The sequence below is a fragment of the Atractosteus spatula genome, chromosome 9 (assembly GCF_055471065.1).
Source record: "Atractosteus spatula isolate fAtrSpa1 chromosome 9, fAtrSpa1.hap1, whole genome shotgun sequence".
Taxonomy (NCBI): domain Eukaryota; kingdom Metazoa; phylum Chordata; class Actinopteri; order Semionotiformes; family Lepisosteidae; genus Atractosteus; species Atractosteus spatula.
In genome coordinates, this window is record NC_142714.1 from 39,811,300 (window position 1) to 39,955,478 (window position 144,179).

Here is a 144,179-nt window from a genome sequence, read left to right on the forward strand (position 1 = left end):
CTTTGGTTTGACAAGATTGTTGAGTGTTTTAAAGCTAATATATTGATGCCTTGAGTTATATTTTCCACTCAAATGAGTGGAAGGTTGCATTGATTCTTCAGAGACAATATGAACCCCTAATCCTAACCCCCAAACCCTTAGTTAGGGTTAGGGTTAGGATAAATAGAAAACATAGAGGATTTTTGATGGCATGGTTGTGTTTTAGGACAGAAAGGATGTTTAGGAAAAGTGACATTTCAATGTTATCTTCACATATTTTTTTCATGCCTATATGGCTGTATGCACTGCATTACCCGAAAAGGGAATGATGACTTGATTACTCTTAAAGAAAAAGTTTGATTGAAAGGTCTTAAGCTTTTCAAACTTGCATTTGGCATTTAATGCACTGGCATTTTAACAGAAAATGCTAGTATGTATTGGCTATTCCTCACTCTTAACCTATATAACCCTGAAACAATGGTTTTCGAGAACAGCATTCAACACACAATTTCTAATGACTAAATAATTGTCAAAAAATAAAGTTGTAGCACAGTTGATACATTTTCTTTGGTTTGACAAGATTGTTGAGTGTTTTAAAGCTAATATAATGATGCCTTGAGTTATATTTTCCACTCAAATGAGTGGAAGGTTGCATTGATTCTTCAGAGACAATATGAACCCCTAATCCTAACCCCCAAACCCTTAGTTAGGGTTAGGGTTAGGATAAATAGAAAACATAGAGGATTTTTGATGGCATGGTTGTGTTTTAGGACAGAAAGGATGTTTAGGAAAAGTGACATTTCAATGTTATCTTCACATATTTTTTTCATGCCTATATGGCTGTATGCACTGCATTGCCCGAAAAGGGAATGATGACTTGATTACCCTTAAAGAAAAGTTTGAAGGAAGGGGCTTAAGCTTTTCAAACTTGCATTTGGCATTTAATGCACTGGCATTTTAAAAGAAAAGGCTAATATGTATTGCCTATTCCTGACTCTTAACCTATGTAACCCTGAAACAATGCTTTTCGAGAACAGCATTCAATACGCAGTTTCAAATAACAGAATACTTTTCAAAAAATAAAATTGTAGCACAGTTGATACTTTTCTTTGGTTTGACAAGATTGTTGAGTGTTTTAAAGCTAATATAATGATGCCTTGAGTTATATTTTCCACTCAAATGAGTGGAAGGTTGCATTGATTCTTCAGAGACAATATGAACCCCTAATCCTAACCCCCAAACCCTTAGTTAGGGTTAGGGTTAGGATAAATAGAAAACATAGAGGATTTTTGATGGCATGGTTGTGTTTTAGGACAGAAAGGATGTTTAGGAAAAGTGACATTTCAATGTTATCTTCACATATTTTTTTCATGCCTATATGGCTGTATGCACTGCGTTGCCCGAAAAGGGAATGATGACTTGATTACTCTTAAAGAAAAAGTTTGATTGAAAGGTCTTAAGCTTTTCAAACTTGCATTTGGCATTTAATGCACTGGCATTTTAACAGAAAATGCTAGTATGTATTTGCTATTCCTCACTCTTAACCTATGTAACCCTGAAACAATGGTTTTCGAGAACATCATTCAACACACAATTTCTAATGACTAAATAATTGTCAAAAAATAAAGTTGTAGCACAGTTGATACATTTTCTTTGGTTTGACAAGATTGTTGAGTATTTTCAAGCTAATATATTGATGCCTTGAGTTATATTTTCCACTCAAATGAGTGGAAGGTTGCATTGATTCTTCAGAGACAATATGAAGCCCTAACCCAAACCACCCAAACCCTTAGTTAGGGTTAGGGTTAAGATAATTAGAATACATAGAGGATGTTTGATGGCATGGTTGTGTTCTAGGACAGAAAGGATTTTTAGGAAAAGTGATATTTCAATGTTATCTTCACATTTGTTTTTCATACCTATATGGCTGTATGCACTGCATTGCCCTAAAAGTGAATGATGACTTGATTACCCTTAAAGAAAAGTTTGAAGGAAGGGGCTTAAGCTTTTCAAACTTGCATTTGGCATTTAATGCACTGGCATTTTAAAAGAAAAGGCTAATATGTATTGCCTATTCCTGACTCTTAACCTATGTAACCCTGAAACAATGCTTTTCGAGAACAGCATTCAATACGCAGTTTCTAATAACAGAATACTTTTCAAAAAATAAAATTGTAGCACAGTTGATACTTTTCTTTGGTTTGACAAGATTGATGAGTGTTTTCAAGCTAATATATTGATGCCTTGATTTATATTTTCCTCTCAAATGAGTGGAAGGTTGCATTGATTCTTCAGAGACAATATGAACCCCTAACCCTAACCACCCAAACCCTTAGCTAGGGTTAGGGTTTGGATAATTAGAAAACATAGAGGATGTTTGATGGCATGGTTGTGTTCTAGGACAGAAAGGATGTTTAGGAAAAGTGACATTTCAATGTTATCTTCACATATTTTTTTCATGCCTATATGGCTGTATGCTCTGCATTGCCCTAAAAGGGAATGATGACTTGATTACCCTTAAAGAAAAAGTTTGAAGGAAGGGGCTTAAGCTTTTCAAACTTGCATTTGGCATTTAATGCACTGGCATTTTAACAGAAAATGCTAGTATGTATTGGCTATTCCTCACTCTTAACCTATGTAACCCTGAAACAATGGTTTTCGAGAACATCATTCAACACACAATTTCTAATGACTAAATAATTGTCAAAAAATAAAGTTGTAGCACAGTTGATACATTTTCTTTGGTTTGACAAGATTGTTGAGTGTTTTAAAGCTAATATATTGATGCCTTGAGTTATATTTTCCACTCAAATGAGTGGAAGGTTGCATTGATTCTTCAGAGACAATATGAACCCCTAATCCTAACCCCCAAACCCTTAGTTAGGGTTAGGGTTAGGATAAATAGAAAACATAGAGGATTTTTGATGGCATGGTTGTGTTTTAGGACAGAAAGGATGTTTAGGAAAAGTGACATTTCAATGTTATCTTCACATTTGTTTTTCATACCTATATGGCTGTATGCACTGCATTGCCCTAAAAGTGAATGATGACTTGATTACCCTTAAAGAAAAGTTTGAAGGAAGGGGCTTAAGCTTTTCAAACTTGCATTTGGCATTTAATGCACTGGCATTTTAAAAGAAAAGGCTAATATGTATTGCCTATTCCTGACTCTTAACCTATGTAACCCTGAAACAATGCTTTTCGAGAACAGCATTCAATACGCAGTTTCTAATAACAGAATACTTTTCAAAAAATAAAATTGTAGCACAGTTGATACTTTTCTTTGGTTTGACAAGATTGATGAGTGTTTTCAAGCTAATATATTGATGCCTTGATTTATATTTTCCTCTCAAATGAGTGGAAGGTTGCATTGATTCTTCAGAGACAATATGAACCCCTAACCCTAACCACCCAAACCCTTAGCTAGGGTTAGGGTTTGGATAATTAGAAAACATAGAGGATGTTTGATGGCATGGTTGTGTTCTAGGACAGAAAGGATGTTTAGGAAAAGTGACATTTCAATGTTATCTTCACATATTTTTTTCATGCCTATATGGCTGTATGCACTGCATTGCCCTAAAAGGGAATGATGACTTGATTACCCTTAAAGAAAAAGTTTGAAGGAAGGGGCTTAAGCTTTTCAAACTTGCATTTGGCATTTAATGCACTGGCATTTTAACAGAAAATGCTAGTATGTATTGGCTATTCCTCACTCTTAACCTATGTAACCCTGAAACAATGGTTTTCGAGAACATCATTCAACACACAATTTCTAATGACTAAATAATTGTCAAAAAATAAAGTTGTAGCACAGTTGATACATTTTCTTTGGTTTGACAAGATTGTTGAGTGTTTTAAAGCTAATATATTGATGCCTTGAGTTATATTTTCCACTCAAATGAGTGGAAGGTTGCATTGATTCTTCAGAGACGATATGAACCCCTAATCCTAACCCCCAAACCCTTAGTTAGGGTTAGGGTTAGGATAAATAGAAAACATAGAGGATTTTTGATGGCATGGTTGTGTTTTAGGACAGAAAGGATGTTTAGGAAAAGTGACATTTCAATGTTATCTTCACATATTTTTTTCATGCCTATATGGCTGTATGCACTGCATTACCCGAAAAGGGAATGATGACTTGATTACTCTTAAAGAAAAAGTTTGATTGAAAGGTCTTAAGCTTTTCAAACTTGCATTTGGCATTTAATGCACTGGCATTTTAACAGAAAATGCTAGTATGTATTGGCTATTCCTCACTCTTAACCTATATAACCCTGAAACAATGGTTTTCGAGAACAGCATTCAACACACAATTTCTAATGACTAAATAATTGTCAAAAAATAAAGTTGTAGCACAGTTGATACATTTTCTTTGGTTTGACAAGATTGTTGAGTGTTTTCAAGCTAATATATTGATGCCTTGAGTTATATTTTCCACTCAAATGAGTGGAAGGTTGCATTGATTCTTCAGAGACAATATGAACCCCTAACCCAAACCACCCAAACCCTTAGTTAGGGTTAGGGTTAAGATAATTAGAATACATAGAGGATGTTTGATGGCATGGTTGTGTTCTAGGACAGAAAGGATTTTTAGGAAAAGTGATATTTCAATGTTATCTTCACATTTGTTTTTCATACCTATATGGCTGTATGCACTGCATTGCCCTAAAAGTGAATGATGACTTGATTACCCTTAAAGAAAAGTTTGAAGGAAGGGGCTTAAGCTTTTCAAACTTGCATTTGGCATTTAATGCACTGGCATTTTAAAAGAAAAGGCTAATATGTATTGCCTATTCCTGACTCTTAACCTATGTAACCCTGAAACAATGCTTTTCGAGAACAGCATTCAATACGCAGTTTCTAATAACAGAATACTTTTCAAAAAATAAAATTGTAGCACAGTTGATACTTTTCTTTGGTTTGACAAGATTGATGAGTGTTTTCAAGCTAATATATTGATGCCTTGATTTATATTTTCCTCTCAAATGAGTGGAAGGTTGCATTGATTCTTCAGAGACAATATGAACCCCTAACCCTAACCACCCAAACCCTTAGCTAGGGTTAGGGTTTGGATAATTAGAAAACATAGAGGATGTTTGATGGCATGGTTGTGTTCTAGGACAGAAAGGATGTTTAGGAAAAGTGACATTTCAATGTTATCTTCACATATTTTTTTCATGCCTATATGGCTGTATGCACTGCTTTGCCCTAAAAGGGAATGATGACTTGATTACCCTTAAAGAAAAAGTTTGAAGGAAGGGGCTTAAGCTTTTCAAACTTGCATTTGGCATTTAATGCACTGGCATTTTAACAGAAAATGCTAGTATGTATTGGCTATTCCTCACTCTTAACCTATGTAACCCTGAAACAATGGTTTTCGAGAACATCATTCAACACACAATTTCTAATGACTAAATAATTGTCAAAAAATAAAGTTGTAGCACAGTTGATACATTTTCTTTGGTTTGACAAGATTGTTGAGTGTTTTAAAGCTAATATATTGATGCCTTGAGTTATATTTTCCACTCAAATGAGTGGAAGGTTGCATTGATTCTTCAGAGACAATATGAACCCCTAATCCTAACCCCCAAACCCTTAGTTAGGGTTAGGGTTAGGATAAATAGAAAACATAGAGGATTTTTGATGGCATGGTTGTGTTTTAGGACAGAAAGGATGTTTAGGAAAAGTGACATTTCAATGTTATCTTCACATATTTTTTTCATGCCTATATGGCTGTATGCACTGCATTACCCGAAAAGGGAATGATGACTTGATTACTCTTAAAGAAAAAGTTTGATTGAAAGGTCTTAAGCTTTTCAAACTTGCATTTGGCATTTAATGCACTGGCATTTTAACAGAAAATGCTAGTATGTATTGGCTATTCCTCACTCTTAACCTATATAACCCTGAAACAATGGTTTTCGAGAACAGCATTCAACACACAATTTCTAATGACTAAATAATTGTCAAAAAATAAAGTTGTAGCACAGTTGATACATTTTCTTTGGTTTGACAAGATTGTTGAGTGTTTTAAAGCTAATATAATGATGCCTTGAGTTATATTTTCCACTCAAATGAGTGGAAGGTTGCATTGATTCTTCAGAGACAATATGAACCCCTAATCCTAACCCCCAAACCCTTAGTTAGGGTTAGGGTTAGGATAAATAGAAAACATAGAGGATTTTTGATGGCATGGTTGTGTTTTAGGACAGAAAGGATGTTTAGGAAAAGTGACATTTCAATGTTATCTTCACATATTTTTTTCATGCCTATATGGCTGTATGCACTGCATTGCCCGAAAAGGGAATGATGACTTGATTACCCTTAAAGAAAAGTTTGAAGGAAGGGGCTTAAGCTTTTCAAACTTGCATTTGGCATTTAATGCACTGGCATTTTAAAAGAAAAGGCTAATATGTATTGCCTATTCCTGACTCTTAACCTATGTAACCCTGAAACAATGCTTTTCGAGAACAGCATTCAATACGCAGTTTCAAATAACAGAATACTTTTCAAAAAATAAAATTGTAGCACAGTTGATACTTTTCTTTGGTTTGACAAGATTGTTGAGTGTTTTAAAGCTAATATAATGATGCCTTGAGTTATATTTTCCACTCAAATGAGTGGAAGGTTGCATTGATTCTTCAGAGACAATCTGAACCCCTAATCCTAACCCCCAAACCCTTAGTTAGGGTTAGGGTTAGGATAAATAGAAAACATAGAGGATTTTTGATGGCATGGTTGTGTTTTAGGACAGAAAGGATGTTTAGGAAAAGTGACATTTCAATGTTATCATCACATATTTTTTTCATGCCTATATGGCTGTATGCACTGCGTTGCCCGAAAAGGGAATGATGACTTGATTACTCTTAAAGAAAAAGTTTGATTGAAAGGTCTTAAGCTTTTCAAACTTGCATTTGGCATTTAATGCACTGGCATTTTAACAGAAAATGCTAGTATGTATTTGCTATTCCTCACTCTTAACCTATGTAACCCTGAAACAATGGTTTTCGAGAACATCATTCAACACACAATTTCTAATGACTAAATAATTGTCAAAAAATAAAGTTGTAGCACAGTTGATACATTTTCTTTGGTTTGACAAGATTGTTGAGTATTTTCAAGCTAATATATTGATGCCTTGAGTTATATTTTCCACTCAAATGAGTGGAAGGTTGCATTGATTCTTCAGAGACAATATGAAGCCCTAACCCAAACCACCCAAACCCTTAGTTAGGGTTAGGGTTAAGATAATTAGAATACATAGAGGATGTTTGATGGCATGGTTGTGTTCTAGGACAGAAAGGATTTTTAGGAAAAGTGATATTTCAATGTTATCTTCACATTTGTTTTTCATACCTATATGGCTGTATGCACTGCATTGCCCTAAAAGTGAATGATGACTTGATTACCCTTAAAGAAAAGTTTGAAGGAAGGGGCTTAAGCTTTTCAAACTTGCATTTGGCATTTAATGCACTGGCATTTTAAAAGAAAAGGCTAATATGTATTGCCTATTCCTGACTCTTAACCTATGTAACCCTGAAACAATGCTTTTCGAGAACAGCATTCAATACGCAGTTTCTAATAACAGAATACTTTTCAAAAAATAAAATTGTAGCACAGTTGATACTTTTCTTTGGTTTGACAAGATTGATGAGTGTTTTCAAGCTAATATATTGATGCCTTGATTTATATTTTCCTCTCAAATGAGTGGAAGGTTGCATTGATTCTTCAGAGACAATATGAACCCCTAACCCTAACCACCCAAACCCTTAGCTAGGGTTAGGGTTTGGATAATTAGAAAACATAGAGGATGTTTGATGGCATGGTTGTGTTCTAGGACAGAAAGGATGTTTAGGAAAAGTGACATTTCAATGTTATCTTCACATATTTTTTTCATGCCTATATGGCTGTATGCACTGCATTGCCCTAAAAGGGAATGATGACTTGATTACCCTTAAAGAAAAAGTTTGAAGGAAGGGGCTTAAGCTTTTCAAACTTGCATTTGGCATTTAATGCACTGGCATTTTAACAGAAAATGCTAGTATGTATTGGCTATTCCTCACTCTTAACCTATGTAACCCTGAAACAATGGTTTTCGAGAACATCATTCAACACACAATTTCTAATGACTAAATAATTGTCAAAAAATAAAGTTGTAGCACAGTTGATACATTTTCTTTGGTTTGACAAGATTGTTGAGTGTTTTAAAGCTAATATATTGATGCCTTGAGTTATATTTTCCACTCAAATGAGTGGAAGGTTGCATTGATTCTTCAGAGACAATATGAACCCCTAATCCTAACCCCCAAACCCTTAGTTAGGGTTAGGGTTAGGATAAATAGAAAACATAGAGGATTTTTGATGGCATGGTTGTGTTTTAGGACAGAAAGGATGTTTAGGAAAAGTGACATTTCAATGTTATCTTCACATTTGTTTTTCATACCTATATGGCTGTATGCACTGCATTGCCCTAAAAGTGAATGATGACTTGATTACCCTTAAAGAAAAGTTTGAAGGAAGGGGCTTAAGCTTTTCAAACTTGCATTTGGCATTTAATGCACTGGCATTTTAAAAGAAAAGGCTAATATGTATTGCCTATTCCTGACTCTTAACCTATGTAACCCTGAAACAATGCTTTTCGAGAACAGCATTCAATACGCAGTTTCTAATAACAGAATACTTTTCAAAAAATAAAATTGTAGCACAGTTGATACTTTTCTTTGGTTTGACAAGATTGATGAGTGTTTTCAAGCTAATATATTGATGCCTTGATTTATATTTTCCTCTCAAATGAGTGGAAGGTTGCATTGATTCTTCAGAGACAATATGAACCCCTAACCCTAACCACCCAAACCCTTAGCTAGGGTTAGGGTTTGGATAATTAGAAAACATAGAGGATGTTTGATGGCATGGTTGTGTTCTAGGACAGAAAGGATGTTTAGGAAAAGTGACATTTCAATGTTATCTTCACATATTTTTTTCATGCCTATATGGCTGTATGCACTGCATTGCCCTAAAAGGGAATGATGACTTGATTACCCTTAAAGAAAAAGTTTGAAGGAAGGGGCTTAAGCTTTTCAAACTTGCATTTGGCATTTAATGCACTGGCATTTTAACAGAAAATGCTAGTATGTATTGGCTATTCCTCACTCTTAACCTATGTAACCCTGAAACAATGGTTTTCGAGAACATCATTCAACACACAATTTCTAATGACTAAATAATTGTCAAAAAATAAAGTTGTAGCACAGTTGATACATTTTCTTTGGTTTGACAAGATTGTTGAGTGTTTTAAAGCTAATATATTGATGCCTTGAGTTATATTTTCCACTCAAATGAGTGGAAGGTTGCATTGATTCTTCAGAGACGATATGAACCCCTAATCCTAACCCCCAAACCCTTAGTTAGGGTTAGGGTTAGGATAAATAGAAAACATAGAGGATTTTTGATGGCATGGTTGTGTTTTAGGACAGAAAGGATGTTTAGGAAAAGTGACATTTCAATGTTATCTTCACATATTTTTTTCATGCCTATATGGCTGTATGCACTGCATTACCCGAAAAGGGAATGATGACTTGATTACTCTTAAAGAAAAAGTTTGATTGAAAGGTCTTAAGCTTTTCAAACTTGCATTTGGCATTTAATGCACTGGCATTTTAACAGAAAATGCTAGTATGTATTGGCTATTCCTCACTCTTAACCTATATAACCCTGAAACAATGGTTTTCGAGAACAGCATTCAACACACAATTTCTAATGACTAAATAATTGTCAAAAAATAAAGTTGTAGCACAGTTGATACATTTTCTTTGGTTTGACAAGATTGTTGAGTGTTTTCAAGCTAATATATTGATGCCTTGAGTTATATTTTCCACTCAAATGAGTGGAAGGTTGCATTGATTCTTCAGAGACAATATGAACCCCTAACCCAAACCACCCAAACCCTTAGTTAGGGTTAGGGTTAAGATAATTAGAATACATAGAGGATGTTTGATGGCATGGTTGTGTTCTAGGACAGAAAGGATTTTTAGGAAAAGTGATATTTCAATGTTATCTTCACATTTGTTTTTCATACCTATATGGCTGTATGCACTGCATTGCCCTAAAAGTGAATGATGACTTGATTACCCTTAAAGAAAAGTTTGAAGGAAGGGGCTTAAGCTTTTCAAACTTGCATTTGGCATTTAATGCACTGGCATTTTAAAAGAAAAGGCTAATATGTATTGCCTATTCCTGACTCTTAACCTATGTAACCCTGAAACAATGCTTTTCGAGAACAGCATTCAATACGCAGTTTCTAATAACAGAATACTTTTCAAAAAATAAAATTGTAGCACAGTTGATACTTTTCTTTGGTTTGACAAGATTGATGAGTGTTTTCAAGCTAATATATTGATGCCTTGATTTATATTTTCCTCTCAAATGAGTGGAAGGTTGCATTGATTCTTCAGAGACAATATGAACCCCTAACCCTAACCACCCAAACCCTTAGCTAGGGTTAGGGTTTGGATAATTAGAAAACATAGAGGATGTTTGATGGCATGGTTGTGTTCTAGGACAGAAAGGATGTTTAGGAAAAGTGACATTTCAATGTTATCTTCACTTATTTTTTTCATGCCTATATGGCTGTATGCACTGCATTGCCCTAAAAGGGAATGATGACTTGATTACCCTTAAAGAAAAAGTTTGAAGGAAGGGGCTTAAGCTTTTCAAACTTGCATTTGGCATTTAATGCACTGGCATTTTAACAGAAAATGCTAGTATGTATTGGCTATTCCTCACTCTTAACCTATGTAACCCTGAAACAATGGTTTTCGAGAACATCATTCAACACACAATTTCTAATGACTAAATAATTGTCAAAAAATAAAGTTGTAGCACAGTTGATACATTTTCTTTGGTTTGACAAGATTGTTGAGTGTTTTAAAGCTAATATATTGATGCCTTGAGTTATATTTTCCACTCAAATGAGTGGAAGGTTGCATTGATTCTTCAGAGACAATATGAACCCCTAATCCTAACCCCCAAACCCTTAGTTAGGGTTAGGGTTAGGATAAATAGAAAACATAGAGGATTTTTGATGGCATGGTTGTGTTTTAGGACAGAAAGGATGTTTAGGAAAAGTGACATTTCAATGTTATCTTCACATATTTTTTTCATGCCTATATGGCTGTATGCACTGCATTACCCGAAAAGGGAATGATGACTTGATTACTCTTAAAGAAAAAGTTTGATTGAAAGGTCTTAAGCTTTTCAAACTTGCATTTGGCATTTAATGCACTGGCATTTTAACAGAAAATGCTAGTATGTATTGGCTATTCCTCACTCTTAACCTATATAACCCTGAAACAATGGTTTTCGAGAACAGCATTCAACACACAATTTCTAATGACTAAATAATTGTCAAAAAATAAAGTTGTAGCACAGTTGATACATTTTCTTTGGTTTGACAAGATTGTTGAGTGTTTTAAAGCTAATATAATGATGCCTTGAGTTATATTTTCCACTCAAATGAGTGGAAGGTTGCATTGATTCTTCAGAGACAATATGAACCCCTAATCCTAACCCCCAAACCCTTAGTTAGGGTTAGGGTTAGGATAAATAGAAAACATAGAGGATTTTTGATGGCATGGTTGTGTTTTAGGACAGAAAGGATGTTTAGGAAAAGTGACATTTCAATGTTATCTTCACATATTTTTTTCATGCCTATATGGCTGTATGCACTGCATTACCCGAAAAGGGAATGATGACTTGATTACTCTTAAAGAAAAAGTTTGATTGAAAGGTCTTAAGCTTTTCAAACTTGCATTTGGCATTTAATGCACTGGCATTTTAACAGAAAATGCTAGTATGTATTGGCTATTCCTCACTCTTAACCTATATAACCCTGAAACAATGGTTTTCGAGAACAGCATTCAACACACAATTTCTAATGACTAAATAATTGTCAAAAAATAAAGTTGTAGCACAGTTGATACATTTTCTTTGGTTTGACAAGATTGTTGAGTGTTTTAAAGCTAATATAATGATGCCTTGAGTTATATTTTCCACTCAAATGAGTGGAAGGTTGCATTGATTCTTCAGAGACAATATGAACCCCTAATCCTAACCCCCAAACCCTTAGTTAGGGTTAGGGTTAGGATAAATAGAAAACATAGAGGATTTTTGATGGCATGGTTGTGTTTTAGGACAGAAAGGATGTTTAGGAAAAGTGACATTTCAATGTTATCTTCACATATTTTTTTCATGCCTATATGGCTGTATGCACTGCATTGCCCGAAAAGGGAATGATGACTTGATTACTCTTAAAGAAAAAGTTTGATTGAAAGGCCTTAAGCTTTTCAAACTTGCATTTGGCATTTAATGCACTGGCATTTTAACAGAAAATGCTAGTATGTATTTGCTATTCCTCACTCTTAACCTATGTAACCCTGAAACAATGGTTTTCGAGAACATCATTCAACACACAATTTCTAATGACTAAATAATTGTCAAAAAATAAAGTTGTAGCACAGTTGATACATTTTCTTTGGTTTGACAAGATTGTTGAGTATTTTCAAGCTAATATATTGATGCCTTGAGTTATATTTTCCACTCAAATGAGTGGAAGGTTGCATTGATTCTTCAGAGACAATATGAAGCCCTAACCCAAACCACCCAAACCCTTAGTTAGGGTTAGGGTTAAGATAATTAGAATACATAGAGGATGTTTGATGGCATGGTTGTGTTCTAGGACAGAAAGGATTTTTAGGAAAAGTGATATTTCAATGTTATCTTCACATTTGTTTTTCATACCTATATGGCTGTATGCACTGCATTGCCCTAAAAGTGAATGATGACTTGATTACCCTTAAAGAAAAGTTTGAAGGAAGGGGCTTAAGCTTTTCAAACTTGCATTTGGCATTTAATGCACTGGCATTTTAAAAGAAAAGGCTAATATGTATTGCCTATTCCTGACTCTTAACCTATGTAACCCTGAAACAATGCTTTTCGAGAACAGCATTCAATACGCAGTTTCAAATAACAGAATACTTTTCAAAAAATAAAATTGTAGCACAGTTGATACTTTTCTTTGGTTTGACAAGATTGTTGAGTGTTTTAAAGCTAATATAATGATGCCTTGAGTTATATTTTCCACTCAAATGAGTGGAAGGTTGCATTGATTCTTCAGAGACAATATGAACCCCTAATCCTAACCCCCAAACCCTTAGTTAGGGTTAGGGTTAGGATAAATAGAAAACATAGAGGATTTTTGATGGCATGGTTGTGTTTTAGGACAGAAAGGATGTTTAGGAAAAGTGACATTTCAATGTTATCTTCACATATTTTTTTCATGCCTATATGGCTGTATGCACTGCGTTGCCCGAAAAGGGAATGATGACTTGATTACTCTTAAAGAAAAAGTTTGATTGAAAGGTCTTAAGCTTTTCAAACTTGCATTTGGCATTTAATGCACTGGCATTTTAACAGAAAATTCTAGTATGTATTTGCTATTCCTCACTCTTAACCTATGTAACCCTGAAACAATGGTTTTCGAGAACATCATTCAACACACAATTTCTAATGACTAAATAATTGTCAAAAAATAAAGTTGTAGCACAGTTGATACATTTTCTTTGGTTTGACAAGATTGTTGAGTATTTTCAAGCTAATATATTGATGCCTTGAGTTATATTTTCCACTCAAATGAGTGGAAGGTTGCATTGATTCTTCAGAGACAATATGAAGCCCTAACCCAAACCACCCAAACCCTTAGTTAGGGTTAGGGTTAAGATAATTAGAATACATAGAGGATGTTTGATGGCATGGTTGTGTTCTAGGACAGAAAGGATTTTTAGGAAAAGTGATATTTCAATGTTATCTTCACATTTGTTTTTCATACCTATATGGCTGTATGCACTGCATTGCCCTAAAAGTGAATGATGACTTGATTACCCTTAAAGAAAAGTTTGAAGGAAGGGGCTTAAGCTTTTCAAACTTGCATTTGGCATTTAATGCACTGGCATTTTAAAAGAAAAGGCTAATATGTATTGCCTATTCCTGACTCTTAACCTATGTAACCCTGAAACAATGCTTTTCGAGAACAGCATTCAATACGCAGTTTCTAATAACAGAATACTTTTCAAAAAATAAAATTGTAGCACAGTTGATACTTTTCTTTGGTTTGACAAGATTGATGAGTGTTTTCAAGCTAATATATTGATGCTTTGAGTTATATTTTCCTCTCAAATGAGTGGAAGGTTGCATTGATTCTTCAGAGACAATATGAACCCCTAACCCTAACCACCCAAACCCTTAGTTAGGGTTAGGGTTTGGATAATTAGAAAACATAGAGGATGTTTGATGGCATGGTTGTGTTATAGGACAGAAAGGATGTTAAGGAAAAGTGACATTTCAATGTTATCTTCACATATTTTTTTCATGCCTATATGGCTGTATGCACTGCATTGCCCGAAAAGGGAATGATGACTTGATTACTCTCAAAGAAAAAGTTTGAAAGAAAGGTCTTAAGCTTTTCAAACTTGCATTTGGTATTTAATGCACTGGCATTTTAACAGAAAATGCTAGTATGTATTGGCTATTCCTCACTCTTAACCTATGTAACCCTGAAACAATGGTTTTCGAGAACAGCATTCAACACACAATTTCTAATGACTAAATAATTGTCAAAAAATAAAGTTGTAGCACAGTTGATACATTTTCTTTGGTTTGACAAGATTGTTGAGTGTTTTAAAGCTAATATAATGATACCTTGATTTATATTTTCCACTCAAATGAGTGGAAGGTTGCATTGATTCTTCAGAGACGATATGAACCCCTAATCCTAACCCCCAAACCCTTAGTTAGGGTTAGGGTTAGGATAAATAGAAAACATAGAGGATTTTTGATGGCATGGTTGTGTTTTAGGACAGAAAGGATGTTTAGGAAAAGTGACATTTCAATGTTATCTTCACATATTTTTTTCATGCCTATATGGCTGTATGCACTGCATTACCCGAAAAGGGAATGATGACTTGATTACTCTTAAAGAAAAAGTTTGATTGAAAGGTCTTAAGCTTTTCAAACTTGCATTTGGCATTTAATGCACTGGCATTTTAACAGAAAATGCTAGTATGTATTGGCTATTCCTCACTCTTAACCTATATAACCCTGAAACAATGGTTTTCGAGAACAGCATTCAACACACAATTTCTAATGACTAAATAATTGTCAAAAAATAAAGTTGTAGCACAGTTGATACATTTTCTTTGGTTTGACAAGATTGTTGAGTGTTTTAAAGCTAATATATTGATGCCTTGAGTTATATTTTCCACTCAAATGAGTGGAAGGTTGCATTGATTCTTCAGAGACAATATGAACCCCTAATCCTAACCCCCAAACCCTTAGTTAGGGTTAGGGTTAGGATAAATAGAAAACATAGAGGATTTTTGATGGCATGGTTGTGTTTTAGGACAGAAAGGATGTTTAGGAAAAGTGACATTTCAATGTTATTTTCACATATTTTTTTCATGCCTATATGGCTGTATGCACTGCATTGCCCGAAAAGGGAATGATGACTTGATTACTCTTAAAGAAAAAGTTTGATTGAAAGGTCTTAAGCTTTTCAAACTTGCATTTGGCATTTAATGCACTGGCATTTTAACAGAAAATGCTAGTATGTATTGGCTATTCCTCACTCTTAACCTATGTAACCCTGAAACAATGGTTTTCGAGAACATCATTCAACACACAGTTTCTAATGACTAAATAATTGTCAAAAAATAAAGTTGTAGCACAGTTGATACATTTTCTTTGGTTTGACAAGATTGTTGAGTATTTTCAAGCTAATATATTGATGCCTTGAGTTATATTTTCCACTCAAATGAGTGGAAGGTTGCATTGATTCTTCAGAGACAATATGAAGCCCTAACCCAAACCACCCAAACCCTTAGTTAGGGTTAGGGTTAAGATAATTAGAATACATAGAGGATGTTTGATGGCATGGTTGTGTTCTAGGACAGAAAGGCTTTTTAGGAAAAGTGATATTTCAATGTTATCTTCACATTTGTTTTTCATACCTATATGGCTGTATGCACTGCATTGCCCTAAAAGTGAATGATGACTTGATTACCCTTAAAGAAAAGTTTGAAGGAAGGGGCTTAAGCTTTTCAAACTTGCATTTGGCATTTAATGCACTGGCATTTTAAAAGAAAAGGCTAATATGTATTGCCTATTCCTGACTCTTAACCTATGTAACCCTGAAACAATTCTTTTCGAGAACAGCATTCAATACGCAGTTTCTAATAACAGAATACTTTTCAAAAAATAAAATTGTAGCACAGTTGATACTTTTCTTTGGTTTGACAAGATTGATGAGTGTTTTCAAGCTAATATATTGATGCCTTGATTTATATTTTCCTCTCAAATGAGTGGAAGGTTGCATTGATTCTTCAGAGACAATATGAACCCCTAACCCTAACCACCCAAACCCTTAGCTAGGGTTAGGGTTTGGATAATTAGAAAACATAGAGGATGTTTGATGGCATGGTTGTGTTCTAGGACAGACAGGATGTTTAGGAAAAGTGACATTTCAATGTTATCTTCACATATTTTTTTCATGCCTATATGGCTGTATGCACTGCATTGCCCTAAAAGGGAATGATGACTTGATTACCCTTAAAGAAAAAGTTTGAAGGAAGGGGCTTAAGCTTTTCAAACTTGCATTTGGCATTTAATGCACTGGCATTTTAACAGAAAATGCTAGTATGTATTGGCTATTCCTCACTCTTAACCTATGTAACCCTGAAACAATGGTTTTCGAGAACATCATTCAACACGCAATTTCTAATGACTAAATAATTGTCAAAAAATAAAGTTGTAGCACAGTTGATACATTTTCTTTGGATTGACAAGATTGTTGAGTGTTTTAAAGCTAATATAATGATACCTTGATTTATATTTTCCACTCAAATGAGTGGAAGGTTGCATTGATTCTTCAGAGACGATATGAACCCCTAATCCTAACCCCCAAACCCTTAGTTAGGGTTAGGGTTAGGATAAATAGAAAACATAGAGGATTTTTGATGGCATGGTTGTGTTTTAGGACAGAAAGGATGTTTAGGAAAAGTGACATTTCAATGTTATCTTCACATATTTTTTTCATGCCTATATGGCTGTATGCACTGCATTACCCGAAAAGGGAATGATGACTTGATTACTCTTAAAGAAAAAGTTTGATTGAAAGGTCTTAAGCTTTTCAAACTTGCATTTGGCATTTAATGCACTGGCATTTTAACAGAAAATGCTAGTATGTATTGGCTATTCCTCACTCTTAACCTATATAACCCTGAAACAATGGTTTTCGAGAACAGCATTCAACACACAATTTCTAATGACTAAATAATTGTCAAAAAATAAAGTTGTAGCACAGTTGATACATTTTCTTTGGTTTGACAAGATTGTTGAGTGTTTTAAAGCTAATATAATGATGCCTTGAGTTATATTTTCCACTCAAATGAGTGGAAGGTTGCATTGATTCTTCAGAGACAATATGAACCCCTAATCCTAACCCCCAAACCCTTAGTTAGGGTTAGGGTTAGGATAAATAGAAAACATAGAGGATTTTTGATGGCATGGTTGTGTTTTAGGACAGAAAGGATGTTTAGGAAAAGTGACATTTCAATGTTATCTTCACATATTTTTTTCATGCCTATATGGCTGTATGCACTGCATTGCCCGAAAAGGGAATGATGACTTGATTACTCTTAAAGAAAAAGTTTGATTGAAAGGTCTTAAGCTTTTCAAACTTGCATTTGGCATTTAATGCACTGGCATTTTAACAGAAAATGCTAGTATGTATTTGCTATTCCTCACTCTTAACCTATGTAACCCTGAAACAATGGTTTTCGAGAACATCATTCAACACACAGTTTCTAATGACTAAATAATTGTCAAAAAATAAAGTTGTAGCACAGTTGATACATTTTCTTTGGTTTGACAAGATTGTTGAGTATTTTCAAGCTAATATATTGATGCCTTGAGTTATATTTTCCACTCAAATGAGTGGAAGGTTGCATTGATTCTTCAGAGACAATATGAAGCCCTAACCCAAACCACCCAAACCCTTAGTTAGGGTTAGGGTTAAGATAATTAGAATACATAGAGGATGTTTGATGGCATGGTTGTGTTCTAGGACAGAAAGGATTTTTAGGAAAAGTGATATTTCAATGTTATCTTCACATTTGTTTTTCATACCTATATGGCTGTATGCACTGCATTGCCCTAAAAGTGAATGATGACTTGATTACCCTTAAAGAAAAGTTTGAAGGAAGGGGCTTAAGCTTTTCAAACTTGCATTTGGCATTTAATGCACTGGCATTTTAAAAGAAAAGGCTAATATGTATTGCCTATTCCTGACTCTTAACCTATGTAACCCTGAAACAATTCTTTTCGAGAACAGCATTCAATACGCAGTTTCTAATAACAGAATACTTTTCAAAAAATAAAATTGTAGCACAGTTGATACTTTTCTTTGGTTTGACAAGATTGATGAGTGTTTTCAAGCTAATATATTGATGCCTTGATTTATATTTTCCTCTCAAATGAGTGGAAGGTTGCATTGATTCTTCAGAGACAATATGAACCCCTAACCCTAACCACCCAAACCCTTAGCTAGGGTTAGGGTTTGGATAATTAGAAAACATAGAGGATGTTTGATGGCATGGTTGTGTTCTAGGACAGACAGGATGTTTAGGAAAAGTGACATTTCAATGTTATCTTCACATATTTTTTTCATGCCTATATGGCTGTATGCACTGCATTGCCCTAAAAGGGAATGATGACTTGATTACCCTTAAAGAAAAAGTTTGAAGGAAGGGGCTTAAGCTTTTCAAACTTGCATTTGGCATTTAATGCACTGGCATTTTAACAGAAAATGCTAGTATGTATTGGCTATTCCTCACTCTTAACCTATGTATCCCTGAAACAATGGTTTTCGAGAACATCATTCAACACACAATTTCTAATGACTAAATAATTGTCAAAAAATAAAGTTGTAGCACAGTTGATACATTTTCTTTGGTTTGACAAGATTGTTGAGTGTTTTAAAGCTAATATATTGATGCCTTGAGTTATATTTTCCACTCAAATGAGTGGAAGGTTGCATTGATTCTTCAGAGACAATATGAACCCCTAATCCTAACCCCCAAACCCTTAGTTAGGGTTAGGGTTAGGATAAATAGAAAACATAGAGGATTTTTGATGGCATGGTTGTGTTTTAGGACAGAAAGGATGTTTAGGAAAAGTGACATTTCAATGTTATCTTCACGTATTTTTTTCAAGCCTATATGGCCATATGCACTGCATTGCCTGAAAAGGGAATGATGACTTGATTACTCTTAAAGAAAAAGTTTGATTGAAAGGTCTTAAGCTTTTCAAACTTGCATTTGGCATTTAATGTACTGGCATTTTAACAGAAAATGCTAGTATGTATTGGCTATTCCTGACTCTTAACGTATGTAACCCTGAAACAATGCTTTTCGAGAACAGCATTCAACACACAATTTCTAATGATAGAATACTTTTCAAAAAATAAAATTGTAGCACAGTTGATACATTTTCTTAGGTTTGACAAGATTGTTGAGTGTTTTAAAGCTAATATATTGATGCCTTGGGTTATAATTCAACTCAAATGAGTGGAAGGTTGCATTGATTCTTCAGAGACAATATGAACCCCTAACCCAAACCACCCAAACCCTTAGTTAGGGTTAGGGTTAAGATAATTAGAATACATAGAGGATGTTTGATGGCATGGTTGTGTTCTAGGATAGAAAGGATTTTTAGGAAAAGTGATATTTCAATGTTATCTTCACATTTGTTTTTCATACCTATATGGCTGTATGCACTGCATTGCCCTAAAAGTGAATGATGACTTGATTACCCTTAAAGAAAAGTTTGAAGGAAGGGGCTTAAGCTTTTCAAACTTGCATTTGGCATTTAATGCACTGGCATTTTAAAAGAAAAGGCTAATATGTATTGCCTATTCCTGACTCTTAACCTATGTAACCCTGAAACAATGCTTTTCGAGAACAGCATTCAACACACAATTTCTAATGACTAAATAATTGTCAAAAAATAAAGTTGTAGCACAGTTGATACATTTTCTTTGGTTTGACAAGATTGTTGAGTGTTTTAAAGCTAATATAATGATACCTTGAGTTATATTTTCCACTCAAATTAGTGGAAGGTTGCATTGATTTTTCAGAGACGATATGAACCCCTAATCCTAACCCCCAAACCCTTAGTTAGGGTTAGGGTTAGGATAAATAGAAAACATAGAGGATTTTTGATGGTATGGTTGTGTTTTAGGACAGAAAGGATGTTTAGGAAAAGTGACATTTCAATGTTATCTTCACATATTTTTTTCATGCCTATATGGCTGTATGCACTGCATTACCCGAAAAGGGAATGATGACTTGATTACTCTTAAAGAAAAAGTTTGATTGAAAGGTCTTAAGCTTTTCAAACTTGCATTTGGGATTTAATGCACTGGCATTTTAACAGAAAATGCTAGTATGTATTGGCTATTCCTCACTCTTAACCTATATAACCCTGAAACAATGGTTTTCGAGAACAGCATTCAACACACAATTTCTAATGACTAAATAATTGTCAAAAAATAAAGTTGTAGCACAGTTGATACATTTTCTTTGGTTTGACAAGATTGTTGAGTGTTTTAAAGCTAATATAATGATGCCTTGAGTTATATTTTCCACTCAAATGAGTGGAAGGTTGCATTGATTCTTCAGAGACAATATGAACCCCTAATCCTAACCCCCATACCCTTAGTTAGGGTTAGGGTTAGGATAAATAGAAAACATAGAGGATTTTTGATGGCATGGTTGTGTTTTAGGACAGAAAGGATGTTTAGGAAAAGTGACATTTCAATGTTATCTTCACATATTTTTTTCATGCCTATATGGCTGTATGCACTGCATTGCCCGAAAAGGGAATGATGACTTGATTACTCTTAAAGAAAAAGTTTGATTGAAAGGTCTTAAGCTTTTCAAACTTGCATTTGGCATTTAATGCACTGGCATTTTAACAGAAAATGCTAGTATGTATTTGCTATTCCTCACTCTTAACCTATGTAACCCTGAAACAATGGTTTTCGAGAACATCATTCAACACACAATTTCTAATGACTAAATAATTGTCAAAAAATAAAGTTGTAGCACAGTTGATACATTTTCTTTGGTTTGACAAGATTGTTGAGTATTTTCAAGCTAATATATTGATGCCTTGAGTTATATTTTCCACTCAAATGAGTGGAAGGTTGCATTGATTCTTCAGAGACAATATGAAGCCCTAACCCAAACCACCCAAACCCTTAGTTAGGGTTAGGGTTAAGATAATTAGAATACATAGAGGATGTTTGATGGCATGGTTGTGTTCTAGGACAGAAAGGATTTTTAGGAAAAGTGATATTTCAATGTTATCTTCACATTTGTTTTTCATACCTATATGGCTGTATGCACTGCATTGCCCTAAAAGTGAATGATGACTTGATTACCCTTAAAGAAAAGTTTGAAGGAAGGGGCTTAAGCTTTTCAAGCTTGCATTTGGCATTTAATGCACTGGCATTTTAAAAGAAAAGGCTAATATGTATTGCCTATTCCTGACTCTTAACTTATGTAACCCTGAAACAATGCTTTTCGAGAACAGCATTCAATACGCAGTTTCTAATAACAGAATACTTTTCAAAAAATAAAATTGTAGCACAGTTGATACTTTTCTTTGGTTTGACAAGATTGATGAGTGTTTTCAAGCTAATATATTGATGCCTTGAGTTATATTTTCCTCTCAAATGAGTGGAAGGTTGCATTGATTCTTCAGAGACAATATGAACCCCTAACCCTAACCACCCAAACCCTTAGCTAGGGTTAGGGTTAGGATAATTAGAAAACATAGAGGATGTTTGATGGCATGGTTGTGTTCTAGGACAGAAAGGATTTTTAGGAAAAGTGATATTTCAATGTTATCTTCACATTTGTTTTTCATACCTATATGGCTGTATGCACTGCATTGCCCTAAAAGTGAATGATGACTTGATTACCCTTAAAGAAAAGTTTGAAGGAAGGGGCTTAAGCTTTTCAAACTTGCATTTGGCATTTAATGCACTAGCATATTAACAGAAAATGCTAGTATTTATTGGCTATTCCTGACTCTTAACCTATGTAATCCGGAAACAATGCTTTTCGAGAACAGCATTCAACACACAATTTCTAAGGACAGAATAATTGTCAAAATAAAAAATTGTAGCACAGTTGATACATTTCTGTGGTTTGGCAAGATTGTTGAGTGTTTTAAAACTAATACATTGATGCCTTGAGTTATATTTTCCACTCAAATGAGTGGAAGGTTGCATTGATTCTTCTGAGACAATCTGAACCCCTAACCCTAACCACCCAAAGCCTTAGCTAGGGTTAGGGTTTGGATAATTAGAAAACATAGAGGATGTTTGATGGCATGGTTGTGTTCTAGGACAGAAAGGATTTTTAGGAAAAGTGATATTTCAATGTTATCTTCACATATTTTTTTCATGCCTATATGGCTGTATGCACTGCATTGCCCGAAAAGGGAATGATGACTTGATTACTCTTAAAGAAAAAGTTTGAAAGAAAGGTCTTAAGCTTTTCAAACTTGCATTTGGAATTTAATGCACTGGCATTTTAACAGAAAATGCTAGTATGTATTGGCTATTCCTGACTCTTAACGTATGTAACCCTGAAACAATGCTTTTCGAGAACAGCATTCAACACACAATTTCTAATAACAGAATACTTTTCAAAAAATAAAATTGTAGCACAGTTGATACTTTTCTTTGGTTTGACAAGATTGATGAGTGTTTTCAATCTAATATATTGATGCCTTGAGTTATATTTTCCTCTCAAATGAGTGGAAGGTTGCATTGATTCTTCAGAGACAATATGAACCCCTAACCCTAACCACCCAAACCCTTAGCTAGGGTTAGGGTTAGGATAATTATAAAACATAGAGGATGTTTGATGGCATGGTTGTGTTCTAGGATAGAAAGTATTTTTAGGAAAAGTGATATTTCAATGTTATCTTCACATTTGTTTTTCATACCTATATGGCTGTATGCACTGCATTGCCCTAAAAGTGAATGATGACTTGATTACCCTTAAAGAAAAGTTTGAAGGAAGGGGCTTAAGCTTTTCAAACTTGCATTTGGCATTTAATGCACTGGCATTTTACAAGAAAAGGCTAATATGTATTGCCTATTCCTGACTCTTAACCTATGTAACCCTGAAACAATGCTTTTCGAGAACAGCATTCAACACACAATTTCTAATGACTAAATAATTGTCAAAAAATAAAGTTGTAGCACAGTTGATACATTTTCTTTGGTTTGACAAGATTGTTGAGTGTTTTAAAGCTAATATAATGATACCTTGAGTTATATTTTCCACTCAAATTAGTGGAAGGTTGCATTGATTTTACAGAGACGATATGAACCCCTAATCCTAACCCCCAAACCCTTAGTTAGGGTTAGGGTTAGGATAAATAGAAAACATAGAGGATTTTTGATGGTATGGTTGTGTTTTAGGACAGAAAGGATGTTTAGGAAAAGTGACATTTCAATGTTATCTTCACATATTTTTTTCATGCCTATATGGCTGTATGCACTGCATTACCCGAAAAGGGAATGATGACTTGATTACTCTTAAAGAAAAAGTTTGATTGAAAGGTCTTAAGCTTTTCAAACTTGCATTTGGCATTTAATGCACTGGCATTTTAACAGAAAATGCTAGTATGTATTGGCTATTCCTCACTCTTAACCTATATAACCCTGAAACAATGGTTTTCGAGAACAGCATTCAACACACAATTTCTAATGACTAAATAATTGTCAAAAAATAAAGTTGTAGCACAGTTGATACATTTTCTTTGGTTTGACAAGATTGTTGAGTGTTTTAAAGCTAATATAATGATGCCTTGAGTTATATTTTCCACTCAAATGAGTGGAAGGTTGCATTGATTCTTCAGAGACAATATGAACCCCTAATCCTAACCCCCATACCCTTAGTTAGGGTTAGGGTTAGGATAAATAGAAAACATAGAGGATTTTTGATGGCATGGTTGTGTTTTAGGACAGAAAGGATGTTTAGGAAAAGTGACATTTCAATGTTATCTTCACATATTTTTTTCATGCCTATATGGCTGTATGCACTGCATTGCCCGAAAAGGGAATGATGACTTGATTACTCTTAAAGAAAAAGTTTGATTGAAAGGTCTTAAGCTTTTCAAACTTGCATTTGGCATTTAATGCACTGGCATTTTAACAGAAAATGCTATTATGTATTGGCTATTCCTCACTCTTAACCTATGTAACCCTGAAACAATGGTTTTCGAGAACATCATTCAACACACAATTTCTAATGACTAAATAATTGTCAAAAAATAAAGTTGTAGCACAGTTGATACATTTTCTTTGGTTTGACAAGATTGTTGAGTGTTTTAAAGCTAATATATTGATGCCTTGAGTTATATTTTCCACTCAAATGAGTGGAAGGTTGCATTGATTCTTCAGAGACAATATGAACCTTTAATCCTAACCCCCAAACCCTTAGTTAGGGTTAGGGTTAGGATAAATAGAAAGCATAAAGGATGTTTGATGGCATGGTTGTGTTTTAGGACAGAAAGGATGTTTAGGAAAAGTGACAATTCAATGTTATCTTCACATATTTTTTTCATGCCTATATGGCTGTATGCACTGCATTGCCCGAAAAGGGAATGATGACTTGATTACTCTTAAAGAAAAAGTTTGAAAGAAAGGTCTTAAGCTTTTCAAACTTGCATTTGGAATTTAATGCACTGGCATTTTAACAGAAAATGCTAGTATGTATTGGCTATTCCTGACTCTTAACGTATGTAACCCTGAAACAATGCTTTTCGAGAACAGCATTCAACACACAATTTCTAATTACAGAATAATTGTCAAAAAATAAAACTGTAGCACAGTTGATACATTTCTGTGGTTTGGCAAGATTGTTGAGTGTTTTAAAACTAATATATTGATGCCTTGAGTTAGATTTTCCACTCAAATGAGTGGAAGGTTGCATTGATTATTCGGAGACAATCTGAACCCCTAACCCAAACCACCCAAACCCTTAGTTAGGGTTAGGGTTAAGATAATTAGAATACATAGAGGATGTTTGATGGCATGGTTGTGTTCTAGGATAGAAAGGATTTTTAGGAAAAGTGATATTTCAATGTTATCTTCCAATTTTTTTTCTTGCCTATATGGCTCTATGCACTGCTTTGCCCTAAAAGGGAATGATGACTTGATTACCCTAAAAGAAAAGGTTGAAAGAAAGGGCTTAAGCTTTTTAAACTTGCATTTGGCATTTAATGCACTGGCATTTAACAGAAAATGCTAGTATGTATTGGCTATTCCTGACTCTTAACGTATGTAACCCTGAAACAATGCTTTTCGAGAACAGCATTCAACACACAATTTCTAATAACAGAATACTTTTCAAAAAATAAAATTGTAGCACAGTTGATACTTTTCTTTGGTTTGACAAGATTGATGAGTGTTTTCAATCTAATATATTGATGCCTTGAGTTATATTTTCCACTCAAATGAGTGGAAGGTTGCATTGATTCTTCAGAGAGAATATGAACCCCTAACCCTAACCACCCAATCCCTTAGCTAGGGTTAGGGTTAGGATAATTATAAAACATAGAGGATGTTTGATGGCATGGTTGTGTTCTAGGACAGAAAGTATTTTTAGGAAAAGCGATATTTCAATGTTATCTTCACATTTGTTTTTCATACCTATATGGCTGTATGCACTGCATTGCCCTAAAAGTGAATGATGACTTGATTACCCTTAAAGAAAAGTTTGAAGGAAGGGGCTTAAGCTTTTCAAACTTGCATTTGGCATTTAATGCACTGGCATTTTAAAAGAAAAGGCTAATATGTATTGCCTATTCCAGACTCTTAACCTATGTAACCCTGAAACAATGCTTTTCGAGAACAACATTCAACACACAATTTCTAATGACTAAATAATTGTCAAAAAATAAAGTTGTAGCACAGTTGATACATTTTCTTTGGTTTGACAAGATTGTTGAGTGTTTTAAAGCTAATATATTGATGCCTTGAGTTATATTTTCCACTCAAATGAGTGGAAGGTTGCATTGATTCTTCGGAGAGAATCTGAACCCCTAACCCTAACCACCCAAACCCTTAGCTAGGGTTAGGGTTTGGATAATTAGAAAACATAGAGGATGTTTGATGGCATGGTTGTGTTCTAGGACAGAAAGGATTTTTAGGAAAAGTGACATTTCAATGTTATCTTCACATATTTTTTTCATGCCTATATGGCTGTATGCACTGCATTGCCCGAAAAGGGAATGATGACTTGATTACTCTTAAAGAAAAAGTTTGATTGAAAGGTCTTAAGCTTTTCAAACTTGCATTTGGGATTTAATGCACTGGCATTTTAACAGAAAATGCTAGTATGTATTGGCTATTCCTCACTCTTAACCTATATAACCCTGAAACAATGGTTTTCGAGAACAGCATTCAACACACAATTTCTAATGACTAAATAATTGTCAAAAAATAAAGTTGTAGCACAGTTGATACATTTTCTTTGGTTTGACAAGATTGTTGAGTGTTTTAAAGCTAATATAATGATGCCTTGAGTTATATTTTCCACTCAAATGAGTGGAAGGTTGCATTGTTTCTTCAGAGACAATATGAACCCCTAATCCTAACCCCCAAACCCTTAGTTAGGGTTAGGGTTAGGATAAATAGAAAACATAGAGGATTTTTGATGGCATGGTTGTGTTTTAGGACAGAAAGGATGTTTAGGAAAAGTGACATTTCAATGTTATCTTCACATATTTTTTTCATGCCTATATGGCTGTATGCACTGCATTGCCCGAAAAGGGAATGATGACTTGATTACTCTTAAAGAAAAAGTTTGAAAGAAAGGTCTTAAGCTTTTCAAACTTGCATTTGGCATTTAATGCACTGGCATTTTAACAGAAAATGCTATTATGTATTGGCTATTCCTCACTCTTAACCTATGTAACCCTGAAACAATGGTTTTCGAGAACATCATTCAACACACAATTTCTAATGACTAAATAATTGTCAAAAAATAAAGTTGTAGCACAGTTGATACATTTTCTTTGGTTTGACAAGATTGTTGAGTGTTTTAAAGCTAATATATTGATGCCTTGAGTTATATTTTCCACTCAAATGAGTGGAAGGTTGCATTGATTCTTCAGAGACAATATGAACCTTTAATCCTAACCCCCAAACCCTTAGTTAGGGTTAGGGTTAGGATAAATAGAAAGCATAAAGGATGTTTGATGGCATGGTTGTGTTTTAGGACAGAAAGGATGTTTAGGAAAAGTGACAATTCAATGTTATCTTCACATATTTTTTTCATGCCTATATGGCTGTATGCACTGCATTGCCCGAAAAGGGAATGATGACTTGATTACTCTTAAAGAAAAAGTTTGAAAGAAAGGTCTTAAGCTTTTCAAACTTGCATTTGGAATTTAATGCACTGGCATTTTAACAGAAAATGCTGGTATGTATTGGCTATTCCTGACTCTTAACGTATGTAACCCTGAAACAATGCTTTTCGAGAACAGCATTCAACACACAATTTCTAATGACAGAATAATTGTCAAAATATAAAATTGTAGCACAGTTGATACATTTCTGTGGTTTGGCAAGATTGCTGAGTGTTTTAAAACTAATATATTGATGCCTTGAGTTAGATTTTCCACTCAAATGAGTGGAAGGTTGCATTGATTATTCGGAGACAATCTGAACCCCTAACCCAAACCACCCAAACCCTTAGTTAGGGTTAGGGTTAAGATAATTAGAATACATAGAGGATGTTTGATGGCATGGTTGTGTTCTAGGATAGAAAGGATTTTTAGGAAAAGTGATATTTCAATGTTATCTTCACATTTTTTTTCTTGCCTATATGGCTCTATGCACTGCATTGCCCTAAAAGGGAATGATGACTTGATTACCCTAAAAGAAAAGGTTGAAAGAAAGGGCTTAAGCTTTTTAAACTTGCATTTGGCATTTAATGCACTGGCATTTAACAGAAAATGCTAGTTTGTATTGGCTATTCCTGACTCTTAACCTATGTAACCCTGAAACAATGCTTTTCGAGAACAGCATTCAATACACAATTTCTAATGACAGAATAATTGTCAAAAAATAAAATTGTAGCACAGTTGATACATTTCTGTGGTTTGGCAAGATTGTTGAGTGTTTTAAAACTAATGTATTGATGCCTTGAGTTATATTTTCCACTCAAATGAGTGGAAGGTTGCATTGATTCTTCGGAGACAATCTGAATCCCTAACCCTAACCACCCAAACCCTTAGTTAGGGTTAGGGTTTGGATAATTAGAAAACATAGAGGATGTTTGATGGCATGGTTGTGTTCTAGGACAGAAAGGATGTTTAGGAAAAGTGACATTTCAATGTTATCTTCACATATTTTTTTCATGCCTATATGGCTGTATGCACTGCATTGCCCTAAAAGGGAATGATGACTTGATTACCCTTAAAGAAAAAGTTTGAAGGAAGGGGCTTAAGCTTTTCAAACTTGCATTTGGCATTTAATGCACTGGCATTTTAACAGAAAATGCTAGTATGTATTGGCTATTCCTCACTCTTAACCTATGTAACCCTGAAACAATGGTTTTCGAGAACATCATTCAACACACATTTTCTAATGACTAAATAATTGTCAAAAAATAAAGTTGTAGCACAGTTGATACATTTTCTTTGGTTTGACAAGATTGTTGAGTGTTTTAAAGCTAATATATTGATGCCTTGAGCTATATTTTCCACTCAAATGAGTGGAAGGTTGCATTGATTCTTCAGAGACAATATGAACCCCTAATCCTAACCCCCAAACCCTTAGTTAGGGTTAGGGTTAGGATAAATAGAAAGCATAAAGGATGTTTGATGGCATGGTTATGTTTTAGGACACAAAGGATGTTTAGTAAAAGTTACATTTCAATGTTATCTTCACATATTTTTTTTCATGCCTATATGGCTGTATGCACTGCATTGCCCGAAAAGGGAATGATGACTTGATTACCCTTAAAGAAAAGTTTGAAGGAAGGGGCTTAAGCTTTTCAAACTTGCATTTGGCATTTAATGCACTGGCATTTTAAAAGAAAAGGCTAATATATATTGCCTATTCCTGACTCTTAACCTATGTAACCCTGAAACAATGCTTTTCGAGAACAGCATTCAATACGCAGTTTCTAATAACAGAATACTTTTCAAAAAATAAAATTGTAGCACAGTTGATACTTTTCTTTGGTTTGACAAGATTGATGAGTGTTTTCAAGCTAATATATTGATGCTTTGAGTTATATTTTCCTCTCAAATGAGTGGAAGGTTGCATTGATTCTTCAGAGACAATATGAACCCCTAACCCTAACCACCCAAACCCTTAGTTAGGGTTAGGGTTTGGATAATTAGAAAACATAGAGGATGTTTGATGGCATGGTTGTGTTCTAGGACAGAAAGGATTTTTAGGAAAAGTGATATTTCAATGTTATCTTCACATTTTTTTTCTTGCCTATATGGCTCTATGCACTGCATTGCCCTAAAAGGGAATGATGACTTGATTACCCTAAAAGAAAAGTTTGAAAGAAAGGGCTTAAGCTTTTTAAACTTGCATTTGGCATTTAATGCACTGGCATTTAACAGAAAATGCTAGTTTGTATTGGCTATTCCTGACTCTTAACCTATGTAACCCTGAAACAATGCTTTTCGAGAACAGCATTCAATGCACAATTTCTAATGACAGAATAATTGTCATAAAATAAAGTTGTAGCACAGTTGATACATTTTCTTTGGTTTGACAAGATTGTTGAGTGTTTTAAAGCTAATATATTGATGCCTTGAGTTATATTTTCCACTCAAATGAGTGGAAGGTTGCATTGATTCTTCAGAGACAATATGAACCCCTAACCCTAACCACCCAAACCCTTAGTTAGGGTTAGGGTTAGGATAATTAGAAAACGTAGAGGATGTTTGATGGCATGGTTGTGTTCTAGGACAGAAAGGATTTTTAGGAAAAGTGATATTTCAATGTTATCTTCACATTTTTTTTCTTGCCTATATGGCTCTATGCACTGCATTGCCCTAAAAGGGAATGATGACTTGATTACCCTTAAAGAAAAAGTTTGAAAGAATGGTCTTAAGCTTTTCAAACTTGCATTTGGCATTTAATGCAATGGCATTTTACAGAAAATGCTAGTATGTATTGGCAATTCCTGACTCTTAACCTATGTAACCCTGAAACAATGCTTTTCGAGAACAGCATTCAACACGCAGTTTCTAATGACAGAATACATTTCAAAAAATAAAATTGTAGCACAGTTGATACATTTTCTTTGGTTTGACAAGATTGTTGAGTGTTTTAAAGCTAATATATTGATGCCTTGAGTTATATTTTCCACTCAAATGAGTGGAAGGTTGCATTGATTCTTCAGAGACAATATGAACCCCTAACCCAAACCAACCAAACCCTTAGTTAGGGTTAGGGTTAAGATAATTAGAATACATAGAGGATGTTTGATGGCATGGTTGTGTTCTAGGACAGAAAGGATTTTTAGGAAAAGTGATATTTCAATGTTATCTTCACATTTGTTTTTCATACCTATATGGCTGTATGCACTGCATTGCCCTAAAAGTGAATGATGACTTGATTACCCTTAAAGAAAAGTTTGAAGGAAGGGGCTTAAGCTTTTCAAACTTGCATTTGGCATTTAATGCACTGGCATTTTAAAAGAAAAGGCTAATATGTATTGCCTATTCCTGACTCTTAACCTATGTAACCCTGAAACAATGCTTTTTGAGAACAGCATTCAATACGCAATTTCTAATGACAGAATACTTTTCAAAAAATAACATTGTAGCACAATTGATACATTTCTGTGGTTTGGCAAGATTGTTGAGTGTTTTAAAACTAATATATTGATGCCTTGAGTTATATTTTCCACTCAAATGAGTGGAAGGTTGCATTGATTCTTCGGAGACAATCTGAACCCCTAACCCTAACCACCCAAACCCTTAGCTAGGGTAGGGTTTGGATAATTAGAAAACATAGAGGATGTTTGATGGCATGGTTGTGTACTAGGACAGAAAGGATTTTTAGGAAAAGTGATATTTCAATGTTATCTTCACATTTTTTTTCTTGCCTATATGGCTCTATGCACTGCATTGCCCTAAAAGTGAATGATGACTTGATTACCCTAAAAGAAAAGTTTGAAAGAAGGGGCTTAAGCTTTTCAAACTTGCATTTGGCATTTAATGCACTGGCATTTTAACAGAAAAGGCTAATATGTATTGGCTATTCCTGACTCTTAACCGATGTAACCCTGAAACAATGCTTTTCGAGAACAGTATTCAACATGCAATTTCTAATGACAGAATAATTGTCAAAAAATAAAGTTGTAGCACAGTTGATACATTTTCTTTGGTTTGACAAGATTGTTGAGTGTTTTTAAGCTAATACATTGATGCCTTGAGTTATATTTTCCTCTCAAATGAGTGGAAGGTTGCATTGATTCTTCGGAGACAATCTGAACCCCTAACACTAACCACCTAAACCTTTAGTTAGGGTTAGGGTTAGGATAATGAGAAAACATAGAGGATGTTTGATGGCATGGTTGTGTTCTAGGACAGAAAGGATTTTTAGGAAAAATGATATTTCAATGTTATCTTCACATTTATTTTTCATGCCTATATGGCTCTATGCACTGCATTGCCCTAAAAGTGAATGACGACTTGATCACCCTTAAAGAAAAGTTTGAAAGAAGGGGCTTAAGCTTTTCAAACTTGCATTTGGCATTTAATGCACTGGCATTTTAACAGAAAAGGCTAATATGTATTGGCCATTCCTGACTCTTAACCTATGTAACCCTGAAACAATGTATTTCGAGAACAGCATTCAACACGTAGTTTCTAATGACAGTATACATTTCAAAAAATAAAATTGTAGCACAGTTGATACATTTTATGCGGTTTGACAAGATTCTTGAGTGTTTTAAAGCTAATATATTGATGCCTTGAGTTATATTTTCCACTCAAATGAGTGGAAGGTTGCATTGATTCTTCAGAGACAATCTGAACCCCTAACCCTAACCACCCAAACCCTTAGTTAGGGTTAGGGTTAGGATAATTAGAAAACATAGAGGATGTTTGATGGTATGTTTGTGTTCTAGGACAGAAAGGATTTTTAGGAAAAGTGATATTTCAATGTTATCTTCACATTTTTTTTTCATGCCTATATGGCTCTATGCACTGCATTGCCCTAAAAGTGAATGACGACTTGATCACCCTTAAAGAAAAGTTTGAAAGAAGGGGCTTAAGCTTTTCAAACTTGCATTTGGCATTTAATGCACTGGCATTTTAACAGAAAAGGCTAATATGTATTGGCTATTCCTGACTCTTAACCGATGTAACCCTGAAACAATGCTTTTCGAGAACAGTATTCAACACGCAATTTCTAATGACAGAATAATTGACAAAAAATAAAGTTGTAGCACAGTTGATACATTTTCTTTGGTTTGACAAGATTGTTGAGTGTTTTCAAGCTAATACATTGATGCCTTGAGTTATATTTTCCTCTCAAATGAGTGGAAGGTTGCATTGATTCTTCGGAGACAATCTGAACCCCTAACACTAACCACCCAAACCCTTAGTTAGGGTTAGGGTTAGGATAATTGGAAAACATAGAGAATGTTTGATGGCATGGTTGTGTTCTAGGACAGAAAGGATTTTTAGGAAAAGTGATATTTCAATGTTATCTTCACAATTTGTTTTCATGCCTATATGGCTCTATGCACTGCATTGCCCTAAAAGTGAATGACGACTTGATCACCCTTAAAGAAGAGTTTGAAAGAAGGGGCTTAAGCTTTTCAAACTTGCATTTGGCATTTAATGCACTGGCATTTTAACAGAAAAGGCTAATATGTATTGGCTATTCCTGACTCTTAACCTATGTAACCCTGAAACAATGCTTTTCGAGAACAGCATTCAACGCTCAGTTTCTAATGACAGAATACTTTTCAAAAAATAAAATTGTAGCACAGTTGATACATTTCTGGGCTTTGGTAACATTGTTGAGTGTTTTCAAACTAATACATTGATGCCTTGAGTTATATTTTCCTCTCAAATGAGTGGAAGGTTGCATTGATTCTTCAGAGACAATCTGAACACCTAACACTAACCACCTAAACCTTTACTTAGGGTTAGGGTTAGGATAATGAGAAAACATAGAGGATGTTTGATGGCATGGTTGTGTTCTAGGACAGAAAGGATTTTTAGGAAAAGTGATATTTCAATGTTATCTTCACATTTTTTTTTCATGCCTATATGGCTCTATGCACTGCATTGCCCTAAAAGTGAATGACGACTTGATCACCCTTAAAGAAAAGTTTGAAAGTAGGGGCTTAAGCTTTTCAAACTTGCATTTGGCATTTAATGCACTGGCATTTTAACAGAAAAGGCTAATATGTTTTGCCTATTCCTGACTCTTAACCTATGCAACCCTGCAACAATGGTTTTCGAGAACAGCATTCAACACTCAGTTTCTAATGACAGAATACTTTTCAAAAAATAAAATTGTAGCACAGTTGATACATTTCTGTGGTTTGGTAACATTGTTGTGTGTTTTAAAGCTAATATATTGATGCCTTGAGTTATATTTTCCTCTCAAATGAATGGAAGGTTGCATTGATTCTTCAGAGACAATCTGAACCCCTAACCCTAACCACCCAAACCCTTAGTTAGGGTTAGGGTTAGCATAATTAGAAAACATAGAGGATGTTTGATGGCATGGTTGTGTTCTAGGACAGAAAGGATTTTTAGGAAAAGTGATATTTCAATGTTATCTTCACATTTTTTTTTCATGCCTATATGGCTCAATGCACTGCATTGCCCTACAAGTGAATGACGACTTGATTACCCTACAAGAAAAGTTTGAAAGAAAGGGCTTAAGTTTTTCAAACTTGCATTTGGCATTTAAAGCACTGGCATTTTAACAGAAAAGGCTAATATGTATTGGCCATTCCTGACTCTTAACCTATGTAACCCTGAAACAATGCATTTCGAGAACAGCATTCAACACGCAGTTTCTAATGACAGTATACATTTCAAAAAGTAAAATTGTAGCACAGTTGATTCATTTTCTTTGGTTTGACAAGATTGTTGAGTGTTTTCAAGCTAATATATTGATGCCTTGAGTTAAATTTTCCACTCAAATGAGTGGAAGGTTGCATTGATTCTTCAGAGACAATCTGAACCCCTAACCCTAAACACCCAAACCCTTAGTTAGGGTTATGGTTAGGATAATTAGAAAACATAGGGGATGTTTGATGGCATGGTTGTGTTCTAGGACAGAAAGGATTTTTAGGAAAAGTGATATTTCAATGTTATCTTCACATTTTTTTTTCATGCCTATATGGCTGTATGCCCTGCATTGCCCTAAAAGGGAGTGATGACTTGATTACCCTTAAAGAAAATTTTGAAAGACGGGGCTTAAGCTTTTCAAACTTGCATTTGGCATTTAATGCACTGGCATTTTAACAGAAAAGGCTAATATGTATTGGCCATTCCTGACTCTTAATCTATGTAACCCTGAAACAATGCTTTTCGAGAACAGCATTCAACGCTCAGTTTCTAATGACAGAATCCTTTTCAAAAAATAAAACTGTAGCACAGAGATACATTTCTGTGGTTTGGTAACATTGTTTTCTGTTTGAAAGCTAATATATTGATGCCTTTAGTTATATTTTCCACTCAAATGAGTGGAAGGTTGCATTGATTCTTCAGAGACAATCTGAATCCCTAACCCTAACCACCCAAACCCTTAGCTAGTGTTAGGGTTAGGATAATTAAAAAACATAGAGGATGTTTGATGGCATGGTTGTGTTCTAGGATAGAAAGGATTTTTAGGAAAAGTGATATTTCAATGTTATCTTCACATTTCTTTTTCATGCCTATATGGCTCAATGCACTGAATTGCCCTACAAGTGAATGACGACTTGATTACCCTAAAAGAAAAGTTTGAAAGAAAGGGCTTAAGCTTTTCAAACTTACATTTGGCATTTAAAGCACTGGCATTTTTACAGAAAAGGCTAATATGTATTGGCCATTCCTGACTCTTAAACTATGTAACCCTGAAACAATGCATTTCGAGAACAGTATTCAACACGCAGTTTCTAATGAGAGTATACATTTCATAAAATAAAATTGTAGCACAGTTGATACATTTTCTTTGGTTTGACAAGATTGTTGAGTGTTTTAAAGCTAATATATTGATGCCTTGAGTTATATTTTCCACTCAAATGAGTGGAAGGTTGCATTGATTCTTCAGAGACAATCTGAACCCCTAACCCTAAGCACCCAAACCCTTAGTTAGGGTTAGGGTTAGGATAATTAGAAAACATAGAGGATGTTTGATGGCATGGTTGTGTTCTAGGACAGAAAGGAATTTTAGAAAAGTGATATTTCAATGTTATCTTCACATTTTTTTTTCATGCCTATATGGCTGTATGCCCTGCATTGCCCTAAAAGGGAATGATGACTTGATTACCCTTAAAGAAAAGTTTGAAAGAAGGGGCTTAAGCTTTTCAAACTTGCATTTGGCATTTAATGCACTGGCATTTGAACAGAAAAGGCTAATATGTATTGGCTATTCCTGACTCTTAATCTATGTAACCCTGAAACAATGCATTTCGAGAACAGCATTCAACACGCAGTTTCTAATGACAGTATACATTTCAAAAAATATAATTGTACCACAGTTGAAACATTTTCTTTGGTTTGACAAGATTGTTGAGTGTTTTAAAGCTAATATATTGATGCCTTGAGTTATATTTTCCACTCAAATGAGTGGAAGGTTGCATTGATTCTTCAGAAACTATCTGAACCCCTAACCCTAACCACCCAAACCCTTAGTTAGGGTTAGGGTTAGGATAATTAGAAAATATAGAGGATGTTTGATGGCATGGTTGTGTTCTAGGACAGAAAGGATTTTTAGGAAAAGTGATATTTCAATGTTATCTCACATTTTTTTTTCATGCTTATATGGCTCTATGCACTGCATTGCCCTAAAAGTGAATGACGACTTGATCACTCTTAAAGAAAAGTTTGAAAGAAGGGGCTTAAGCTTTTCTAACTTGCATTTGGCATTTAATGCACCTGCATTTTAACAGAAAAGGCTAATATGTATTGGCTATTCCTGACTCTTAACCTATGTAACCCTGAAACAATGCTTTTCGAGAACAGCATTCAACACGCAGTTTCTAATGACAGTATACATTTCAAAAAATAAAATTGTAGCACAGTTGATACATTTTATGTGGTTTGACAAGATTCTTGAATGTTTTAAAGCTAATATATTGATGCCTTGAGTTATATTTTCCTCTCAAATGAGTGGAAGGTTGCATTGATTCATCGGAGACAATCTGAACCCCTAACCCTAACCACCCAAACCCTTAGTTAGGGTTAGGGTTAGGATAATTAGAAAACATAGAGGATATTTGATGGTATGTTTGTGTTCTAGGACAGAAAGGATTTTTAGGAAAAGTGATATTTCAATGTTATCTTCACATTTTTTTTTCATGCCTATATGGCTCTATGCACTGCATTGCCCTAAAAGTGAATGACGACTTGATCACCCTTAAAGAAAAGTTTGAAAGAAGGGGCTTAAGCTTTTCAAACTTGCATTTGGCATTTAATGCACTGGCATTTTAACAGAAAAGGCTAATATGTTTTGCCTATTCCTGACTCTTAACCTATGCAACCCTGCAACAATGGTTTTCGAGAACAGCATTCAACACTCAGTTTCTAATGACAGAATACTTTTCAAAAAATAAAATTGTAGCACAGTTGATACATTTCTGTGGTTTGGTAACATTGTTGTGTGTTTTAAAGCTAATATATTGATGCCTTGAGTTATATTTTCCTCTCAAATGAATGGAAGGTTGCATTGATTCTTCAGAGACAATCTGAACCCCTAACCCTAACCACCCAAACCCTTAGTTAGGGTTACGGTTAGGATAATTAGAAAACATAGAGGATGTTTGATGGCATGGTTGTGTTCTAGGACAGAAAGGATTTTTAGGAAAAGTGATATTTCAATGTTATCTTCACATTTTGTTTTCATGCCTCTATGGCTCTATGCACTGCATTGCCCTAAAAGTGAATTGCGACTTGATTACCCTTAAAGAAAAGTTTGAAAGAAGGGGCTTAAGCTTTTCAAACTTGCATTTGGCATTTAATGCACTGGCATTTTAACAGAAAAGGCTAATATGTATTGGCTATTCCTGACTCTTAACCTATGTAACCCTGAAATAATGCTTTTCGAGAACAGCATTCAACACGCAGTTTCTAATGACAGAATACTTTTCAAAAAATAAAATTGTAGCACAGTTGATACATTTCTGAGGTTTGGTAACATTGTTGTGTGTTTTAAAGCTAATATATTGATGCCTTGAGTTATATTTTCCACTCAAATGAGTGGAAGGTTGCATTGATTCTTCAGAGACAATCTGAACCCCTAACCCTAACCACCCAAACCCTTAGCTAAGGTTAGGGTTAGGATAATTAGAAAACATAGAGGATGTTTGATGGCATGGTAGTGTTCTAGGATAGAAAGGATTTTTAGGAAAAGTAATATTTCAATGTTATCTTCCCATTTTTTTTAATTCCTATATGGCTCAATGCACTGCATTTCCGTACAAGTGAATGGCGACTTGATTACCCCAAAAGAAAAGTTTGAAAGAAAGGGCTTAAGCTTTTCAAACTTGCATTTGGCATTTAAAGCACTGGCATTTTAACAGAAAAGGCTAATATGTATTGGCCATTCCTGACTCTTAACCTATGTAACCCTGAAACAATGCATTTCGAGAACAGCATTCAACACGCAGTTTCTAATGACAGTATACATTTCAAAAAATAAAATTGTAGCACAGTTGATTCATTTTCTTTGGTTTGACAAGATTGTTGAGTGTTTTCAAGCTAATATATTGATGCCTTGAGTTAAATTTTCCACTCAAATGAGTGGAAGGTTGCATTGATTCTTCAGAGACAATCTGAACCCCTAACCCTAAACACCCAAACCCTTAGTTAGGGTTAGGGTTAGGATAATTAGAAAACATAGGGGATGTTTGATGGCATGGTTGTGTTCTAGGACAGAAAGGATTTTTAGGCAAAGTGATATTTCAATGTTATCTTCACATTTTTTTTTCATGCCTATATGGCTGTATGCCCTGCATTGCCCTAAAAGGGAGTGATGACTTGATTACCCTTAAAGAAAATTTTGAAAGACGGGGCTTAAGCTTTTCAAACTTGCATTTGGCATTTAATGCTCTGGCATTTTAACAGAAAAGGCTAATATGTATTGGGTATTCCTGACTCTTAACCTATGTAACCCTGAAACAATGCATTTCGAGAACAGTATTCAACACGCAGTTTCGAAAGAGAGTATACATTTCAAAAAATTAAATTGTAGCACAGTTGATACATTTTCTTTGGTTTGACAAGATTGTTGAGTGTTTCAAAGCTAATATATTGATGCCTTGAGTTATATTTTCCACTCAAATGAGTGGAAGGTTGCATTGATTCTTCAGAGACAATCTGAACCCCTAACCCTAACCACCCAAACCCTTAGTTAGGGTTAGGGTTAGGATAATTAGAAAACATAGAGGATGTTTGATGGCATGGTTGTGTTCTAGGACAGAAAGGATTTTTAGGAAAAGTGATATTTCAATGTTAACTTCACATTTTTTTTTCATGCCTATATGGCTCTATGCACTGCATTGCCCTAAAAGTGAATGACGACATGATCACCCTTAAAGAAAAGTTTGAAAGAAGGGGCTTAAGCTTTTCAAACTTGCATTTGGTATTTAATGCACTGGCATTTTAACAGAAAAGGCTAATATGTATTGGCTATTCCTGACTCTTAACCGATGTAACCCTGAAACAATGCTTTTCGAGAACAGCATTCAACGCTCAGTTTCTAATGACAGAATACTTTTCAAAAAATAAAACTGTAGCACAGAGATACATTTCTGTGGTTTGGTAACATTGTTTTCTGTTTGAAAGCTAATATATTGATGCCTTTAGTTATATTTTCCACTCAAATGAGTGGAAGGTTGCATTGATTCTTCAGAGACAATCTGAATCCCTAACCCTAACCACCCAAACCCTTAGCTAGTGTTAGGGTTAGGATAATTACAAAACATAGAGGATGTTTGATGGCATGGTTGTGTTCTAGGACAGAAAGGATTTTTAGGAAAGTGATATTTCAATGTTATCTTCACATTTTTTTTCATGCCTATATGGCTCTATGCACTGCATTGCCCTAAAAGTGAATGACGACTTGATCACCCTTAAAGAAAAGTTTGAACGAAGGGGCTTAAGCTTTTTAAACTTGCATTTGGCATTTAATGCACTGACATTTTAACAGAAAAGGCTAATATGTATTGGCCATTCCTGACTCTTAACCTATGTAACCCTGAAACAATGTATTTCGAGGACAGCATTCAACACGTAGTTTCTAATGACAGTATACATTTCAAAAAATAAAATTGTAGCACAGTTGATACATTTTCTTTGGTTTGACAAGATTGTTGAGTGTTTTCAAGCTAATATATTGATGCCTTGAGTTAAATTTTCCACTCAAATGAGTGGAAGGTTGCATTGATTCTTCAGAGACAATCTGAACACCTAACCCTAACCACCCAAACCCTTAGTTAGGGTTAGGGTTAGGATAATTAGAAAACATAGAGGATGTTTGATGGCATGGTTGTGTTCTAGGACAGAAAGGATTTTTAGGAAAAGTGATATTTCAATGTTATCTTCACATTTTTTTTTCATGCCTATATGGCTGTATGCCCTGCATTGCCCTAAAAGGGAATGACGACTTGATCACCCTTAAAGAAAAGTTTGAAAGAAGGGGCTTAAGCTTTTCAAACTTGCATTTGGCATTTAATGCACTGGCATTTTAACAGAAAAGGCTAATATGTATTGGCTATTCCTGACTCTTAACCTATGTAACCCTGAAACAATGCTTTTCGAGAACAGCATTCAACACGCAGTTTCAAATGACAGTATACATTTCAAAAAATTAAATTGTAGCACAGTTGATACATTTTCTTTGGTTTGACAAGATTGTTGAGTGTTTCAAAGCTAATATATTGATGCCTTGAGTTATATTTTCCACTCAAATGAGTGGAAGGTTGCATTGATTCTTCAGAGACAATCTGAACCCCTAACCCTAACCACCCAAACCCTTAGTTAGGGTTAGGGTTAGGATAATTAGAAAACATAGAGGATGTTTGATGGCATGGTTGTGTTCTAGGACAGAAAGGATTTTTAGGAAAAGTGATATTTCAATGTTAACTTCACATTTTTTTTTCATGCCTATATGGCTCTATGCACTGCATTGCCCTAAAAGTGAATGACGACATGATCACCCTTAAAGAAAAGTTTGAAAGAAGGGGCTTAAGCTTTTCAAACTTGCATTTGGTATTTAATGCACTGGCATTTTAACAGAAAAGGCTAATATGTATTGGCTATTCCTGACTCTTAACCGATGTAACCCTGAAACAATGCTTTTCGAGAACAGCATTCAACGCTCAGTTTCTAATGACAGAATACTTTTCAAAAAATAAAACTGTAGCACAGAGATACATTTCTGTGGTTTGGTAACATTGTTTTCTGTTTGAAAGCTAATATATTGATGCCTTTAGTTATATTTTCCACTCAAATGAGTGGAAGGTTGCATTGATTCTTCAGAGACAATCTGAATCCCTAACCCTAACCACCCAAACCCTTAGCTAGTGTTAGGGTTAGGATAATTACAAAACATAGAGGATGTTTGATGGCATGGTTGTGTTCTAGGACAGAAAGGATTTTTAGGAAAGTGATATTTCAATGTTATCTTCACATTTTTTTTCATGCCTATATGGCTCTATGCACTGCATTGCCCTAAAAGTGAATGACGACTTGATCACCCTTAAAGAAAAGTTTGAACGAAGGGGCTTAAGCTTTTTAAACTTGCATTTGGCATTTAATGCACTGACATTTTAACAGAAAAGGCTAATATGTATTGGCCATTCCTGACTCTTAACCTATGTAACCCTGAAACAATGTATTTCGAGGACAGCATTCAACACGTAGTTTCTAATGACAGTATATTTCAAAAAATAAAATTGTAGCACAGTTGATACATTTTCTTTGGTTTGACAAGATTGTTGAGTGTTTTCAAGCTAATATATTGATGCCTTGAGTTAAATTTTCCACTCAAATGAGTGGAAGGTTGCATTGATTCTTCAGAGACAATCTGAACACCTAACCCTAACCACCCAAACCCTTAGTTAGAGTTAGGGTTAGGATAATTAGAAAACATAGAGGATGTTTGATGGCATGGTTGTGTTCTAGGACAGAAAGGATTTTTAGGAAAAGTGATATTTCAATGTTATCTTCACATTTTTTTTTCATGCCTATATGGCTGTATGCCCTGCATTGCCCTAATAGGGAATGACGACTTGATTACCCTTAAAGAAAAGTTTGAAAGAAGGGGCTTAAGCTTTTCAAACTTGCATTTGGCATTGAATGCACTGGCATTTTAACAGAAAAGGCTAATATGTATTGGCTATTCCTGACTCTTAACCTATGTAACCCTGAAACAATGCTTTTCGAGAACAGCATTCAACACGCAGTTTCAAATGACAGTATACATTTCAAAAAATAAAATTGTAGCACAGTTGATACATTTTATGTGGTTTGACAAGATTCTTGAGTGTTTTAAAGCTAATATATTGATGCCTTGAGTTATATTTTCCACTCAAATGAGTGGAAGGTTGCATTGATTCTTCAGAGACAATCTGAACCCCTAACCCTAACCACCCAAACCCTTAGCTAGGGTTAGGGTTAGGATAATTAGAAAACATAGAGGATGTTTGATGGCATGGTTGTGTTCTAGGACAGAAAGGATTTTTAGGAAAAGTGATATTTCAATGTTATCTTCACATTTCATTTTCATGTCTATATGGCTCAATGCACTGCATTGCCCTAAAAGTGAATGACGACTTGATCACCCTTAAAGAAAAGTTTGAAAGAAGGGGCTTAAGCTTTTCAAACTTGCATTTGGCATTTAATGCACTGGCATTTTAACAGAAAAGGCTAATATGTTTTGCCTATTCCTGACTCTTAACCTATGCAACCCTGCAACAATGCTTTTCGAGAACAGCATTCAACACTCAGTTTCTAATGACAGAATACTTTTCAAAAAATAAAATTGTAGCACAGTTGATACATTTCCTTGGTTTGGTAACATTGTTGTGTGTTTTAAAGCTAATATATTGATGCCTTGAGTTATATTTTCCTCTCAAATGAGTGGAAGGTTGCATTGATTCTTCAGAGACAATCTGAACCCCTAACCCTATCCACCTATACTCTTAGCTAGGGTTAGGGTTAGGATAATTAGAAAACATAGAGGATGTTTGATGGCATGGTTGTGTTCTAGGACAGAAAGGATTTTTAGGAAAAGTGATATTTCAATGTTATCTTCACATTTTTTTTTCATGCCTATATGGCTCAATGCACTGCATTGCCCTACAAGTGAATGACGACTTGATTACCCTACAAGAAAAGTTTGAAAGAAAGGGCTTAAGTTTTTCAAACTTGCATTTGGCATTTAAAGCACTGGCATTTTAACAGAAAAGGCTAATATGTATTGGCCATTCCTGACTCTTAACCTATGTAACCCTGAAACAATGCATTTCGAGAACAGCATTCAACACGCAGTTTCTAATGACAGTATACATTTCAAAAAATAAAATTGTAGCACAGTTGATTCATTTTCTTTGGTTTGACAAGATTGTTGAGTGTTTTCAAGCTAATATATTGATGCCTTGAGTTAAATTTTCCACTCAAATGAGTGGAAGGTTGCATTGATTCTTCAGAGACAATCTGAACCCCTAACCCTAAACACCCAAACCCTTAGTTAGGGTTAGGGTTAGGATAATTAGAAAACATAGGGAAAGTTTGATGGCATGGTTGTGTTCTAGGACAGAAAGGATTTTTAGGAAAAGTGATATTTCAATGTTATCTTCACATTTTTTTTTCATGCCTATATGGCTGTATGCCCTGCATTGCCCTAAAAGGGAGTGATGACTTGATTACCCTTAAAGAAAATTTTGAAAGACGGGGCTTAAGCTTTTCAAACTTGCATTTGGCATTTAATGCTCTGGCATTTTAACAGAAAAGGCTAATATGTATTGGGTATTCCTGACTCTTAACCTATGTAACCCTGAAACAATGCATTTCGAGAACAGTATTCAACACGCAGTTTCGAAAGAGAGTATACATTTCAAAAAATTAAATTGTAGCACAGTTGATACATTTTCTTTGGTTTGACAAGATTGTTGAGTGTTTCAAAGCTAATATATTGATGCCTTGAGTTATATTTTCCACTCAAATGAGTGGAAGGTTGCATTGATTCTTCAGAGACAATCTGAACCCCTAACCCTAACCACCCAAACCCTTAGTTAGGGTTAGGGTTAGGATAATTAGAAAACATAGAGGATGTTTGATGGCATGGTTGTGTTCTAGGACAGAAAGGATTTTTAGGAAAAGTGATATTTCAATGTTAACTTCACATTTTTTTTTCATGCCTATATGGCTCTATGCACTGCATTGCCCTAAAAGTGAATGACGACATGATCACCCTTAAAGAAAAGTTTGAAAGAAGGGGCTTAAGCTTTTCAAACTTGCATTTGGTATTTAATGCACTGGCATTTTAACAGAAAAGGCTAATATGTATTGGCTATTCCTGACTCTTAACCGATGTAACCCTGAAACAATGCTTTTCGAGAACAGCATTCAACGCTCAGTTTCTAATGACAGAATACTTTTCAAAAAATAAAACTGTAGCACAGAGATACATTTCTGTGGTTTGGTAACATTGTTTTCTGTTTGAAAGCTAATATATTGATGCCTTTAGTTATATTTTCCACTCAAATGAGTGGAAGGTTGCATTGATTCTTCAGAGACAATCTGAATCCCTAACCCTAACCACCCAAACCCTTAGCTAGTGTTAGGGTTAGGATAATTACAAAACATAGAGGATGTTTGATGGCATGGTTGTGTTCTAGGACAGAAAGGATTTTTAGGAAAGTGATATTTCAATGTTATCTTCACATTTTTTTTCATGCCTATATGGCTCTATGCACTGCATTGCCCTAAAAGTGAATGACGACTTGATCACCCTTAAAGAAAAGTTTGAACGAAGGGGCTTAAGCTTTTTAAACTTGCATTTGGCATTTAATGCACTGACATTTTAACAGAAAAGGCTAATATGTATTGGCCATTCCTGACTCTTAACCTATGTAACCCTGAAACAATGTATTTCGAGGACAGCATTCAACACGTAGTTTCTAATGACAGTATACATTTCAAAAAATAAAATTGTAGCACAGTTGATACATTTTCTTTGGTTTGACAAGATTGTTGAGTGTTTTCAAGCTAATATATTGATGCCTTGAGTTAAATTTTCCACTCAAATGAGTGGAAGGTTGCATTGATTCTTCAGAGACAATCTGAACACCTAACCCTAACCACCCAAACCCTTAGTTAGGGTTAGGGTTAGGATAATTAGAAAACATAGAGGATGTTTGATGGCATGGTTGTGTTCTAGGACAGAAAGGATTTTTAGGAAAAGTGATATTTCAATGTTATCTTCACATTTTTTTTTCATGCCTATATGGCTGTATGCCCTGCATTGCCCTAAAAGGGAATGACGACTTGATTACCCTTAAAGAAAAGTTTGAAAGAAGGGGCTTAAGCTTTTCAAACTTGCATTTGGCATTTAATGTACTGGCATTTTAACAGAAAAGGCTAATATGTATTGGCTATTCCTGACTCTTAACCTATGTAACCCTGAAACAATGCTTTTCGAGAACAGCATTCAACACGCAGTTTCAAATGACAGTATACATTTCAAAAAATAAAATTGTAGCACAGTTGATACATTTTATGTGGTTTGACAAGATTCTTGAGTGTTTTAAAGCTAATATATTGATGCCTTGAGTTATATTTTCCACTCAAATGAGTGGAAGGTTGCATTGATTCTTCAGAGACAATCTGAACCCCTAACCCTAACCACCCAAACCCTTAGCTAGGGTTAGGGTTAGGATAATTAGAAAACATAGAGGATGTTTGATGGCATGGTTGTGTTCTAGGACAGAAAGGATTTTTAGGAAAAGTGATATTTCAATGTTATCTTCACATTTTTTTTTCATGCCTATATGGCTCAATGCACTGCATTGCCCTACAAGTGAATGACGACTTGATTACCCTACAAGAAAAGTTTGAAAGAAAGGGCTTAAGTTTTTCAAACTTGCATTTGGCATTTAAAGCACTGGCATTTTAACAGAAAAGGCTAATATGTATTGGCCATTCCTGACTCTTAACCTATGTAACCCTGAAACAATGCATTTCGAGAACAGCATTCAACACGCAGTTTCTAATGACAGTATACATTTCAAAAAATAAAATTGTAGCATAGTTGATTCATTTTCTTTGGTTTGACAAGATTGTTGAGTGTTTTCAAGCTAATATATTGATGCCTTGAGTTAAATTTTCCACTCAAATGAGTGGAAGGTTGCATTGATTCTTCAGAGACAATCTGAACCCCTAACCCTAAACACCCAAACCCATAGTTAGGGTTAGGGTTAGGATAATTAGAAAACATAGGGGATGTTTGATGGCATGGTTGTGTTCTAGGACAGAAAGGATTTTTAGGAAAAGTGATATTTCAATGTTATCTTCACATTTTTTTTTCATGCCTATATGGCTGTATGCCCTGCATTGCCCTAAAAGGGAGTGATGACTTGATTACCCTTAAAGAAAATTTTGAAAGACGGGGCTTAAGCTTTTCAAACTTGCATTTGGCATTTAATGCACTGGCATTTTAACAGAAAAGGCTAATATGTATTGGGTATTCCTGACTCTTAACCTATGTAACCCTGAAACAATGCATTTCGAGAACAGTATTCAACACGCAGTTTCTAAAGAGAGTATACATTTCAAAAAATTAAATTGTAGCACAGTTGATACATTTTCTTTGGTTTGACAAGATTGTTGAGTGTTTCAAAGCTAATATATTGATGCCTTGAGTTATATTTTCCACTCAAATGAGTGGAAGGTTGCATTGATTCTTCAGAGACAATCTGAACCCCTAACCCTAACCACCCAAACCCTTAGTTAGGGTTAGGGTTAGGATAATTAGAAAACATAGAGGATGTTTGATGGCATGGTTGTGTTCTAGGACAGAAAGGATTTTTAGGAAAAGTGATATTTCAATGTTAACTTCACATTTTTTTTTCATGCCTATATGGCTCTATGCACTGCATTGCCCTAAAAGTGAATGACGACATGATCACCCTTAAAGAAAAGTTTGAAAGAAGGGGCTTAAGCTTTTCAAACTTGCATTTGGTATTTAATGCACTGGCATTTTAACAGAAAAGGCTAATATGTATTGGCTATTCCTGACTCTTAACCGATGTAACCCTGAAACAATGCTTTTCGAGAACAGCATTCAACGCTCAGTTTCTAATGACAGAATACTTTTCAAAAAATAAAACTGTAGCACAGAGATACATTTCTGTGGTTTGGTAACATTGTTTTCTGTTTGAAAGCTAATATATTGATGCCTTTAGTTATATTTTCCACTCAAATGAGTGGAAGGTTGCATTGATTCTTCAGAGACAATCTGAATCCCTAACCCTAACCACCCAAACCCTTAGCTAGTGTTAGGGTTAGGATAATTACAAAACATAGAGGATGTTTGATGGCATGGTTGTGTTCTAGGACAGAAAGGATTTTTAGGAAAGTGATATTTCAATGTTATCTTCACATTTTTTTTCATGCCTATATGGCTCTATGCACTGCATTGCCCTAAAAGTGAATGACGACTTGATCACCCTTAAAGAAAAGTTTGAACGAAGGGGCTTAAGCTTTTTAAACTTGCATTTGGCATTTAATGCACTGACATTTTAACAGAAAAGGCTAATATGTATTGGCCATTCCTGACTCTTAACCTATGTAACCCTGAAACAATGTATTTCGAGGACAGCATTCAACACGTAGTTTCTAATGACAGTATATTTCAAAAAATAAAATTGTAGCACAGTTGATACATTTTCTTTGGTTTGACAAGATTGTTGAGTGTTTTCAAGCTAATATATTGATGCCTTGAGTTAAATTTTCCACTCAAATGAGTGGAAGGTTGCATTGATTCTTCAGAGACAATCTGAACACCTAACCCTAACCACCCAAACCCTTAGTTAGAGTTAGGGTTAGGATAATTAGAAAACATAGAGGATGTTTGATGGCATGGTTGTGTTCTAGGACAGAAAGGATTTTTAGGAAAAGTGATATTTCAATGTTATCTTCACATTTTTTTTTCATGCCTATATGGCTGTATGCCCTGCATTGCCCTAATAGGGAATGACGACTTGATTACCCTTAAAGAAAAGTTTGAAAGAAGGGGCTTAAGCTTTTCAAACTTGCATTTGGCATTGAATGCACTGGCATTTTAACAGAAAAGGCTAATATGTATTGGCTATTCCTGACTCTTAACCTATGTAACCCTGAAACAATGCTTTTCGAGAACAGCATTCAACACGCAGTTTCAAATGACAGTATACATTTCAAAAAATAAAATTGTAGCACAGTTGATACATTTTATGTGGTTTGACAAGATTCTTGAGTGTTTTAAAGCTAATATATTGATGCCTTGAGTTATATTTTCCACTCAAATGAGTGGAAGGTTGCATTGATTCTTCAGAGACAATCTGAACCCCTAACCCTAACCACCCAAACCCTTAGCTAGGGTTAGGGTTAGGATAATTAGAAAACATAGAGGATGTTTGATGGCATGGTTGTGTTCTAGGACAGAAAGGATTTTTAGGAAAAGTGATATTTCAATGTTATCTTCACATTTCATTTTCATGTCTATATGGCTCAATGCACTGCATTGCCCTAAAAGTGAATGACGACTTGATCACCCTTAAAGAAAAGTTTGAAAGAAGGGGCTTAAGCTTTTCAAACTTGCATTTGGCATTTAATGCACTGGCATTTTAACAGAAAAGGCTAATATGTTTTGCCTATTCCTGACTCTTAACCTATGCAACCCTGCAACAATGCTTTTCGAGAACAGCATTCAACACTCAGTTTCTAATGACAGAATACTTTTCAAAAAATAAAATTGTAGCACAGTTGATACATTTCCTTGGTTTGGTAACATTGTTGTGTGTTTTAAAGCTAATATATTGATGCCTTGAGTTATATTTTCCTCTCAAATGAGTGGAAGGTTGCATTGATTCTTCAGAGACAATCTGAACCCCTAACCCTATCCACCTATACTCTTAGCTAGGGTTAGGGTTAGGATAATTAGAAAACATAGAGGATGTTTGATGGCATGGTTGTGTTCTAGGACAGAAAGGATTTTTAGGAAAAGTGATATTTCAATGTTATCTTCACATTTTTTTTTCATGCCTATATGGCTCAATGCACTGCATTGCCCTACAAGTGAATGACGACTTGATTACCCTACAAGAAAAGTTTGAAAGAAAGGGCTTAAGTTTTTCAAACTTGCATTTGGCATTTAAAGCACTGGCATTTTAACAGAAAAGGCTAATATGTATTGGCCATTCCTGACTCTTAACCTATGTAACCCTGAAACAATGCATTTCGAGAACAGCATTCAACACGCAGTTTCTAATGACAGTATACATTTCAAAAAATAAAATTGTAGCACAGTTGATTCATTTTCTTTGGTTTGACAAGATTGTTGAGTGTTTTCAAGCTAATATATTGATGCCTTGAGTTAAATTTTCCACTCAAATGAGTGGAAGGTTGCATTGATTCTTCAGAGACAATCTGAACCCCTAACCCTAAACACCCAAACCCTTAGTTAGGGTTAGGGTTAGGATAATTAGAAAACATAGGGGATGTTTGATGGCATGGTTGTGTTCTAGGACAGAAAGGATTTTTAGGAAAAGTGATATTTCAATGTTATCTTCACATTTTTTTTTCATGCCTATATGGCTGTATGCCCTGCATTGCCCTAAAAGGGAGTGATGACTTGATTACCCTTAAAGAAAATTTTGAAAGACGGGGCTTAAGCTTTTCAAACTTGCATTTGGCATTTAATGCTCTGGCATTTTAACAGAAAAGGCTAATATGTATTGGGTATTCCTGACTCTTAACCTATGTAACCCTGAAACAATGCATTTCGAGAACAGTATTCAACACGCAGTTTCGAAAGAGAGTATACATTTCAAAAAATTAAATTGTAGCACAGTTGATACATTTTCTTTGGTTTGACAAGATTGTTGAGTGTTTCAAAGCTAATATATTGATGCCTTGAGTTATATTTTCCACTCAAATGAGTGGAAGGTTGCATTGATTCTTCAGAGACAATCTGAACCCCTAACCCTAACCACCCAAACCCTTAGTTAGGGTTAGGGTTAGGATAATTAGAAAACATAGAGGATGTTTGATGGCATGGTTGTGTTCTAGGACAGAAAGGATTTTTAGGAAAAGTGATATTTCAATGTTAACTTCACATTTTTTTTTCATGCCTATATGGCTCTATGCACTGCATTGCCCTAAAAGTGAATGACGACATGATCACCCTTAAAGAAAAGTTTGAAAGAAGGGGCTTAAGCTTTTCAAACTTGCATTTGGTATTTAATGCACTGGCATTTTAACAGAAAAGGCTAATATGTATTGGCTATTCCTGACTCTTAACCGATGTAACCCTGAAACAATGCTTTTCGAGAACAGCATTCAACGCTCAGTTTCTAATGACAGAATACTTTTCAAAAAATAAAACTGTAGCACAGAGATATATTTCTGTGGTTTGGTAACATTGTTTTCTGTTTGAAAGCTAATATATTGATGCCTTTAGTTATATTTTCCACTCAAATGAGTGGAAGGTTGCATTGATTCTTCAGAGACAATCTGAATCCCTAACCCTAACCACCCAAACCCTTAGCTAGTGTTAGGGTTAGGATAATTACAAAACATAGAGGATGTTTGATGGCATGGTTGTGTTCTAGGACAGAAAGGATTTTTAGGAAAGTGATATTTCAATGTTATCTTCACATTTTTTTTCATGCCTATATGGCTCTATGCACTGCATTGCCCTAAAAGTGAATGACGACTTGATCACCCTTAAAGAAAAGTTTGAACGAAGGGGCTTAAGCTTTTTAAACTTGCATTTGGCATTTAATGCACTGACATTTTAACAGAAAAGGCTAATATGTATTGGCCATTCCTGACTCTTAACCTATGTAACCCTGAAACAATGTATTTCGAGGACAGCATTCAACACGTAGTTTCTAATGACAGTATACATTTCAAAAAATAAAATTGTAGCACAGTTGATACATTTTCTTTGGTTTGACAAGATTGTTGAGTGTTTTCAAGCTAATATATTGATGCCTTGAGTTAAATTTTCCACTCAAATGAGTGGAAGGTTGCATTGATTCTTCAGAGACAATCTGAACACCTAACCCTAACCACCCAAACCCTTAGTTAGGGTTAGGGTTAGGATAATTAGAAAACATAGAGGATGTTTGATGGCATGGTTGTGTTCTAGGACAGAAAGGATTTTTAGGAAAAGTGATATTTCAATGTTATCTTCACATTTTTTTTTCATGCCTATATGGCTGTATGCCCTGCATTGCCCTAAAAGGGAATGACGACTTGATTACCCTTAAAGAAAAGTTTGAAAGAAGGGGCTTAAGCTTTTCAAACTTGCATTTGGCATTTAATGCACTGGCATTTTAACAGAAAAGGCTAATATGTATTGGCTATTCCTGACTCTTAACCTATGTAACCCTGAAACAATGCTTTTCGAGAACAGCATTCAACACGCAGTTTCAAATGACAGTATACATTTCAAAAAATAAAATTGTAGCACAGTTGATACATTTTATGTGGTTTGACAAGATTCTTGAGTGTTTTAAAGCTAATATATTGATGCCTTGAGTTATATTTTCCACTCAAATGAGTGGAAGGTTGCATTGATTCTTCAGAGACAATCTGAACCCCTAACCCTAACCACCCAAACCCTTAGCTAGGGTTAGGGTTAGGATAATTAGAAAACATAGAGGATGTTTGATGGCATGGTTGTGTTCTAGGACAGAAAGGATTTTTAGGAAAAGTGATATTTCAATGTTATCTTCACATTTTTTTTTCATGCCTATATGGCTCAATGCACTGCATTGCCCTACAAGTGAATGACGACTTGATTACCCTACAAGAAAAGTTTGAAAGAAAGGGCTTAAGTTTTTCAAACTTGCATTTGGCATTTAAAGCACTGGCATTTTAACAGAAAAGGCTAATATGTATTGGCCATTCCTGACTCTTAACCTATGTAACCCTGAAACAATGCATTTCGAGAACAGCATTCAACACGCAGTTTCTAATGACAGTATACATTTCAAAAAATAAAATTGTAGCATAGTTGATTCATTTTCTTTGGTTTGACAAGATTGTTGAGTGTTTTCAAGCTAATATATTGATGCCTTGAGTTAAATTTTCCACTCAAATGAGTGGAAGGTTGCATTGATTCTTCAGAGACAATCTGAACCCCTAACCCTAAACACCCAAACCCATAGTTAGGGTTAGGGTTAGGATAATTAGAAAACATAGGGGATGTTTGATGGCATGGTTGTGTTCTAGGACAGAAAGGATTTTTAGGAAAAGTGATATTTCAATGTTATCTTCACATTTTTTTTTCATGCCTATATGGCTGTATGCCCTGCATTGCCCTAAAAGGGAGTGATGACTTGATTACCCTTAAAGAAAATTTTGAAAGACGGGGCTTAAGCTTTTCAAACTTGCATTTGGCATTTAATGCACTGGCATTTTAACAGAAAAGGCTAATATGTATTGGGTATTCCTGACTCTTAACCTATGTAACCCTGAAACAATGCATTTCGAGAACAGTATTCAACACGCAGTTTCTAAAGAGAGTATACATTTCAAAAAATTAAATTGTAGCACAGTTGATACATTTTCTTTGGTTTGACAAGATTGTTGAGTGTTTCAAAGCTAATATATTGATGCCTTGAGTTATATTTTCCACTCAAATGAGTGGAAGGTTGCATTGATTCTTCAGAGACAATCTGAATCCCTAACCCTAACCACCCAAACCCTTAGCTAGTGTTAGGGTTAGGATAATTACAAAACATAGAGGATGTTTGATGGCATGGTTGTGTTCTAGGACAGAAAGGATTTTTAGGAAAGTGATATTTCAATGTTATCTTCACATTTTTTTTCATGCCTATATGGCTCTATGCACTGCATTGCCCTAAAAGTGAATGACGACTTGATCACCCTTAAAGAAAAGTTTGAACGAAGGGGCTTAAGCTTTTTAAACTTGCATTTGGCATTTAATGCACTGACATTTTAACAGAAAAGGCTAATATGTATTGGCCATTCCTGACTCTTAACCTATGTAACCCTGAAACAATGTATTTCGAGGACAGCATTCAACACGTAGTTTCTAATGACAGTATACATTTCAAAAAATAAAATTGTAGCACAGTTGATACATTTTCTTTGGTTTGACAAGATTGTTGAGTGTTTTCAAGCTAATATATTGATGCCTTGAGTTAAATTTTCCACTCAAATGAGTGGAAGGTTGCATTGATTCTTCAGAGACAATCTGAACACCTAACCCTAACCACCCAAACCCTTAGTTAGGGTTAGGGTTAGGATAATTAGAAAACATAGAGGATGTTTGATGGCATGGTTGTGTTCTAGGACAGAAAGGATTTTTAGGAAAAGTGATATTTCAATGTTATCTTCACATTTTTTTTTCATGCCTATATGGCTGTATGCCCTGCATTGCCCTAATAGGGAATGACGACTTGATTACCCTTAAAGAAAAGTTTGAAAGAAGGGGCTTAAGCTTTTCAAACTTGCATTTGGCATTGAATGCACTGGCATTTTAACAGAAAAGGCTAATATGTATTGGCTATTCCTGACTCTTAACCTATGTAACCCTGAAACAATGCTTTTCGAGAACAGCATTCAACACGCAGTTTCAAATGACAGTATACATTTCAAAAAATAAAATTGTAGCACAGTTGATACATTTTATGTGGTTTGACAAGATTCTTGAGTGTTTTAAAGCTAATATATTGATGCCTTGAGTTATATTTTCCACTCAAATGAGTGGAAGGTTGCATTGATTCTTCAGAGACAATCTGAACCCCTAACCCTAACCACCCAAACCCTTAGCTAGGGTTAGGGTTAGGATAATTAGAAAACATAGAGGATGTTTGATGGCATGGTTGTGTTCTAGGACAGAAAGGATTTTTAGGAAAAGTGATATTTCAATGTTATCTTCACATTTCGTTTTCATGTCTATATGGCTCAATGCACTGCATTGCCCTAAAAGTGAATGACGACTTGATCACCCTTAAAGAAAAGTTTGAAAGAAGGGGCTTAAGCTTTTCAAACTTGCATTTGGCATTTAATGCACTGGCATTTTAACAGAAAAGGCTAATTTGTTTTGCCTATTCCTGACTCTTAACCTATGCAACCCTGCAACAATGCTTTTTGAGAACAGCATTCAACACTCAGTTTCTAATGACAGAATACTTTTCAAAAAATAAAATTGTAGCACAGTTGATACATTTCCTTGGTTTGGTAACATTGTTGTGTGTTTTAAAGCTAATATATTGATGCCTTGAGTTATATTTTCCTCTCCAATGAGTGGAAGGTTGCATTGATTCTTCAGAGACAATCTGAACCCCTAACCCTATCCACCTATACTCTTAGCTAGGGTTAGGGTTAGGATAATTAGAAAACATAGAGGATGTTTGATGGCATGGTTGTGTTCTAGGACAGAAAGGATTTTTAGGAAAAGTGATATTTCAATGTTATCTTCACATTTTTTTTTCATGCCTATATGGCTGTATGCCCTGCATTGCCCTAAAAGGGAGTGATGACTTGATTACCCTTAAAGAAAATTTTGAAAGACGGGGCTTAAGCTTTTCAAACTTGCATTTGGCATTTAATGCACTGGCATTTTAACAGAAAAGGCTAATATGTATTGGGTATTCCTGACTCTTAACCTATGTAACCCTGAAACAATGCATTTCGAGAACAGTATTCAACACGCAGTTTCTAAAGAGAGTATACATTTCAAAAAATTAAATTGTAGCACAGTTGATACATTTTCTTTGGTTTGACAAGATTGTTGAGTGTTTCAAAGTTAATATATTGATGCCTTGAGTTATATTTTCCACTCAAATGAGTGGAAGGTTGCATTGATTCTTCAGAGACAATCTGAACCCCTAACCCTAACCACCCAAACCCTTAGTTAGGGTTAGGGTTAGGATAATTAGAAAACATAGAGGATGTTTGATGGCATGGTTGTGTTCTAGGACAGAAAGGATTTTTAGGAAAAGTGATATTTCAATGTTAACTTCATATTTTTTTTTCATGCCTATATGGCTCTATGCACTGCATTGCCCTAAAAGTGAATGACGACATGATCACCCTTAAAGAAAAGTTTGAAAGAAGGGGCTTAAGCTTTTCAAACTTGCATTTGGTATTTAATGCACTGGCATTTTAACAGAAAAGGCTAATATGTATTGGCTATTCCTGACTCTTAACCGATGTAACCCTGAAACAATGCTTTTCGAGAACAGCATTCAACGCTCAGTTTCTAATGACAGAATACTTTTCAAAAAATAAAACTGTAGCACAGAGATACATTTCTGTGGTTTGGTAACATTGTTTTCTGTTTGAAAGCTAATATATTGATGCCTTTAGTTATATTTTCCACTCAAATGAGTGGAAGGTTGCATTGATTCTTCAGAGACAATCTGAATCCCTAACCCTAACCACCCAAACCCTTAGCTAGTGTTAGGGTTAGGATAATTACAAAACATAGAGGATGTTTGATGGCATGGTTGTGTTCTAGGACAGAAAGGATTTTTAGGAAAGTGATATTTCAATGTTATCTTCACATTTTTTTTCATGCCTATATGGCTCTATGCACTGCATTGCCCTAAAAGTGAATGACGACTTGATCACCCTTAAAGAAAAGTTTGAACGAAGGGGCTTAAGCTTTTTAAACTTGCATTTGGCATTTAATGCACTGTATTTTAACAGAAAAGGCTAATATGTATTGGCCATTCCTGACTCTTAACCTATGTAACCCTGAAACAATGTATTTCGAGGACAGCATTCAACACGTAGTTTCTAATGACAGTATACATTTCAAAAAATAAAATTGTAGCACAGTTGATACATTTTCTTTGGTTTGACAAGATTGTTGAGTGTTTTCAAGCTAATATATTGATGCCTTGAGTTAAATTTTCCACTCAAATGAGTGGAAGGTTGCATTGATTCTTCAGAGACAATCTGAACACCTAACCCTATCCACCTATACTCTTAGCTAGGGTTAGGGTTAGGATAATTAGAAAACATAGAGGATGTTTGATGGCATGGTTGTGTTCTAGGACAGAAAGGATTTTTAGGAAAAGTGATATTTCAATGTTATCTTCACATTTTTTTTTCATGCCTATATGGCTGTATGCCCTGCATTGCCCTAAAAGGGAATGACGACTTGATTACCCTTAAAGAAGAGTTTGAAAGAAGGGGCTTAAGCTTTTCAAACTTGCATTTGGCATTTAATGCACTGGCATTTTAACAGAAAAGGCTAATATGTATTGGCTATTCCTGACTCTTAACCTATGTAACCCTGAAACACTGCTTTTCGAGAACAGCATTCAACACGCAGTTTCAAATGACAGTATACATTTCAAAAAATAAAATTGTAGCACAGTTGATACATTTTATGTGGTTTGACAAGATTCTTGAGTGTTTTAAAGCTAATATATTGATGCCTTGAGTTATATTTTCCACTCAAATGAGTGGAAGGTTGCATTGATTCTTCAGAGACAATCTGAACCCCTAACCCTAACCACCCAAACCCTTAGCTAGGGTTAGGGTTAGGATAATTAGAAAACATAGAGGATGTTTGATGGCATGTTTGTGTTCTAGGACAGAAAGGATTTTTAGGAAAAGTGATATTTCAATGTTATCTTCACATTTCGTTTTCATGTCTATATGGCTCAATGCACTGCATTGCCCTAAAAGTGAATGACGACTTGATCACCCTTAAAGAAAAGTTTGAAAGAAGGGGCTTTAGCTTTTCAAACTTGCATTTGGCATTTAATGCACTGGCATTTTAACAGAAAAGGCTAATATGTTTTGTCTATTCCTGACTCTTAACCTATGCAACCCTGCAACAATGCTTTTCGAGAACAGCATTCAACACTCAGTTTCTAATGACAGAATACTTTTCAAAAAATAAAATTGTAGCACAGTTGATACATTTCCTTGGTTTGGTAACATTGTTGTGTGTTTTAAAGCTAATATATTGATGCCTTGAGTTATATTTTCCACTCAAATGAGTGGAAGGTTGCATTGATTCTTCAGAGTCAATCTGAACCCCTAACCCTATCCACCTATACTCTTAGCTAGGGTTAGGGTTAGGATAATTAGAAAACATAGAGGATGTTTGATGGCATGGTTGTGTTCTAGGACAGAAAGGATTTTTAGGAAAAGTGATATTTCAATGTTATCTTCACATTTTTTTTTCATGCCTATATGGCTCAATGCACTGCATTGCCCTACAAGTGAATGACGACTTGATTACCCTACAAGAAAAGTTTGAAAGAAAGGGCTTAAGTTTTTCAAACTTGCATTTGGCATTTAAAGCACTGGCATTTTAACAGAAAAGGCTAATATGTATTGGCCATTCCTGACTCTTAACCTATGTAACCCTGAAACAATGCATTTCGAGAACAGCATTCAACACGCAGTTTCTAATGACAGTATACATTTCAAAAAATAAAATTGTAGCACAGTTGATTCATTTTCTTTGGTTTGACAAGATTGTTGAGTGTTTTCAAGCTAATATATTGATGCCTTGAGTTAAATTTTCCACTCAAATGAGTGGAAGGTTGCATTGATTCTTCAGAGACAATCTGAACCCCTAACCCTAAACACCCAAACCCTTAGTTAGGGTTAGGGTTAGGATAATTAGAAAACATAGGGGATGTTTGATGGCATGGTTGTGTTCTAGGACAGAAAGGATTTTTAGGAAAAGTGATATTTCAATGTTATCTTCACATTTTTTTTTCATGCCTATATGGCTGTATGCCCTGCATTGCCCTAAAAGGGAGTGATGACTTGATTACCCTTAAAGAAAATTTTGAAAGAAAGGGCTTAAGCTTTTCAAACTTGCATTTGGCATTTAATGCACTGGCATTTTAACAGAAAAGGCTAATATGTATTGGGTATTCCTGACTCTTAACCTATGTAACCCTGAAACAATGCATTTCGAGAACAGTATTCAACACGCAGTTTCGAAAGAGAGTATACATTTCAAAAAATTAAATTGTAGCACAGTTGATACATTTTCTTTGGTTTGACAAGATTGTTGAGTGTTTCAAAGCTAATATATTGATGCCTTGAGTTATATTTTCCACTCAAATGAGTGGAAGGTTGCATTGATTCTTCAGATACAATCCGAACCCCTAACCCTAACCACCCAAACCCTTAGTTAGGGTTAGGGTTAGGATAATTAGAAAACATAGAGGATGTTTGATGGCATGGTTGTGTTCTAGGACAGAAAGGATTATTAGGAAAAGTGATATTCAATGTTAACTTCACATTTTTTTTTCATGCCTATATGGCTCTATGCACTGCATTGCCCTAAAAGTGAATGACGACATGATCACCCTTAAAGAAAAGTTTGAAAGAAGGGGCTTAAGCTTTTCAAACTTGCATTTGGTATTTAATGCACTGGCATTTTAACAGAAAAGGCTAATATGTATTGGCTATTCCTGACTCTTAACCGATGTAACCCTGAAACAATGCTTTTCGAGAACAGCATTCAACGCTCAGTTTCTAATGACAGAATCCTTTTCAAAAAATAAAACTGTAGCACAGAGATACATTTCTGTGGTTTGGTAACATTGTTTTCTGTATGAAAGCTAATATATTGATGCCTTTAGTTATATTTTCCACTCAAATGAGTGGAAGGTTGCATTGATTCTTCAGAGACAATCTGAATCCCTAACCCTAACCACCCAAACCCTTAGCTAGTGTTAGGGTTAGGATAATTACAAAACATAGAGGATGTTTGATGGCATGGTTGTGTTCTAGGATAGAAAGGATTTTTAGGAAAAGTGATATTTCAATGTTATCTTCACATTTCTTTTTCATGCCTATATGGCTCAATGCACTGAATTGCCCTACAAGTGAATGACGACTTGATTACCCTAAAAGAAAAGTTTGAAAGAAAGGGCTTAAGCTTTTCAAACTTACATTTGGCATTTAAAGCACTGGCATTTTTACAGAAAAGGCTAATATGTATTGGCCATTCCTGACTCTTAAACTATGTAACCCTGAAACAATGCATTTCGAGAGCAGTATTCAACACGCAGTTTCTAATGAGAGTATACATTTCATAAAATAAAATTGTAGCACAGTTGATACATTTTCTTTGGTTTGACAAGATTGTTGAGTGTTTTAAAGCTAATATATTGATGCCTTGAGTTATATTTTCCACTCAAATGAGTGGAAGGTTGCATTGATTCTTCAGAGACAATCTGAACCCCTAACCCTAAGCACCCAAACCCTTAGTTAGGGTTAGGGTTAGGATAATTAGAAAACATAGAGGATGTTTGATGGCATGGTTGTGTTCTAGGACAGAAAGGAATTTTAGAAAAGTGATATTTCAATGTTATCTTCACATTTTTTTTTCATGCCTATATGGCTGTATGCCCTGCATTGCCCTAAAAGGGAATGATGACTTGATTACCCTTAAAGAAAAGTTTGAAAGAAGGGGCTTAAGCTTTTCAAACTTGCATTTGGCATTTAATGCACTGGCATTTGAACAGAAAAGGCTAATATGTATTGGCTATTCCTGACTCTTAATCTATGTAACCCTGAAACAATGCATTTCGAGAACAGCATTCAACACGCAGTTTCTAATGACAGTATACATTTCAAAAAATATAATTGTACCACAGTTGAAACATTTTCTTTGGTTTGACAAGATTGTTGAGTGTTTTAAAGCTAATATATTGATGCCTTGAGTTATATTTTCCTCTCAAATGAGTGGAAGGTTGCATTGATTCTTCAGAAACTATCTGAACCCCTAACCCTAACCACCCAAACCCTTAGTTAGGGTTAGGGTTAGGATAATTAGAAAACATAGAGGATGTTTGATGGCATGGTTGTGTTCTAGGACAGAAAGGATTTTTAGGAAAAGTGATATTTCAATGTTATCTCACATTTTTTTTTCATGCTTATATGGCTCTATGCACTGCATTGCCCTAAAAGTGAATGACGACTTGATCACTCTTAAAGAAAAGTTTGAAAGAAGGGGCTTAAGCTTTTCTAACTTGCATTTGGCATTTAATGCACCTGCATTTTAACAGAAAAGGCTAATATGTATTGGCTATTCCTGACTCTTAACCTATGTAACCCTGAAACAATGCTTTTCGAGAACAGCATTCAACACGCAGTTTCTAATGACAGTATACATTTCAAAAAATAAAATTGTAGCACAGTTGATACATTTTATGTGGTTTGACAAGATTCTTGAATGTTTTAAAGCTAATATATTGATGCCTTGAGTTATATTTTCCTCTCAAATGAGTGGAAGGTTGCATTGATTCATCGGAGACAATCTGAACCCCTAACCCTAACCACCCAAACCCTTAGTTAGGGTTAGGGTTAGGATAATTAGAAAACATAGAGGATATTTGATGGTATGTTTGTGTTCTAGGACAGAAAGGATTTTTAGGAAAAGTGATATTTCAATGTTATCTTCACATTTTTTTTTCATGCCTATATGGCTCTATGCACTGCATTGCCCTAAAAGTGAATGACGACTTGATCACCCTTAAAGAAAAGTTTGAAAGAAGGGGCTTAAGCTTTTCAAACTTGCATTTGGCATTTAATGCACTGGCATTTTAACAGAAAAGGCTAATATGTTTTGCCTATTCCTGACTCTTAACCTATGCAACCCTGCAACAATGGTTTTCGAGAACAGCATTCAACACTCAGTTTCTAATGACAGAATACTTTTCAAAAAATAAAATTGTAGCACAGTTGATACATTTCTGTGGTTTGGTAACATTGTTGTGTGTTTTAAAGCTAATATATTGATGCCTTGAGTTATATTTTCCTCTCAAATGAATGGAAGGTTGCATTGATTCTTCAGAGACAATCTGAACCCCTAACCCTAACCACCCAAACCCTTAGTTAGGGTTACGGTTAGGATAATTAGAAAACATAGAGGATGTTTGATGGCATGGTTGTGTTCTAGGACAGAAAGGATTTTTAGGAAAAGTGATATTTCAATGTTATCTTCACATTTTGTTTTCATGCCTCTATGGCTCTATGCACTGCATTGCCCTAAAAGTGAATTGCGACTTGATTACCCTTAAAGAAAAGTTTGAAAGAAGGGGCTTAAGCTTTTCAAACTTGCATTTGGCATTTAATGCACTGGCATTTTAACAGAAAAGGCTAATATGTATTGGCTATTCCTGACTCTTAACCTATGTAACCCTGAAATAATGCTTTTCGAGAACAGCATTCAACACGCAGTTTCTAATGACAGAATACTTTTCAAAAAATAAAATTGTAGCACAGTTGATACATTTCTGAGGTTTGGTAACATTGTTGTGTGTTTTAAAGCTAATATATTGATGCCTTGAGTTATATTTTCCACTCAAATGAGTGGAAGGTTGCATTGATTCTTCAGAGACAATCTGAACCCCTAACCCTAACCACCCAAACCCTTAGCTAGGGTTAGGGTTAGGATAATTAGAAAACATAGAGGATGTTTGATGGCATGGTTGTGTTCTAGGACAGAAAGGATTTTTAGGAAAAGTGATATTTCAATGTTATCTTCACATTTCATTTTCATGTCTATATGGCTCAATGCACTGCATTGCCCTAAAAGTGAATGACGACTTGATCACCCTTAAAGAAAAGTTTGAAAGAAGGGGCTTAAGCTTTTCAAACTTGCATTTGGCATTTAATGCACTGGCATTTTAACAGAAAAGGCTAATATGTTTTGCCTATTCCTGACTCTTAACCTATGCAACCCTGCAACAATGCTTTTCGAGAACAGCATTCAACACTCAGTTTCTAATGACAGAATACTTTTCAAAAAATAAAATTGTAGCACAGTTGATACATTTCCTTGGTTTGGTAACATTGTTGTGTGTTTTAAAGCTAATATATTGATGCCTTGAGTTATATTTTCCTCTCAAATGAGTGGAAGGTTGCATTGATTCTTCAGAGACAATCTGAACCCCTAACCCTATCCACCTATACTCTTAGCTAGGGTTAGGGTTAGGATAATTAGAAAACATAGAGGATGTTTGATGGCATGGTTGTGTTCTAGGACAGAAAGGATTTTTAGGAAAAGTGATATTTCAATGTTATCTTCACATTTTTTTTTCATGCCTATATGGCTCAATGCACTGCATTGCCCTACAAGTGAATGACGACTTGATTACCCTACAAGAAAAGTTTGAAAGAAAGGGCTTAAGTTTTTCAAACTTGCATTTGGCATTTAAAGCACTGGCATTTTAACAGAAAAGGCTAATATGTATTGGCCATTCCTGACTCTTAACCTATGTAACCCTGAAACAATGCATTTCGAGAACAGCATTCAACACGCAGTTTCTAATGACAGTATACATTTCAAAAAATAAAATTGTAGCACAGTTGATTCATTTTCTTTGGTTTGACAAGATTGTTGAGTGTTTTCAAGCTAATATATTGATGCCTTGAGTTAAATTTTCCACTCAAATGAGTGGAAGGTTGCATTGATTCTTCAGAGACAATCTGAACCCCTAACCCTAAACACCCAAACCCTTAGTTAGGGTTAGGGTTAGGATAATTAGAAAACATAGGGGATGTTTGATGGCATGGTTGTGTTCTAGGACAGAAAGGATTTTTAGGAAAAGTGATATTTCAATGTTATCTTCACATTTTTTTTTCATGCCTATATGGCTGTATGCCCTGCATTGCCCTAAAAGGGAGTGATGACTTGATTACCCTTAAAGAAAATTTTGAAAGACGGGGCTTAAGCTTTTCAAACTTGCATTTGGCATTTAATGCACTGGCATTTTAACAGAAAAGGCTAATATGTATTGGGTATTCCTGACTCTTAACCTATGTAACCCTGAAACAATGCATTTCGAGAACAGTATTCAACACGCAGTTTCGAAAGAGAGTATACATTTCAAAAAATTAAATTGTAGCACAGTTGATACATTTTCTTTGGTTTGACAAGATTGTTGAGTGTTTCAAAGCTAATATATTGATGCCTTGAGTTATATTTTCCACTCAAATGAGTGGAAGGTTGCATTGATTCTTCAGAGACAATCTGAACCCCTAACCCTAACCACCCAAACCCTTAGTTAGGGTTAGGGTTAGGATAATTAGAAAACATAGAGGATGTTTGATGGCATGGTTGTGTTCTAGGACAGAAAGGATTTTTAGGAAAAGTGATATTTCTATGTTATCTTCACATTTTGTTTTCATGCCTCTATGGCTCTATGCACTGCATTGCCCTAAAAGTGAATGACGACATGATCACCCTTAAAGAAAAGTTTGAAAGAAGGGGCTTAAGCTTTTCAAACTTGCATTTGGTATTTAATGCACTGGCATTTTAACAGAAAAGGCTAATATGTATTGGCTATTCCTGACTCTTAACCGATGTAACCCTGAAACAATGCTTTTCGAGAACAGCATTCAACGCTCAGTTTCTAATGACAGAATACTTTTCAAAAAATAAAACTGTAGCACAGAGATACATTTCTGTGGTTTGGTAACATTGTTTTCTGTTTGAAAGCTAATATATTGATGCCTTTAGTTATATTTTCCACTCAAATGAGTGGAAGGTTGCATTGATTCTTCAGAGACAATCTGAATCCCTAACCCTAACCACCCAAACCCTTAGCTAGTGTTAGGGTTAGGATAATTACAAAACATAGAGGATGTTTGATGGCATGGTTGTGTTCTAGGACAGAAAGGATTTTTAGGAAAGTGATATTTCAATGTTATCTTCACATTTTTTTTCATGCCTATATGGCTCAATGCACTGAATTGCCCTACAAGTGAATGACGACTTGATTACCCTAAAAGAAAAGTTTGAAAGAAAGGGCTTAAGCTTTTCAAACTTACATTTGGCATTTAAAGCACTGGCATTTTTACAGAAAAGGCTAATATGTATTGGCCATTCCTGACTCTTAAACTATGTAACCCTGAAACAATGCATTTCGAGAACAGTATTCAACACGCAGTTTCTAATGAGAGTATACATTTCATAAAATAAAATTGTAGCACAGTTGATACATTTTCTTTGGTTTGACAAGATTGTTGAGTGTTTTAAAGCTAATATATTGATGCCTTGAGTTATATTTTCCACTCAAATGAGTGGAAGGTTGCATTGATTCTTCAGAGACAATCTGAACCCCTAACCCTAAGCACCCAAACCCTTAGTTAGGGTTAGGGTTAGGATAATTAGAAAACATAGAGGATGTTTGATGGCATGGTTGTGTTCTAGGACAGAAAGGAATTTTAGAAAAGTGATATTTCAATGTTATCTTCACATTTTTTTTTCATGCCTATATGGCTGTATGCCCTGCATTGCCCTAAAAGGGAATGATGACTTGATTACCCTTAAAGAAAAGTTTGAAAGAAGGGGCTTAAGCTTTTCAAACTTGCATTTGGCATTTAATGCACTGGCATTTGAACAGAAAAGGCTAATATGTATTGGCTATTCCTGACTCTTAATCTATGTAACCCTGAAACAATGCATTTCGAGAACAGCATTCAACACGCAGTTTCTAATGACAGTATACATTTCAAAAAATATAATTGTACCACAGTTGAAACATTTTCTTTGGTTTGACAAGATTGTTGAGTGTTTTAAAGCTAATATATTGATGCCTTGAGTTATATTTTCCACTCAAATGAGTGGAAGGTTGCATTGATTCTTCAGAAACTATCTGAACCCCTAACCCTAACCACCCAAACCCTTAGTTAGGGTTAGGGTTAGGATAATTAGAAAATATAGAGGATGTTTGATGGCATGGTTGTGTTCTAGGACAGAAAGGATTTTTAGGAAAAGTGATATTTCAATGTTATCTCACATTTTTTTTTCATGCTTATATGGCTCTATGCACTGCATTGCCCTAAAAGTGAATGACGACTTGATCACTCTTAAAGAAAAGTTTGAAAGAAGGGGCTTAAGCTTTTCTAACTTGCATTTGGCATTTAATGCACCTGCATTTTAACAGAAAAGGCTAATATGTATTGGCTATTCCTGACTCTTAACCTATGTAACCCTGAAACAATGCTTTTCGAGAACAGCATTCAACACGCAGTTTCTAATGACAGTATACATTTCAAAAAATAAAATTGTAGCACAGTTGATACATTTTATGTGGTTTGACAAGATTCTTGAATGTTTTAAAGCTAATATATTGATGCCTTGAGTTATATTTTCCTCTCAAATGAGTGGAAGGTTGCATTGATTCTTCGGAGACAATCTGAACCCCTAACCCTAACCACCCAAACCCTTAGTTAGGGTTACGGTTAGGATAATTAGAAAACATAGAGGATGTTTGATGGCATGGTTGTGTTCTAGGACAGAAAGGATTTTTAGGAAAAGTGATATTTCAATGTTATCTCACATTTTTTTTTCATGCTTATATGGCTCTATGCACTGCATTGCCCTAAAAGTGAATGACGACTTGATCACCCTTAAAGAAAAGTTTGAAAGAAGGGGCTTAAGCTTTTCAAACTTGCATTTGGCATTTAATGCACTGGCATTTTAACAGAAAAGGCTAATATGTTTTGCCTATTCCTGACTCTTAACCTATGCAACCCTGCAACAATGGTTTTCGAGAACAGCATTCAACACTCAGTTTCTAATGACAGAATACTTTTCAAAAAATAAAATTGTAGCACAGTTGATACATTTCTGTGGTTTGGTAACATTGTTGTGTGTTTTAAAGCTAATATATTGATGCCTTGAGTTATATTTTCCTCTCAAATGAATGGAAGGTTGCATTGATTCTTCAGAGACAATCTGAACCCCTAACCCTAACCACCCAAACCCTTAGTTAGGGTTACAGTTAGGATAATTAGAAAACATAGAGGATGTTTGATGGCATGGTTGTGTTCTAGGACAGAAAGGATTTTTAGGAAAAGTGATATTTCAATGTTATCTTCACATTTTGTTTTCATGCCTCTATGGCTCTATGCACTGCATTGCCCTAAAAGTGAATTGCGACTTGATTACCCTTAAAGAAAAGTTTGAAAGAAGGGGCTTAAGCTTTTCAAACTTGCATTTGGCATTTAATGCACTGGCATTTTAACAGAAAAGGCTAATATGTATTGGCTATTCCTGACTCTTAACCTATGTAACCCTGAAACAATGCTTTTCGAGAACAGCATTCAACACGCAGTTTCTAATGACAGAATACTTTTCAAAAAATAAAATTGTAGCACAGTTGATACATTTCTGTGGTTTGGTAACATTGTTGTGTGTTTTAAAGCTAATATATTGATGCCTTGAGTTATATTTTCCACTCAAATGAGTGGAAGGTTGCATTGATTCTTCAGAGACAATCTGAACCCCTAACCCTAACCACCCAAACCCTTAGCTAAGGTTAGGGTTAGGATAATTAGAAAACATAGAGGATGTTTGATGGCATGGTAGTGTTCTAGGATAGAAAGGATTTTTAGGAAAAGTAATATTTCAATGTTATCTTCACATTTTTTTTAATTCCTATATGGCTCAATGCACTGCATTTCCGTACAAGTGAATGGCGACTTGATTACCCCAAAAGAAAAGTTTGAAAGAAAGGGCTTAAGCTTTTCAAACTTGCATTTGGCATTTAAAGCACTGGCATTTTTACAGAAAAGGCTAATATGTATTGGCCATTCCTGACTCTTAACCTATGTAACCCTGAAACAATGCAATTCGAGAACAGCATTCAACACGCAGTTTCTAATGACAGTATACATTTCAAAAAATAAAATTGTAGCACAGTTGATACATTTTCTTTGGTTTGAAAAGATTGTTGAGTGTTTTAAAGCTAATATATTGATGCCTTGAGTTATATTTTCCACTCAAATGAGTGGAAGGTTGCATTGATTCTTCAGAGACAATCTGAACCCCTAACCCTAACCACCCAAACCCTTAGTTAGGGTTAGGATAATTAGAAAACATAGAGGATGTTTGATGGCATGGTTGTGTTCTAGGAGAGAAAGGATTTTTAGGAAAAGTGATATTTCAATGTAATCTTCACATTTTTTTTCATGCCTATATGGCTCTATGCACTGCATTGCCCTAAAAGTGAATGACGACTTGATTACCCTTAAAGAAAAGTTTGAAAGAAGGGGTTTAAGCTTTTCAAACTTGCATTTGGCATTTAATGCACTGGCATTTTAACAGAAAAGGCTAATATGTTTTGCCTATTCCTGACTCTTAACCTATGTAACCCTGAAACAATGCTTTTCGAGAACAGCATTCAACGCTCAGTTTCTAATGACAGAATACTTTTCAAAAAATAAAATTGTAGCACAGTTGATACATTTCTGTGGTTTGGTAACATTGTTGTGTGTTTTAAAGCTAATATATTGATGCCTTGAGTTATATTTTCCACTCAAATGAGTGGAAGGTTGCATTGATTCTTCAGAAACAATCTGAACCCCTTACCCTAACCACCCAAACCCTTAGCTAAGGTTAGGGTTAGGATAATTAGAAAACATAGAGGATGTTTGATGGCATGGTAGTGTTCTAGGATAGAAAGGATTTTTAGGAAAAGTGATATTTCAATGTTATCTTCACATTTTTTTTTCATTCCTATATGGCTCAATGCACTGCATTGCCGTACATGTGAATGGCGACTTGATTACCCCAAAAGAAAAGTTTGAAAGAAAGGGCTTAAGCTTTTCAAACTTGCATTTGGCATTTAAAGCACTGGCATTTTTACAGAAAAGGCTATTATGTATTGGCCATTCCTGACTCTTAACCTATGTAACCCTGAAACAATGCATTTCGAGAACAGCATTCAACACGCAGTTTCTAATGACAGTATACATTTCAAAAAATAAAATTGTAGCACAGTTGATACATTTTCTTTGGTTTGAAAAGATTGTTGAGTGTTTTAAAGCTAATATATTGATGCCTTGAGTTATATTTTCCACTCAAATGAGTGGAAGGTTGCATTGATTCTTCAGAGACAATCTGAACCCCTAACCCTAACCACCCAAACCCTTAGTTAGGGTTAGGATAATTAGAAAACATAGAGGATGTTTGATGGCATGGTAGTGTTCTAGGAGAGAAAGGATTTTTAGGAAAAGTGATATTTCAATGTTATCTTCACATTTTTTTTTCATGCCTATATGGCTCTATGCACTGCATTGCCCTAAAAGTGAATGACGACTTGATTACCCTTAAAGAAAAGTTTGAAAGAAGGGGCTTAAGCTTTTCAAACTTGCATTTGGCATTTAATGCACTGGCATTTTAACAGAAAAGGCTAATATGTATTGGCTATTCCTGACTCTTAACCTATGTAACCCTGAAACAATTCTTTTCGAGAACAGCATTCAACGCTCAGTTTCTAATGACAGAATACTTTTCAAAAAATAAAATTGTAGCACAGTTGATACATTTTCTTTGGTTTGACAAGATTGTTGAGTGTTTTAAGGGTAATATATTGATGCCTTGAGTTATATTTTCCACTCAAATGAGTGGAAGGTTGCATTGATTCTTCGGAGACAGTCTGAACCCCTAACCCTAACCACCCAAACCCTTAGCTAGGGTTAGGGTTAGGATAATTAGAAAACATAGAGGATGTTTGATGGCATGGTTGTGTTCTAGGACAGAAAGGATTTTTAGGAAAAGTGATATTTCAATGTTATCTTCACATTTTTTTTCATGCCTATATGGCTCTATGCACTGCATTGCCGTACAAGTGAATGGCGACTTGATTACCCCAAAAGAAAAGTTTGAAAGAAAGGGCTTAAGCTTTTCAAACTTGCATTTGGCATTTAAAGCACTGGCATTTTTACAGAAAAGGCTAATACAGATGCAGCCATTCAAAGTGCGCGTCACAGACACGTACCGCAGGTGACGTCGCTCAGTATGACGCAAGATGACGCGTGGCACCGCAGTAAGTGATTGGTTGACCAACAGGGGCACTCGTGGTTCGTTGGTCTGTCGTAGAAAGACTTACAGTAAACGTCTTTGCTGTGCCCGTTGTAGATATTGAATTTTACCACTGAAGGGAAATCTTAGTAGCTGAGCATAAAAAGAATAGGAGCATACTGTAACGCGTGTGAAGGCCATAAACGATATTAATTTTGGAACATAAACATACAGTATATAGCTGGTCTTGGTACTTTAAAGAAAAAAATACACACCAGTATTCCATTTCTCCCTAAACATTTTAAGCTTTGAAGTCTTTAACTAACGTGATACCGGAGTCAACAAGCATACTTTTAGAATTTGATTAAAAGGGAATATAATATGGAATCGCGTATCTAAGGAATTTAATAATGGTATTCGTGTGCTGCGACAGGGCTGTGTAGGGCTGTTTCGCCTGCCTTTTCATGCGAGCTGTGTTGTAGCCGACTGGTCTAGGTGCGTGACTAGCAACTGGTAGGTTGTGTGTTCAAATCCAGCTGGTACCGGACTTTTCTTTTAACAAACATTTCTTCGAAAAAATAGAATAGCGATATTATGGACAATCAATTGACTTTTATATTTCAAAATATCGCAACATGATCGATATTTGCGATATTTTGAACATATCTTCCCTTCTGACAGCGGTTCCTCCTTCTATTGTGTGTGTGTGTGCAACAGAGTAAATTTTTATAGAGAAATGGAGGCTGGACAGTATGCGTTACAATATAAACATTTATATTGATTTAAATCGTGTTCTGATTTAAATCGCAAACGCGTGTTTAATTATGTGTTTTTTAATCATAATCAGGCTAATGCATTTCTACATTTTCTGTATGAACCAGCTTAGAGGTTCATACAGAAAGACAGCTTGTGTTTAAATTGAGTGTAAGGTAATTTATGCTTCTAAAGTCATGGTCAGCATTTATTATCGTACTGTGCTGTAAACTTTTTCTGTGCCTAGTCACATTATTTTATAGCGTTTTTATTGCGTTATTAAATCTGGTGGCGCTGTGTGTTACAGTAGTTTCATGACTCCCATGTCACATGGTCTGTGATTGAATCCCATAGAACTATGACTTTATTTTTTAACAAACATTTCTTTGAAAAAATGAAACGTTTCCCTTGGTCAGAGATTAAATATAACCTCACTCGCACCAAACAAATTTATATTTCTAAATATCACAAAATACGTTCATTGTCTTCCAATCGAGTCGAGTTGACATTGGAAGCCTGCCACACCCGGACTCTTAAACCAACGCATTAGCACGTCAAAGCCCATCGAGGGTATTGAGCCAGTATTGGCTTTAGTATTCCCCCCCTCTCCCCTCAATTCAATTCAATTCAAGGTGTTTTATTTGCATGACAGATGGGTACAAGCAGTGTTGGGTATGTATATTGTAACGCTTACGGCAGACAGGCACTGTGTAAGAGCCGGCGCACCAGAGCAGCGCACCGAGGGAGCGTCTGCATTTCTAACTTAGTTTTTAAAATTAGTCAAGCAATATGAAGCATCCCCTTTTACTTTGTGCCTGAGCATAAAAAGAATAGGAGCATACTGCAACGCGTGTGAAGTCCATAAACGATATTAATTTTGGAACTTAAACATACAGTATATGGCTGGTATCGGTACTTTAAAGAAAACATACACACCAGTATTCCATTTCTCCCTAAACATTTTAAGCATCGAAGTCTTTAACTACCGCGATACCGGAGTCAACAAGCATACTTTTAGAATTTGATTAAAAGGGAATATAATATGGAATCGCGTATCTCAAGAAATTAATAACGATATAATTATATTCATGTTGCAAAAGAACTGCAACGGACATAAAAACTCCCTTGCTTTTAATAGAGCGTTCCATAATTTCTAACTACGAAAATGCCAGGTGAAAGGATTTGTAAACATATTTTGTTAAAGCAAGTCAGTTTTTTCCGCAACACATAAAAGACATTTTTCCAAGAAAGTTTAGCCTTTGTCACTAATGAAACCACTAAATAAAGACATAAATATAGAAATCTTAAGATTTGTTTTATTTAATGTTGGTAGCAGGATGAACTGTCAGAGTGTATATTTTGTCGCAGAGTTGCTGCAAGATGTTAACAGTGAAAACGGTATTTAGAAATGAGTTATTTCAAGATGAAAATTTTCAGAATAATTGCAAATCTAGCAGGATAGAGAAAGCACAGAAAACTGGCAGTTAGATTGATCAGATTAGTATGAAAAGTCATTTAGCAAAGGGAATTAGAAGAGTGACAAACTAGTATACTTTAGATCTTTTTTTTCTGAACCAGGGACAATCTGATCATGTTTCCCTATAACAATAATAAAAAACTTTATTTGATATATCACCATTAAAGGTGGCATCTCAAAGCAATACAGTAGATGTAAAAACAGATAAAAGGACCACAGATTACAAAGTAAATGCATATAAGAAAGACAAGCAGGTAGAGGTGCTACCAAAATTAGAAAATGAAGCAGATACAGACACTAAGTCTTCTGAAAAGAAAGGTTCTGAGGTTAGATTTAAACTGGCCCTGGTGTGTGTGTGTGTTTGTGTCTGTCCTGTGATGGACTGGCGCTATGTCCAGGGTGTATTCTGCCTTGTGTCCGTCGCTTCATTCATGTGCATCCAACACACAGTTCAACGCTAGCAACTACACAAAATCTAAAATATGAGCTCTACTTGCCACTTACAGTACCAACAGTACCAGCTAACTTTAGTAGTGACATTTTCATGGATCTTTTTAACAATAAAATTTACAACATCAGACTTCAGACACAATTAAACAGGCCTCAAAAAAGTCTGGTACAAACATTTTCAGCATGGAATAAACCGTTACTTTAATGGTATAAACCTTAAATGGATTCATATTCTCAATAAGATTTGGTGCTCAGTAACATGACTTAGAAAATGACAGAAGACATACGTATCATGCTTATCCTTCTATTTTTCATAATCGTAAACTCCTTAAGGCAGTTACATTTTCTCTGTTCTGACCTGGAGTTACAGAGAAATTTAAATTCTAATAAGAGATTTGTAATGAGGAAAGTCATACCAATCACTCATACAGTACCAGGATTTGCAATTACAATACAAATACTTTCTTTCTGTATGTGTTTATTTTGCAGTTTGAGTCTATGGCATTCCTTTGGGGGTCTATACTCCAAGGCATGACTTTTTTATGTATAAACATCAGTATTTACTGCTATTAATTACTGTACGATTTATAGTTGAAATCTGAGCCTAGATATAAAGTTAGATATAAAGTTAAAATCTCGACAAAGCAATGTAGGAAATACAGAGAAAATAAATCCTTTCTGACATCTAAAATCAGTTTCGATCAAGGTCTCTAAAACGAACAAGAAAAAGAAGATTTTCGGAGGGCAATTACGCTGTGTTTATATAGAATAGGTGATTTATGAGCAATCTAATTTCTTGTTCGTTTAAAACAGTGAAATGTCAGCTGTAAAAGATCGCACCAGAAACAGCACTCTCTCTGCCTGTCATAGACGTTCAGGAAAGGCTGAATGAAGTCATGTCAAGTACAATAATTCGGAGATCAATAATACCAGTTGTAGGACAGTATATAAGGAGGATAAGGATTTTGAAGTTGACTCGAAATCTGATAGGTAACCAGTGCAAGGACTTGAAAACAGGTGTAATGCATCCCTGATAGGATTCTTGCTGTCATATTCTGAACATATTGAAGATTGCTCAGTGTGGATTTAATTTCCCCAGTGAACAGGATGTGCATTTATTAATTCTAGAAAAAAAGCCTTTCTTGATTTCTCTAGTTCTTAGTTTCTCTAGTTCCCTTTAAAATAAACTATTATTCCACAATGCAGAGTATTACATGGCCAGTATTTACACATGATATTTGTGATTTAAAGAAATTAACACAAGCAGCTTTTGGAGATTTAAGTGTTGGCTGAGTTATTGCAGGATAAAAGACTAGAGATGTTGGCAAGAAGAAGATAGTTTGGGGAAAGCTGAGGAATACACTTATAACAAGAACACTTCCTAATGGGGTTAGGCATACTTTTGATGAAGATGATGAAGTTAACAGACTATATGTTTACATAGATACTGAAATAAGGATTGTATTTTAGATTATGTGTAGTTGCTGGCATTGAACTGTGTGTTGGATGCACATGAATTGAAGGAATGGGCAAACATAGCTGATGCGGATCCACAGAGCCAGCATATTAAGATGTTTATAATTAGAGGCAATTTGTTTAAATAACTAGGTATGGATACTGATGTGCAAGAGAGGTGGAAAGGCTGTTTCCTTAAGCCAGCAGTATAAAATATTTTATTCTCAGTGAGATGCTGCCATTTCATAGTGGGTTTCTAACACTGTGTATAGTTCCATCCACACAGTGCCTTTACTTTCATTTCTAATCTCTTTATCCAGTACAGAGGATTTGGAGCCTATCCCAGTAAGCAACGGACACAAGGCAGAATACACCCTGGACATAGTGCCAGTCCATCACAGGACAGACAGACACAAACACACACAGACCAGGGCCAGGTTTCCCATAAACTAATTAACTTACCAGTATGTTTTGGAGTGCGAGAGGGAGTCATATCACACATATGGAGAAAAACCATGTAACCCAGAGAGAACATGTAAACCCCACACACACAGGATGGCAGGAATTGAACCTAGGACCCCAGTGCTGCAAGATAGCAATGCTAACCACTTTGCCACCATTATAAATGGATGGATATCTTAGTTATCTTTCTAGTTCACAGGTTTGCATGCATAATTTAATTTTGAAAGCCACTGAGACATCAGGTACTACTGTTGTATTTATGAAAAAGAAACAAAACAAAAAACATACTAACAACTGTGCCATCCTACTCCTTAGCTAATACATTTTATTATTCATAAACAGTTAACATTGTTAGCAAAATATTTTGAATTATATTTAACCCTATTTTTTCTTTAGTTTTGTATTTAACTTATTATATGATAGTCAGACTTAATGTATATTTGAACAATGAAAATATATTTTTACAAGATTTTACATTAAGCACTTAAAATTAATATGGTTAATAATAGTAAACTGTAACATACTGTAACAAGATCGGTTAAACAGCGAAGAAAATGCTTTCAGAGAAAATGTTTCAGGTGTGAAGAACATAGATCTCCAATGCAATTTCAACCAAACCTGTTCCCACACACCCTGCCCCCACTACCATTAGAATATACACAAAGCACTCAAATCTTTCGAGCTAATGATCAGGTGACCCGAGAGAGAGCGAGAGAAACACCAAGGGGTGCGGAACCAGGGAACTATTTACATGGAAAACGGGCGATCTCCCCAGACTGTCCGCCCGTTTCACTGTTACCTGGATACCTCTTTATTTAGAACTCACTAACACTGATTTTTAGTTTAGAAGGATTCAAGTAGGGTTTTAGATGAAAGGCAGTGACCTTAATCAAGCCCAAATCACAATTGAACCCATTCAGAGCTTACATTACATTTTAGCGTTTCATTCTGAGCAGAAGACCCTCACACCTGAAGAAGGGGGAGGTGTTTTTCGCTGGAAATCTCGCCTGCTTCTACTTTACAACCGGAGTGCTGGCTGTGACGAATTAAACCGGTATTACAGGTTTCAATCACAGACCATGTGACATGGGAGTCAGGAAACTAACACCGCGCCACCGGATTTGATAACGCTATAAAAACGCTATAAAATAATGTGACTTGGCACAGAACAAGTTTACAGCACAGTACAAAAATGCTGACCATGACTTTAGAAGCATAAATTGCCTTACACTCAATTTAAACACAAGCTGTCTTTAGCCCTCTAAGCTGGTTCATACACAAATGTAGAGATCCAGGCTCAGAACACACAGCTTCATTAGCGAATACATATGCAGGACAACTAGAGAAGACGTTTTACAGAGGAAATCCAAACCAAAATCCGCAATATGGAAACAGAACCTGTGTAATTGTTGATAGATGATGTACTCGTAACATTTTTTCAAGACGAACTACAACATTTAAAAAATGACTTGTATGTACTTGATATCTCTAATCAATCCACGGGTCCCAGCACGAAACGAAACTAAAACGCATACCGTTTCGCGCTTCTTATTAGTTGCTCAAAAGTAATTTGACCGTATGAAATGCATAATATAAACCTAGAAACATATACGTGAGTAGTACTTAAGCACTGTAGTATCTGTGTTAAGACATACCTCTCAAATACTGTAAATCAAGTTAAAAATATCTCAAGACAGATTCTGGTCATAATGAAACCATGTTTCGTGTATGTTTTCTTTAAAGTACCGAGACCAGCCATATACTGTATGTTTATGTTCCAAAATTAATATCGTTTATGGCCTTCACACGCGTTGCAGTATGCTCCTATTCTTTTTATGCTCAGCTACTAAGATTTCCCTTCAGTGGTAAAATTAGATATGAATATTCAATACTTAAACGGGCACAGTTAAGACATTAAATATACATATACATACTGTATACAGTACAGTTTGCATACGGTAATATGTTTATGTTCCTAAATCAATCTCTTTTATGAGCATGTGTAAGGCATGGTGAATCGATTCTCAAAAATTACTGTACTTTGCATGATTGGAAAAAAATGCGTGATTGCGAAATGCTGTGGTGTTACTTTTACAAAGACGGTCAATGAAAAAAAAGACTGTGGACCAGGGCAATACTTTGAGTTTACAGCTTGTCCAAGGTCATTTATTATTAATACTATTATTAATATCTTCGTTAAAGACTTTGATGGCTACAGCTCAAACATGAGAGGTTGAGCTTTATTAGCTCCACCTTGCGGAAATTCCGGATACTATTATTTTGCTAGCGGTATTTACCGGTAACTTGCGGTAGACTGCGTACAGCATACCGGAAAATAATGCGGTATCGCCCGCGCATTTTGAATGGCTGCATCTGTATGTATTGGCCATTCCTGACTCTTAACCTATGTAACCCTGAAACAATGCATTTCATGAACAGCATTCAACACGCAGTTTCTAATGACAGAATACATTTCAAAAAATAAAATTGTAGCACAGTTGATACATTTTCTTTGGTTTCAAAAAATTGTTGAGTGTTTTAAAGCTAATATATTGATGCCTTGAGTTATATTTTCCAATCAAATGACTGGAAGGTTGCGTTGATTCTTCAGAGACAATCTGAACCCCTAACCCTAACCACCCAAACCCTTAGTTAGGGTTCGGATAATAAGAAAACATAGAGGATGTTTGATGGCATGGTTGTGTTCTAGGAGAGAAAGGATTTTTAGGAAAAGTGATATTTCAATGTTATCTTCACATTTTTTTTTCATGCCTATATGGCTCAATGCACTGCACTGCCGTACATGTGAATGGCGACTTGATTACCCCAAAAGAAAAGTTTGAAAGAAAGGGCTTAAGCTTTTCAAACTTGCATTTGGCATTTAAAGCACTGGCATTTTTACAGAAAAGGCAAATATGTATTGGCCATTCCTGACTCTTAACCTATGTAACCCTGAAACAATGCATTTCATGAACAGCATTCAACACGCAGTTTCTAATGTCAGTATACATTTCAAAAAATAAAATTGTAGCACAGTTGATACATTTTCTTTGGTTTCAAAAAATTGTTGAGTGTTTTAAAGCTAATATATTGATGCCTTGAATTATATTTTCCACTCAAATGAGTGGAAGGTTGCATTGATTCTTCAGAGACAATCTGAACCCCTAACCCTAACCACCCAAACCCTTAGTTAGGGTTACGGTTAGGATAATTAGAAAACATAGAGGATGTTTGATGGCATGGTTGTGTTCTAGGACAGAAAGGATTTTTAGGAAAAGTGATATTTCAATGTTATCTCACATTTTTTTTTCATGCTTATATGGCTCTATGCACTGCATTGCCCTAAAAGTGAATGACGACTTGATCACTCTTAAAGAAAAGTTTGAAAGAAGGGGCTTAAGCTTTTCTAACTTGCATTTGGCATTTAATGCACCTGCATTTTAACAGAAAAGGCTAATATGTATTGGCTATTCCTGACTCTTAACCTATGTAACCCTGAAACAATGCTTTTCGAGAACAGCATTCAACACGCAGTTTCTAATGACAGTATACATTTCAAAAAATAAAATTGTAGCACAGTTGATACATTTTATGTGGTTTGACAAGATTCTTGAATGTTTTAAAGCTAATATATTGATGCCTTGAGTTATATTTTCCTCTCAAATGAGTGGAAGGTTGCATTGATTCTTCGGAGACAATCTGAACCCCTAACCCTAACCACCCAAACCCTTAGTTAGGGTTACGGTTAGGATAATTAGAAAACATAGAGGATGTTTGATGGCATGGTTGTGTTCTAGGACAGAAAGGATTTTTAGGAAAAGTGATATTTCAATGTTATCTCACATTTTTTTTTCATGCTTATATGGCTCTATGCACTGCATTGCCCTAAAAGTGAATGACGACTTGATCACCCTTAAAGAAAAGTTTGAAAGAAGGGGCTTAAGCTTTTCAAACTTGCATTTGGCATTTAATGCACTGGCATTTTAACAGAAAAGGCTAATATGTTTTGCCTATTCCTGACTCTTAACCTATGCAACCCTGCAACAATGGTTTTCGAGAACAGCATTCAACACTCAGTTTCTAATGACAGAATACTTTTCAAAAAATAAAATTGTAGCACAGTTGATACATTTCTGTGGTTTGGTAACATTGTTGTGTGTTTTAAAGCTAATATATTGATGCCTTGAGTTATATTTTCCTCTCAAATGAATGGAAGGTTGCATTGATTCTTCAGAGACAATCTGAACCCCTAACCCTAACCACCCAAACCCTTAGTTAGGGTTACGGTTAGGATAATTAGAAAACATAGAGGATGTTTGATGGCATGGTTGTGTTCTAGGACAGAAAGGATTTTTAGGAAAAGTGATATTTCAATGTTATCTTCACATTTTGTTTTCATGCCTCTATGGCTCTATGCACTGCATTGCCCTAAAAGTGAATTGCGACTTGATTACCCTTAAAGAAAAGTTTGAAAGAAGGGGCTTAAGCTTTTCAAACTTGCATTTGGCATTTAATGCACTGGCATTTTAACAGAAAAGGCTAATATGTATTGGCTATTCCTGACTCTTAACCTATGTAACCCTGAAACAATGCTTTTCGAGAACAGCATTCAACACGCAGTTTCTAATGACAGAATACTTTTCAAAAAATAAAATTGTAGCACAGTTGATACATTTCTGTGGTTTGGTAACATTGTTGTGTGTTTTAAAGCTAATATATTGATGCCTTGAGTTATATTTTCCACTCAAATGAGTGGAAGGTTGCATTGATTCTTCAGAGACAATCTGAACCCCTAACCCTAACCACCCAAACCCTTAGCTAAGGTTAGGGTTAGGATAATTAGAAAACATAGAGGATGTTTGATGGCATGGTAGTGTTCTAGGATAGAAAGGATTTTTAGGAAAAGTAATATTTCAATGTTATCTTCACATTTTTTTTAATTCCTATATGGCTCAATGCACTGCATTTCCGTACAAGTGAATGGCGACTTGATTACCCCAAAAGAAAAGTTTGAAAGAAAGGGCTTAAGCTTTTCAAACTTGCATTTGGCATTTAAAGCACTGGCATTTTTACAGAAAAGGCTAATATGTATTGGCCATTCCTGACTCTTAACCTATGTAACCCTGAAACAATGCATTTCGAGAACAGCATTCAACACGCAGTTTCTAATGACAGTATACATTTCAAAAAATAAAATTGTAGCACAGTTGATACATTTTCTTTGGTTTGAAAAGATTGTTGAGTGTTTTAAAGCTAATATATTGATGCCTTGAGTTATATTTTCCACTCAAATGAGTGGAAGGTTGCATTGATTCTTCAGAGACAATCTGAACCCCTAACCCTAACCACCCAAACCCTTAGTTAGGGTTAGGATAATTAGAAAACATAGAGGATGTTTGATGGCATGGTTGTGTTCTAGGAGAGAAAGGATTTTTAGGAAAAGTGATATTTCAATGTAATCTTCACATTTTTTTTCATGCCTATATGGCTCTATGCACTGCATTGCCCTAAAAGTGAATGACGACTTGATTACCCTTAAAGAAAAGTTTGAAAGAAGGGGTTTAAGCTTTTCAAACTTGCATTTGGCATTTAATGCACTGGCATTTTAACAGAAAAGGCTAATATGTTTTGCCTATTCCTGACTCTTAACCTATGTAACCCTGAAACAATGCTTTTCGAGAACAGCATTCAACGCTCAGTTTCTAATGACAGAATACTTTTCAAAAAATAAAATTGTAGCACAGTTGATACATTTCTGTGGTTTGGTAACATTGTTGTGTGTTTTAAAGCTAATATATTGATGCCTTGAGTTATATTTTCCACTCAAATGAGTGGAAGGTTGCATTGATTCTTCAGAAACAATCTGAACCCCTTACCCTTACCACCCAAACCCTTAGCTAGGGTTAGGGTTAGGATAATTAGAAAACATAGAAGATGTTTGATGGCATGGTAGTGTTCTAGGATAGAAAGGATTTTTAGGAAAAGTGATATTTCAATGTTATCTTCACATCTTTTTTTCATGCCTATAAGGCTCTATGCACTGCATTGCCCTAAAAGTGAATGACAACTTGATTACCCTTAAAGAAAAGTTTGAAAGAAGGGGCTTAAGCTTTTCAAACTTGCATTTGGCATTTAAAGCACTGGCATTTTTACAGAAAAGGCTAATATGTATTGGCCATTCCTGACTCTTAACCTATGTAACCCTGAAACAATGCATTTCGAGAACAGCATTCAACAAGCAGTTTCTAATGACAGTATACATTTCAAAAAATAAAATTGTAGCACAGTTGATACATTTTCTTTGGTTTGACAAGATTGTTGAGTGTTTTAAAGCTAATATATTGATGCCTTGAGTTATATTTTCCACTCAAATGAGTGGAAGGTTGCATTGATTCTTCGGAGACAATCAGAACCCCTAACCCTAACCACTCAAACCCTTAGTTAGGGTTAGGTTTAGGATAATTAGAAAACATAGAGGATGTTTGATGGCATGGTTGTGTTCTAGGACAGAAAGGATTTTTAGGAAAAGTGATATTTCAATGTTATCTTCACATTTTGTTTTCATTTATATATGGCTCTATGCACTGCATTGCCCTAAAAAAGAATGGCGACTTGATTACCCCAAAAGAAAAGTTTGAAAGAAAGGATTTAAGCTTTTCTAACTTGCATTTGGCATTTAAAGCACTGGCATTTTTACAGAAAAGGCTAATATGTATTGGCCATTCCTGACTCTTAACCTATGTAACCATGAAACAATGCTTTTCGAGAACAGCATTCAACACGCAGTTTCTAATGACAGTATACATTTCAAAAAATAAAATTGTAGCAAAGTTGATACATTTTCTTTGGTTTGACAAGATTGTTGAGTGTTTTAAAGCTAATATATTGATGCCTTGAGTTATATTTTCCACTCAAATGAGTGGAAGGTTGCATTGATTCTTCGGAGACAATCTGAACCCCTAACCCTAACCACCCAAACCCTTAGCTAGGGTTAGGGTTAGGATAATTAGAAAACATAGAGGATGTTTGATGGTATGGTAGTGTTCTAGGATAGAAAGGATTTTTAGGAAAAGTGATATTTCAATGTTATCTTCACAATTTTTTTTTCATACCTATATGGCTCTATGCACTGCATTGCCCAAAAAGTGAATGACAGCTTGATCACCCTTAAAGAAAAGTTTGAAAGAAGGGGCTTAAGCTTTTCAAACTTGCATTTGGAATTTAATGCACTGGCATTTTAACAGAAAAGGCTAATATGTATTGGCTATTCCTGACTCTTAACCTATGTAACCCTGAAACAATGCATTTCGAGAACAACATTCAACGCTCAGTTTCTAATGACAGAATACTTTTCAAAAAATAAATTGTAGCACAGTTGATACATTTCTGTGGTTTGATAACATTGTTGTGTGTTTGAAACCTAATATATTGATGCCTTGAGTTATATTTTCCACTCAAATGAGTGGAAGGTTGCATTGATTCTTCAGAGACAATCTGAACCCCTAACCCTAACCACCCAAACCCTTAGTTAGGGTTAGGGTTAGGATAATTAGAAAACATAGAGGATGTTAGATGGCATGGTTGTGTTCTAGGACAGAAAAGATTTTTAGGAAAAGTGATATTTCAATGTTATCTTCACATTTTTTTTTCATGCCTATATGGCTCTATGCACTGCATTGCCCTAAAAGTGAAGTACGACTTGATTACCCTTAAAGAAAAGTTTGAAAGAAGGGGCTTAAGCTTTTCAAACTTGCATTTGGCATTTAATGCACTGGCATTTTAACAGAAAAGGCTAATATGTATTGGCTATTCCTGACTCTTAACCTATGTAACCCTGAAACAATGCTTTTCGAGAACAGCATTCAACACGCAGTTACTAATGACAGTATACATTTCAAAAAATAAAATTGTAGGACAGTTGATACATTTTCTTTGGTTTGACAAGATTGTTGAGTATTTTAAAGCTAATATATTGATGCCTTGATTTATATTTTCCACTCAAATGAGTGGAAGGTTGCATTGATTCTTCGGAGACAATCTGAACCCCTAACCCTAACCACCCAAACCCTTAGCTAGGGTTAGGGTTAGGATAATTAGACAACATAGAGGATGTTTGATGGTATGGTAGTGTTCTAGGATAGAAAAGATTTTTAGGAAAAGTGATATTTCAATGTTATCTTCACATTTTTTTTTCATACCTATATGGCTCTATGCACTGCATTGCCCTAAAAGTGAATGACAACTTGATCACCCTGAAAGAAAAGTTTGAAAGAAGGGGCTTAAGCTTTTCAAACTTGCATTTGGCATTTAATGCACTGGCATTTTAACAGAAAAGGCTAATATGTTTTGCCTATTCCTGACTCTTAACCTATGTAACCCTGAAACAATGCATTTCGAGAACAGCATTCAACGCTCAGTGTCTAATGACAGAATACTTTTCAAAAAATAAATTGTAGCACAGTTGATACATTTCTGTGGTTTGATAACATTGTTGTGTGTTTGAAAGCTAATATATTCATGCCTTGAGTTATATTTTCCACTCAAATGAGTGGAAGGTTGCATTGATTCTTCGGAGACAATCTGAGCCCCTAACCCTAACCACCCAAACCCTTAGCTAGGGTTAGGGTTAGGATAATTAGAAAACATAGAGGATGTTTGTTGGCATGGTTGTGTTCTAGGACAGAAAGGATTTTTAGGAAAAGTGATATTTCAATGTTATCTTCACATTTTTTTTTCATGCCTATATGGCTCTATGCACTGCATTGCCCTAAAAGTGAAGTACGACTTGATTACCCTTAAAGAAAAGTTTGAAAGAAGGGGCTTAAGCTTTTCAAACTTGCATTTGGCATTTAATGCACTGGCATTTTAACAGAAAAGGCTAATATGTATTGGCTATTCCTGACTCTTAACCTATGTAACCCTGAAACAATGCTTTTCGAGAACAGCATTCAACACGCAGTTACTAATGACAGTATACATTTCAAAAAATAAAATGGTAGCGCAGTTGATACATTTCTGTGGTTTGGTAACATTGTTGTGTGTTTTAAAGCTAATATATTGATGCCTTGAGTTATATTTTCCACTCAAATGAGTGGAAGGTTGCATTGATTCTTCAGAGACAATCTGAACCCCTAACCCTAACCACCCAAACCCTTAGCTAGGGTTAGGGTTAGGATAATTAGAAAACATAGAGGATGTTTGATGGCATGGTAGTGTTCTAGGACAGAAAGGATATTTAGGAAAAGTGATATTTCAATGTTATCTTCACATTTTGTTTTCATGCCTCTACGGCTCTATGCACTGCATTGCCCTAAAAGTGAATGACAACTTGATCACCCTGAAAGAAAAGTTTGAAAGAAGGGGCTTAAGCTTTTCAAACTTGCATTTGGCATTTAATGCACTGGCATTTTAACAGAAAAGGCTAATATGTTTTGCCTATTCCTGACTCTTAACCTATGTAACCCTGAAACAATGCTTTTCGAGAACAACATTCAACGCTCAGTTTCTAATGACAGAATACTTTTCAAAAAATCAAATTGTAGCACAGTTGATACATTTCTGTGGTTTGGTAACATTGTTGTGTGTTTTAAAGCTAATATATTGATGCCTTGAGTTATATTTTCCACTCAAATGAGTGGAAGGTTGGATTGATTCTTCGGAGACAATCTGAACCCCTAACCCTAACCACCCAAACCCTTAGCTAGGGTTAGGGTTAGGATAATTAGAAAACATAGAGGATGTTTGATGGCATGGTAGTGTTCTAGGATAGAAAAGATTTTTAGGAAAAGTGATATTTCAATGTTATCTTCACATTTTTTTTTCATACCTATATGGCTCTATGCACTGCATTGCCCTAAAAGTGAATGACAACTTGATCACCCTAAAAGAAAAGTTTGAAAGAAGGGGCTTAAGCTTTTCAAACTTGCATTTGGCATTTAATGCACTGGCATTTTAACAGAAAAGGCTAATATGTATTGGCTATTCCTGACTCTTAACCTATGTAACCCTGAAACAATGCATTTCGAGAACAGCATTCAACGCTCAGTTTCTAATGACAGAATACTTTTCAAAAAATAAATTGTAGCACAGTTGATACATTTCTGTGGTTTGGTAACATTGTTGTGTGTTTGAAAGCTAATATATTGATGCCTTGAGTTATATTTTCCACTCAAATGAGTGGAAGGTTGCATTGATTCTTCAGAGACAATCTGAACCCCTAACCCTAACCACCCAAACCCTTAGCTAGGGTTAGGGTTAGGATAATTAGAAAACATAGAGGATGTTTGATGGCATGGTTGTGTTCTAGGACAGAAAGGATTTTTAGGAAAAGTGATATTTCAATGTTATCTTCACATTTTGTTTTCATGCCTCTATGGCTCTATGCACTGCATTGCCCTAAAAGTGAATGACAACTTGATCACCCTAAAAGAAAAGTTTGAAAGAAGGGGCTTAAGCTTTTCAAACTTGCATTTGGCATTTAATGCACTGGCATTTTAACAGAAAAGGCTAATATGTTTTGCCTATTCCTGACTCTTAACCTATGTAACCCTGAAACAATGCTTTTCGAGAACAACATTCAACGCTCAGTTTCTAATGACAGAATACTTTTCAAAAAATCAAATTGTAGCACAGTTGATACATTTCTGTGGTTTGGTAACATTGTTGTGTGTTTTAAAGCTAATATATTGATGCCTTGAGTTATATTTTCCACTCAAATGAGTGGAAGGTTGGATTGATTCTTCGGAGACAATCTGAACCCCTAACCCTAACCACCCAAACCCTTAGCTAGGGTTAGGGTTAGGATAATTAGAAAACATAGAGGATGTTTGATGGCATGGTAGTGTTCTAGGATAGAAAAGATTTTTAGGAAAAGTGATATTTCAATGTTATCTTCACATTTTTTTTTCATACCTATATGGCTCTATGCACTGCATTGCCCTAAAAGTGAATGACAACTTGATCACCCTAAAAGAAAAGTTTGAAAGAAGGGGCTTAAGCTTTTCAAACTTGCATTTGGCATTTAATGCACTGGCATTTTAACAGAAAAGGCTAATATGTATTGGCTATTCCTGACTCTTAACCTATGTAACCCTGAAACAATGCATTTCGAGAACAGCATTCAACGCTCAGTTTCTAATGACAGAATACTTTTCAAAAAATAAATTGTAGCACAGTTGATACATTTCTGTGGTTTGGTAACATTGTTGTGTGTTTGAAAGCTAATATATTGATGCCTTGAGTTATATTTTCCACTCAAATGAGTGGAAGGTTGCATTGATTCTTCAGAGACAATCTGAACCCCTAACCCTAACCACCCAAACCCTTAGCTAGGGTTAGGGTTAGGATAATTAGAAAACATAGAGGATGTTTGATGGCATGGTTGTGTTCTAGGACAGAAAGGATTTTTAGGAAAAGTGATATTTCAATGTTATCTTCACATTTTGTTTTCATGCCTCTATGGCTCTATGCACTGCATTGCCCTAAAAGTGAATGACGACTTGATTACCCTTAAAGAAAAGTTTGAAAGAAGGGGCTTAAGCTTTTCAAACTTGCATTTGGCATTTAATGCACTGCCATTTTAACAGAAAAGGCTAATATGTATTGGCTATTCCTGACTCTTAACCTATGTAACCCTGAAACAATGCTTTTCGAGAATAGCATTCAACACGCAGTTTCTAATGACAGTATACATTTCAAAAAATAAAATTGTAGCACAGTTGATGCATTTTCTTTGGTTTGACAAGATTGTTGAGTGTTTTAAAGCTAATATATTGATGCCTTGAGTTATATTTTCCACTCAAATGAGTTGAAGGTTGCATTGATTCTTCGGAGACAATCTGAACCCCTAACCCTAACCACCCAAACCCTTAGCTAGGGTTAGGGTTAGGATAATTAGAAAACATAGAGGATGTTTGATGGCATGGTAGTGTTCTAGGACAGAAAGGATTTTTAGGAAAAGTGATATTTCAATGTTATCTTCACATTTTGTTTTCATGCCTATATGGCTCAATGCACTGCATTGCCGTACAAGTGAATGGCAACTTGATTACCCCAAAAGAAAAGTTTGAAAGAAGGGGCTTAAGCTTTTCAAACTTGCATTTGGCATTTAATGCACTGGCATTTTAACAGAAAAGGCTAATATGTTTTGCCTATTCCTGACTCTTAACCTATGTAACCCTGAAACAATGCTTTTCGAGAACAGCATTCAACGCTCAGTTTCTAATGACAGAATACATTTCAAAAAATAAAATTGTAGCACAGTTGATACATTTTCTTTGGTTTGACAAGATTGTTGAGTGTTTTAAAGCTAATACATTGATGCTTTGAGTTATATTTTCCACTCAAATGAGTGGAAGGTTGCATTGATTCTTCAGAGACAATCTGAGCCCCTAACCCTAACCACCCAAACCCTTAGTTAGGGTTAGGGTTAGGATAATTAGAAAACATAGAGGATGTTTGATGGCATGGTTGTGTTCTAGGACAGAAAGGATTTTTAGGAAAAGTGATATTTCAATGTTATCTTCACATTTTTTTTTCATGCCTATATGGCTCTATGCACTTTATTGCCCTAAAAGTGAATGACGACTTGATTACCCTTAAAGAAAAGTTTGAAAGAAGGGGTTTAAGCTTTTCAAACTTGCATTTGGCATTTAATGCACTGGCATTTTAACAGAAAATGCTAATATGTTTTGCCTATTCCAGACTCTTAACCTATGTAACCCCGAAACAATGCTTTTCGAGAACAGCATTCAACACCATGTTTCTAATGACAGTATACATTTCAAAAAATAAAATTGTAGCACAGTTGATACATTTCTGTGGTTTGGTAACATTGTTGTGTGTTTTAAAGCTAATATATTGATGTCTTGAGTTATATTTTCCACTCAAATGAGTGGAAGGTTGCATTGATTCTTCAGAGACAATCTGAACCCCTAACCCTAACCACCCAAACCCTTAGCTAGGGTTAGGGTTAGGATAATTAGAAAACATAGAGGATGTTTGATGGCATGGTTGTGTTCTAGGACAGAAAGGATTTTTAGGAAAAGTGATATTTCAATGTTATCTTCACATTTTTTTTTCATGCCTATATGGCTCAATGCACTGCATTGCCGTACAAGTGAATGGCAACTTGATTACCCCAAAAGAAAAGTTTGAAAGAAGGGGCTTAAGCTTTTCAAACTTGCATTTGGCATTTAATGCACTGGCATTTTAACAGAAAAGGCTAATATGTTTTGCCTATTCCTGACTCTTAACCTATGTAACCCTGAAACAATGCTTTTCGAGAACAGCATTCAACGCTCAGTTTCTAATGACAGAATACATTTCAAAAAATAAAATTGTAGCACAGTTGATACATTTTCTTTGGTTTGACAAGATTGTTGAGTGTTTTAAAGCTAATACATTGATGCTTTTAGTTATATTTTCCACTCAAATGAGTGGAAGGTTGCATTGATTCTTCAGAGACAATCTGAGCCCCTAACCCTAACCACCCAAACCCTTAGTTAGGGTTAGGGTTAGGATAATTAGAAAACATAGAGGATGTTTGATGGCATGGTTGTGTTCTAGGACAGAAAGGATTTTTAGGAAAAGTGATATTTCAATGTTATCTTCACATTTTTTTTTCATGCCTCTATGGCTCTATGCACTGCATTCCCTAAAAGTGAATTACGACTTGATCACCCTTAAAGAAAAGTTTGAAAGAAGGGGCTTAAGCTTTTCAAACTTGCATTTGGCATTTAATGCTCTGGCATTTTAACAGAAAAGGCTAATATGTATTGGCTATTCCTGACTCTTTACCTATGTAACCCTGAAACAATACTTTTCGAGAACAGCATTCAACACGCAGTTTCTAATGACAGTATACATTTCAAAAAATAAAATTGTAGCACAGTTGATACATTTCTGTGGTTTGGTAACATTGTTGTGTGTTTTAAAGCTAATATATTGATGCCTTGAGTTATATTTTCCACTCAAATGAGTGGAAGGTTGCATTGATTCTTCAGAGACAATCTGAACCCCTAACCCTAACCACCCAAACCCTTAGTTAGGGTTAGGGTTAGGATAATTAGAAAACATAGAGGATGTTTGATGGCATGGTTGTGTTCTAGGACAGAAAGGATTTTTAGAAAAAGTGATATTTCAATGTTATCTTCACATTTTTTTTTCATGCCTATATGGCTCTGTGCACTGCATTGCCCTAAAAGTGAATGACAACTTGATCACCCTTAAAGAAAAGTTTGAAAGAAGGAGCTTCAGCTTTTCAAACTTGCATTTGGCATTTAATGCACTGGCATTTTAACAGAAAAGGCTAATATGGTTTGCCTATTCCTGACTCTTAACCTATGTAACCCTGAAACAATGCTTTTCGAGAACAGCATTCAACGCTCAGTTTCTAATGACAGAATACTTTTCAAAAAATAAAATTGTAGCGCAGTTGATACATTTCTGTGGTTTGGTAACATTGTTGTGTGTTTTAAAGCTAATATATTGATGCCTTGAGTTATATTTTCCACTCAAATGACTGGAAGGTTGCATTGATTCTTCAGAGACAATCTGAACCCCTAACCCTAACCACCCAAACCCTTAGCTAGGGTTAGGGTTACGATAATTAGAAAACATAGAGGATGTTTGATGGCATGGTAGTGTTCTAGGATAGAAAGGATTGTTAGGAAAAGTGATATTTCAATGTTATCTTCACATTTTCTTTTCATGCCTATATGGCTCAATGCACTGCATTGCCGTACAAGTGAATGGCAACTTGATTACCCCAAAAGAAAAGTTTGAAAGAAGGGGCTTAAGCTTTTCAAACTTGCATTTGGCATTTAATGCACTGGCATTTTAACAGAAAAGGCTAATATGTATTGGCTATTCCTGACTCTTAACCTATGTAACCCTGAAACAATGCTTTTCGAGAACAGCATTCAACACGCAGTTTCTAATGACAGTATACATTTCAAAAAATAAAATAGTAGCACAGTTGATACATTTCTGTGGTTTGGTAACATTGTTGTGTGTTTTAAAGCTAATATATTGATGCCTTGAGTTATATTTTCCACTCAAATGAGTGGAAGGTTGCATTGATTCTTCAGAGTCAATCTGAACCCCTAACCCTAACCACCCAAACCCTTAGCTAGGGTTAGGGTTAGGATAATGAGAAAACATAGAGGATGTTTGATGGCATGGTTGTGTTCTAGGACAGAAAGGATTTTTAGGAAAAGTGATATTTCAATGTTATCTTCAAATTTTGTTTTCATGTCTATAAGGCTCTATGCACTGCATTGCCCTAAAAGTGAATGAAGACTTGATTACCCTTAATGAAAAGTTTGAAAGAAGGGGCTTAAGCTTTTCAAACTTGCATTTGGCATTTAATGCACTGGCATTTTAACAGAAAAGGCTAATATGTATTGGCTATTCCTGACTCTTAACCTATGTAACCCTGAAACAATGCTTTTCAAGAACAGCATTCAACACGCAGTTTCTAATGACAGTATACATTTCAAAAAATAAAATTGTAGCACAGTTGATACATTTTCTTTGGTTTGACAAGATTGTTGAGTGTTTTAAAGCTAATATATTGATGCTTTGAGTTATATTTTCCACTCAAATGAGTGGAAGGTTGCATTGATTCTTCAGAGACAATCTGAGCCCCTAACCCTAACCACCCAAACCCTTAGTTAGGGTTAGGGTTAGGATAATTAGAAAACATAGAGGATGTTTGATGGCATGGTTGTGTTCTAGGACAGAAAGGATTTTTAGGAAAAGTGATATTTCAATGTTATCTTCACATTTTTTTTTCATGCCTATATGGCTCTATGCACTTTATTGCCCTAAAAGTGAATGACAACTTGATTACCCTTAAAGAAAAGTTTGAAAGAAGGGGCTTAAGCTTTTCAAACTTGCATTTGGCATTTAATGCTCTGGCATTTTAACAGAAAAGGCTAATATGTATTGGCTATTCCTGACTCTTAACCTATGTAACCCTGAAACAATACTTTTCGAGAACACCATTCAACACGCAGTTTCTAATGACAGTATACATTTCAAAAAATAAAATTGTAGAACAGTTGATACATTTTTTTGGGTTTGACAAGATTGTTGAGAGTTTTAAAGCTAATATATTCATGCCTTGAGTTATATTTTCCACTCAAATGAGTGGAAGGTTGCATTGATTCTTCAGAGACAATCTGAGCCCCTAACCCTAACCACCCAAACCCTTAGTTAGGGTTAGGATAATTAGAAAACATAGAGGATGTTTGATGGCATGGTTGTGTTCTAGGACAGAAAGGATTTTTAGGAAAAGTGATATTTCAATGTTATCTTCCCTTTTTTTTTTCATGCCTATATGGCTCTATGTACTACATTGCCCTAAAAGTGAATGACAACTTGATCACCCTTAAAGAAAAGTTTGAAAGAAGGAGCTTAAGCTTTTCAAACTTGCATTTGGCATTTAATGCACTGGCATTTTAACAGAAAAGGCTAATATGGTTTGCCTATTCCTGACTCTTAACCTATGTAACCCTGAAACAATGCTTTTCGAGAACAGCATTCAACGCTCAGTTTCTAATGACAGAATACTTTTCAAAAAATAAAATTGTAGTGCAGTTGATACATTTCTATGGTTTGGTAACATTGTTGTGTGTTTTAAAGCTAATATATTGATGCCTTGAGTTATATTTTCCACTCAAATGAGTGGAAGGTTGCATTGATTCTTCAGAGACAATCTGAACCCCTAACCCTAACCACCCAAACCCTTAGCTAGGGTTAGGGTTAGGATAATTAGAAAACATAGAGGATGTTTGATGGCATGGTTGTGTTCTAGGACAGAAAGGATTTTTAGGAAAAGTGATATTTCAATGTTATCTTCACATCTTTTTTTCATGCCTATAAGGCTCTATGCACTGCATTGCCCTAAAAGTGAATGACGACTTGATTACCCTTAAAGAAAAGTTTGAAAGAAGGGGCTTAAGCTTTTCAAACTTGCATTTGGCATTTAATGCACTGGCATTTTAACAGAAAAGGCTAATATGTATTGGCTATTCCCGACTCTTAACCTATGTAACCCTGAAACAATGCATTTCGAGAACAGCATTCAACACGCAGTTTCTAATGACAGTATACATTTCAAAAAATAAAATTGTAGCACAGTTGATACATTTCTGTGGTTTGGTAACATTGTTGTGTGTTTTAAAGCTAATATATTGATGCCTTGAGTTATATTTTCCACTCAAATGAGTGGAAGGTTGCATTGATTCTTCAGAGTCAATCTGAACCCCTAACCCTAACCACCCAAACCCTTAGCTAGGGTTAGGGTTAGGATAATGAGAAAACATAGAGGATGTTTGATGGCATGGTTGTGTTCTAGGACAGAAAGGATTTTTAGGAAAAGTGATATTTCAATGTTATCTTCAAATTTTGTTTTCATGTCTATAAGGCTCTATGCACTGCATTGCCCTAAAAGTGAATGAAGACTTGATTACCCTTAATGAAAAGTTTGAAAGAAGGGGCTTAAGCTTTTCAAACTTGCATTTGGCATTTAATGCACTGGCATTTTAACAGAAAAGGCTAATATGTATTGGCTATTCCTGACTCTTAACCTATGTAACCCTGAAACAATGCTTTTCAAGAACAGCATTCAACACGCAGTTTCTAATGACAGTATACATTTCAAAAAATAAAATTGTAGCACAGTTGATACATTTTCTTTGGTTTGACAAGATTGTTGAGTGTTTTAAAGCTAATATATTGATGCTTTGAGTTATATTTTCCACTCAAATGAGTGGAAGGTTGCATTGATTCTTCAGAGACAATCTGAGCCCCTAACCCTAACCACCCAAACCCTTAGTTAGGGTTAGGGTTAGGATAATTAGAAAACATAGAGGATGTTTGATGGCATGGTAGTGTTCTAGGACAGAAAGGATTTTTAGGAAAAGTGATATTTCAATGTTATCTCACATTTTTTTTTCATGCCTATATGGCTCTATGTACTACATTGCCCTAAAAGTGAATGACAACTTGATCACCCTTAAAGAAAAGTTTGAAAGAAGGAGCTTAAGCTTTTCAAACTTGCATTTGGCATTTAATGCACTGGCATTTTAACAGAAAAGGCTAATATGGTTTGCCTATTCCTGACTCTTAACCTATGTAACCCTGAAACAATGCTTTTCGAGAACAGCATTCAACGCTCAGTTTCTAATGACAGAATACTTTTCAAAAAATAAAATTGTAGCACAGTTGATACATTTTCTTTGGTTTGAAAAGATTGTTGAGTGTTTTAAAGCTAATATATTGATGCCTTGAGTTATATTTTCCACTCAAATGAGTGGAAGGTTGCGTTGATTCTTCAGAGACAATCTGAACCCCTAACCCTAACCACCCAAACCCTTAGTTAGGGTTAGGATAATTAGAAAACATAGAGGATGTTTGATGGCATGGTTGTGTTCTAGGACAGAAAGGATTTTTAGGAAAGGTGATATTTCAATGTTATCTTCACATCTTTTTTTCATGCCTATAAGGCTCTATGCACTGCATTGCCCTAAAAGTGAATGGCAACTTGATCACCCTTAAAGAAAAGTTTGAAAGAAGGGGCTTAAGCTTTTCAAACTTGCATTTGACAATAAATGCACTGGCATTTTAACAGAAAAGGCTAATATGTATTGGCTATTCCCAACTCTTAACCTATGTAACCCTGAAACAATGCATTTCGAGAACAGCATTCAACACGCAGTTTCTAATGACAGTATACATTTCAAAAAATAAAATTGTAGCACAGTTGATACATTTTCTTTGGTTTGACAAGATTGTTGAGTGTTTTAAAGCTAATATATTGATGCCTTGAGTTATATTTTCCAATCAAATGAGTGGAAGGTTGCATTGATTCTTCGGAGACAATCTGAACCCCTAACCCTAACCACCCAAACCCTTAGTTAGGGTTAGGGTTGGAATAATTAGAAAACATAGAGGATGTTTGATGGTATGGTAGTGTTCTAGGATAGAAAGGATTTTTAGGAAAAGTGATATTTCAATGTTATCTTCACAATTTTTTTTTCATACCTATATGGCTCTATGCACTGCATTGCCCTAAAAGTGAATGACAGCTTGATCACCCTTAAAGAAAAGTTTGAAAGAAGGGGCTTAAGCTTTTCAAACTTGCATTTGGCATTTAATGCACTGGCATTTTAACAGAAAAGGCTAATATGTTTTGCCTATTCCTGACTCTTAACCTATGTAACCCTGAAACAATGCTTTTCGAGAACAACATTCAACGCTCAGTTTCTAATGATAGAATACTTTTCAAAAAATAAATTGTAGCACAGTTGATACATTTCTGTGGTTTGGTAACATTGTTGTGTGTTTGAAAGCTAATATATTGATGCCTTGAGTTATATTTTCCACTCAAATGAGTGGAAGGTTGCATTGATTCTTCAGAGACAATCTGAACCCCTAACCCTAACCACCCAAACCCTTAGCTAGGGTTAGGGTTAGGATAATTAGAAAACATAGAGGATGTTTGATGGCATGGTTGTGTTCTAGGACAGAAAGGATTTTTAGGAAAAGTGATATTTCAATGTTATCTTCACATCTTTTTTTCATGCCTATAAGGCTCTATGCACTGCATTGCCCTAAAAGTGAATGACGACTTGATTACCCTTAAAGAAAAGTTTGAAAGAAGGGGCTTAAGCTTTTCAAACTTGCATTTGGCATTTAATGCACTGGCATTTTAACAGAAAAGGCTAATATGTATTGGCTATTCCCGACTCTTAACCTATGTAACCCTGAAACAATGCATTTCGAGAACAGCATTCAACACGCAGTTTCTAATGACAGTATACATTTCAAAAAATAAAATTGTAGCACAGTTGATACATTTTCTTTGGTTTGACAAGATTGTTGAGTGTTTTAAAGCTAATATATTGATGCCTTGAGTTATATTTTCCACTCAAATGAGTGGAAGGTTGCATTGATTCTTCGGAGACAATCTGAACCCCTAACCCTAACCACCCAAACCCTTAGCTAGGGTTCGGGTTAGAATAATTAGAAAACATAGAGGATGTTTGATGGTATGGTAAAGTTCTAGGATAGAAAGGATTTTTAGGAAAAGTGATATTTCAATGTTATCTTCACAATTTTTTTTTCATACCTATATGGCTCTATGCACTGCATTGCCCTAAAAGTGAATGACAGCTTGATCACCCTTAAAGAAAAGTTTGAAAGAAGGGGCTTAAGCTTTTCAAACTTGCATTTGGCATTTAATGCACTGGCATTTTAACAGAAAAGGCTAATATGTTTTGCCTATTCCTGACTCTTAACCTATGTAACCCTGAAACAATGCTTTTCGAGAACAACATTCAACGCTCAGTTTCTAATGATAGAATACTTTTCAAAAAATAAATTGTAGCACAGTTGATACATTTCTGTGGTTTGGTAACATTGTTGTTGTGTGTTTGAAAGCTAATATATTGATGCCTTGAGTTATATTTTCCACTCAAATGAGTGGAAGGTTGCATTGATTCTTCGGAGACAATCTGAACCCCTAACCCTAACCACCCAAACCCTTAGCTAGGGTTAGGGTTAGAATAATTAGAAAACATAGAGGATGTTTGATGGCATGGTTGTGTTCTAGGACAGAAAGGATTTTTAGGAAAAGTGATATTTCAATGTTATCTTCACATCTTTTTTTCATGCCTATAAGGCTCTATGCACTGCATTGCCCTAAAAGTGAATGACAGCTTGATCACCCTTAAAGAAAAGTTTGAAAGAAGGGGCTTAAGCTTTTCAAACTTGCATTTGGCATTTAATGCACTGGCATTTTAAAAGAAAAGGCTAATATGTTTTGCCTATTCCTGACTCTTAACCTATGTAACCCTGAAACAATGCTTTTCGAGAACAACATTCAACGCTCAGTTTCTAATGACAGAATACTTTTCAAAAAATCAAATTGTAGCACAGTTGATACATTTCTGTGGTTTGGTAACATTGTTGTGTGTTTGAAAGCTAATATATTGATGCCTTGAGTTATATTTTCCACTCAAATGAGTGGAAGGTTGCATTGATTCTTCAGAGACAATCTGAACCCCTAACCCTAACCACCCAAACCCTTAGCTAGGGTTAGGGTTAGGATAATTAGAAAACATAGAGGATGTTTGATGGCATGGTTGTGTTCTAGGACAGAAAGGATTTTTAGGAAAAGTGATATTTCAATGTTATCTTCACATCTTTTTTTCATGCCTATATGGCTCTATGCACTGCATTGCCCTAAAAGTGAATGACGACTTGATTACCTTTAAAGAAAAGTTTGAAAGAAGGGGTTTAAGCTTTACAAACTTGCATTTGGCATTTAATGCACTGGCATTTTAACAGAAAAGGCTAATATGTATTGGCTATTCCTGACTCTTAACCTATGTAACCCTGAAACAATGCTTTTTGAGAACAGCATTCAACACGCAATTTCTAATGACAGAATTATTGTCAAAAAATAAAGTTGTAGCACAGTTGATACATTTTCTTTGGTTTGAAAAGATTGTTGAGTGTTTTAAAGCTAATATATTGATGCCTTGAGTTATATTTTCCACTCAAATGAGTGGAAGGTTGCGTTGATTCTTCAGAGACAATCTGAACCCCTAACCCTAACCACCCAAACCCTTAGTTAGGGTTAGGATAATTAGGAAACATAGAGGATGTTTGATGGCATGGTTGTGTTCTAGGACAGAAAGGATTTTTAGGAAAGGTGATATTTCAATGTTATCTTCACATCTTTTTTTCATGCCTATAAGGCTCTATGCACTGCATTGCCCTAAAAGTGAATGGCAACTTGATCACCCTTAAAGAAAAGTTTGAAAGAAGGGGCTTAAGCTTTTCAAACTTGCATTTGACATTTAATGCACTGGCATTTTAACAGAAAAGGCTAATATGTATTGGCTATTCCCAACTCTTAACCTATGTAACCCTGAAACAATGCATTTCGAGAACAGCATTCAACACGCAGTTTCTAATGACAGTATACATTTCAAAAAATAAAATTGTAGCACAGTTGATACATTTTCTTTGGTTTGACAAGATTGTTGAGTGTTTTAAAGCTAATATATTGATGCCTTGAGTTATATTTTCCAATCAAATGAGTGGAAGGTTGCATTGATTCTTCGGAGACAATCTGAACCCCTAACCCTAACCACCCAAACCCTTAGTTAGGGTTAGGGTTGGAATAATTAGAAAACATAGAGGATGTTTGATGGTATGGTAGTGTTCTAGGATAGAAAGGATTTTTAGGAAAAGTGATATTTCAATGTTATCTTCACAATTTTTTTTTCATACCTATATGGCTCTATGCACTGCATTGCCCTAAAAGTGAATGACAGCTTGATCACCCTTAAAGAAAAGTTTGAAAGAAGGGGCTTAAGCTTTTCAAACTTGCATTTGGCATTTAATGCACTGGCATTTTAACAGAAAAGGCTAATATGTTTTGCCTATTCCTGACTCTTAACCTATGTAAACCTGAAACAATGCTTTTCGAGAACAACATTCAACGCTCAGTTTCTAATGATAGAATACTTTTCAAAAAATAAATTGTAGCACAGTTGATACATTTCTGTGGTTTGGTAACATTGTTGTGTGTTTGAAAGCTAATATATTGATGCCTTGAGTTATATTTTCCACTCAAATGAGTGGAAGGTTGCATTGATTCTTCAGAGACAATCTGAACCCCTAACCCTAACCACCCAAACCCTTAGCTAGGGTTAGGGTTAGGATAATTAGAAAACATAGAGGATGTTTGATGGCATGGTTGTGTTCTAGGATAGAAAGGATTTTTAGGAAAAGTGATATTTCAATGTTATCTTGACATTTTGTTTTCATGCCTCTATGGCTCTATGCACTGCATTGCCCTAAAAGTGAATGACGACTTGATTACCCTTCAGGAAAAGTTTGAAAGAAGGGGCTTAAGCTTTTCAAACTTGCATTTGGCATTTAATGCACTTGCATTTTAACAGAAAAGGCTAATATGTATTGGTTATTCCTGACTCTTAACCTATGTAACCCTGAAACAATGCTTTTCGAGAACAGCATTCAACACGCATTTTCTAATGACAGTATACATTTCAAAAAATAAAATTGTAGAACAGTTGATACTTTTTTTTTTGGTTTGACAAGATTGTTGAGTGTTTTAAAGCTAATATATTGATGCCTTGAGTTATATTTTCCACTCAAATGAGTGGAAGGTTGCGTTGATTCTTCAGAGACAATCTGAACCCCTAACCCTAACCACCCAAACCCTTAGTTAGGGTTAGGATAATTAGAAAACATAGAGGATGTTTGATGGCATGGTTGTGTTCTAGGACAGAAAGGATTTTTAGGAAAAGTGATATTTCAATGTTATCTTCACATCTTTTTTTCATGCCTATATGGCTCTGTGCACTGCATTGCCCTAAAAGTGAATGACGACTTGATTACCTTTAAAGAAAAGTTTGAAAGAAGGGGTTTAAGCTTTTCAAACTTGCATTTGGCATTTAATGCACTGGCATTTTAACAGAAAAGGCTAATATGTATTGGCTATTCCCGACTCTTAACCTATGTAACCCTGAAACAATGCTTTTTGAGAACAGCATTCAACACGCAATTTCTAATGACAGAATTATTGTCAAAAAATAAAGTTGTAGCACAGTTGATACATTTTCTTTGGTTTGAAAAGATTGTTGAGTGTTTTAAAGCTAATATATTGATGCCTTGAGTTATATTTTCCACTCAAATGAGTGGAAGGTTGCGTTGATTCTTCAGAGACAATCTGAACCCCTAACCCTAACCACCCAAACCCTTAGTTAGGGTTAGGATAATTAGAAAACATAGAGGATGTTTGATGGCATGGTTGTGTTCTAGGACAGAAAGGATTTTTAGGAAAAGTGATATTTCAATGTTATCTTCACATTTTTTTTTTCATGCCTATATGGCTCTATGCACTGCATTGCCCTAAAAGTGAATGACAACTTGATCACCCTTAAAGAAAAGTTTGAAAGAAGGAGCTTAAGCTTTTCAAACTTGCATTTGGCATTTAATGCACTGGCATTTTAACAGAAAAGGCTAATATGGTTTGCCTATTCCTGACTCTTAACCTATGTAACCCTGAAACAATGCTTTTCGAGAACAGCATTCAACGCTCAGTTTCTAATGACAGAATACTTTTCAAAAAATCAAATTGTAGCGCAGTTGATACATTTCTGTGGTTTGGTAACATTGTTGTGTGTTTTAAAGCTAATATATTGATGCCTTGAGTTATATTTTCCTCTCAAATGAGTGGAAGGTTGCATTGATTCTTCAGAGACAATCTGAACCCCTAACCCTAACCACCCAAACCCTTAGCTAGGGTTAGGGCTAGGATAATTAGAAAACATAGAGGATGTTTGATGGCATGGTTGTGTTCTAGGACAGAAAGGATTTTTAGGAAAAGTGATATTTCAATGTTATCTTCACATCTTTTTTTCATGCCTATAAGGCTCTATGCACTGCATTGCCCTAAAAGTGAATGACGACTTGATTACCCTTAAAGAAAAGTTTGAAAGAAGGGGCTTAAGCTTTTCAAACTTGCATTTGGCATTTAATGCACTGGCATTTTAACAGAAAAGACTAATATGTATTGGCTATTCCCGACTCTTAACCTATGTAACCCTGAAACAATGCATTTCGAGAACAGCATTCAACACGCAGTTTCTAATGACAGTATACATTTCAAAAAATAAAATTGTAGCACAGTTGATACATTTTCTTTGGTTTGACAAGATTGTTGAGTGTTTTAAAGCTAATATATTGATGCCTTGAGTTATATTTTCCACTCAAATGAGTGGAAGGTTGCATTGATTCTTCGGAGACAATCTGAACCCCTAACCCTAACCACCCAAACCCTTAGCTAGGGTTAGGGTTAGAATAATTAGAAAACATAGAGGATGTTTGATGGTATGGTAGTGTTCTAGGATAGAAAGGATTTTTAGGAAAAGTGATATTTCAATGTTATCTTCACAATTTTTTTTTCATACCTATATGGCTCTATGCACTGCATTGCCCTAAAAGTGAATGACAGCTTGATCACCCTTAAAGAAAAGTTTGAAAGAAGGGGCTTAAGCTTTTCAAACTTGCATTTGGCATTTAATGCACTGGCATTTTAACAGAAAAGGCTAATATGTTTTGCCTATTCCTGACTCTTAACCTATGTATCCCTGAAACAATGCTTTTCGAGAACAACATTCAACGCTCAGTTTCTAATGATAGAATACTTTTCAAAAAATAAATTGTAGCACAGTTGATACATTTCTGTGGTTTGGTAACATTGTTGTGTGTTTGAAAGCTAATATATTGATGCCTTGAGTTATATTTTCCACTCAAATGAGTGGAAGGTTGCATTGATTCTTCAGAGACAATCTGAACCCCTAACCCTAACCACCCAAACCCTTAGCTAGGGTTAGGGTTAGGATAATTAGAAAACATAGAGGATGTTTGATGGCATGGTTGTGTTCTAGGATAGAAAGTTTTTTTAGGAAAAGTGATATTTCAATGTTATCTTGACATTTTGTTTTCATGCCTCTATGGCTCTATGCACTGCATTGCCCTAAAAGTGAATGACGACTTGATTACCCTTAAAGAAAAGTTTGAAAGAACGGGCTTAAGCTTTTCAAACTTGCATTTGGCATTTAATGCACTGGCATTTTTACAGAAAAGGCTAATATGTATTGGCTATTCCTGACTCTTCACCTATGTAACCCTGAAACAATGCTTTTCGAGAACAGCATTCAACACGCATTTTCTAATGACAGTATACATTTCAAAAAATAAAATTGTAGAACAGTTGATACTTTTTTTTTGGTTTGACAAGATTGTTGAGTGTTTTAAAGCTAATATATTGATGCCTTGAGTTATATTTTCCACTCAAATGAGTGGAAGGTTGCATTGATTCTTCAGAGACAATCTGAACCCCTAACCCTAACCACCCAAACCCTTAGTTAGGGTTAGGGTTAGGATAATTAGAAAACATAGAGGATGTTTGATGGCATGGTTGTGTTCTAGGACAGAAAGGATTTTTAGGAAAAGTGATATTTCAATGTTATCTTCACATCTTTTTTTCATGCCTATATGGCTCTATGCACTGCATTGCCCTAAAAGTGAATGACGACTTGATTACCTTTAAAGAAAAGTTTGAAAGAAAGGGTTTAAGCTTTTCAAACATGCATTTGGCATTTAATGCACTGGCATTTTAACAGAAAAGGCTAATATGTATTGGCTATTCCTGACTCTTAACCTATGTAACCCTGAAACAATGCTTTTTGAGAACAGCATTCAACACGCAATTTCTAATGACAGAATTATTGTCAAAAAATAAAGTTGTAGCACAGTTGATACATGTTCTTTGGTTTGAAAAGATTGTTGAGTGTTTTAAAGCTAATATATTGATGCCTTGAGTTATATTTTCCACTCAAATGAGTGGAAGGTTGCGTTGATTCTTCAGAGACAATCTGAACCCCTAACCCTAACCACCCAAACCGTTAGTTAGGGTTAGGATAATTAGAAAACATAGAGGATGTTTGATGGCATGGTTGTGTTCTAGGACAGAAAGGATTTTTAGGAAAAGTGATATTTCAATGTTATCTTCACATTTTTTTTTCATGCCTATATGGCTCTATCCACTGCATTGCCCTAAAAGTGAATGACAACTTGATCACCCTTAAAGAAAAGTTTGAAAGAAGGAGCTTAAGCTTTTCAAACTTGCATTTGGCATTTAATGCACTGGCATTTTAACAGAAAAGGCTAATATGGTTTGCCTATTCCTGACTCTTAACCTATGTAACCCTGAAACAATGCTTTTCGAGAACAGCATTCAACACGCATTTTCTAATGACAGTATACATTTCAAAAAATAAAATTGTAGAACAGTTGATACATTTCTGTGGTTTTGTAACATTGTTGTGTGTTTTAAAGCTAATATATTGATGCCTTGAGTTATATTTTCCTCTCAAATGAGTGGAAGGTTGCATTGATTCTTCAGAGACAATCTGAACCCCTAACCCTAACCATCCAAACCCTTAGCTAGGGTTAGGGTTAGGATAATTAGAAAACATAGAGTATGTTTGATGGCATGGTTGTGTTCTAGGACAGAAAGGATTTTTAGGAAAAGTGATATTTCAATGTTATCTTCACATCTTTTTTTCATGCCTATAAGGCTCTATGCACTGCATTGCCCTAAAAGTGAATGACGACTTGATTACCCTTAAAGAAAAGTTTGATAGAAGGGGCTTAAGCTTTTCAAACTTGCATTTGGCATTTAATGCACTGGCATTTTAACAGAAAAGACTAATATGTATTGGCTATTCCCGACTCTTAACCTATGTAACCCTGAAACAGTGCATTTCGAGAACAGCATTCAACACGTAGTTTCTAATGACAGTATACATTTCAAAAAATAAAATTGTAGCACAGTTGATACATTTTCTTTGGTTTGACAAGATTGTTGAGTGTTTTAAAGCTAATATATTGATGCCTTGAGTTATATTTTCCACTCAAATGAGTGGAAGGTTGCATTGATTCTTCGGAGACAATCTGAACCCCTAACCCTAACCACCCAAACCCTTAGCTGGGGTTAGGGTTAGAATAATTAGAAAACATAGAGGATGTTTGATGGTATGGTAGTGTTCTAGGATAGAAAGGATTTTTAGGAAAGTGATATTTCAATGTTATCTTCACAATTTTTTTTCATACCTATATGGCTCTATGCACTGCATTGCCCTAAAAGTGAATGACAGCTTGATCACCCTTAAAGAAAAGTTTGAAAGAAGGGGCTTAAGCTTTTCAAACTTGCATTTGGCTTTTAATGCACTGGCATTTTAACAGAAAAGGCTAATATGTTTTGCCTATTCCTGACTCTTAACCTATGTAACCCTGAAACAATTCTTTTCGAGAACAACATTCAACGCTCAGTTTCTAATGATAGAATACTTTTCAAAAAATAAATTGTAGCACAGTTGATACATTTCTGTGGTTTGGTAACATTGTTGTGTGTTTGAAAGCTAATATATTGATGCCTTGAGTTATATTTTCCACTCAAATGAGTGGAAGGTTGCATTGATTCTTCAGAGACAATCTGAACCCCTAACCCTAACCACCCAAAACCTTAGCTAGGGTTAGGGTTAGGATAATTAGAAAACATAGAGGATGTTTGATGGCATGGTTGTGTTATAGGATAGAGAGGATTTTTAGGAAAAGTGATATTTCAATGTTATCTTGACATTTTGTTTTCATGCCTCTATGGCTCTATGCACTGCATTGCCCTAAAAGTGAATGACGACTTGATTACCCTTAAAGAAAAGTTTGAAAGATGGGGCTTAAGCTTTTCAAACTTGCATTTGGCATTTAATGCACTGGCATTTTAACAGAAAAGGCTAATATGTATTGGCTATTCCTGACTCTTAACCTATGTAACCCTGAAACAATGCTTTTCAAGAACAGCATTCAACACGCAGTTTCTAATGACAGTATACATTTCAAAAAATAAAATTGTAGCACAGTTGATACATTTTCTTTGGTTTGACAAGATTGTTGAGTGTTTTAAAGCTAATATATTGATGCCTTGAGTTATATTTTCCACTCAAATGAGTGGAAGGTTGCATTGATTCTTCAGAGACAATCTGAACCCCTAACCCTAACAACCCAAACCCTTAGCTAGGGTTAGGGTTAGGATAATTAGAAAACATAGAGGATGTTTGATGGCATGGTTGTGTTCTAGGAGAGAAAGGATTTTTAGGAAAAGTGATATTTCAATGTTATCTTCACATTTTTTTTCATGCCTCTATGGCTCTATGCACTGCATTGCCCTAAAAGTGAATGACGACTTGATTACCCTTAAAGAAAAGTTTGAAAGAAGGGGTTTAAGCTTTTCAAACTTGCATTTGGCATTTAATGCACTGGCATTTTAACAGAAAAGGCTAATATGTTTTGCCTATTCCTGACTCTTAACCTATGTAACCCTGAAACAATGCTTTTCGAGAACAACATTCAACGCTCAGTTTCTAATGATAGAATACTTTTCAAAAAATAAATTGTAGCACAGTTGATACATTTCTGTGGTTTGGTAACATTGTTGTGTGTTTGAAAGCTAATATATTGATGCCTTGAGTTATATTTTCCACTCAAATGAGTGGAAGGTTGCATTGATTCTTCAGAGACAATCTGAACCCCTAACCCTAACCACCCAAACCCTTAGCTAGGGTTAGGGTTAGGATAATTAGAAAACATAGAGGATGTTTGATGGCATGGTTGTGTTCTAGGATAGAAAGTTTTTTTAGGAAAAGTGATATTTCAATGTTATCTTGACATTTTGTTTTCATGCCTCTATGGCTCTATGCACTGCATTGCCCTAAAAGTGAATGACGACTTGATTACCCTTAAAGAAAAGTTTGAAAGAAGGGGCTTAAGCTTTTCAAACTTGCATTTGGCATTTAATGCACTGGCATTTTTACAGAAAAGGCTAATATGTATTGGCTATTCCTGACTTTTCACCTATGTAACCCTGAAACAATGCTTTTCGAGAACAGCATTCAACACGCATTTTCTAATGACAGTATACATTTCAAAAAATAAAATTGTAGAACAGTTGATACTTTTTTGTTGGTTTGACAAGATTGTTGAGTGTTTTAAAGCTAATATATTGATGCCTTGAGTTATATTTTCCTCTCAAATGAGTGGAAGGTTGCATTGATTCTTCAGAGACAATCTGAACCCCTAACCCTAACCACCCAAACCCTTAGTTAGGGTTAGGGTTAGGATAATTAGAAAACATAGAGGATGTTTGATGGCATGGTTGTGTTCTAGGACAGAAAGGATTTTTAGGAAAAGTGATATTTCAATGTTATCTTCACATCTTTTTTTCATGCCTATATGGCTCTATGCACTGCATTGCCCTAAAAGTGAATGACGACTTGATTACCTTTAAAGAAAAGTTTGACAGAAAGGGTTTAAGCTTTTCAAACTTGCATTTGGCATTTAATGCACTGGCATTTTAACAGAAAAGGCTAATATGTATTGGCTATTCCTGACTCTTAACCTATGTAACCCTGAAACAATGCTTTTTGAGAACAGCATTCAACACGCAATTTCTAATGACAGAATTTTTGTCAAAAAATAAAGTTGTAGCACAGTTGATACATTTTCTTTGGTTTGAAAAGATTGTTGAGTGTTTTAAAGCTAATATATTGATGCCTTGAGTTATATTTTCCACTCAAATGAGTGGAAGGTTGCGTTGATTCTTCAGAGACAATCTGAACCCCTAACCCTAACCACCCAAACCCTTAGTTAGGGTTAGGATAATTAGAAAACATAGAGGATGTTTGATGGCATGGTTGTGTTCTAGGAGAGAAAGGATTTTTAGGAAAAGTGATATTTCAATGTTATCTTCACATTTTTTTTCATGCCTCTATGGCTCTATGCACTGCATTGCCCTAAAAGTGAATGACGACTTGATTACCCTTAAAGAAAAGTTTGAAAGAAGGGGTTTAAGCTTTTCAAACTTGCATTTGGCATTTAATGCACTGGCATTTTAACAGAAAAGGCTAATATGTTTTGCCTATTCCTGACTCTTAACCTATGTAACCCTGAAACAATGCTTTTCGAGAACAACATTCAACGCTCAGTTTCTAATGATAGAATACTTTTCAAAAAATAAATTGTAGCACAGTTGATACATTTCTGTGGTTTGGTAACATTGTTGTGTGTTTGAAAGCTAATATATTGATGCCTTGAGTTATATTTTCCACTCAAATGAGTGGAAGGTTGCATTGATTCTTCAGAGACAATCTGAACCCCTAACCCTAACCACCCAAACCCTTAGCTAGGGTTAGGGTTAGGATAATTAGAAAACATAGAGGATGTTTGATGGCATGGTTGTGTTCTAGGATAGAAAGTTTTTTTAGGAAAAGTGATATTTCAATGTTATCTTGACATTTTGTTTTCATGCCTCTATGGCTCTATGCACTGCATTGCCCTAAAAGTGAATGACGACTTGATTACCCTTAAAGAAAAGTTTGAAAGAAGGGGCTTAAGCTTTTCAAACTTGCATTTGGCATTTAATGCACTGGCATTTTTACAGAAAAGGCTAATATGTATTGGCTATTCCTGACTTTTCACCTATGTAACCCTGAAACAATGCTTTTCGAGAACAGCATTCAACACGCATTTTCTAATGACAGTATACATTTCAAAAAATAAAATTGTAGAACAGTTGATACTTTTTTTTTGGTTTGACAAGATTGTTGAGTGTTTTAAAGCTAATATATTGATGCCTTGAGTTATATTTTCCTCTCAAATGAGTGGAAGGTTGCATTGATTCTTCAGAGACAATCTGAACCCCTAACCCTAACCACCCAAACCCTTAGTTAGGGTTAGGGTTAGGATAATTAGAAAACATAGAGGATGTTTGATGGCATGGTTGTGTTCTAGGACAGAAAGGATTTTTAGGAAAAGTGATATTTCAATGTTATCTTCACATCTTTTTTTCATGCCTATATGGCTCTATGCACTGCATTGCCCTAAAAGTGAATGACGACTTGATTACCTTTAAAGAAAAGTTTGAAAGAAAGGGTTTAAGCTTTTCAAACTTGCATTTGGCATTTAATGCACTGGCATTTTAACAGAAAAGGCTAATATGTATTGGCTATTCCTGACTCTTAACCTATGTAACCCTGAAACAATGCTTTTTGAGAACAGCATTCAACACGCAATTTCTAATGACAGAATTTTTGTCAAAAAATAAAGTTGTAGCACAGTTGATACATTTTCTTTGGTTTGAAAAGATTGTTGAGTGTTTTAAAGCTAATATATTGATGCCTTGAGTTATATTTTCCACTCAAATGAGTGGAAGGTTGCGTTGATTCTTCAGAGACAATCTGAACCCCTAACCCTAACCACCCAAACCCTTAGTTAGGGTTAGGATAATTAGAAAACATAGAGGATGTTTGATGGCATGGTTGTGTTCTAGGACAAAAAGGATTTTTAGGAAAAGTGATATTTCAATGTTATCTTCACATTTTTTTTTCATGCCTATATGGCTCTATCCACTGCATTGCCCTAAAAGTGAATGACAACTTGATCACCCTTAAAGAAAAGTTTGAAAGAAGGAGCTTAAGCTTTTCAAACTTGCATTTGGCATTTAATGCACTGGCATTTTAACAGAAAAGGCTAATATGGTTTGCCTATTCCTGACTCTTAACCTATGTAACCCTGAAACAATGCTTTTCGAGAACAGCATTCAACGCTCAGTTTCTAATGACAGAATACTTTTCAAAAAATAAAATTGTAGCGCAGTTGATACATTTCTGTGGTTTTGTAACATTGTTGTGTGTTTTAAAGCTAATATATTGATGCCTTGAGTTATATTTTCCTCTCAAATGAGTGGAAGGTTGCATTGATTCTTCAGAGACAATCTGAACCCCTAACCCTAACCACCCAAACCCTTAGCTAGGGTTAGGGTTAGGATAATTAGAAAACATAGAGTATGTTTGATGGCATGGTTGTGTTCTAGGACAGAAAGGATTTTTAGGAAAAGTGATATTTCAATGTTATCTTCACATCTTTTTTTCATGCCTATAAGGCTCTATGCACTGCATTGCCCTAAAAGTGAATGACGACTTGATTACCCTTAAAGAAAAGTTTGAAAGAAGGGGCTTAAGCTTTTCAAACTTGCATTTGGCATTTAATGCACTGGCATTTTAACAGAAAAGACTAATATGTATTGGCTATTCCCGACTCTTAACCTATGTAACCCTGAAACAATGCATTTCGAGAACAGCATTCAACACGTAGTTTCTAATGACAGTATACATTTCAAAAAATAAAATTGTAGCACAGTTGATACATTTTCTTTGGTTTGACAAGATTGTTGAGTGTTTTAAAGCTAATATATTGATGCCTTGAGTTATATTTTCCACTCAAATGAGTGGAAGGTTGCATTGATTCTTCGGAGACAATCTGAACCCCTAACCCTAACCACCCAAACCCTTAGCTGGGGTTAGGGTTAGAATAATTAGAAAACATAGAGGATGTTTGATGGCATGGTAGTGTTCTAGGATAGAAAGGATTTTTAGGAAAAGTAATATTTCAATGTTATCTTCACATTTTTTTTAATTCCTATATGGCTCAATGCACTGCATTTCCGTACAAGTGAATGGCGACTTGATTACCCCAAAAGAAAAGTTTGAAAGAAAGGGCTTAAGCTTTTCAAACTTGCATTTGGCATTTAAAGCACTGGCATTTTTACAGAAAAGGCTAATATGTATTGGCCATTCCTGACTCTTAACCTATGTAACCCTGAAACAATGCAATTCGAGAACAGCATTCAACACGCAGTTTCTAATGACAGTATACATTTCAAAAAATAAAATTGTAGCACAGTTGATACATTTTCTTTGGTTTGAAAAGATTGTTGAGTGTTTTAAAGCTAATATATTGATGCCTTGAGTTATATTTTCCACTCAAATGAGTGGAAGGTTGCATTGATTCTTCAGAGACAATCTGAACCCCTAACCCTAACCACCCAAACCCTTAGTTAGGGTTATGATAATTAGAAAACATAGAGGATGTTTGATGGCATGGTTGTGTTCTAGGAGAGAAAGGATTTTTAGGAAAAGTGATATTTCAATGTAATCTTCACATTTTTTTTCATGCCTATATGGCTCTATGCACTGCATTGCCCTAAAAGTGAATGACGACTTGATTACCCTTAAAGAAAAGTTTGAAAGAAGGGGTTTAAGCTTTTCAAACTTGCATTTGGCATTTAATGCACTGGCATTTTAACAGAAAAGGCTAATATGTTTTGCCTATTCCTGACTCTTAACCTATGTAACCCTGAAACAATGCTTTTCGAGAACAGCATTCAACGCTCAGTTTCTAATGACAGAATACTTTTCAAAAAATAAAATTGTAGCACAGTTGATACATTTCTGTGGTTTGGTAACATTGTTGTGTGTTTTAAAGCTAATATATTGATGCCTTGAGTTATATTTTCCACTCAAATGAGTGGAAGGTTGCATTGATTCTTCAGAAACAATCTGAACCCCTTACTCTAACCACCCAAACCCTTAGCTAAGGTTAGGGTTAGGATAATTAGAAAACATAGAGGATGTTTGATGGCATGGAAGTGTTCTAGGATAGAAAGGATTTTTAGGAAAAGTGATATTTCAATGTTATCTTCACATTTTTTTTTCATTCCTATATGGCTCAATGCACTGCATTGCCGTACATGTGAATGGCGACTTGATTACCCCAAAAGAAAAATTTGAAAGAAAGGGCTTAAGCTTTTCAAACTTGCATTTGGCATTTAAAGCACTGGCATTTTTACAGAAAAGGCTATTATGTATTGGCCATTCCTGACTCTTAACCTATGTAACCCTGAAACAATGCATTTCGAGAACAGCATTCAACACGCAGTTTCTAATGACAGTATACATTTCAAAAAATAAAATTGTAGCACAGTTGATACATTTTCTTTGGTTTGAAAAGATTGTTGAGTGTTTTAAAGCTAATATATTGATGCCTTGAGTTATATTTTCCACTCAAATGAGTGGAAGGTTGCATTGATTCTTCAGAGACAATCTGAACCCCTAACCCTAACCACCCAAACCCTTAGTTAGGGTTAGGATAATTAGAAAACATAGAGGATGTTTGATGGCATGGTTGTGTTCTAGGAGAGAAAGGATTTTTAGGAAAAGTGATATTTCAATGTAATCTTCACATTTTTTTTCATGCCTATATGGCTCTATGCACTGCATTGCCCTAAAAGTGAATGACGACTTGATTACCCTTAAAGAAAAGTTTGAAAGAAGGGGTTTAAGCTTTTCAAACTTGCATTTGGCATTTAATGCACTGGCATTTTAACAGAAAAGGCTAATATGTTTTGCCTATTCCTGACTCTTAACCTATGTAACCCTGAAACAATGCATTTCGAGAACAGCATTCAACGCTCAGTGTCTAATGACAGAATACTTTTCAAAAAATAAATTGTAGCACAGTTGATACATTTCTGTGGTTTGATAACATTGTTGTGTGTTTGAAAGCTAATATATTCATGCCTTGAGTTATATTTTCCACTCAAATGAGTGGAAGGTTGCATTGATTCTTCGGAGACAATCTGAGCCCCTAACCCTAACCACCCAAACCCTTAGCTAGGGTTAGGGTTAGGATAATTAGAAAACATAGAGGATGTTTGTTGGCATGGTTGTGTTCTAGGACAGAAAGGATTTTTAGGAAAAGTGATATTTCAATGTTATCTTCACATTTTTTTTTCATGCCTATATGGCTCTATGCACTGCATTGCCCTAAAAGTGAAGTACGACTTGATTACCCTTAAAGAAAAGTTTGAAAGAAGGGGCTTAAGCTTTTCAAACTTGCATTTGGCATTTAATGCACTGGCATTTTAACAGAAAAGGCTAATATGTATTGGCTATTCCTGACTCTTAACCTATGTAACCCTGAAACAATGCTTTTCGAGAACAGCATTCAACACGCAGTTACTAATGACAGTATACATTTCAAAAAATAAAATGGTAGCGCAGTTGATACATTTCTGTGGTTTGGTAACATTGTTGTGTGTTTTAAAGCTAATATATTGATGCCTTGAGTTATATTTTCCACTCAAATGAGTGGAAGGTTGCATTGATTCTTCAGAGACAATCTGAACCCCTAACCCTAACCACCCAAACCCTTAGCTAGGGTTAGGGTTAGGATAATTAGAAAACATAGAGGATGTTTGATGGCATGGTAGTGTTCTAGGACAGAAAGGATATTTAGGAAAAGTGATATTTCAATGTTATCTTCACATTTTGTTTTCATGCCTCTACGGCTCTATGCACTGCATTGCCCTAAAAGTGAATGACAACTTGATCACCCTGAAAGAAAAGTTTGAAAGAAGGGGCTTAAGCTTTTCAAACTTGCATTTGGCATTTAATGCACTGGCATTTTAACAGAAAAGGCTAATATGTTTTGCCTATTCCTGACTCTTAACCTATGTAACCCTGAAACAATGCTTTTCGAGAACAACATTCAACGCTCAGTTTCTAATGACAGAATACTTTTCAAAAAATCAAATTGTAGCACAGTTGATACATTTCTGTGGTTTGGTAACATTGTTGTGTGTTTTAAAGCTAATATATTGATGCCTTGAGTTATATTTTCCACTCAAATGAGTGGAAGGTTGGATTGATTCTTCGGAGACAATCTGAACCCCTAACCCTAACCACCCAAACCCTTAGCTAGGGTTAGGGTTAGGATAATTAGAAAACATAGAGGATGTTTGATGGCATGGTAGTGTTCTAGGATAGAAAAGATTTTTAGGAAAAGTGATATTTCAATGTTATCTTCACATTTTTTTTTCATACCTATATGGCTCTATGCACTGCATTGCCCTAAAAGTGAATGACAACTTGATCACCCTAAAAGAAAAGTTTGAAAGAAGGGGCTTAAGCTTTTCAAACTTGCATTTGGCATTTAATGCACTGGCATTTTAACAGAAAAGGCTAATATGTATTGGCTATTCCTGACTCTTAACCTATGTAACCCTGAAACAATGCATTTCGAGAACAGCATTCAACGCTCAGTTACTAATGACAGAATACTTTTCAAAAAATAAATTGTAGCACAGTTGATACATTTCTGTGGTTTGGTAACATTGTTGTGTGTTTGAAAGCTAATATATTGATGCCTTGAGTTATATTTTCCACTCAAATGAGTGGAAGGTTGCATTGATTCTTCAGAGACAATCTGAACCCCTAACCCTAACCACCCAAACCCTTAGCTAGGGTTAGGGTTAGGATAATTAGAAAACATAGAGGATGTTTGATGGCATGGTTGTGTTCTAGGACAGAAAGGATTTTTAGGAAAAGTGATATTTCAATGTTATCTTCACATTTTGTTTTCATGCCTCTATGGCTCTATGCACTGCATTGCCCTAAAAGTGAATGACAACTTGATCACCCTAAAAGAAAAGTTTGAAAGAAGGGGCTTAAGCTTTTCAAACTTGCATTTGGCATTTAATGCACTGGCATTTTAACAGAAAAGGCTAATATGTTTTGCCTATTCCTGACTCTTAACCTATGTAACCCTGAAACAATGCTTTTCGAGAACAACATTCAACGCTCAGTTTCTAATGACAGAATACTTTTCAAAAAATCAAATTGTAGCACAGTTGATACATTTCTGTGGTTTGGTAACATTGTTGTGTGTTTTAAAGCTAATATATTGATGCCTTGAGTTATATTTTCCACTCAAATGAGTGGAAGGTTGGATTGATTCTTCGGAGACAATCTGAACCCCTAACCCTAACCACCCAAACCCTTAGCTAGGGTTAGGGTTAGGATAATTAGAAAACATAGAGGATGTTTGATGGCATGGTAGTGTTCTAGGATAGAAAAGATTTTTAGGAAAAGTGATATTTCAATGTTATCTTCACATTTTTTTTTCATACCTATATGGCTCTATGCACTGCATTGCCCTAAAAGTGAATGACAACTTGATCACCCTAAAAGAAAAGTTTGAAAGAAGGGGCTTAAGCTTTTCAAACTTGCATTTGGCATTTAATGCACTGGCATTTTAACAGAAAAGGCTAATATGTATTGGCTATTCCTGACTCTTAACCTATGTAACCCTGAAACAATGCATTTCGAGAACAGCATTCAACGCTCAGTTTCTAATGACAGAATACTTTTCAAAAAATAAATTGTAGCACAGTTGATACATTTCTGTGGTTTGGTAACATTGTTGTGTGTTTGAAAGCTAATATATTGATGCCTTGAGTTATATTTTCCACTCAAATGAGTGGAAGGTTGCATTGATTCTTCAGAGACAATCTGAACCCCTAACCCTAACCACCCAAACCCTTAGCTAGGGTTAGGGTTAGGATAATTAGAAAACATAGAGGATGTTTGATGGCATGGTTGTGTTCTAGGACAGAAAGGATTTTTAGGAAAAGTGATATTTCAATGTTATCTTCACATTTTGTTTTCATGCCTCTATGGCTCTATGCACTGCATTGCCCTAAAAGTGAATGACGACTTGATTACCCTTAAAGAAAAGTTTGAAAGAAGGGGCTTAAGCTTTTCAAACTTGCATTTGGCATTTAATGCACTGCCATTTTAACAGAAAAGGCTAATATGTATTGGCTATTCCTGACTCTTAACCTATGTAACCCTGAAACAATGCTTTTCGAGAATAGCATTCAACACGCAGTTTCTAATGACAGTATACATTTCAAAAAATAAAATTGTAGCACAGTTGATGCATTTTCTTTGGTTTGACAAGATTGTTGAGTGTTTTAAAGCTAATATATTGATGCCTTGAGTTATATTTTCCACTCAAATGAGTTGAAGGTTGCATTGATTCTTCGGAGACAATCTGAACCCCTAACCCTAACCACCCAAACCCTTAGCTAGGGTTAGGGTTAGGATAATTAGAAAACATAGAGGATGTTTGATGGCATGGTAGTGTTCTAGGACAGAAAGGATTTTTAGGAAAAGTGATATTTCAATGTTATCTTCACATTTTGTTTTCATGCCTATATGGCTCAATGCACTGCATTGCCGTACAAGTGAATGGCAACTTGATTACCCCAAAAGAAAAGTTTGAAAGAAGGGGCTTAAGCTTTTCAAACTTGCATTTGGCATTTAATGCACTGGCATTTTAACAGAAAAGGCTAATATGTTTTGCCTATTCCTGACTCTTAACCTATGTAACCCTGAAACAATGCTTTTCGAGAACAGCATTCAACGCTCAGTTTCAAATGACAGAATACATTTCAAAAAATAAAATTGTAGCACAGTTGATACATTTTCTTTGGTTTGACAAGATTGTTGAGTGTTTTAAAGCTAATACATTGATGCTTTGAGTTATATTTTCCACTCAAATGAGTGGAAGGTTGCATTGATTCTTCAGAGACAATCTGAGCCCCTAACCCTAACCACCCAAACCCTTAGTTAGGGTTAGGGTTAGGATAATTAGAAAACATAGAGGATGTTTGATGGCATGGTTGTGTTCTAGGACAGAAAGGATTTTTAGGAAAAGTGATATTTCAATGTTATCTTCACATTTTTTTTTCATGCCTATATGGCTCTATGCACTTTATTGCCCTAAAAGTGAATGACGACTTGATTACCCTTAAAGAAAAGTTTGAAAGAAGGGGTTTAAGCTTTTCAAACTTGCATTTGGCATTTAATGCACTGGCATTTTAACAGAAAATGCTAATATGTTTTGCCTATTCCAGACTCTTAACCTATGTAACCCCGAAACAATGCTTTTCGAGAACAGCATTCAACACCATGTTTCTAATGACAGTATACATTTCAAAAAATAAAATTGTAGCACAGTTGATACATTTCTGTGGTTTGGTAACATTGTTGTGTGTTTTAAAGCTAATATATTGATGTCTTGAGTTATATTTTCCACTCAAATGAGTGGAAGGTTGCATTGATTCTTCAGAGACAATCTGAACCCCTAACCCTAACCACCCAAACCCTTAGCTAGGGTTAGGGTTAGGATAATTAGAAAACATAGAGGATGTTTGATGGCATGGTTGTGTTCTAGGACAGAAAGGATTTTTAGGAAAAGTGATATTTCAATGTTATCTTCACATTTTTTTTTCATGCCTATATGGCTCAATGCACTGCATTGCCGTACAAGTGAATGGCAACTTGATTACCCCAAAAGAAAAGTTTGAAAGAAGGGGCTTAAGCTTTTCAAACTTGCATTTGGCATTTAATGCACTGGCATTTTAACAGAAAAGGCTAATATGTTTTGCCTATTCCTGACTCTTAACCTATGTAACCCTGAAACAATGCTTTTCGAGAACAGCATTCAACGCTCAGTTTCTAATGACAGAATACATTTCAAAAAATAAAATTGTAGCACAGTTGATACATTTTCTTTGGTTTGACAAGATTGTTGAGTGTTTTAAAGCTAATACATTGATGCTTTGAGTTATATTTTCCACTCAAATGAGTGGAAGGTTGCATTGATTCTTCAGAGACAATCTGAGCCCCTAACCCTAACCACCCAAACCCTTAGTTAGGGTTAGGGTTAGGATAATTAGAAAACATAGAGGATGTTTGATGGCATGGTTGTGTTCTAGGACAGAAAGGATTTTTAGGAAAAGTGATATTTCAATGTTATCTTCACATTTTTTTTTCATGCCTCTATGGCTCTATGCACTGCATTCCCTAAAAGTGAATTACGACTTGATCACCCTTAAAGAAAAGTTTGAAAGAAGGGGCTTAAGCTTTTCAAACTTGCATTTGGCATTTAATGCTCTGGCATTTTAACAGAAAAGGCTAATATGTATTGGCTATTCCTGACTCTTTACCTATGTAACCCTGAAACAATACTTTTCGAGAACAGCATTCAACACGCAGTTTCTAATGACAGTATACATTTCAAAAAATAAAATTGTAGAACAGTTGATACATTTTTTTGGGTTTGACAAGATTGTTGAGAGTTTTAAAGCTAATATATTCATGCCTTGAGTTATATTTTCCACTCAAATGAGTGGAAGGTTGCATTGATTCTTCGGAGACAATCTGAGCCCCTAACCCTAACCACCCAAACCCTTAGTTAGGGTTAGGATAATTAGAAAACATAGAGGATGTTTGATGGCATGGTTGTGTTCTAGGACAGAAAGGATTTTTAGGAAAAGTGATATTTCAATGTTATCTTCACATTTTTTTTTCATGCCTATATGGCTCTATGCACTTTATTGCCCTAAAAGTGAATGACGACTTGATTACCCTTAAAGAAAAGTTTGAAAGAAGGGGTTTAAGCTTTTCAAACTTGCTTTTGGCATTTAATGCACTGGCATTTTAACAGAAAATGCTAATATGTTTTGCCTATTCCAGACTCTTAACCTATGTAACCCCGAAACAATGCTTTTCGAGAACAGCATTCAACACCCAGTTTCTAATGACAGTATACATTTCAAAAAATAAAATTGTAGCACAGTTGATACATTTCTGTGGTTTGGTAACATTGTTGTGTGTTTTAAAGCTAATATATTGATGCCTTGAGTTATATTTTCCACTCAAATGAGTGGAAGGTTGCATTGATTCTTCAGAGACAATCTGAACCCCTAACCCTAACCACCCAAACCCTTAGTTAGGGTTAGGGTTAGGATAATTAGAAAACATAGAGGATGTTTGATGGCATGGTTGTGTTCTAGGACAGAAAGGATTTTTAGAAAAAGTGATATTTCAATGTTATCTTCACATTTTTTTTTCATGCCTATATGGCTCTGTGCACTGCATTGCCCTAAAAGTGAATGACAACTTGATCACCCTTAAAGAAAAGTTTGAAAGAAGGAGCTTCAGCTTTTCAAACTTGCATTTGGCATTTAATGCACTGGCATTTTAACAGAAAAGGCTAATATGGTTTGCCTATTCCTGACTCTTAACCTATGTAACCCTGAAACAATGCTTTTCGAGAACAGCATTCAACGCTCAGTTTCTAATGACAGAATACTTTTCAAAAAATAAAATTGTAGCGCAGTTGATACATTTCTGTGGTTTGGTAACATTGTTGTGTGTTTTAAAGCTAATATATTGATGCCTTGAGTTATATTTTCCACTCAAATGACTGGAAGGTTGCATTGATTCTTCAGAGACAATCTGAACCCCTAACCCTAACCACCCAAACCCTTAGCTAGGGTTAGGGTTACGATAATTAGAAAACATAGAGGATGTTTGATGGCATGGTAGTGTTCTAGGATAGAAAGGATTGTTAGGAAAAGTGATATTTCAATGTTATCTTCACATTTTCTTTTCATGCCTATATGGCTCAATGCACTGCATTGCCGTACAAGTGAATGGCAACTTGATTACCCCAAAAGAAAAGTTTGAAAGAAGGGGCTTAAGCTTTTCAAACTTGCATTTGGCATTTAATGCACTGGCATTTTAACAGAAAAGGCTAATATGTATTGGCTATTCCTGACTCTTAACCTATGTAACCCTGAAACAATGCTTTTCGAGAACAGCATTCAACACGCAGTTTCTAATGACAGTATACATTTCAAAAAATAAAATAGTAGCACAGTTGATACATTTCTGTGGTTTGGTAACATTGTTGTGTGTTTTAAAGCTAATATATTGATGCCTTGAGTTATATTTTCCACTCAAATGAGTGGAAGGTTGCATTGATTCTTCAGAGTCAATCTGAACCCCTAACCCTAACCACCCAAACCCTTAGCTAGGGTTAGGGTTAGGATAATGAGAAAACATAGAGGATGTTTGATGGCATGGTTGTGTTCTAGGACAGAAAGGATTTTTAGGAAAAGTGATATTTCAATGTTATCTTCAAATTTTGTTTTCATGTCTATAAGGCTCTATGCACTGCATTGCCCTAAAAGTGAATGACAACTTGATCACCCTAAAAGAAAAGTTTGAAAGAAGGGGCTTAAGCTTTTCAAACTTGCATTTGGCATTTAATGCACTGGCATTTTAACAGAAAAGGCTAATATGTATTGGCTATTCCTGACTCTTAACCTATGTAACCCTGAAACAATGCATTTCGAGAACAGCATTCAACGCTCAGTTTCTAATGACAGAATACTTTTCAAAAAATAAATTGTAGCACAGTTGATACATTTCTGTGGTTTGGTAACATTGTTGTGTGTTTGAAAGCTAATATATTGATGCCTTGAGTTATATTTTCCACTCAAATGAGTGGAAGGTTGCATTGATTCTTCAGAGACAATCTGAACCCCTAACCCTAACCACCCAAACCCTTAGCTAGGGTTAGGGTTAGGATAATTAGAAAACATAGAGGATGTTTGATGGCATGGTTGTGTTCTAGGACAGAAAGGATTTTTAGGAAAAGTGATATTTCAATGTTATCTTCACATTTTGTTTTCATGCCTCTATGGCTCTATGCACTGCATTGCCCTAAAAGTGAATGACGACTTTATTACCCTTAAAGAAAAGTTTGAAAGAAGGGGCTTAAGCTTTTCAAACTTGCATTTGGCATTTAATGCACTGCCATTTTAACAGAAAAGGCTAATATGTATTGGCTATTCCTGACTCTTAACCTATGTAACCCTGAAACAATGCTTTTCGAGAATAGCATTCAACACGCAGTTTCTAATGACAGTATACATTTCAAAAAATAAAATTGTAGCACAGTTGATGCATTTTCTTTGGTTTGACAAGATTGTTGAGTGTTTTAAAGCTAATATATTGATGCCTTGAGTTATATTTTCCACTCAAATGAGTTGAAGGTTGCATTGATTCTTCGGAGACAATCTGAACCCCTAACCCTAACCACCCAAACCCTTAGCTAGGGTTAGGGTTAGGATAATTAGAAAACATAGAGGATGTTTGATGGCATGGTAGTGTTCTAGGACAGAAAGGATTTTTAGGAAAAGTGATATTTTAATGTTATCTTCACATTTTGTTTTCATGCCTATATGGCTCAATGCACTGCATTGCCGTACAAGTGAATGGCAACTTGATTACCCCAAAAGAAAAGTTTGAAAGAAGGGGCTTAAGCTTTTCAAACTTGCATTTGGCATTTAATGCACTGGCATTTTAACAGAAAAGGCTAATATGTTTTGCCTATTCCTGACTCTTAACCTATGTAACCCTGAAACAATGCTTTTCGAGAACAGCATTCAACGCTCAGTTTCTAATGACAGAATACATTTCAAAAAATAAAATTGTAGCACAGTTGATACATTTTCTTTGGTTTGACAAGATTGTTGAGTGTTTTAAAGCTAATACATTGATGCTTTGAGTTATATTTTCCACTCAAATGAGTGGAAGGTTGCATTGATTCTTCAGAGACAATCTGAGCCCCTAACCCTAACCACCCAAACCCTTAGTTAGGGTTAGGGTTAGGATAATTAGAAAACATAGAGGATGTTTGATGGCATGGTTGTGTTCTAGGACAGAAAGGATTTTTAGGAAAAGTGATATTTCAATGTTATCTTCACATTTTTTTTTCATGCCTATATGGCTCTATGCACTTTATTGCCCTAAAAGTGAATGACGACTTGATTACCCTTAACGAAAAGTTTGAAAGAAGGGGTTTAAGCTTTTCAAACTTGCATTTGGCATTTAATGCACTGGCATTTTAACAGAAAATGCTAATATGTTTTGCCTATTCCAGACTCTTAACCTATGTAACCCCGAAACAATGCTTTTCGAGAACAGCATTCAACACCATGTTTCTAATGACAGTATACATTTCAAAAAATAAAATTGTAGCACAGTTGATACATTTCTGTGGTTTGGTAACATTGTTGTGTGTTTTAAAGCTAATATATTGATGTCTTGAGTTATATTTTCCACTCAAATGAGTGGAAGGTTGCATTGATTCTTCAGAGACAATCTGAACCCCTAACCCTAACCACCCAAACCCTTAGCTAGGGTTAGGGTTAGGATAATTAGAAAACATAGAGGATGTTTGATGGCATGGTTGTGTTCTAGGACAGAAAGGATTTTTAGGAAAAGTGATATTTCAATGTTATCTTCACATTTTTTTTTCATACCTATATGGCTCAATGCACTGCATTGCCGTACAAGTGAATGGCAACTTGATTACCCCAAAAGAAAAGTTTGAAAGAAGGGGCTTAAGCTTTTCAAACTTGCATTTGGCATTTAATGCACTGGCATTTTAACAGAAAAGGCTAATATGTTTTGCCTATTCCTGACTCTTAACCTATGTAACCCTGAAACAATGCTTTTCGAGAACAGCATTCAACGCTCAGTTTCTAATGACAGAATACATTTCAAAAAATAAAATTGTAGCACAGTTGATACATTTTCTTTGGTTTGACAAGATTGTTGAGTGTTTTAAAGCTAATACATTGATGCTTTTAGTTATATTTTCCACTCAAATGAGTGGAAGGTTGCATTGATTCTTCAGAGACAATCTGAGCCCCTAACCCTAACCACCCAAACCCTTAGTTAGGGTTAGGGTTAGGATAATTAGAAAACATAGAGGATGTTTGATGGCATGGTTGTGTTCTAGGACAGAAAGGATTTTTAGGAAAAGTGATATTTCAATGTTATCTTCACATTTTTTTTTCATGCCTCTATGGCTCTATGCACTGCATTCCCTAAAAGTGAATTACGACTTGATCACCCTTAAAGAAAAGTTTGAAAGAAGGGGCTTAAGCTTTTCAAACTTGCATTTGGCATTTAATGCTCTGGCATTTTAACAGAAAAGGCTAATATGTATTGGCTATTCCTGACTCTTTACCTATGTAACCCTGAAACAATACTTTTCGAGAACAGCATTCAACACGCAGTTTCTAATGACAGTATACATTTCAAAAAATAAAATTGTAGAACAGTTGATACATTTTTTTGGGTTTGACAAGATTGTTGAGAGTTTTAAAGCTAATATATTCATGCCTTGAGTTATATTTTCCACTCAAATGAGTGGAAGGTTGCATTGATTCTTCGGAGACAATCTGAGCCCCTAACCCTAACCACCCAAACCCTTAGTTAGGGTTAGGATAATTAGAAAACATAGAGGATGTTTGATGGCATGGTTGTGTTCTAGGACAGAAAGGATTTTTAGGAAAAGTGATATTTCAATGTTATCTTCACATTTTTTTTTCATGCCTATATGGCTCTATGCACTTTATTGCCCTAAAAGTGAATGACGACTTGATTACCCTTAAAGAAAAGTTTGAAAGAAGGGGTTTAAGCTTTTCAAACTTGCTTTTGGCATTTAATGCACTGGCATTTTAACAGAAAATGCTAATATGTTTTGCCTATTCCAGACTCTTAACCTATGTAACCCCGAAACAATGCTTTTCGAGAACAGCATTCAACACCCAGTTTCTAATGACAGTATACATTTCAAAAAATAAAATTGTAGCACAGTTGATACATTTCTGTGGTTTGGTAACATTGTTGTGTGTTTTAAAGCTAATATATTGATGCCTTGAGTTATATTTTCCACTCAAATGAGTGGAAGGTTGCATTGATTCTTCAGAGACAATCTGAACCCCTAACCCTAACCACCCAAACCCTTAGTTAGGGTTAGGGTTAGGATAATTAGAAAACATAGAGGATGTTTGATGGCATGGTTGTGTTCTAGGACAGAAAGGATTTTTAGAAAAAGTGATATTTCAATGTTATCTTCACATTTTTTTTTCATGCCTATATGGCTCTGTGCACTGCATTGCCCTAAAAGTGAATGACAACTTGATCACCCTTAAAGAAAAGTTTGAAAGAAGGAGCTTCAGCTTTTCAAACTTGCATTTGGCATTTAATGCACTGGCATTTTAACAGAAAAGGCTAATATGGTTTGCCTATTCCTGACTCTTAACCTATGTAACCCTGAAACAATGCTTTTCGAGAACAGCATTCAACGCTCAGTTTCTAATGACAGAATACTTTTCAAAAAATAAAATTGTAGCGCAGTTGATACATTTCTGTGGTTTGGTAACATTGTTGTGTGTTTTAAAGCTAATATATTGATGCCTTGAGTTATATTTTCCACTCAAATGACTGGAAGGTTGCATTGATTCTTCAGAGACAATCTGAACCCCTAACCCTAACCACCCAAACCCTTAGCTAGGGTTAGGGTTACGATAATTAGAAAACATAGAGGATGTTTGATGGCATGGTAGTGTTCTAGGATAGAAAGGATTGTTAGGAAAAGTGATATTTCAATGTTATCTTCACATTTTCTTTTCATGCCTATATGGCTCAATGCACTGCATTGCCGTACAAGTGAATGGCAACTTGATTACCCCAAAAGAAAAGTTTGAAAGAAGGGGCTTAAGCTTTTCAAACTTGCATTTGGCATTTAATGCACTGGCATTTTAACAGAAAAGGCTAATATGTATTGGCTATTCCTGACTCTTAACCTATGTAACCCTGAAACAATGCTTTTCGAGAACAGCATTCAACACGCAGTTTCTAATGACAGTATACATTTCAAAAAATAAAATAGTAGCACAGTTGATACATTTCTGTGGTTTGGTAACATTGTTGTGTGTTTTAAAGCTAATATATTGATGCCTTGAGTTATATTTTCCACTCAAATGAGTGGAAGGTTGCATTGATTCTTCAGAGTCAATCTGAACCCCTAACCCTAACCACCCAAACCCTTAGCTAGGGTTAGGGTTAGGATAATGAGAAAACATAGAGGATGTTTGATGGCATGGTTGTGTTCTAGGACAGAAAGGATTTTTAGGAAAAGTGATATTTCAATGTTATCTTCAAATTTTGTTTTCATGTCTATAAGGCTCTATGCACTGCATTGCCCTAAAAGTGAATGAAGACTTGATTACCCTTAATGAAAAGTTTGAAAGAAGGGGCTTAAGCTTTTCAAACTTGCATTTGGCATTTAATGCACTGGCATTTTAACAGAAAAGGCTAATATGTATTGGCTATTCCTGACTCTTAACCTATGTAACCCTGAAACAATGCTTTTCAAGAACAGCATTCAACACGCAGTTTCTAATGACAGTATACATTTCAAAAAATAAAATTGTAGCACAGTTGATACATTTTCTTTGGTTTAACAAGATTGTTGAGTGTTTTAAAGCTAATATATTGATGCTTTGAGTTATATTTTCCACTCAAATGAGTGGAAGGTTGCATTGATTCTTCAGAGACAATCTGAGCCCCTAACCCTAACCACCCAAACCCTTAGTTAGGGTTAGGGTTAGGATAATTAGAAAACATAGAGGATGTTTGATGGCATGGTTGTGTTCTAGGACAGAAAGGATTTTTAGGAAAAGTGATATTTCAATGTTATCTTCACATTTTTTTTTCATGCCTATATGGCTCTATGCACTTTATTGCCCTAAAAGTGAATGACAACTTGATTACCCTTAAAGAAAAGTTTGAAAGAAGGGGCTTAAGCTTTTCAAACTTGCATTTGGCATTTAATGCTCTGGCATTTTAACAGAAAAGGCTAATATGTATTGGCTATTCCTGACTCTTAACCTATGTAACCCTGAAACAATACTTTTCGAGAACACCATTCAACACGCAGTTTCTAATGACAGTATACATTTCAAAAAATAAAATTGTAGAACAGTTGATACATTTTTTTGGGTTTGACAAGATTGTTGAGAGTTTTAAAGCTAATATATTCATGCCTTGAGTTATATTTTCCACTCAAATGAGTGGAAGGTTGCATTGATTCTTCAGAGACAATCTGAGCCCCTAACCCTAACCACCCAAACCCTTAGTTAGGGTTAGGATAATTAGAAAACATAGAGGATGTTTGATGGCATGGTTGTGTTCTAGGACAGAAAGGATTTTTAGGAAAAGTGATATTTCAATGTTATCTTCCCTTTTTTTTTTCATGCCTATATGGCTCTATGTACTACATTGCCCTAAAAGTGAATGACAACTTGATCACCCTTAAAGAAAAGTTTGAAAGAAGGAGCTTAAGCTTTTCAAACTTGCATTTGGCATTTAATGCACTGGCATTTTAACAGAAAAGGCTAATATGGTTTGCCTATTCCTGACTCTTAACCTATGTAACCCTGAAACAATGCTTTTCGAGAACAGCATTCAACGCTCAGTTTCTAATGACAGAATACTTTTCAAAAAATAAAATTGTAGTGCAGTTGATACATTTCTATGGTTTGGTAACATTGTTGTGTGTTTTAAAGCTAATATATTGATGCCTTGAGTTATATTTTCCACTCAAATGAGTGGAAGGTTGCATTGATTCTTCAGAGACAATCTGAACCCCTAACCCTAACCACCCAAACCCTTAGCTAGGGTTAGGGTTAGGATAATGAGAAAACATAGAGGATGTTTGATGGCATGGTTGTGTTCTAGGACAGAAAGGATTTTTAGGAAAAGTGATATTTCAATGTTATCTTCAAATTTTGTTTTCATGTCTATAAGGCTCTATGCACTGCATTGCCCTAAAAGTGAATGAAGACTTGATTACCCTTAATGAAAAGTTTGAAAGAAGGGGCTTAAGCTTTTCAAACTTGCATTTGGCATTTAATGCACTGGCATTTTAACAGAAAAGGCTAATATGTATTGGCTATTCCTGACTCTTAACCTATGTAACCCTGAAACAATGCTTTTCAAGAACAGCATTCAACACGCAGTTTCTAATGACAGTATACATTTCAAAAAATAAAATTGTAGCACAGTTGATACATTTTCTTTGGTTTGACAAGATTGTTGAGTGTTTTAAAGCTAATATATTGATGCTTTGAGTTATATTTTCCACTCAAATGAGTGGAAGGTTGCATTGATTCTTCAGAGACAATCTGAGCCCCTAACCCTAACCACCCAAACCCTTAGTTAGGGTTAGGGTTAGGATAATTAGAAAACATAGAGGATGTTTGATGGCATGGTAGTGTTCTAGGACAGAAAGGATTTTTAGGAAAAGTGATATTTCAATGTTATCTCACATTTTTTTTTCATGCCTATATGGCTCTATGTACTACATTGCCCTAAAAGTGAATGACAACTTGATCACCCTTAAAGAAAAGTTTGAAAGAAGGAGCTTAAGCTTTTCAAACTTGCATTTGGCATTTAATGCACTGGCATTTTAACAGAAAAGGCTAATATGGTTTGCCTATTCCTGACTCTTAACCTATGTAACCCTGAAACAATGCTTTTCGAGAACAGCATTCAACGCTCAGTTTCTAATGACAGAATACTTTTCAAAAAATAAAATTGTAGTGCAGTTGATACATTTCTGTGGTTTGGTAACATTGTTGTGTGTTTTAAAGCTAATATATTGATGCCTTGAGTTATATTTTCCACTCAAATGAGTGGAAGGTTGCATTGATTCTTCAGAGACAATCTGAACCCCTAACCCTAACCACCCAAACCCTTAGCTAGGGTTAGGGTTAGGATAATTAGAAAACATAGAGGATGTTTGATGGCATGGTTGTGTTCTAGGACAGAAAGGATTTTTAGGAAAAGTGATATTTCAATGTTATCTTCACATCTTTTTTTCATGCCTATAAGGCTCTATGCACTGCATTGCCCTAAAAGTGAATGACGACTTGATTACCTTTAAAGAAAAGTTTGAAAGAAGGGGCTTAAGCTTTTCAAACTTGCATTTGGCATTTAATGCACTGGCATTTTAACAGAAAAGGCTAATATGTATTGGCTATTCCCGACTCTTAACCTATGTAACCCTGAAACAATGCATTTCGAGAACAGCATTCAACACGCAGTTTCTAATGACAGTATACATTTCAAAAAATAAAATTGTAGCACAGTTGATACATTTTCTTTGGTTTGACAAGATTGTTGAGTGTTTTAAAGCTAATATATTGATGCCTTGAGTTATATTTTCCACTCAAATGAGTGGAAGGTTGCATTGATTCTTCGGAGACAATCTGAACCCCTAACCCTAACCACCCAAACCCTTAGCTAGGGTTCGGGTTAGAATAATTAGAAAACATAGAGGATGTTTGATGGTATGGTAAAGTTCTAGGATAGAAAGGATTTTTAGGAAAAGTGATATTTCAATGTTATCTTCACAATTTTTTTTTCATACCTATATGGCTCTATGCACTGCATTGCCCTAAAAGTGAATGACAGCTTGATCACCCTTAAAGAAAAGTTTGAAAGAAGGGGCTTAAGCTTTTCAAACTTGCATTTGGCATTTAATGCACTGGCATTTTAACAGAAAAGGCTAATATGTTTTGCCTATTCCTGACTCTTAACCTATGTAACCCTGAAACAATGCTTTTCGAGAACAACATTCAACGCTCAGTTTCTAATGATAGAATACTTTTCAAAAAATAAATTGTAGCACAGTTGATACATTTCTGTGGTTTGGTAACATTGTTGTTGTGTGTTTGAAAGCTAATATATTGATGCCTTGAGTTATATTTTCCACTCAAATGAGTGGAAGGTTGCATTGATTCTTCGGAGACAATCTGAACCCCTAACCCTAACCACCCAAACCCTTAGCTAGGGTTAGGGTTAGAATAATTAGAAAACATAGAGGATGTTTGATGGCATGGTTGTGTTCTAGGACAGAAAGGATTTTTAGGAAAAGTGATATTTCAATGTTATCTTCACATCTTTTTTTCATGCCTATAAGGCTCTATGCACTGCATTGCCCTAAAAGTGAATGACAGCTTGATCACCCTTAAAGAAAAGTTTGAAAGAAGGGGCTTAAGCTTTTCAAACTTGCATTTGGCATTTAATGCACTGGCATTTTAAAAGAAAAGGCTAATATGTTTTGCCTATTCCTGACTCTTAACCTATGTAACCCTGAAACAATGCTTTTCGAGAACAACATTCAACGCTCAGTTTCTAATGACAGAATACTTTTCAAAAAATCAAATTGTAGCACAGTTGATACATTTCTGTGGTTTGGTAACATTGTTGTGTGTTTGAAAGCTAATATATTGATGCCTTGAGTTATATTTTCCACTCAAATGAGTGGAAGGTTGCATTGATTCTTCAGAGACAATCTGAACCCCTAACCCTAACCACCCAAACCCTTAGCTAGGGTTAGGGTTAGGATAATTAGAAAACATAGAGGATGTTTGATGGCATGGTTGTGTTCTAGGACAGAAAGGATTTTTAGGAAAAGTGATATTTCAATGTTATCTTCACATCTTTTTTTCATGCCTATATGGCTCTATGCACTGCATTGCCCTAAAAGTGAATGACGACTTGATTACCTTTAAAGAAAAGTTTGAAAGAAGGGGTTTAAGCTTTACAAACTTGAATTTGGCATTTAATGCACTGGCATTTTAACAGAAAAGGCTAATATGTATTGGCTATTCCTGACTCTTAACCTATGTAACCCTGAAACAATGCTTTTTGAGAACAGCATTCAACACGCAATTTCTAATGACAGAATTATTGTCAAAAAATAAAGTTGTAGCACAGTTGATACATTTTCTTTGGTTTGAAAAGATTGTTGAGTGTTTTAAAGCTAATATATTGATGCCTTGAGTTATATTTTCCACTCAAATGAGTGGAAGGTTGCGTTGATTCTTCAGAGACAATCTGAACCCCTAACCCTAACCACCCAAACCCTTAGTTAGGGTTAGGATAATTAGAAAACATAGAGGATGTTTGATGGCATGGTTGTGTTCTAGGACAGAAAGGATTTTTAGGAAAGGTGATATTTCAATGTTATCTTCACATCTTTTTTTCATGCCTATAAGGCTCTATGCACTGCATTGCCCTAAAAGTGAATGGCAACTTGATCACCCTTAAAGAAAAGTTTGAAAGAAGGGGCTTAAGCTTTTCAAACTTGCATTTGACATTTAATGCACTGGCATTTTAACAGAAAAGGCTAATATGTATTGGCTATTCCCAACTCTTAACCTATGTAACCCTGAAACAATGCATTTCGAGAACAGCATTCAACACGCAGTTTCTAATGACAGTATACATTTCAAAAAATAAAATTGTAGCACAGTTGATACATTTTCTTTCGTTTGACAAGATTGTTGAGTGTTTTAAAGCTAATATATTGATGCCTTGAGTTATATTTTCCAATCAAATGAGTGGAAGGTTGCATTGATTCTTCGGAGACAATCTGAACCCCTAACCCTAACCACCCAAACCCTTAGTTAGGGTTAGGGTTGGAATAATTAGAAAACATAGAGGATGTTTGATGGTATGGTAGTGTTCTAGGATAGAAAGGATTTTTAGGAAAAGTGATATTTCAATGTTATCTTCACAATTTTTTTTTCATACCTATATGGCTCTATGCACTGCATTGCCCTAAAAGTGAATGACAGCTTGATCACCCTTAAAGAAAAGTTTGAAAGAAGGGGCTTAAGCTTTTCAAACTTGCATTTGGCATTTAATGCACTGGCATTTTAACAGAAAAGGCTAATATGTTTTGCCTATTCCTGACTCTTAACCTATGTAACCCTGAAACAATGCTTTTCGAGAACAACATTCAACGCTCAGTTTCTAATGATAGAATACTTTTCAAAAAATAAATTGTAGCACAGTTGATACATTTCTGTGGTTTGGTAACATTGTTGTGTGTTTGAAAGCTAATATATTGATGCCTTGAGTTATATTTTCCACTCAAATGAGTGGAAGGTTGCATTGATTCTTCAGAGACAATCTGAACCCCTAACCCTAACCACCCAAACCCTTAGCTAGGGTTAGGGTTAGGATAATTAGAAAACATAGAGGATGTTTGATGGCATGGTTGTGTTCTAGGATAGAAAGGATTTTTAGGAAAAGTGATATTTCAATGTTATCTTGACATTTTGTTTTCATGCCTCTATGGCTCTATGCACTGCATTGCCCTAAAAGTGAATGACGACTTGATTACCCTTCAGGAAAAGTTTGAAAGAAGGGGCTTAAGCTTTTCAAACTTGCATTTGGCATTTAATGCACTTGCATTTTAACAGAAAAGGCTAATATGTATTGGTTATTCCTGACTCTTAACCTATGTAACCCTGAAACAATGCTTTTCGAGAACAGCATTCAACACGCATTTTCTAATGACAGTATACATTTCAAAAAATAAAATTGTAGAACAGTTGATACTTTTTTTTTTGGTTTGACAAGATTGTTGAGTGTTTTAAAGCTAATATATTGATGCCTTGAGTTATATTTTCCACTCAAATGAGTGGAAGGTTGCATTGATTCTTCAGAGACAATCTGAACCCCTAACCCTAACCACCCAAACCCTTAGTTAGAGTTAGGGTTAGGATAATTAGAAAACATAGAGGATGTTTGATGGCATGGTTGTGTTCTAGGACAGAAAGGATTTTTAGGAAAAGTGATATTTCAATGTTATCTTCACATCTTTTTTTCATGCCTATATGGCTCTGTGCACTGCATTGCCCTAAAAGTGAATGACGACTTGATTACCTTTAAAGAAAAGTTTGAAAGAAGGGGTTTAAGCTTTTCAAACTTGCATTTGGCATTTAATGCACTGGCATTTTAACAGAAAAGGCTAATATGTATTGGCTATTCCCGACTCTTAACCTATGTAACCCTGAAACAATGCTTTTTGAGAACAGCATTCAACACGCAATTTCTAATGACAGAATTATTGTCAAAAAATAAAGTTGTAGCACAGTTGATACATTTTCTTTGGTTTGAAAAGATTGTTGAGTGTTTTAAAGCTAATATATTGATGCCTTGAGTTATATTTTCCACTCAAATGAGTGGAAGGTTGCGTTGATTCTTCAGAGACAATCTGAACCCCTAACCCTAACCACCCAAACCCTTAGTTAGGGTTAGGATAATTAGAAAACATAGAGGATGTTTGATGGCATGGTTGTGTTCTAGGACAGAAAGGATTTTTAGGAAAAGTGATATTTCAATGTTATCTTCACATTTTTTTTTTCATGCCTATATGGCTCTATGCACTGCATTGCCCTAAAAGTGAATGACAACTTGATCACCCTTAAAGAAAAGTTTGAAAGAAGGAGCTTAAGCTTTTCAAACTTGCATTTGGCATTTAATGCACTGGCATTTTAACAGAAAAGGCTAATATGGTTTGCCTATTCCTGACTCTTAACCTATGTAACCCTGAAACAATGCTTTTCGAGAACAGCATTCAACGCTCAGTTTCTAATGACAGAATACTTTTCAAAAAATCAAATTGTAGCGCAGTTGATACATTTCTGTGGTTTGGTAACATTGTTGTGTGTTTTAAAGCTAATATATTGATGCCTTGAGTTATATTTTCCTCTCAAATGAGTGGAAGGTTGCATTGATTCTTCAGAGACAATCTGAACCCCTAACCCTAACCACCCAAACCCTTAGCTAGGGTTAGGGCTAGGATAATTAGAAAACATAGAGGATGTTTGATGGCATGGTTGTGTTCTAGGACAGAAAGGATTTTTAGGAAAAGTGATATTTCAATGTTATCTTCACATCTTTTTTTCATGCCTATAAGGCTCTATGCACTGCATTGCCCTAAAAGTGAATGACGACTTGATTACCCTTAAAGAAAAGTTTGAAAGAAGGGGCTTAAGCTTTTCAAACTTGCATTTGGCATTTAATGCACTGGCATTTTAACAGAAAAGACTAATATGTATTGGCTATTCCCGACTCTTAACCTATGTAACCCTGAAACAATGCATTTCGAGAACAGCATTCAACACGTAGTTTCTAATGACAGTATACATTTCAAAAAATAAAATTGTAGCACAGTTGATACATTTTCTTTGGTTTGACAAGATTGTTGAGTGTTATAAAGCTAATATATTGATGCCTTGAGTTATATTTTCCACTCAAATGAGTGGAAGGTTGCATTGATTCTTCGGAGACAATCTGAACCCCTAACCGTAACCACCCAAACCCTTAGCTAGGGTTAGGGTTAGGATAATTGGAAAACATAGAGGATGTTTGATGGCATGGTTGTGTTCTAGGACAGAAAGGATTTTTAGGAAAAGTGATATTTCAATGTTATCTTCACATCTTTTTTTCATGCCTATAAGGCTCTATGCACTGTATTGCCCTAAAAGTGAATGACGACTTGTTTACCCTTAAAGAAAAGTTTGAAAGAAGGGGCTTAAGCTTTTCAAACTTGCATATGGCATTTAATGCACTGGCATTTTAACAGAAAAGGCTAATATGTATTGGCTATTCCCGACTCTTAACCTATGTAACCCTGAAACAATGCATTTCGAGAACAGCATTCAACACGCAGTTTCTAATGACAGTATACATTTCAAAAAATAAAATTGTAGCACAGTTGATACATTTTCTTTGGTTTGACAAGATTGTTGAGTGTTTTAAAGCTAATATATTGATGCCTTGAGTTATATTTTCCACTCAAATGAGTGGAAGGTTGCATTGATTCTTCGGAGACAATCTGAACCCCTAACCCTAACCACCCAAACCCTGAGCTAGGGTTAGGGTTAGAATAATTAGAAAACATAGAGGATGTTTGATGGTATGGTAGTGTTCTAGGATAGAAAGGATTTTTAGGAAAAGTGATATTTCAATGTTATCTTCACAATTTTTTTTTCATACCTATATGGCTCTATGCACTGCATTGCCCTAAAAGTGAATGACAGCTTGATCACCCTTAAAGAAAAGTTTGAAAGAAGGGGCTTAAGCTTTTCAAACTTGCATTTGGCATTTAATGCACTGGCATTTTAACAGAAAAGGCTAATATGTTTTGCCTATTCCTGACTCTTAACCTATGTAACCCTGAAACAATGCTTTTCGAGAACAACATTCAACGCTCAGTTTCTAATGATAGAATACTTTTCAAAAAATAAATTGTAGCACAGTTGATACATTTCTGTGGTTTGGTAACATTGTTGTGTGTTTTAAAGCTAATATATTGATGCCTTGAGTTATATTTTCCACTCAAATGAGTGGAAGGTTGCATTGATTCTTCAGAGACAATCTGAACCCCTAACCCTAACCACCCAAACCCTTAGCTAGGGTTAGGGTTAGGATAATTAGAAAACATAGAGGATGTTTGATGGCATGGTTGTGTTCTAGGATAGAAAGTTTTTTTAGGAAAAGTGATATTTCAATGTTATCTTGACATTTTGTTTTCATGCCTCTATGGCTCTATGCACTGCATTGCCCTAAAAGTGAATGACGACTTGATCACCCTTAATGAAAAGTTTGAAAGAAGGAGCTTAAGCTTTTCAAACTTGCATTTGGCATTTAATGCACTGGCATTTTAACAGAAAAGGCTAATATGGTTTGCCTATTCCTGACTCTTAACCTATGTAACCCTGAAACAATGCTTTTCGAGAACAGCATTCAACGCTCAGTTTCTAATGACAGAATACTTTTCAAAAAATAAAATTGTAGCGCAGTTGATACATTTCTGTGGTTTGGTAACATTGTTGTGTGTTTTAAAGCTAATATATTGATGCCTTGAGTTATATTTTCCTCTCAAATGAGTGGAAGGTTGCATTGATTCTTCAGAGACAATCTGAACCCCTAACCCTAACCACCCAAACCCTTCGCTAGGGTTAGGGTTAGGATAATTAGAAAACATAGAGGATGTTTGATGGCATGGTTGTGTTCTAGGACAGAAAGGATTTTTAGGAAAAGTGATATTTCAATGTTATCTTCACATCTTTTTTTCATGCCTATAAGGCTCTATGCACTGCATTGCCCTAAAAGTGAATGACGACTTGATTACCCTTAAAGAAAAGTTTGAAAGAAGGGGCTTAAGCTTTTCAAACTTGCATTTGGCATTTAATGCACTGGCATTTTAACAGAAAAGACTAATATGTATTGGCTATTCCCGACTCTTAACCTATGTAACCCTGAAACAATGCATTTCGAGAACAGCATTCAACACGCAGTTTCTAATGACAGTATACATTTCAAAAAATAAAATTGTAGCACAGTTGATACATTTTCTTTGGTTTGACAAGATTGTTGAGTGTTTTAAAGCTAATATATTGATGCCTTGAGTTATATTTTCCACTCAAATGAGTGGAAGGTTGCATTGATTCTTCGGAGACAATCTGAACCCCTAACCCTAACCACCCAAACCCTTAGCTAGGGTTAGGGTTAGAATAATTAGAAAACATAGAGGATGTTTGATGGTATGGTAGTGTTCTAGGATAGAAAGGATTTTTAGGAAAAGTGATATTTCAATGTTATCTTCACAATTTTTTTTTCATACCTATATGGCTCTATGCACTGCATTGCCCTAAAAATGAATGACAGCTTGATCACCCTTAAAGAAAAGTTTGAAAGAAGGGGCTTAAGCTTTTCAAACTTGCATTTGGCATTTAATGCACTGGCATTTTAACAGAAAAGGCTAATATGTTTTGCCTATTCCTGACTCTTAACCTATGTATCCCTGAAACAATGCTTTTCGAGAACAACATTCAACGCTCAGTTTCTAATGATAGAATACTTTTCAAAAAATAAATTGTAGCACAGTTGATACATTTCTGTGGTTTGGTAACATTGTTGTGTGTTTGAAAGCTAATATATTGATGCCTTGAGTTATATTTTCCACTCAAATGAGTGGAAGGTTGCATTGATTCTTCAGAGACAATCTGAACCCCTAACCCTAACCACCCAAACCCTTAGCTAGGGTTAGGGTTAGGATAATTAGAAAACATAGAGGATGTTTGATGGCATGGTTGTGTTCTAGGATAGAAAGTTTTTTTAGGAAAAGTGATATTTCAATGTTATCTTGACATTTTGTTTTCATGCCTCTATGGCTCTATGCACTGCATTGCCCTAAAAGTGAATGACGACTTGATTACCCTTAAAGAAAAGTTTGAAAGAACGGGCTTAAGCTTTTCAAACTTGCATTTGGCATTTAATGCACTGGCATTTTTACAGAAAAGGCTAATATGTATTGGCTATTCCTGACTCTTCACTTATGTAACCCTGAAACAATGCTTTTCGAGAACAGCATTCAACACGCATTTTCTAATGACAGTATACATTTCAAAAAATAAAATTGTAGAACAGTTGTTACTTTTTTTTTGGTTTGACAAGATTGTTGAGTGTTTTAAAGCTAATATATTGATGCCTTGAGTTATATTTTCCACTCAAATGAGTGGAAGGTTGCATTGATTCTTCAGAGACAATCTGAACCCCTAACCCTAACCACCCAAACCCTTAGTTAGGGTTAGGGTTAGGATAATTAGAAAACATAGAGGATGTTTGATGGCATGGTTGTGTTCTAGGACAGAAAGGATTTTTAGGAAAAGTGATATTTCAATGTTATCTTCACATCTTTTTTTCATGCCTATATGGCTCTATGCACTGCATTGCCCTAAAAGTGAATGACGACTTGATTACCTTTAAAGAAAAGTTTGAAAGAAAGGGTTTAAGCTTTTCAAACATGCATTTGGCATTTAATGCACTGGCATTTTAACAGAAAAGGCTAATATGTATTGGCTATTCCTGACTCTTAACCTATGTAACCCTGAAACAATGCTTTTTGAGAACAGCATTCAACACGCAATTTCTAATGACAGAATTATTGTCAAAAAATAAAGTTGTAGCACAGTTGATACATGTTCTTTGGTTTGAAAAGATTGTTGAGTGTTTTAAAGCTAATATATTGATGCCTTGAGTTATATTTTCCACTCAAATGAGTGGAAGGTTGCGTTGATTCTTCAGAGACAATCTGAACCCCTAACCCTAACCACCCAAACCCTTAGTTAGGGTTAGGATAATTAGAAAACATAGAGGATGTTTGATGGCATGGTTGTGTTCTAGGACAGAAAGGATTTTTAGGAAAAGTGATATTTCAATGTTATCTTCACATTTTTTTTTCATGCCTATATGGCTCTATCCACTGCATTGCCCTAAAAGTGAATGACAACTTAATCACCCTTAAAGAAAAGTTTGAAAGAAGGAGCTTAAGCTTTTCAAACTTGCATTTGGCATTTAATGCACTGGCATTTTTTCAGAAAAGGCTAATATGGTTTGCCTATTCCTGACTCTTAACCTATGTAACCCTGAAACAATGCTTTTCGAGAACAGCATTCAACACGCATTTTCTAATGACAGTATACATTTCAAAAAATAAAATTGTAGAACAGTTGATACATTTCTGTGGTTTTGTAACATTGTTGTGTGTTTTAAAGCTAATATATTGATGCCTTGAGTTATATTTTCCTCTCAAATGAGTGGAAGGTTGCATTGATTCTTCAGAGACAATCTGAACCCCTAACCCTAACCATCCAAACCCTTAGCTAGGGTTAGGGTTAGGATAATTAGAAAACATAGAGTATGTTTGATGGCATGGTTGTGTTCTAGGACAGAAAGGATTTTTAGGAAAAGTGATATTTCAATGTTATCTTCACATCTTTTTTTCATGCCTATAAGGCTCTATGCACTGCATTGCCCTAAAAGTGAATGACGACTTGATTACCCTTAAAGAAAAGTTTGATAGAAGGGGCTTAAGCTTTTCAAACTTGCATTTGGCATTTAATGCACTGGCATTTTAACAGAAAAGACTAATATGTATTGGCTATTCCCGACTCTTAACCTATGTAACCCTGAAACAGTGCATTTCGAGAACAGCATTCAACACGTAGTTTCTAATGACAGTATACATTTCAAAAAATAAAATTGTAGCACAGTTGATACATTTTCTTTGGTTTGACAAGATTGTTGAGTGTTTTAAAGCTAATATATTGATGCCTTGAGTTATATTTTCCACTCAAATGAGTGGAAGGTTGCATTGATTCTTCGGAGACAATCTGAACCCCTAACCCTAACCACCCAAACCCTTAGCTGGGGTTAGGGTTAGAATAATTAGAAAACATAGAGGATGTTTGATGGTATGGTAGTGTTCTAGGATAGAAAGGATTTTTAGGAAAGTGATATTTCAATGTTATCTTCACAATTTTTTTTCATACCTATATGGCTCTATGCACTGCATTGCCCTAAAAGTGAATGACAGCTTGATCACCCTTAAAGAAAAGTTTGAAAGAAGGGGCTTAAGCTTTTCAAACTTGCATTTGGCTTTTAATGCACTGCCATTTTAACAGAAAAGGCTAATATGTTTTGCCTATTCCTGACTCTTAACCTATGTAACCCTGAAACAATTCTTTTCGAGAACAACATTCAACGCTCAGTTTCTAATGATAGAATACTTTTCAAAAAATAAATTGTAGCACAGTTGATACATTTCTGTGGTTTGGTAACATTGTTGTGTGTTTGAAAGCTAATATATTGATGCCTTGAGTTATATTTTCCACTCAAATGAGTGGAAGGTTGCATTGATTCTTCAGAGACAATCTGAACCCCTAACCCTAACTACCCAAAACCTTAGCTAGGGTTAGGGTTAGGATAATTAGAAAACATAGAGGATGTTTGATGGCATGGTTGTGTTCTAGGATAGAGAGGATTTTTAGGAAAAGTGATATTTCAATGTTATCTTGACATTTTGTTTTCATGCCTCTATGGCTCTATGCACTGCATTGCCCTAAAAGTGAATGACGACTTGATTACCCTTAAAGAAAAGTTTGAAAGATGGGGCTTAAGCTTTTCAAACTTGCATTTGGCATTTAATGCACTGGCATTTTAACAGAAAAGGCTAATATGTATTGGCTATTCCTGACTCTTAACCTATGTAACCCTGAAACAATGCTTTTCAAGAACAGCATTCAACACGCAGTTTCTAATGACAGTATACATTTCAAAAAATAAAATTGTAGCACAGTTGATACATTTTCTTTGGTTTGACAAGATTGTTGAGTGTTTTAAAGCTAATATATTGATGCCTTGAGTTATATTTTCCACTCAAATGAGTGGAAGGTTGCATTGATTCTTCAGAGACAATCTGAACCCCTAACCCTAACAACCCAAACCCTTAGCTAGGGTTAGGGTTAGGATAATTAGAAAACATAGAGGATGTTTGATGGCATGGTTGTGTTCTAGGAGAGAAAGGATTTTTAGGAAAAGTGATATTTCAATGTTATCTTCACATTTTTTTTCATGCCTCTATGGCTCTATGCACTGCATTGCCCTAAAAGTGAATGACGACTTGATTACCCTTAAAGAAAAGTTTGAAAGAAGGGGTTTAAGCTTTTCAAACTTGCATTTGGCATTTAATGCACTGGCATTTTAACAGAAAAGGCTAATATGTTTTGCCTATTCCTGACTCTTAACCTATGTAACCCTAAAACAATGCTTTTCGAGAACAACATTCAACGCTCAGTTTCTAATGATAGAATACTTTTCAAAAAATAAATTGTAGCACAGTTGATACATTTCTGTGGTTTGGTAACATTGTTGTGTGTTTGAAAGCTAATATATTGATGCCTTGAGTTATATTTTCCACTCAAATGAGTGGAAGGTTGCATTGATTCTTCAGAGACAATCTGAACCCCTAACCCTAACCACCCAAACCCTTAGCTAGGGTTAGGGTTAGGATAATTAGAAAACATAGAGGATGTTTGATGGCATGGTTGTGTTCTAGGATAGAAAGTTTTTTTAGGAAAAGTGATATTTCAATGTTATCTTGACATTTTGTTTTCATGCCTCTATGGCTCTATGCACTGCATTGCCCTAAAAGTGAATGACGACTTGATTACCCTTAAAGAAAAGTTTGAAAGAAGGGGCTTAAGCTTTTCAAACTTGCATTTGGCATTTAATGCACTGGCATTTTTACAGAAAAGGCTAATATGTATTGGCTATTCCTGACTTTTCACCTATGTAACCCTGAAACAATGCTTTTCGAGAACAGCATTCAACACGCATTTTCTAATGACAGTATACATTTCAAAAAATAAAATTGTAGAACAGTTGATACTTTTTTGTTGGTTTGACAAGATTGTTGAGTGTTTTAAAGCTAATATATTGATGCCTTGAGTTATATTTTCCTCTCAAATGAGTGGAAGGTTGCATTGATTCTTCAGAGACAATCTGAACCCCTAACCCTAACCACCCAAACCCTTAGTTAGGGTTAGGGTTAGGATAATTAGAAAACATAGAGGATGTTTGATGGCATGGTTGTGTTCTAGGACAGAAAGGATTTTTAGGAAAAGTGATATTTCAATGTTATCTTCACATCTTTTTTTCATGCCTATATGGCTCTATGCACTGCATTGCCCTAAAAGTGAATGACGACTTGATTACCTTTAAAGAAAAGTTTGACAGAAAGGGTTTAAGCTTTTCAAACTTGCATTTGGCATTTAATGCACTGGCATTTTAACAGAAAAGGCTAATATGTATTGGCTATTCCTGACTCTTAACCTATGTAACCCTGAAACAATGCTTTTTGAGAACAGCATTCAACACGCAATTTCTAATGACAGAATTTTTGTCAAAAAATAAAGTTGTAGCACAGTTGATACATTTTCTTTGGTTTGAAAAGATTGTTGAGTGTTTTAAAGCTAATATATTGATGCCTTGAGTTATATTTTCCACTCAAATGAGTGGAAGGTTGCGTTGATTCTTCAGAGACAATCTGAACCCCTAACCCTAACCACCCAAACCCTTAGTTAGGGTTAGGATAATTAGAAAACATAGAGGATGTTTGATGGCATGGTTGTGTTCTAGGACAGAAAGGATTTTTAGGAAAAGTGATATTTCAATGTTATCTTCACATTTTTTTTTCATGCCTATATGGCTCTATCCACTGCATTGCCCTAAAAGTGAATGACAACTTGATCACCCTTAAAGAAAAGTTTGAAAGAAGGAGCTTAAGCTTTTCAAACTTGCATTTGGCATTTAATGCACTGGCATTTTAACAGAAAAGGCTAATATGGTTTGCCTATTCCTGACTCTTAACCTATGTAACCCTGAAACAATGCTTTTCGAGAACAGCATTCAACGCTCAGTTTCTAATGACAGAATACTTTTCAAAAAATAAAATTGTAGCGCAGTTGATACATTTCTGTGGTTTTGTAACATTGTTGTGTGTTTTAAAGCTAATATATTGATGCCTTGAGTTATATTTTCCTCTCAAATGAGTGGAAGGTTGCATTGATTCTTCAGAGACAATCTGAACCCCTAACCCTAACCACCCAAACCCTTAGCTAGGGTTAGGGTTAGGATAATTAGAAAACATAGAGTATGTTTGATGGCATGGTTGTGTTCTAGGACAGAAAGGATTTTTAGGAAAAGTGATATTTCAATGTTATCTTCACATCTTTTTTTCATGCCTATAAGGCTCTATGCACTGCATTGCCCTAAAAGTGAATGACGACTTGATTACCCTTAAAGAAAAGTTTGAAAGAAGGGGCTTAAGCTTTTCAAACTTGCATTTGGCATTTAATGCACTGGCATTTTAACAGAAAAGACTAATATGTATTGGCTATTCCCGACTCTTAACCTATGTAACCCTGAAACAATGCATTTCGAGAACAGCATTCAACACGTAGTTTCTAATGACAGTATACATTTCAAAAAATAAAATTGTAGCACAGTTGATACATTTTCTTTGGTTTGACAAGATTGTTGAGTGTTTTAAAGCTAATATATTGATGCCTTGAGTTATATTTTCCACTCAAATGAGTGGAAGGTTGCATTGATTCTTCGGAGACAATCTGAACCCCTAACCCTAACCACCCAAACCCTTAGCTGGGGTTAGGGTTAGAATAATTAGAAAACATAGAGGATGTTTGATGGTATGGTAGTGTTCTAGGATAGAAAGGATTTTTAGGAAAGTGATATTTCAATGTTATCTTCACAATTTTTTTTTCATACCTATATGGCTGTATGCACTGCATTGCCCTAAAAGTGAATGACAGCTTGATCACCCTTAAAGAAAAGTTTGAAAGAAGGGGCTTAAGCTTTTCAAACTTCCATTTGGCTTTTAATGCACTGGCATTTTAACAGAAAAGGCTAATATGTTTTGCCTATTCCTGACTCTTAACCTATGTAACCCTGAAACAATGCTTTTCGAGAACAACATTCAACGCTCAGTTTCTAATGATAGAATACTTTTCAAAAAATAAATTGTAGCACAGTTGATACATTTCTGTGGTTTGGTAACATTGTTGTGTGTTTGAAAGCTAATATATTGATGCCTTGAGTTATATTTTCCACTCCAATGAGTGGAAGGTTGCATTGATTCTTCAGAGACAATCTGAACCCCTAACCCTAACCACCCAAAACCTTAACTAGGGTTAGGGTTAGGATAATTAGAAAACATAGAGGATGTTTGATGGCATGGTTGTGTTCTAGGATAGAGAGGATTTTTAGGAAAAGTGATATTTCAATGTTATCTTGACATTTTGTTTTCATGCCTCTATGGCTCTATGCACTGCATTGCCCTAAAAGTGAATGACGACTTGATTACCCTTAAAGAAAAGTTTGAAAGAAGGGGCTTAAGCTTTTCAAACTTGCATTTGGCATTTAATGCACTGGCATTTTAACAGAAAAGGCTAATATGTATTGGCTATTCCTGACTCTTAACCTATGTAACCCTGAAACAATGCTTTTCAAGAACAGCATTCAACACGCAGTTTCTAATGACAGTATACATTTCAAAAAATAAAATTGTAGCACAGTTGATACATTTTCTTTGGTTTGACAAGATTGTTGAGTGTTTTAAAGCTAATATATTGATGCCTTGAGTTATATTTTCCACTCAAATGAGTGGAAGGTTGCATTGATTCTTCAGAGACAATCTGAACCCCTAACCCTAACCACCCAAACCCTTAGTTAGGGTTAGGATAATTAGAAAACATAGAGGATGTTTGATGGCATGGTTGTGTTCTAGGACAGAAAGGATTTTTAGGAAAAGTGATATTTCAATGTTATCTTCACATTTTTTTTTCATGCCTATATGGCTCTATGCACTGCATTGCCCTAAAAGTGAATGACGACTTGATTACCCTTAAAGAAAAGTTTGAAAGAAGGGGCTTAAGCTTTTCAAACTTGCATTTGGCATTTAATGCACTGGCATTTTAACAGAAAAGGCTAATATGTATTGGCTATTCCTGACTCTTAACCTATGTAACCCTGAAACAATACTTTTCGAGAACAGCATTCAACACGCAGTTTCTAATGACAGTATACATTTCAAAAAATAAAATTGTAGCACAGTTGATACATTTTCGTTGGTTTGACAAGATTGTTGAGTGTTTTAAAGCTAATATATTGATGCCTTGAGTTATATTTTCCACTCAAATGAGTGGAAGGTTGGATTGATTCTAAGGAGACAATCTGAACCCCTAACCCTAACCACCCAAACCCTTAGCTAGGGTTAGGGTTAGGATAATTAGAAAACATAGAGGATGTTTGATGGCATGGTAGTGTTCTAGGATAGAAAAGATTTTTAGGAAAAGCAATATTTCAATGTTATCTTCACATTTTATTTTCATACCTATATGGCTCTATGCAATGCATTGCCCTAAAAGTGAATGACAACTTGATCACCCTGAAAGAAAAGTTTGAAAGAAGGGGCTTAAGCTTTTCAAACTTGCATTTGGCATTTAATGCACTGGCATTTTAACTGAAAAAGCTAATATGTTTTGCCTATTCCTGACTCTTAACCTATGTAACCCTGAAACAATGCTTTTCGAGAACAACATTCAACGCTCAGTTTCTAATGACAGAATACTTTTCAAAAAATCAAATTGTAGCACAGTTGATACATTTCTGTGGTTTGGTAACATTGTTGTGTGTTTGAAAGCTAATATATTGATGCCTTGAGTTATATTTTCCACTCAAATGAGTGGAAGGTTGCATTGATTCTTCAGAGACAATCTGAACCCCTAACCCTAACCACCCAAACCCTTAGCTAGGGTTAGGGTTAGGATAATTAGAAAACATAGAGGATATTTGATGACATGGTTGTGTTCTAGGATAGAAAGGATTTTTAGGACAAGTGATATTTCAATGTTATCTTCACATTTTGTTTTCATGCCTATATGGCTCTATGCACTGCATTGCATTTAATGCACTGGCATTTTAACAGAAAAGGCTAATATATATTGGCTATTCCTGACTCTTAACCTATGTAACCCTGAAACAATGCATTTCGAGAACAGCATTCAACGCTCAGTTTCTAATGACAGAATACTTTTCAAAAAATAAATTGTAGCACAGTTGATACATTTCTGTGGTTTGGTAACATTGTTGTGTGTTTGAAAGCTAATATATTGATGCCTTGAGTTATATTTTCCACTCAAATGAGTGGAAGGTTGCATTGATTCTTCAGAGACAATCTGAACCCCTAACCCTAACCACCCAAAACCTTAGCTAGGGTTAGGGTTAGGATAATTAGAAAACATAGAGGATGTTTGATGGCATGGTTGTGTTCTAGGATAGAGAGGATTTTTAGGAAAAGTGATATTTCAATGTTATCTTGACATTTTGTTTTCATGCCTCTATGGCTCTATGCACTGCATTGCCCTAAAAGTGAATGACGACTTGATTACCCTTAAAGAAAAGTTTGAAAGAAGGGGCTTAAGCTTTTCAAACTTGCATTTGGCATTTAATGCACTGGCATTTTAACAGAAAAGGCTAATATGTATTGGCTATTCCTGACTCTTAACCTATGTAACCCTGAAACAATGCTTTTCAAGAACAGCATTCAACACGCAGTTTCTAATGACAGTATACATTTCAAAAAATAAAATTGTAGCACAGTTGATACATTTTCTTTGGTTTGACAAGATTGTTGAGTGTTTTAAAGCTAATATATTGATGCCTTGAGTTATATTTTCCACTCAAATGAGTGGAAGGTTGCATTGATTCTTCAGAGACAATCTGAACCCCTAACCCTAACAACCCAAACCCTTAGCTAGGGTTAGGGTTAGGATAATTAGAAAACATAGAGGATGTTTGATGGCATGGTTGTGTTCTAGGAGAGAAAGGATTTTTAGGAAAAGTGATATTTCAATGTTATCTTCACATTTTTTTTCATGCCTCTATGGCTCTATGCACTGCATTGCCCTAAAAGTGAATGACGACTTGATTACCCTTAAAGAAAAGTTTGAAAGAAGGGGTTTAAGCTTTTCAAACTTGCATTTGGCATTTAATGCACTGGCATTTTAACAGAAAAGGCTAATATGTTTTGCCTATTCCTGACTCTTAACCTATGTAACCCTGAAACAATGCTTTTCGAGAACAACATTCAACGCTCAGTTTCTAATGATAGAATACTTTTCAAAAAATAAATTGTAGCACAGTTGATACATTTCTGTGGTTTGGTAACATTGTTGTGTGTTTGAAAGCTAATATATTGATGCCTTGAGTTATATTTTCCACTCAAATGAGTGGAAGGTTGCATTGATTCTTCAGAGACAATCTGAACCCCTAACCCTAACCACCCAAACCCTTAGCTAGGGTTAGGGTTAGGATAATTAGAAAACATAGAGGATGTTTGATGGCATGGTTGTGTTCTAGGATAGAAAGTTTTTTTAGGAAAAGTGATATTTCAATGTTATCTTGACATTTTGTTTTCATGCCTCTATGGCTCTATGCACTGCATTGCCCTAAAAGTGAATGACGACTTGATTACCCTTAAAGAAAAGTTTGAAAGAAGGGGCTTAAGCTTTTCAAACTTGCATTTGGCATTTAATGCACTGGCATTTTTACAGAAAAGGCTAATATGTATTGGCTATTCCTGACTTTTCACCTATGTAACCCTGAAACAATGCTTTTCGAGAACAGCATTCAACACGCATTTTCTAATGACAGTATACATTTCAAAAAATAAAATTGTAGAACAGTTGATACTTTTTTTTTGGTTTGACAAGATTGTTGAGTGTTTTAAAGCTAATATATTGATGCCTTGAGTTATATTTTCCTCTCAAATGAGTGGAAGGTTGCATTGATTCTTCAGAGACAATCTGAACCCCTAACCCTAACCACCCAAACCCTTAGTTAGGGTTAGGGTTAGGATAATTAGAAAACATAGAGGATGTTTGATGGCATGGTTGTGTTCTAGGACAGAAAGGATTTTTAGGAAAAGTGATATTTCAATGTTATCTTCACATCTTTTTTTCATGCCTATATGGCTCTATGCACTGCATTGCCCTAAAAGTGAATGACGACTTGATTACCTTTAAAGAAAAGTTTGAAAGAAAGGGTTTAAGCTTTTCAAACTTGCATTTGGCATTTAATGCACTGGCATTTTAACAGAAAAGGCTAATATGTATTGGCTATTCCTGACTCTTAACCTATGTAACCCTGAAACAATGCTTTTTGAGAACAGCATTCAACACGCAATTTCTAATGACAGAATTTTTGTCAAAAAATAAAGTTGTAGCACAGTTGATACATTTTCTTTGGTTTGAAAAGATTGTTGAGTGTTTTAAAGCTAATATATTGATGCCTTGAGTTATATTTTCCACTCAAATGAGTGGAAGGTTGCGTTGATTCTTCAGAGACAATCTGAACCCCTAACCCTAACCACCCAAACCCTTAGTTAGGGTTAGGATAATTAGAAAACATAGAGGATGTTTGATGGCATGGTTGTGTTCTAGGACAGAAAGGATTTTTAGGAAAAGTGATATTTCAATGTTATCTTCACATTTTTTTTTCATGCCTATATGGCTCTATCCACTGCATTGCCCTAAAAGTGAATGACAACTTGATCACCCTTAAAGAAAAGTTTGAAAGAAGGAGCTTAAGCTTTTCAAACTTGCATTTGGCATTTAATGCACTGGCATTTTAACAGAAAAGGCTAATATGGTTTGCCTATTCCTGACTCTTAACCTATGTAACCCTGAAACAATGCTTTTCGAGAACAGCATTCAACGCTCAGTTTCTAATGACAGAATACTTTTCAAAAAATAAAATTGTAGCGCAGTTGATACATTTCTGTGGTTTTGTAACATTGTTGTGTGTTTTAAAGCTAATATATTGATGCCTTGAGTTATATTTTCCTCTCAAATGAGTGGAAGGTTGCATTGATTCTTCAGAGACAATCTGAACCCCTAACCCTAACCACCCAAACCCTTAGCTAGGGTTAGGGTTAGGATAATTAGAAAACATAGAGTATGTTTGATGGCATGGTTGTGTTCTAGGACAGAAAGGATTTTTAGGAAAAGTGATATTTCAATGTTATCTTCACATCTTTTTTTCATGCCTATAAGGCTCTATGCACTGCATTGCCCTAAAAGTGAATGACGACTTGATTACCCTTAAAGAAAAGTTTGAAAGAAGGGGCTTAAGCTTTTCAAACTTGCATTTGGCATTTAATGCACTGGCATTTTAACAGAAAAGACTAATATGTATTGGCTATTCCCGACTCTTAACCTATGTAACCCTGAAACAATGCATTTCGAGAACAGCATTCAACACGTAGTTTCTAATGACAGTATACATTTCAAAAAATAAAATTGTAGCACAGTTGATACATTTTCTTTGGTTTGACAAGATTGTTGAGTGTTTTAAAGCTAATATATTGATGCCTTGAGTTATATTTTCCACTCAAATGAGTGGAAGGTTGCATTGATTCTTCGGAGACAATCTGAACCCCTAACCCTAACCACCCAAACCCTTAGCTGGGGTTAGGGTTAGAATAATTAGAAAACATAGAGGATGTTTGATGGTATGGTAGTGTTCTAGGATAGAAAGGATTTTTAGGAAAGTGATATTTCAATGTTATCTTCACAATTTTTTTTTCATACCTATATGGCTGTATGCACTGCATTGCCCTAAAAGTGAATGACAGCTTGATCACCCTTAAAGAAAAGTTTGAAAGAAGGGGCTTAAGCTTTTCAAACTTGCATTTGGCTTTTAATGCACTGGCATTTTAACAGAAAAGGCTAATATGTTTTGCCTATTCCTGACTCTTAACCTATGTAACCCTGAAACAATGCTTTTCGAGAACAACATTCAACGCTCAGTTTCTAATGATAGAATACTTTTCAAAAAATAAATTGTAGCACAGTTGATACATTTCTGTGGTTTGGTAACATTGTTGTGTGTTTGAAAGCTAATATATTGATGCCTTGAGTTATATTTTCCACTCAAATGAGTGGAAGGTTGCATTGATTCTTCAGAGACAATCTGAACCCCTAACCCTAACCACCCAAAACCTTAACTAGGGTTAGGGTTAGGATAATTAGAAAACATAGAGGATGTTTGATGGCATGGTTGTGTTCTAGGATAGAGAGGATTTTTAGGAAAAGTGATATTTCAATGTTATCTTGACATTTTGTTTTCATGCCTCTATGGCTCTATGCACTGCATTGCCCTAAAAGTGAATGACGACTTGATTACCCTTAAAGAAAAGTTTGAAAGAAGGGGCTTAAGCTTTTCAAACTTGCATTTGGCATTTAATGCACTGGCATTTTAACAGAAAAGGCTAATATGTATTGGCTATTCCTGACTCTTAACCTATGTAACCCTGAAACAATGCTTTTCAAGAACAGCATTCAACACGCAGTTTCTAATGACAGTATACATTTCAAAAAATAAAATTGTAGCACAGTTGATACATTTTCTTTGGTTTGACAAGATTGTTGAGTGTTTTAAAGCTAATATATTGATGCCTTGAGTTATATTTTCCACTCAAATGAGTGGAAGGTTGCATTGATTCTTCAGAGACAATCTGAACCCCTAACCCTAACAACCCAAACCCTTAGCTAGGGTTAGGGTTAGGATAATTAGAAAACATAGAGGATGTTTGATGGCATGGTTGTGTTCTAGGAGAGAAAGGATTTTTAGGAAAAGTGATATTTCAATGTTATCTTCACATTTTTTTTCATGCCTCTATGGCTCTATGCACTGCATTGCCCTAAAAGTGAATGACGACTTGATTACCCTTAAAGAAAAGTTTGAAAGAAGGGGTTTAAGCTTTTCAAACTTGCATTTGGCATTTAATGCACTGGCATTTTAACAGAAAAGGCTAATATGTTTTGCCTATTCCTGACTCTTAACCTATGTAACC